The 121,896-nt window shown below is 40.0% G+C and overlaps 3 protein-coding genes across 11 annotated transcripts; 2 read left to right on the top strand and 1 right to left on the bottom strand.

Moving 5' to 3' along the window:
- Window positions 1-9,321: 9,321 nt before the first annotated feature.
- Window positions 9,322-19,990, top strand: LOC102794085 (uncharacterized). Of its 3 annotated transcripts, none has more exons than XM_006804093.3 (5): window positions 9,322-9,734; window positions 12,852-13,024; window positions 13,666-13,922; window positions 14,040-14,336; window positions 16,241-19,990. In XM_006804093.3, the coding sequence occupies exons 2-5, from the start codon at window positions 12,877-12,879 to the stop codon at window positions 17,327-17,329; spliced, it is 1,791 nt and encodes a 596-aa protein (XP_006804156.2). In that variant the 5' UTR covers window positions 9,322-9,734; window positions 12,852-12,876; the 3' UTR covers window positions 17,330-19,990. The 3 variants fall into 3 exon arrangements, with proteins under 3 accessions (XP_006804156.2, XP_006804155.2, XP_087692797.1); XM_006804092.3 differs by having other exon boundaries at window positions 14,040-14,351; XM_087836671.1 differs by lacking the exon at window positions 9,322-9,734 and having other exon boundaries at window positions 12,817-13,024; window positions 14,040-14,351.
- A 2,457-nt stretch (window positions 19,991-22,447) lies between these two features.
- Window positions 22,448-70,970, bottom strand: LOC102794563 (sodium channel protein type 2 subunit alpha). Of its 3 annotated transcripts, none has more exons than XM_087836044.1 (27): window positions 70,722-70,970; window positions 63,030-63,349; window positions 62,200-62,317; window positions 61,795-61,885; window positions 61,253-61,381; window positions 60,652-60,743; window positions 57,309-57,599; window positions 56,491-56,554; window positions 55,581-55,722; window positions 55,022-55,228; window positions 53,563-53,841; window positions 52,641-52,982; window positions 51,750-51,882; window positions 51,418-51,656; window positions 51,132-51,305; window positions 43,842-44,198; window positions 42,903-43,427; window positions 39,500-39,635; window positions 34,762-34,916; window positions 34,325-34,498; window positions 33,808-33,930; window positions 31,543-31,815; window positions 30,345-30,398; window positions 30,036-30,177; window positions 27,862-27,962; window positions 27,501-27,771; window positions 22,448-27,397 (listed from the first exon to the last, which is right to left on the bottom strand). In XM_087836044.1, exons 2-27 carry the CDS (start codon window positions 63,294-63,296, stop codon window positions 26,205-26,207), a joined length of 6,072 nt encoding a protein of 2,023 aa, XP_087692170.1. In that variant the 5' UTR covers window positions 63,297-63,349; window positions 70,722-70,970; the 3' UTR covers window positions 22,448-26,204. The 3 variants fall into 3 exon arrangements, with proteins under 3 accessions (XP_087692170.1, XP_087692169.1, XP_087692171.1); XM_087836043.1 differs by lacking the exon at window positions 60,652-60,743 and adding an exon at window positions 60,320-60,411; XM_087836045.1 differs by lacking the exon at window positions 60,652-60,743 and adding an exon at window positions 60,320-60,411 and having other exon boundaries at window positions 52,662-52,982.
- Window positions 70,971-77,096: 6,126 nt separating this feature from the next.
- cobll1a (cordon-bleu WH2 repeat protein-like 1a) lies at window positions 77,097-87,108 on the top strand. Of its 5 annotated transcripts, none has more exons than XM_087836136.1 (10): window positions 77,097-77,189; window positions 78,765-78,927; window positions 79,033-79,234; window positions 79,327-79,597; window positions 80,788-80,811; window positions 81,309-81,391; window positions 81,483-81,674; window positions 81,836-81,929; window positions 84,784-86,076; window positions 86,243-87,108. In XM_087836136.1, the coding sequence occupies exons 2-10, from the start codon at window positions 78,836-78,838 to the stop codon at window positions 86,248-86,250; spliced, it is 2,259 nt and encodes a 752-aa protein (XP_087692262.1). In that variant the 5' UTR covers window positions 77,097-77,189; window positions 78,765-78,835; the 3' UTR covers window positions 86,251-87,108. The 5 variants fall into 5 exon arrangements, with proteins under 5 accessions (XP_087692262.1, XP_087692264.1, XP_087692260.1 ...); XM_087836138.1 differs by having other exon boundaries at window positions 80,785-80,811; window positions 81,486-81,674; XM_087836134.1 differs by having other exon boundaries at window positions 80,785-80,811.
- The last annotated feature ends 34,788 nt before the right edge of the window (window positions 87,109-121,896 follow it).

Raw genomic sequence — 121,896 nt, 5'->3', positions numbered from 1 at the left:
GCTACCAAATATGAGCACTTAGCATAGTTTAACACGGCACCACTTAAAGGGTCAAAAGGTCCTTCTGGTTCTCAAGAAAAGTCTGGAAATGTAGCAGCATCCCACAGCCCTGATGCCTTGCTAAAAATGTCACCTCAATGCACATTATTTATTATTGTTAGTTTCTTTATGTTGCAGAGAATGCCTAAAACACCCAGCATTTATTGATTCATTGTGATGTTCCTTTTCAGCTAAAGATAAACGGCCTTTGGAAGGCCTGGCTTATCCTGCATTATTATACTCATAAATAAACTATATAAACTGTGATTCAAGTGACTAAACCTGAAGAGTTAACATCTGTACCTCTCTAGCTGCTGGCTTCTTTTAGCCATTTGTTTTAATTTCATGGATTTATACTAGTTTGGTTCTGTCTTGCATGAAAACATTTCCCCCGACACAACAGAGCTCTGGTTTATGCAATGAACTCACTTTACCTTAACACCAGATAACTACATTTAGGAAAGGGAACTTTGCTGTTTGGGCACCCATGGGCAGCTTTTAGGGCCACTGTAGCTAGGATATGTTCAAAACAAGGCAAAACTTCATCAGATGATAATCTATGCCTTTGACCAACTCCTATTTAATGCCAGTTAAATTAGTACAGTTTTAACAAATTTATAGTGGAATAAAATATATGTCTAACTTCTAATCTAAAACTAAATATTTCAATTTGAATTCTAAGTTTAATGTAAAATAAGCTGGATCAACCCATGGGTAATTAGGACCTGGGTTAGCATCTACTGAGTGTTGCATGTTTCAGCCTTTCAGATACAGAATTTCAGAATAAACAGGAACTATTGGGCACCGTGATAAAGATGTGACAAACCTACTCTACACTGTCTTCTCAGGACCAAACAAACTTAATCAGAAACATATGCTTTTCTAACCTTATACTCATAATTTCATCACAGAAATCAAAACATTGAAGCTATTTTTCTACAATGTCTCAAATGATTAATATTATTGTGCTAATGCTTCCTGTTTTTCTTGGTGTTCTCTGGTCTCTGGTAACTCAGCTTATGCCTCTGACTTCCTTGACCTGACTTCACGCACCCTGCAACGTGTCCATGGAAGGGAGCTGTGTGCCCCTTATGCTTGTTACAGTTTAATACGTCTGAGCAAGGTCTAGCTTTTTCTTTGCGTGGTGCTTCCTCGCAGTCTTGTGAAGTACCTCTTCTCTGTAAGGCCGGACTGGCAACTTACGGCTTGCTTCTTTTACTGACCTAATGAAATAGCGTCACTGAAATATTTTCCGACCACCTCAGATTGTTGGCGGTTGACAGACTCTGAAACTTGAAATTGTAAACATGTTCCAGTTCAGCACCTTTAATACACACAGGCTCCAGAGGGGGAGCTTTCTTCTTGAAATCCAGGATAAGCTCCTTGGTCTAGTCAGTGTTGTGGAAAAGACTGTATTCTTCCCCATCGCTTCTGTAGAATTTATGAAATGATAATATTTCTCAGTGTTATATAACAAAAAAAAAGCTGTTAAAAGAAACAAGGGCCTGTATGAAGCGCCTTGAGGTAACTTTTGTTGTGATTTGGCGCTATATAAATAAAATTGAAATTGAAACATGCAGCCAATTTTATATTATGAGCTCTACTTTGTTATTCAGAATGCGCTTTCTGATCACTTTCTAGGGACACAGGTAGACACAGCATTCAGTATCAGATGACAGCAACACTTCTCCTATTACTGAGGTTTTTACTTCCTGCTGTGCCTCCATTGAGATACAGCAGGCTAGAGGAGAGCGATGTAGAACGTTAACAACCGTGTCTATCAAAAAGGAAAGCAGCACAATGCACGGTCTTTGAAGGTGAAGCAACAGAACGTGCAAAGAAGGAAAACTCAACTTTTTGTAAATAGCTAAATTTCCTCTGGTTGGATTTATGCATCTTTGCAATATTGTCTCTAGCCAATCAGTTCATTTAGAGTCTTTAAAGTTGGGTTGCACTGCAAAGTGCAGTGATTTTGGAGTTCTGTGAAAGGATCAAATCTTGATAGCTTTAGGGTGCAATGCAAGAGTGAAAGCTCTGAGATCATCACAGACCGTGTAGCTGGCTTGTTTGGCTTGGGGCCTCGCCTGCAGTGCTCTTTAAACAGACCAGACAGATGGAGATGCCATCTGCTCTCCTGACTGGCTCTCAGCCACCTCCTCCTCTTCTGACTTGGAAAAAAATGACTGTTTCATCTTTTTCACATTCACACACCACAGCTGGCTGCAACTTGTACTGTGTTTTAATGGGAGCATAAACAGTGAAATACTTTGTATCTGCTTGTAACAGGTTTTTTAATGGGCCACTAGGTTAACTAAGTAAGATCCGGGCACCTTATGGGCTCTTACAGGGATATATTTCCAGCAAAACATCACATTTAGTGCCCTTTTTTGACATGTATACTGGGCAGTAAAAATATTTATTTTGTCACATTTAGCCAAAATATGCTGTTACTGGTGACGTTAACCTTGATAGTAGAGTTGTTGGATGTGTATTTGAATGGCTACATAATAAGTCTGTTTTAAAGGTGAAGTCTGCCATCTGGTGCTTACTCCCTGGAAACACACAGAGGAATCATTGGAGGTCATTTACTTCAGTAAAAACTCATTCGCAAAAAAAACAGAGGCTTATATTGGATAGAAAATGCAGTGCAACTACAAATCATAGGGTGGGTACTTTGTACAAGTTTCAAGACAACGCGCTTTTCTTTCTTTTCTTTTTTTTTAAAGAAAAATGAGAAATGGGATAGCAGTGATTTATTATAACATGCAAACTGCATAGAATTACAGCATCTACAGCAAAAATCAAGTGTACAAATCTAATGAGCTTGAAGGTCAATATTTTGCTTATTGTTTATCACAGTCTGTACTCAGGCTTTCTTGTCATTTCTTTTAGTCTTCAGTATTAGACTCCAAGGCTCACTGAAGGACGTTCCAAAGCTTCTTCTCGATCTTGGGTGCTTCATGTTCTACACGTCCACTGCTTCGGTAATATCTGAGGTCCAGCCAGTCCATGAAAAATTCTGCCAGGACAAACTGGAAAAAGTTTGATTTTAATTTCAGATTCACAATAGGCGAATATTTGCAGTTGTTCAGAAATGTACTGATATTTTACAGATGGCTGTGGACACAGTGCGTGTCTTTTTACCTCTTCTATACAGAGTGATGAGGAGTTTAACCTAAATCTTTAGATTCATCACTACATAAGACTGGTTGTCACCAATTAACATTCCTCCTTGAATGACTTCTTCACAGTCGCTCTTCCACTGAATCATTTCTGATAAGGTGTCAGTGAAAGTAAGTGGTTTCACTGAACGGCCAGATACATCTCCCCGGTCCTGTTTCAGGTCTTTGCTGGATTTTTTCCAATTTCTTTAGGGAATGACATTCAGATACCGATCATCTGGTATAGATGGGATCTGGTTTTTCGGTGACACTTGGTCTTTTGTTCTTGACAAACTTTCATTAAATTACCCCAGCATGGACTGCACACTATAGTTTTTGGCTAATAGCTCTTTGGAAATCACCATATTTGTGAATTAACAGAGACTCCTGTGACTGGACTTAAAATTAGTGAAAAACCTGCAAAACACTGACATTAAAAAGTCACTTAAAATCTGTATTTTTCTCCAGAGTTTATAGTAGGAATTATATCATATATGTTATGGTGGACCAAAATAAACTAGGAACAAAGGAGCTATTAGCTATTTAAAAAAACATTTTAAAAAAATGCACTTTTTTTGTAATCAGTGTTTCTTTAAAAACCCTACTGGTACTGCTGGGCTGCCTAAAACAGTTGCAAAGCTAGTTACCGCTAGTAGATTAATGATACTTATATTTCTTTACTTTGCAATACAATTATGATAAAACAAGACTGTGGGAAACAGAAAATAGATTGAAATGAAAACGAAAATAGCAGTGGTTGTAGGTAACCTTAATCATCTCTTTTCTTTCCCCCAAGAAATCATTTAAATATGTTCTGATAAATTCTAAAAAATATTCTTCTTCTTTTAACCACTTGTGAGATAAAAAGTTCATTCCAGGGACCTTAGCCATACTGGAGCTGCCCACTGTTCAAAATACTAAAAATAGATTTGATGCAGACTGATAACAGATAAGAAAAAGCTATGTGTTCCTCTTTGTATTTTCTTATTCTCATAAACAGACAATTCTTGAGCCAGAAAATCAAATAAACCAAACTAACAAATGTTAGCTGTAGAAACGTGTACACAGATTTCCCTCAGCACATTTTTCTACAGCTAACATCCTGTTTTTCTGTCAGAATCTTGCCCACACGAAGTCCAGCAGGAAATGCTGTATGTCAACGATAACTTGTGTGAGCTGAATATTATGGGTGGAAATGACCATACCACAATGTCTCAGTGAGGGATCCAGGCAGGAAAATAAAACTGTGAGCCAGGCTTTTAATCTGCTCGGATGCTATTTTCCAATGCATCTGCATATTTTCAGCCCCACACACCACTTTTCATTATGTCCAGCATTCTTATGTCTGATTTAGAAATCTGTTAATACACAGATTTTGACCTTCCTCAGATCTATCGGCCAGAAATGTTTATGTTTGGGGAAAATTAAATTACAGCGCAATTATTATATATTTTTTATTTCTCTTACATTTTTGTGCCCAATGTTAACCAGTTCCCTCAGTCCAACCAGATCTCTCATTTACCGTGCAGCGAGACCGCTGAGTCCTTTGACTGAGTCGCTGGGGAAATAATTACACCCAGCCAGGCAGCAAAACAGGACAAAGAGTTAATGATGAGCCCTTGACTCAAGCTGAAGCAAAGATGGCATCATTGACAAAGAACACCCTCTGCTGGTCACTGATGGCATGACATAATAGGGCTGAGGGCTGCGGCAATCACTTCAGTTAAATGGTTAGTAAGCAGAAGGGCTATGAAATCATTTGTAGGTCACCTGGCCACTGAGAAAAATTGTCATCAGAATAATGAGACAGTACTTGTTTACTTGCTATTACCACCGATTTGGTAATAAATCTTGGTCATTCTCTATTATTAAGGCCATTAAATGGTTCTACACAGCAAAGACCTAGAGGACCAAAATCAGCGAATCATGAATCAGACCTTGCTGGCTGTACTTTAAATTTTAATAGATTATTAACATGACCCCACTCTACATCCCTACAAAGTTATACCAGAATTCATTCAAAACCTTTGTGTTTACAGACAGAATGACACGCAAATGCTACCGAAAGTATCAGCTTGGGGAAGGTAACAAAATAAAATAAATAAACCTGCCAACAGACATGACAAAAGGAGTACAAGGAGATTCAAAGTGATGCAAAACGACCAGTAGTCAAAAAAACACACAGAACACAGTTGGAGACACAAATCACTGTGACAGACTGGCAGCTGATCAATCATTGATGTCATTGCTTCAGGCAAAACAGCAAAAATTCTCAGTTTTTCAAACATTTTTCATGAGAAAAAAATAGCTTTAAATGTTTTGATTTCTTTTTAGTTTAAAAAGTGCTTTGTTAATATGTCTGTATGATTTTTATATATGTATATTTTATATAACAAGCTGTCTATTACAAATTAAATTTATTGTTGGTTGTAACCATATATGCCCACTAAGATCAGAGAATACAGCCATGTCTGTTAACTAAACTCTTTTTGACCAGTACCGACCCTCTCCTGATACCGCACGTTGAAATCTAATGAGCTGTTAGATTCTTAGGAACATGCAGGCACCTTTTTGGTAACTGTGTCTTTTGAAATGGCACATAGTTACCATGAGGTCAAATAGATAGCCTGAACTCATTAATTAGATGCAGACTGAACACTGTTGGCCCCTTAAAGGGAAAAGTACCAGATACATACTGTGTGTGGTATATCTGATAACAGTATTGGGAATGGAAAAATGTTTGGGTTATCATGATTACAGTCCATCTAGTGGCCTTAGGAGGCAAAGTAGCTCAGACATCACTCGTTATATGTGGATTGGATAGCTAGCAATTACAGTGTTTCTGTACATGTCATACTTTCCATACATTACAAGACATTGTAATGTATCCTTACATATATTATATATATCCTTTATTAAACAGAATGAAACATAATGAAGGCTCTGCTGCAGTTATTTTAACTCTCCGCTTTTGTTCAGATTTCAAAGTACACATATACACACACAGTTTTTTTTTCCTCTCTGTGAAAAACCAGACCTCTCACTGCCTTCCCCTCATGCTTCAGCATTAGATTCTACCACCTCCCAGCCCCCACCTCCCCACAACCCTTCTGGCTGCCTCCTCCTCTTCCTCCACCTCCAAAGTCCCTCATCCTCCCTTCCCTCCCCCCCGGTGGCCTGTTGCCATGGAAGCTGATTGGAAGGATCACTCTGTCTCTCCCGCACATTACCACTCTATCCTTGCCAAGAGAAAATAGGGCAATTCAGGACACAAAACCAAAAGAAATATTCGTCTGGAACAACCAGTGCAGGTCATGTATTAGTTTCTCACATAAATATATTTAAAAAATGACACCTTATTATTATTAGTTTTAATTATTAGTATTTAACGTATTATTAGTTTTAACTGCACGCATGCAAAACATGCACATTAATTCATGCAAAGTGTTTGATAGTGTATTGTAATGTGCACTTTTGGTTTAAAACAAGAAACTATACAAAAAACAGCCTGACTGATGTCAAACTCCCACACTTTTTAATCACACTTTAAACTAATTATCAGACTGGCTCGTGGTGAGAGATAATCAGCTATTCGATCACATAATGCAGTGCAATTATCTTCCAACTGACAGATCATTTTATTCATTCATGTTTACGATTTTTACACACCTTCCTTAAATGCACTCATTAAAATTCATCCATAATTATCAACCAGGTCATAATATTGTAAAGCTAATTTAAAGAATAGGTTTCTGTATGAATCCATACTGTTTCCCCTTCGACTGATGAAACAGAATCATTTTAACTCGCTCCCTGGCTGTGTGCTCAAACTCAAGGCTGAGGCTCTAGCTTTATTCCTGATATTTTTCCATTCAAAGTCTGGCATTGCTATAGCAACTATGTTTAGGGACTTGTGGGGAAGGGGTTGGGTAGTTAATCATATTTTTCAAAAGCAACTGGCATGTATTATAATGTGTATTTTCCAAAGCACTATGTAAGGTACAATATAAACTGGTTTAAAAAGGCAATGGTGTGACATTTCTACTTACTAATTGAGTGAATTTACTCATGGGTTGAATATATCTATACTGAGAGACTGTGTAAAGGGATGTTTGCTAAACAGCTGCAATTTGCTGGATAATTGCTAACATGGTAGGCAGTCACAGTAGCACTAGTCAACAAAAAAACCCTTTCAGTTTTCTCCTCTGTACTCTGCCCAGGCATTTTGTGCTTGTGCATGATTTCACCGAATAAAGTGAGAATACACTATATAGTTAGAAGTTACAGTTAACAGGTTCACTAACAATGGAAGTTTATCTATTAGACATTTCGACTTAATAATTGTTTGTAAATCATTTGCCAACACCTAATCTATCCATCTTTCATGCAATGTGAACACACCCTATGGCCTTTCCTAAAAAGGGGAACCCCATTTACTCAAGCCTGCTAATCCAGAGTCCCCGACCCAAACCCCTATGCAGAGATGTGTCAACCAAGACAGTCCTAAAACATTTAGAGTTTTAAGGAAATCTGTGCACATCTCTGCTAACAAGGAGCTATTTTTCCTTTAACAGTGACTGTATTCCAGTGATGTCCTAGTCTTTCCCCTAATTAAGAGAGTCTGCTTCTTTTACAGAAGTTGTGACAGTGAGATACTGACACACCTTCCACCGTCTGATTAATGACTCAGCTGAAGCCAGCAGTACCCATCCCCATTTTATATAGTTTGAGCAGAGCACTGCTTTTCCCCTCTGATTCACCTGACAAGTTGCCAAAATTGCTCTGAGGCCCAAAGTCTGTAATTATAATGTAAGAAGGGGAGGTTATGATACTCCAATACAGCCCACACCTCTGGTAATCAGTTGTGTTCCCTTTCCCCTAAAATACCCTAAAGATACCTGCATGTAAATTACATAAACATGCTCCAAGTAGAATTTTGTGTCTCCTTTCTGAAAAAAGGGTACAGTATCAAATACAGTATAATAGGTTTCTACTTTGCTCTAAAACTAGCTATTGTCAATTTTTGTAGTACCTACTAGTACTTGATTAATAAAAATTACAACCTAAATTTTAGAGCAACAGCATGACTCCAAGATTCCTCACAGTCTTACTGGAAGCCAAGGAAATGCTATCCAGTGTATCCTATTAGACACCCTTTTGTTGAAAGATTTTTCGAGTATAATAGTCTTTGTTTTATCCAAATTTAGAAGCAGCAAATTAGAAGTCATCCAAGCCTTAACATGTTTAAGACACTTCTGTAGTTTAACCAGTTGGTCTGTGGCATCTGGCTTCATGAATAGATAAAGCTGTGTATCTTCTGCAAATGCTATGGCTTTTAATAATACTGAATAATGTAAATAGAACTGGTCTTAGCACAAAACCCTGTGGAACTCCATAATTAGCCTTAGTGTGTGACTAAGACTCCCCACTTACATGTGCAAACTGGATATTTATATGATTCAAACCACTGCAGTGCAATGACTTTGAGAGATACACTGAGGTCTAACAGAACACGAACAGAGATCAGTCCACTGTTGTCCATAAGATCATCCCTAACCTTTATGAGTGTGTTCTCTGTACACTGTTGTTCCAATGCTCACAATACTTTTAGCATAGGAAAAACATATGGCTCTGTTAGCAAGGTAAAAATGTTATTTCCATCAACAATTTAGTTTCTTAGTGACAGAAAGATACATTATATGCTATATATATTACCATGTCAACTAAAATTACATTATTTTAAAAGTCAAAGTCTCATTGAAATCAACATCTCTTTCAAAAATCTTGTTTTTCCTCTTAAATCCTCAGATCTCGTTATCATATTGTAAGTCAAATGGGCTTTAGAAACAAAAACAAGAAATGACACAAAGCAAAACGCACATCGCATTTTCATTCTAACTACTCCAGCAAATGTATACATTTCAGATAGTAGGTAGCCAACCTGATATCACTTTGTGCAGTAGCAGCAAAATTTAATGTATGTACTTTTACATCAAAAATTCTGCTGAAGAATAATAGGAGGTATTTCACATAGCACAACCTCCATGTTCAACCCCCACTCCATCACACCCACCACCACATCTACTACTCCTCCTTTCTCTCTGTGATCTCATAGGGCTTGCTTCACCTCAGTCAAGCTCCAGTGCTTCCAGCCGGCAGCAGCACCAAGCTAACAAGTATTTGTGAGGAGAGAGAGAGAAAGAGAGAGAGGGTGAAAGCGAGGGAGAGAGAGGAAAGGGGTGAGCAGAAGCAGAAGAGAATCAGGCAGTGAGGGACCTCAGAGTATGAGCATATAGAATGAATGCGGAAAGAAAGAAGGCATAAGATAGCGATAGAAACAGAGGTGCTCAGTGCTGCACAATAGTGCCAGAAGCTGCTTTAAAAAAAGAAAGAGAGAGAGCTGGCATCATGGCAACGCTCCCTGCATCATCACGACACATGGGGATGTTTGGCTGCTGCTGGTGAATACTGTGTGATGCAGAGGAGAGAGTCAAAGAGGACTTCCTGGAAACCAAAGGCAAGCTAAGGAAACAGGTCAGTGACAGTCATACAGACTCACAAAAAGCCTTTATAGTATCAAACATCACAGGCTCTGTGAGCTTTCACATTACAGGATAATGCTGATTTACATTTGTCAATAAGAATTCCCATGTCAGGGACTGGGATGTGGACATGTATGGAGAGTGGGAGGATGCGCTTACATGCAGATGTTTGAGCAGGCTTTTAGATGTGTGTGCATGTGTGTGTGTGTACTGTCAGATCTCAACCACAGATGTTAAGGTGAAAGAAAAACCTTCTGTGGCATCAAATATACAGAAACATGTCACGCTGTCTTCTATTACAAATCTTTGATTTCATTGGTGTTCTTTCTGAAAGTAAGAGGACAGAAGCATACGTGGGAGCCTGGAGATGGAAATTGGACCATTTTATGATACCATGAGGGAAGAGAATAGTGAGGAATGAGGGAATACAGGAGAAGTCACAGAAAACAAAAACTGAATAGCAGCAGGTTGTAAGGGAAGGGAGACAATGTCTGTCAGCAAGGGAAAGCTTGGCCTAGCATTAAGCTATGTCGTATATGATGGAATCCAGCATCAGTCCAAGCAGTCAGCTCAACAATCTTCATGAATTTCAAATGTAACCATCAACTGTCAAAAGTCCACAAGGCTGCCTAAAGACACCCCTCTCCTGATTAGCTGCGCTTCCAGTATGTGGGGGAGAACTCATAGTGTGTAAAATAACCTCTTATCTCCCTCGAGAGTTGGTGTACTTTCAATTTCCTATAGAATCAACCAGTATGAAAAGGAATATCAGTTCATTAAAATTTTAATGAGCTCAACACATCATCTGTGAAAAATTCTCCCCATTTTTGAGGTATCACAGAATTTGGCAAGGTTACTGGAAAACACCCAGTGGTGGGGAGACAGTTTCTGCATAAGGCAGCCAAATAACTAGACTGGATTTCTTGAAAAAAAATATTTAATGAGCCCAGCTTAGCAGGTTTAAAATGTAGGTTTTACATTGGTGAAATCTAAAATCGTTGTTCCTTGCTTTGTTTATTTACATTGTTCAGTACAACATTTTGTATTATGTTCTTTATAATTAAGCAGTACTGTGTCCATTTCATAGTATCAAAGATATCACAGACCCAAGATATCTGTCACTGTCAATGAATGGAAAAGACGGGGATTTATGTCACCCTTTTCTGGTGTTATACTTCAATGTGCATTTACCTTTTTAACTCATATTCATGCAGTACTTTTAATGTATATAATGTAATGCATGCCCACACCTACAGCCACATAGAGCAAAGCACTATTTATGCAAAACATAACTAATGCACTACCATGCTGCCTAATATCTCATTGGACAAGAAGTTCTCGTCTTCTTGGTTTGTTGAGGAAAGTATTCTTTTGTCCAAAACAAGTCAAACATGAATGAATGGTGCTACCTGACCTGGTTTGAACATGGCCATTGGAAAGAAAGGATTCAATTTGTTAAAACAAAACAAAAAAAACCAAACAAAAAAACAGCATTTCCAGCATTATTATGAACATGGTGATGGACCTGTTCTGTATGATGACCTCCGCTTGTCAAGAAAACCTAGCATACTTGTAAACAAAACTCATCAAAGCTTTGTTGAGTTTTTTTGGTGCAACGATAATCCACTTGTACTGAAATACTGAAGTATCATTATGCTCGCTCACTGCTGCCTTTAGTCCCATTAGCCTTCATCACTAAATGTGTGACAGTTGTGTCTGTAAATTCTAATTAGTTGACATTACTAAAAAGAAACATCCAAGCCGACTGCCTTAAAAACAAGCTGAATAAATGTAAGTTTTTCTATGAGAGGATTTTATTTTTGTAGTTTCAAGTTTAAGTAACAAAATTTAAACTCCACAGAATACTTAGTATTTCATACATATTGCGCAGGGGGTCCCGATGGCAGAAAACCAATTTTGTCTGTTTACAAAGAAGCAATTATAAATAAATAAAGTAAACATAAGAAAGAGATGACCAGTTACTAGCCAACTGTATTTGAAAAAACTGTAAAAAGAAATACAAGATCATTAAAGAGCGAAGTAAATTTGATCAGTCTAGATGTCATAATCGTTCAATGATGAAGATACATGAAGTCGACTAATTTTGTGCCCTGGCTTTACAAGAAGAAAAGAAATAAATTATATTAAAAAGCAAATATGAGCAGAAATTGTTTTTTCATCACAATAAATTAGTCACATTTGACATGTAGAACTGCACTATGAACAAACAGATTATGAAATTATGAAATGTTCAAAGTTATAGCACAAATGAGCTCTCAAAGAAATAAAAAAACCCTCCATACTTGACAATATATTTATTAGTTACTTACTGGAGAAGAAAAATTCACAGGTGTTTTGTAACAGTCCACCAGTCCTGTCGAAATACTAATAGCAACTTAAGTTTTACAGGAGTTATAGTTTGCAGTTTAGGCTTTGGCAAATTAGAAATGCATGAAATGGGCATTTTTTCTGTGAAAGAGCAGAGGACACAGTGTGTAGGGTGCTTTTAATTTCTACAGGAATGACCATTGCCATGTTATTTCAATGTAATAATTTTGCATGAGATGCTGGAAAAAACTTGTATGTTTGTAAAATGTTGCTATATTAAGGACAGTGGAAACACAATATATCATCATATTGCCATCTTATATATCAGTTTCAGTCTTCCAGGGCAAAGGTGAAAAATACTAAAACACTGAAAAGCCCTTAGGGGAGATGCAAAGCTAGAGCAAATTCTCAGTTTTTTTGCCACTATAAGCAACTTAGTTCACATATAATACCTATATGAACCATCGTTAATGTAAATATTTTATTTTATTACACGTTAATGTAGTATATTGGGTTATGTTGTCTATATTTCATCTTGCCGAAGATATAAAATTAGATTAAAAATATTCCAGGGGAAAATGGAATGAATGAGCTTTGTGAAAACTGCAGAAAAAAATCTGTTGAATTGTAAATGACTGACAAGTTAGCTTAATAGGTCAATTTTTAATGAAAGGACTCCATGAAAACAAGTTTGCTTGTGTGTTTGAAAATACAAATAATTTCCATGTCCAGTACAAATTAAATTGATGTCTTCTATAAATTTAAATGTGCTTTGCTCAAGTCTAACCAGTTGGAGGAACCACAAGATGAGTGGGATCCTGAAGAGGAAGCTTGATGATGACCCCGCCCCTTATTTGTCAGTGCAAGGGTCTGATGATGATGAGGTATCCTGCAGTGACAGTGGTAACAGCAGTGACAGCCTCAACCATTCTGTCCCCTCCAGCTTGCTGGATGGTAAGACATCACTACCTCATGACTTCTGTTTTGTGTTCATTTAACAAAGTGAAATTGCTGTTGTGATCTGCAATTTGCTGACTCCTTTAATCCTCTACTTTAAACCTGATATATGTGGTGACAATTTTATTTATGAGTAAAGAAAACAACGTTTTATCTCAATTGGTTTACGTCCTCTTTACCATTTTATGTTTAAACTAAGAAGGGAGTCATATACTTTCATCTGGTGTGGAGTCCCGCAAGGATCAAGTTTGGGACCACTTTTTCTTATGTTCACTCCAGCATATAACCACAAAAGTATAAGTAGTTTTGTTGCTACATCAAGGTTGCCTTGCTTAATATTACAAAAATAGAAAAAGAAACAAAGGGGAATAAAGGCAATTAGTGTGTATAGCCTGGTCAGTATGGCTTTTTCTGTATTTGTTATACTGTTACATTACACTTTAATATGCCCTTGTTTAAAGCCTACAGTCACATGATAAGATATTTAAACTCTGTTTAAAGCGTTAGTCATGGAAACCTGTTGGCAAAAGTTATGCTTTAACTAGCATTTAGTAGCGCCTCTATCAACAAATCTTTTGGAGTTTTTTTGGTTTGTTTTTTGATTTAGTAACTGTCAACCCTCTCGGTTTTAATCTTAGCCTCCATCCAGCAGCAGTCAAAGCGACTACGAGGTCATAATGTGCACTTTGAAAGCGTCACAGTCTACTATTTCAACCGGCGGCAGGGTTTTACCAGTGTACCCACACAGGGAGGCAGCACCCTGGGGATGTCACCACGTCACAGTGGGGTGAGACAATTCACTCTCAGGGAGTTTGCCATGGAACAGAAACGGAGCCACCGGAAGATGTTGAGGGACCATCTGAAAGAGGAGAAACTTAATGCAATCAAACTCAAAGTCAGTACAAGGACTCGGTGAATCCTTATTTATCCCAGGGGTTATAATTTCTGTGTGGGCTAACATCCATGGTTCAGTCTTAATTTGTTTGTTTCTATTTGTTTTCCTATCCTCCAGCTGACCAAGAATGGTACTGTGTCATCTTTGGAAGCAGATACACTCACAATCGATGACATTTCCGAAGATGACCTGGATGTGGACAACACAGAGGTGGACGATTACTTTTTCCTCCAGCCTCTGACTACTAGAAGGCGCCGTACTCTTCTCCGTGCCTCTGGTGTCCGTCGCATTGATGTGGAAGAAAAGCATGAATTGCGTGCCCTGCGCATGTCCCGGGAGGAGTGTGGGTGTCGCTGCCAGGGAATATGTGATCCCGAGACCTGTGCTTGCAGCCTGGCCGGCATTAAGTGCCAGGTAAATGGAACTGTGGTGAGGCCCAGCTATAATACTAAAATGTTGTCAATGTCTGTCTGTGCAGTAAAATGTTAAATTTGGCTATTTTCATTGCATAAATTGGCATACAAGTTTCCACCCATCCATCAGTTTTCCAGTTTAGAGTCCTGGTGTCTATCCCAAAAACCGTGAGAGGCAGGGTACAGACTCTAGAACAAGTCTGTAACCATTTTCAAATTTCACAAGTTACTTATTTAAGCAGTTATTTTTAAGAATTATTTGAAAAGTCTCTGGTGCCATTTCATTGCCGTTTATACCTGCATTTGTAATGGTGGATTAACAGGTGTTATTCTAAGGAAGGAAACCCTCCAAAAAACGGACGGAGCAGTGGAGCCGCCAAGGGAATAGAACTATATAAAAACTGTATCACTAAAATATAATTTATTATACAAAAACAGTTATAATTTTAAAATGAATTAAAACAACTGTGGCCAGGGAGAACACAATAAAAACTAATAAAACATAAACATTGAAAGTCCGGTGTCGTCAGCCACAACGTTAAAATCCAGGAAATCGGAGCGGGGCAAGGAAAAGCCCGGCGGCGTCACCAGCCGTCCCGTCTGTCTCTCCACTCCAGAAGAGGGGCAGTGACAGTCACTGTTCTTTCTAGTGAGTCGGGTTACTGCAGCACGATATGTCGTGGGACTTACACCGGAAATGGGCATAGCTCCTAACTCTGCCCGCCGCTTTTCTGTGTCACGCCAGCACTGTGGTCTGCCCGTGGGAGGTAGGGCGCTGTCTCGCTGCCAACTAATTCCCCACCGTAGCGTCCTCTGGCATCCAGCTATTCCAACAGCAGCACAGCTCCCTCTGCCTCTCTACGCACGTACTGCACACCAACCCACACCAACCTGCACCAACGCCGCCGCCTGCCACCATCTACTCCACCATCTCTCCGGCTCTGTCTCTCATGCCTCCTCTCTGTGGTCTGCCAGGCCCTCTTATTCATCTCGGTGCCCTCCCAGGTGCATCCAATTAGTGATTAGAAGTGGGCGGAGTCTCACCGGGACAAGTTAATATATACAATAAAAACATGCAATAAAATCATAAGAATAAAACACTCCACATAGAAACACAGCAAAACACAGCAAACATGCAAAGCAAAACAACTTCAAAACAAAGTCCTTCCCTGGATGACACATTCTTTCAGATCACTTTCAGCTAGTCGTATAGAAGTCAAAGTGTAAGAAGTCCCTTGTTCGCTTGGTTCATGTTTTCAGTGAACACTCTTCTGATGAGTTTGTGGTTGCAAGTTGCTGATTTCAAGTCTTACTGAATAGAACTAGATATTTATTTTCTACAGGATGTTTTTATTTGTGTCCTGAAGAAAAATAAAGTTATGCTTTACCAACAGCCAACTCTATGACTGATGCATCGCTAAAGTATGAATGTGCATTGTCCACCGTTTCACTGTCACATCTACCCCACATTTGTGACATCACATGATAAAAAACTGAGATGATGCTGATCAAAATGCTTTAGGCTACAAAACTGGGACCAGTGGCAGAGAGCTGTCACGGTGTCCATCTTTTATGTACAGTCTGTGCATGCTCAGATGGACGTTTTAAAGCCCCGTCCTTCAGAATCTTAGAACAGCAGCAATGTTATTTTGTGTTATGCATTACTGAATTCATACAAAAAGATCTGGAGCTTTAGGCATGGTAGTCTTTTTTTCAGACACATAGAAGTAAATCTTGAGTGATTAAGGTGTTCTGGCTTCACAAAGTTTGGCTGCACGCTCTTGTTTAATGATATTAATAACACTCTGAGTAGAATCTGCTGTTTCTCTTCATGCATGATCAGCTTTGATTGGCAGCTCACTTTAATTTGCTTGTGTTCTGCACTGTGTATCACTCTGTCTGTAGGTGGATCGCATGTCCTTCCCTTGTGGCTGCACCAAGGAAGGCTGCAGCAATACCACGGGACGCCTGGAGTTCAACCCGGTCCGGGTGCGCACCCACTTCCTGCACACTATCATGAAGCTGGAGCTGGAGAAGAGCCGCGAGGAGCACTATCAGCAGCCAGAGCAGCTTGTAACCAATGGCAACAGTTACCACGGAGACTCCACCTTGGTCCAGCAGCAGCAGCAGCAGCCAAACCTGCAGTTTCCACTGATGAGCAGCACGCAACACATTCACATCATGCAGCTTCAGAACACAGGTGACACTGAGTCACATCTGGATGAGGAAGAAGGGGAAGAAGAGGTGGAGGAGGGAGAAGAGGAAGAAGATGACGATGAGGAAGAAGAAGATGAAGCTTATGATGAAGATGGCAGCAGTGTTTGCAGTGGGCTGTCGGACTGCAGCACACACAGCTTGGAAACAATTGACCCTGAGGAGGGAGAAGAAGATGAGGAGGATGAGGAAGATGATGAGGAAGAAGAGGAGGAGGAGGAGGAAGAAGGAGAAGAAGACGATGAGGAGGAAGACTGGGATTGTTCACTACATGGAACAAATCCTGCACCCTACTCTGTTCCACTTCCTTCTGTGATGAGTTACTCTAACAGCACACTCATGAACCTCAGTAACCTCTTCCACACCACTCCACCCATGCAGCACTATCAAAGAAACAGCTCTGTGAGCGACACGCCTGCTTTCCACAGTGAAAATGTCAGCAGCACACCCACGCTCCCCACAGTAGAGTCTGCATTAGAACTAAACACAGAACTCCACTGCCAAACAGAGCAGCACAGCACTCCTCGCCATTTCTCAGAGTCCCTGCCACTCCAAACTTGCTCACATGTAGAGACGCGTGATGCTAACACTGCCCCTGCTGGTGTAGTTGATGAACAACCTCATTCAACAGACCTCTGGAACAATCCAGACTGTCATGACACTCAGGCTGAGCATCCTGCTGAGTCTGAGGAGCAGACAGGGGAGGAGAGAGCAGAGCCTGCACAGGAGGAAACAGGACCGCAGACACATGGTCAAATGACATCATCAAAGAGTGTCTGAAAAGAGAGATCAGTTAACATGTGGAAATATGCGGTCAAGAATTGAAGTTTGCTTTATTTATGATAAACGCACTTTCAAAGACAGAATGAGTCACGTATTTGACACAGAACAAGACAGATAGATGGTACAGTGCTGTGAACATTTGTCTTCTTCACATTTTTCAGACATCAGTAAATAAACAATGAAGTTTAAAAATTATCGTTTCAGTTATTAAGGGGAAAAAGGTATCCAGGTCTCTATTGTCAACAATAAGAAAGACAGTAATGCAAAGATGGCATCTGTGAGATAGTTCCAACGAGAAAATCATCGCTAACCAAAAAGACATTGGAATTTGCCAATAAACATCTTGGTGAACCACGTGATTGGTGATTTGTGGGCTGACAAGACCAAAGTTGAAATTGTTGGAGGTTTGAGTCCTATTACATAAAAATAACACAGCATGTTATAGAAAGAACATCATACTATCTGACAAACATGGTACTGGTAGAGTGATGGTTTGGGCCTTCTTGCTGCTTCCGGACCTTGACGACTTCTCCAAAAATCCTAAATATCTGGCCATCCGTTTGTGGCCTGAGGCTCACTCGGGTTATACTGCAGGACAAAGATCCAAAACACATCAGTAAAAACTCTGAATGGCTAAATAAAAATCCCCAAATAATGTTTTTGGAGTCGCTGAGGTGCTGAGGAGTGATTGAGGTGCTTTGGCATGAGCTTAAATGCTCAAAAAACCATTCACTGTTGCTGAATTCAAACAATTCTGCAAAGAAAAGCAAGTCTGAATTTCTCCACAGCAACGTGAAAGACTCATTGCCAGTTAGTGCAAATGTGTGAGTGCAGTTCTTGCTGCAGAGGGCGGCACAACCAGTTTTTAGGTTTAGGACGCAATTATTTTTTCACATGGTACCAAGTAAGCTTGAATAGCTTTTTTTAATCCTAATAAATGAAATCATCATTTAAATAATTGACATTTAATTTACTCTGATCTCTACTAGCTTATCTCTGTCTAATATTAAAATTTGTTTGATGAACTGAAACATGCAAGTGTGACAAATATGCAAAAAACAAAAACCCCAGTGGCAACTAAAGAAATAAGGAAGAGGGCAAATACTCTTTTTTTCACAGCACTGTAAAATTTGAGTTCACGTTGTCTCTAAACTGTTCTAGGAACGTCAACTTGGACTAAAGAGTATAAAAATTTAGGAAAAAGTTCATCTTTATCACCCAGTCAATCAATCAATCAGTGTTTCTGTACCTGTAACTATATAGCATACAGTTTATGGCTTGTTGTACAGTCTTTGGTCATTACCGCATGTTGGTCATTCTGGTTGTGACTGGCATCTATGACAAGTCAAAATTAGATTTGGAGGTGCTTGTTTTGTTTTGGAGGTTTTTGTGTTGTGCCACCATCTTATTGTTGATGGTAATGATTGTTCAATTCCGTCTGTATCGCATGTGGTCGGCTTACCGAAGAAGTTTATCATCTGTCAAGTGAGAAACATGAGAGTTGATCTTCCCATGTTAGCATACCTAGAACAACTTGTAGGAGTGTTTGCAGCTTGCCAAAGGGCTGGGTATGGTCACAGGCACAAGCACATGTGACTTTAGACCAGGAAACTGTTTTACATCTTGTGACCGTTCACTTTCAGCTACTGTTTGGTCAGGCTTTTGCAGCTTTAAACATCTATTAGAAAGCTTTGTTCTCTAAATTACCAAGACTAAAGGTGCATATGCACACAACCGCTAGTAGTGCATAATAACACAAGGCTATTCCTACCCTGATTGCCAGTATGATCGCTCTGTGCTGTGCCTGGGCATATTTAAGGGGGTACAGCTGTCCTTGAGTGTGGTACTGTACAAGGCAATGGAGCCTATGGCAAGTCCGCCCATAATTTTAAGTGCAAAGATCCTAAAAAGCAAACTATGTAGGCGTGTGTTACATTGCAGGAAGGTCCCCTGCCACAGTTAGGACGATTTTTTTTTATATTGAATCTTGAATTATTTATTCATTCTGTAGTTCAGCTTAACTTTACAAAGCTTTTTTGTGGTTTTCATTAGAGATCTTAAGATTACTATAACAGTCAACCCTCACAACTCAAACAGCTACAGCAGGCATTTGTTTTGACTGTACAAAATAGTCAAAGACATGCCAACAGAGAGAAAATGAGCAAACAGCTTATGAGAAGACATGTAATATGGTCCGATATCTTCATTACCACCAACTCTGATTTGTATTTTGTGCTATTTTGCAAATGTTAGCATGCTAAGAAACCAAATGAAGATAACAAACATTACATAGCCTAACTGCTAAACATCAGCATGTTAGCAGTGCTGACATGTTACCATGCTGATCTTAGTATTTTGTTCAAAGCACTGCTATACACTGCTAATATACTGTACATGTCTCACCCCTAAAACTATCACAAAATGTTCACCATTAAGTTAAGCTCTTAAAAGAGCATATATTTAGATTAGAGAATGGTCTGTCTGTGCATTACTTATTAGTTTACAGTGATAATTGTGAACATCAGTGATGAAACTACTTCTGCTTTTTTCCAGTGAGAATAATCAATACTGTCAAAAACTGGGGGCCACGTGTTCTGTATCTTCCTTTTTACACAATGCACATTTTCATGAAAGTGTGAATAAATCAATTTTAACACCCACTGTAGTTTAAGAGTACTTTATTAATTGTGCTCTGTCTTTTGTACACTCAAAAAGTTCATAAAATCTAATTTAAATTATGTAATTATGTAATGCTGCCAGCAGGTGGCATCTATTTATTTCACTTGGCATGCTGCTGATATATCTGGACATGAAAGCCAAGAACCTTTGTTCCTTGTCAACGTGAAAAACACGAGGTGAACTAATTTTTTCTGCAGTGATAGCTGAAAAAAAGATCTGTAAAGTTAATCTGGACATTTAGATGTCAGCACACATCTGTGCTTTTCCATTTAGACAACAGTCTGACTAAGTGCTGTGTCATCATGCATGCAATTCGTTTTCTTTAATACACCCCACCAGTTCTTCCAGTGGACCTCTAGAGAGCAGTGGTGAGCCAGCAACTCACTGACACCTTCTATGGGTGAGGCTGAGCTCAGACAGGAGAAAGAGGAAGTTCTGTATTATTGGCCAGTCTATTCATGTATAGAAATATTTTCATGGCTTGCTGCACACACAACACCTGCAGCAGGTGCTGTGTAAAGTTGAGGCTAAACAAACATTTGGCAGTCCTTCGTGATCCTCCGACAATGATGAGAACAATACACTGGATCTGAGCTGGAACAAGGCCACCATGTGACTTCTCCCATTTCTAATATAATTTAACGTGTGCTGAGGGTTGAAGGAGGGGGTGACTGCTTGTCTATTTGCCAGCAAGGTATTATGGGTAAGCAAGCCCAGAGACTGCTGATCAATCACAGGCAAGGGAGCTGTGATGTTAGGTTGCTAGGCAACAGGCAGGGAGAAGCAGAGAGCAGCAAAGCACTGGAGGGGGTTGCTGGGTGGGGGTTGTCTCAGCTCTTCACCTCTTCTTCCTGTGGGTTCCAGCACAAGATTTTCCTTCTTAAACACGTCTGTGTGGATCTGGTTTCAGTAGTACTTGATTCTGCATAATGTGGGGAAGACACTGTTGTGTGGTTGGGAATCACTATGCAAGCAATTCACAACAAAAGAGAGGCTATTCATACACCAGCAATTTTAAGTGTTGGATCTGGATTAAGTCTGAATCAAAGCTACAGCTTTGGGGATTTAGACTGCATAAAAACTAGAAAATAAAAGCTTTACCCTAATTAATTTATTTGTTACTTTTAGCTAAAGGTTTAAAGTAACTACCAGAAAAATGTATGTAAGGGATGAATAGAACACATCAATAAAGGAAGTCTATTGATATGAAAGAAGTGAATGATATGATCAACTTCATAGTTTTTATAAACTAGCAGTAACCCAGGCTTTCTGAACATCTCTCAAAGTTTTTCTTTGGGTATTTGCTGCTTTTTCACTCATTTTCAGTGCAGTCCTTGTATCTGCCCCTCTTCAGAGGAAGCCCTTTTCGTTGCTATGCCACTTAACACTGACCTATGAATAATAGGTTCAAAGTGTGAACCAGTATTGTGTCTACGTATAACTGACAAACCAATTTTAGGCACTTTCTTAAAGTTAATAGCAGCCTGTCATGAAAAACATGTAATTTGTTCCACTTTCTTTAGTTGACTCTACAAAAGAAATGCCAGAGATATCACAGTTTTGCACACATAAAATAGATTTTTTTGCACCAACAAGGTGATTCTCAAAGAGCTATTTGGCAAAACATTTGGCATAAATCAGAAGGTGTGTGATCCTGATAAAAACTGGGGAAAATGGACAAGTGGAGGACAAAAGAAAAAGTGGCAGGCCTAAAAAAAACAAACAAACTATCGACTACACATGAGTATCTAATAGTATCTGAAAGATGTGTCTTAAGTGAACTGGAGCCCAGAGAAGCCTAAGAGAATTCAACCTGTGCTGTCAAACTAAATAACCCTTCAAGCTCATTATAACTTGCTTACTTATTTCCAAAAAAATGCTATTTTACTAACCAAATATAAAGAAATGAGTGGTGGCAAACTACCATTGCACAATACTGTATTTAATAAGTACTTTCTAAGACTTTAAAATGTGAACTGCTAAGAGAATATTTTCAAGAGTCCCAGTTGTCTACATTCAACACAGATTACTTAAGCTGAAGACAAATTGTCACCTCAGGAGCAACGTCTCTATTTAAGCCTGTTAAATATGCTGAGCCACTTAACTCTTTCCATCTTCATTCTAGCCTCCAAATGAATGTGTCGTGCATGCAAAATATGCTTCCCAAAACAGGTTTTATTTTGAAAATCTAGGTGTTTACTTTGTAGTTGCCACATCTTTGGTTATAACAAAAAAAAGTCACTTGTCACATTTTGCAAATCGATACAGTCAGGTGTAACATGTACTTGAATCACATGAAAGATCCTGTTAAACCTGTAATGCAATCATACTTCAGGTTCAGATCACAGATCAAAGAGCTGATGGCACACACAAATGAGCAAACTTTTAGACCCTGAAAGAAAAGACAAGGAAGGAAGTGGAGAAAATAAACAAGCATTTACAAAAAATATGTCCTTTATTCTTTTGGCTTTGAAATTATATTACCATATGAGCGGACAGTAGTCACTTCTTGCATGCAGTTCACTAAAACACTACAAGCGCAATGAAAGATGGCTACTGATTGCTTCATGGTTTGTATCTACAGATATGGGGACCATACATGTGTTTCATCATGTGTTACAGTCATAGACAATAAAAAAGATGGACATAGCTTCCTGGTCAGAAAAAATGAAGCCAATGTGGAAGTGCCTAAAAACCTGTATTCTATCTGAAGGCCACCAGATGACGATAGCTGCGGTTGCAAAAAACACTTCCTGTCCCGTGAAGGGCTCTTTCTTGAGCTCTGTAAACACTTTGTCGCTGAGTTCATTATCTTAGTCGCTCGATTTGGGTAAATAAAAATGAATTAATTTTTTAAAACTTTCTCATACCATGTTTCAAAACATCTCATCAGTTAAATTGTCAATTACCAGTCAGTAGCCAATGAGCAAGCAGTGTCATAGTCAGACCCACCCGTTTGTCATCACATCCAATTTCTTGCAACCAAGGCTGCAACAGTGGAAACGTTCATCTCAAAGCTTCAAATCACAACTTTGGAAACTGTTGAGTTGATGTCACAGTAGTTACGTCCATCTTTTATATTGTCAAAGGTTACAGTGCAGAATGAAAAAAAAACCTCTTCTAGAAAAATGTAAATCAACGTCAAAGACTGGAAAAATGCACTCATATCTACAGTGAAAATGTTATTTATAATCGATAGCATATAAGCAACCTGCAGACCCTAATGCACACAGACACACTCGCTCACATAAAGAGATAGATGCCTACATTCACGCAGTCCCTTTCTTACATAGATAAACATATACAAATATACAGACACACTCGCCCTTTGTCTCGCACACACAAATGTGACCGTCACACGTGGTATTACATAGCAGTGGGGATAAAATGTGCTTCATCTTATACATCAAATGTGTGATGCATAATGTGAGCCCAAATATCTATAATATTTACAAACCAAACCACTACATTAAATCACACGCTCAATTTAAACATGAATGGCATACAAACATCTGTGATATTATAACCAACCTTTAATGTGATATATTGTAATGTTCTAGCTTGACAGCAGTTAGAAAGATCTTTTTAGAATATTTCATTACATAAGGAGTTCTGGGAGGAAGTGGGGTGGAGGATAAAGGGAGGACGACAAACGTATGTGAAAGACACTGCGCTGTGAGACGAGCAGGTTTGAGTGTTATTCTCAAAGATGCGTTTTGCAAAAATGTGCTTATTTGCTTCACTGCCAGAGCCAGTGAGAAGATTATTACCACTCTTATATCTGTACATTAGCCAAATGTGACGCTTGAAGCTAATTAGCTTATTTAAACCATGGAAGTTTGTTAGGGGGATTTGTAGTTTTTATTATGGAAGGACAGTGCAGACGATAAGAGAGCAGAGGAAGAGGCAGAGCAAATGACCCAGGGCAGATTCAAACCCAAGTTTTTACATTAGCATTTTGGAGATAAATTATCTGAATTTCAGGAGCGGGACCACCCCTCCAAACACGCCCCTTTCGGGTCTTATCTATTTATGACTCTCCAGTTCTACAAGCTGTTCCTTCTCGTTTTTGTGCTCCACCCTTTTTTCCAAGTCTTTCACTTCTTCACATGGGGATCTGCCAGGCCTGGGAGTTGCCGCCAGTCCCCATCGAGGCCTTCCCCAAACCGTAGCTCAATTCTTAATTAAGCCATTCGCCTTAATCTACTAAAAACGCTGCCAAACCTAAAATGAGGACGTGGGCCCAGCTAGTGAAACGACATATGGGGTTGAACCAGCGTCTCAACATGTAAGTAGGGATAGGAACTAACAGGTGTAGAGAATGTGTAGAGGAAAAGGGATAAAACCAGGACTTAACTTTATCATTTACTAATAAAGTAATATTATGGAGAGGTAAAAACAAAAACTAATGAACTGTGCTTAACTTAGCATGAAGACTGTAATCAGGGAGGTCAACAATGTTCAGTAACACTTTATATGAAGAGGTTTGCATAAAACTAAGATGACACCCATCGTGAACATGAGGGTTCCAGCTGTTGTCATTTAGAATATTTTAATCCTAACCTGACACTGACATTATTCCAGAAGCCTTTAACATTATCCAAGATGATCCATTATAAAAACTATATTATAGTATTCGTCGTAAAAAAACAGGGGGTAAAAAAAAGCTAATTAGCCTTATGTGCTAACATAAACTGTCATATTTGATTAGGCTTGGGATTGGCAGCTGTGAAACCATTCATAATTGTGTCAATATGTTTCCTTGACCTCCAGTGGTAAACAAGGAACTGGACTGCCCATTAAACCCTAGTCTTGGACCAAAGACACCTAAAACAATGTTAACTTTGCCTTAAAATAACATATGACCAAATAAAACAAATCGTTTTCTGTGTTCCCAACCAGTGTCAATTATTATTTCAGTGCCAATCCAAGACTAATGCACACCACCTCGAATACAGTTGTATCCAAAATGCCGATAAGCACAAACTAGACAGGCACACTTGTTTAAACCACAGCAGTTAGCAGTTATAGCTTCATGAGTGAGAATAACTAATGGTTTATACATCATCATCTGGAACCTTTTTGCAGTGACTGTGCTCTGGCTTGATGGGACTATAGTTAAATTTACCAATGAAGACTTTATCAATTCCATACGTGAATTTGTGTAAGGCTTCTGCTGCTATTTTATTAGTATGCTAAAATTACCTCAATTTTATATATACATACATTCTCAAAGAAAAATCTAGATGTTTGACACTTTTAGCCCGAGTCTGGCCTTCATGCTCAGTTCAGCTAACAATCCCTTGGCTCTAGCTTTATACTACACAGATGGAAATGGGAGTGGTAGCAATTTTGTCATCAAACTCTCTACAAAAGAGCAATCAAGAGTATTTCCCAAAGAACAAGTTTCCTTTAATGCGTCTCATTCCTTTGCTTGCATACATTCAGCTTCTCTGTATTTGGAGACTTGTAATTTCTACTGAAATAGGAACAATACGGATGTCAACAATCAGTGATGGTACATCAGTAAATGCAATGTGTTTGTTCATTGCACTTTAGTGGCGTGTTCGTTATTTCAGCTTTGTATACAGTATGAACCAAGAGTATTCTGGCATTGACCCTGCATTGTACAAGTTTCAGGTGGTTGTTGTATTTTCCAGCGTTGACTTAGTCTGCCCTTGGTGATTTTACAACAGTGAAAGCAGTGGACACATTCTCACGATAATGAAACAAAACAAAGTAGAAAACATTCTTTCGCATTAAAAAACGAAACTGGAAACTGGAAAGGAAAATTCACTGAAGAATGTGGAGCAATTGTTAAGTGATACAGCGATTGTTAAATTCAAGACACTGGATTTATAGTAGTAGCAGCAGCACTAGCTACAGAAAACTTAACAGTACACTCAAGTGTGTCAGTAACAACAACCAATAGGAGAATCACAAGCGTTTTGCAGAGAGGCTGTTCTGTTTCCCACTCAAACTCTGGCAGTGTCTGCTGGATAGTTTGTTTTCATATTCCCCATATATCGACATAACCACATTCCCATTCCATGCCTACATGGCACAGACTCCTCATGTTGGAACAATCAACACAAATGTGAATCTAAATATCCCCTATATATATAAGCTTTAAACAAAGTTCCCTCATGTCTCTGATGCATTCTTTTTTTGTTGTTGTTCCTTTTTAAGAAGTCTATTTCTTTCGGTCTTTCAAGTCTTTTGCTTTATTTTCTCTTTCCCTATTTTCTTTTTCATATTTGTCCTTATCTGACTTTGTCACACTGTTATATGATGGCGGGGAGGCTGTGGAGGGGGTCATGTCCATTTTCTCTGACGTGGAGTTCTCATTGAACTTGCTGATGACCATCACATCTTTGTCAGGGTCATGCATGCCCTCTTTCAACTGCTCCTTGTAGAGGGCTGAGGCCTTCTTCATGGCCAGGCGGATCATGTAGCGCCGGAAGGCTCTCTGGATGATTATAGCAGACGTTTCCTCCTGTTTGCGGCGCAAGGTGGTGGTGATGGGCTCGTAAGACACCTTAGAGGGGTTGGAGGCCATAAAGCGGTCCTCCATCTGTCCGCGCAACATGTCCATTTCACCGCCTTCACCCAAAACTCTTTTAGTGAAAGCAAACAGAATATCGAGGCAGTGGATGCGCTCACCGCTCACCATGGGCAGGTCCATGGAGATGAGCTGAATCATGTTAGGCTTGGGTATGCGTAGAGGTGGATCCAGAGCATCTGCAAAGTCAGAGAGTTTGCTGTACGCCACAAACTGCGTAGCATCAGGATCAAAGCGTTCCCACACTTCATAGAACATCTCAAAGTCATCCTCGCTCAGTGGCTCGGCGCTCTCCTCAGTGGCCACGCTAAAGTTTTCCAGGATGACAGCAATGTACATGTTGACCACAATGAGAAAACAGATGATGATGTAGCTGACAAAGAAGAAGATGCCTACTGATGGATTGCCGCAATTGCCTTTGTAGTAGTTGCCTGGGTGCTCCAGCTGGCTCTCACAGTCAGGGTCCCTCTTGTTAAGTATGGGTGCCAGCAGGCCATCCCACCCAGCTGAGGTGGTAATCTGAAACAAACAGATCATACTGTTCCCAAAGGTCTCGAAATTGAACATGTCATCGATTCCTGCCTCCCGCTTGACATAAGCAAAGTTGGACATGCCAAAAATGGCATAGATAAACATAACAAGAAAGAGGAGGAGGCCAATGTTGAACAGGGCAGGGAGTGACATCATCAAGGCAAAGAGAAGCGTCCGGATGCCCTTGGCACCTTTGATAAGGCGGAGGATTCGGCCTATCCTGGCCAATCGTATCACTCGGAACAGTGTTGGGGACACAAAGTACTTCTCGATAACTTCAGATAAAAACATGCCTGCAAAGGAAAAAGAAGCCCCATTGGATTTTTTTGTGTTGATATACTTTTTATATTTTTTTAAACACCATCAAATGAAAAGAACTTTAGGACATCTCCTTACCTACAATCGAAAGGATCACCACCACAAAGTCAAAAATATTCCAGCCAATGGTGAAGTAATAGTGACGCAGTGAAATCATCTTGAGCACACACTCCCCAGTGAAGAGCACAATGAAGACCAGATTAATCCAGTACAGGATATGGTCCATCTCTTTCGTCTGGTCATCCGTCTCTACCATCATGGTCACCATGTTAAGGCAGATGAGGATCATGATCACGATGTCAAAGGCCTGCTTTGTGATGAAGTCGAAGACACAGCCTTGAAAAGCATTCTGAAAAAAAGAGAGACAAGGAATGAAAACAAATGAGTCATTTCACTCTGCTTGCAGTTGATTAGAAAGACCTAGGAGTCCGAGTCTCACTGTTGGTCGAGGTATAGGTTTCTGCGGCTTCTTGGACCCCAGCTTCTTCATGGCGTTGTAGTATTTCTTCTGTTCTTCAGTCATGAAGATGTCCTGACCTCCTAAGTAAAGAGAGCAAAAACTTGGTTATAACCACATACTTTGAAAAAACAAAACAAAACAAAAACCCAAAATGGATCTGGTTTTAATTTTCAGGTTTTTTTTTTTAAATCAGCATTCTAGTTGTTATTATTTTGGAAATTTAGCTCATTTGTGTTTTGTTTGATGATTATATTATATTTATATATTTCCTTGTTTATTGTTGCGATTCCATTTGCTGTTACATTTTGTACATCATTTTACTCTTTCCTAAAGGCTTTAAATTTCAGCCAAAAAAAGGACTACACTCTATTAATCAAAGATATAAATTTCCCTCTCGGCATCATACACACTATACACATCCCACTCTCATTGCTGCTCACTGATTGCATACATATCTCAGGGGGCGGCTGGTGTCAGCACAGAACAACCATCTGTGTGATGCTTTGGGGCCACTGTACCACACCAGCCGATAACATGTCTCAGTCAGTCAAATCAGACCGGCCATCATGCAGAAACAGTCAATGTAGACCCATCCCCTCCCCGTCCTCTCCATCATAAATCTCTCGGGTGTTGTCAGTTCTACTTGTTAGTCTGCATGGCTCAATGGAGGGTACATTTCCACACTGCACGTGCTACGACACTGCTCGTGCATACAGAAGCAGCTTTAGATGACCATTATTTTGTAGCTCACTGCTTTCTTTAACACAGCCCTGGGTCTACCTTAGCTATATTTGCCCTGCTTTGTACCCAGGCTGCGTGTGCTCTCTGCACAGTGTGGCACAGGACTGCTTCCTACTGGTGTTCCAATTTCAAGAGAAGCGACACTGTAATGCACTACCAAAGCTATTTGTGTCAACATTAATAAAAATAGGTGGCATTGTGGCTCAAGAGAGGCACGCTCTTCTATTATATTTTATCCACAATTTCGTGTTTTCTAAGAAATATCACTGCAGGGATGTATAAGTGAGTTATCTAAGAAATCTCTATATCTGCCTTAATTGAAAATGTAGCCCATATAATTTGGTCCACAAATAAACCCCACATTAGCATTTATAACATTTACTCAACAAAAATGAGACACAGAACAAAGGTGGCACCTTGCAGTTAACTCAACAACAACATATTTAACAAGTCTGAATTTCATTGCTGCTGTAACACGAGACATTTAATAAACCCAGAAACCAAATAAATAATCCATCATTTTATTTTTGCACAGCCATGTCTAGATGTATAATATCTAGACCAGCGGTCTCCAACCTTTTTTGCGCCACGGACCGGTTTATGCCCGACAATATTTTCATGGACCGGCCTTTAAGGTGTCGCAGATAAATACAACAAAATAAAACTAGTACCGGTACCAAAAAAAGAAAATTTATTCATAACACGTGAAAAGACCCAGGAAAACCGAGTAAACGATAAAAACGATAACAAAATAACGCTTAAAACCGATAAAAACCCTGAAAACCATACATTTCACACCTGAGCCTCAACTCTCGCGGCCCGGTACCAAACGACTCACGGACCGGTACTGGTCCGAGGCCCGGGGGTTGGGGACCGCTGATCTAGACAACATAACACAGCTGTATGCATCTATCAAATTTGATAAATCTGCAAAAACATGCACATTTAAAAAAAAAATGATTTAAAGTGATTTAAAAAGTGATTTCATACTAAACACATTTTTGGTGTTTTGAGCAAACTATAGTTTTACATTTATGCAAAAACAGAAGAGCTACATGTCCAAAATCTGCTTGTAATTAATAAACTGGAGAGGAAAACTAGAAGGAATTGTCTCTGGTGACTAAACAGTGTGAAGATTTCACTGCAGATTGACAACACAAATTAGCTAGCTAGCTGCAATTAGGAATCCTAACAAGTCATTAGAATAAAAATGGTAACTCTCTTAAGTTGAACTCTATAATGAGAATCCTTTGCTGTGTTAAGACTTAGCCAAAAAAATACAATAAATAAAGGTAATACCTTACAAATAATATAACTTAAAAGGCCCAAACTGAAAGACGCCTATAAAATACATCTGTTTACATTAGCTGACAGAAACTATTAGTCAATATAACTTTTAAATAAAGATAAACTTATCTTTTTCTTCTGCTGATTGAAGTTGTCGATAATGACACCAATGAAAAGGTTGAGTGTGAAGAAGGAGCCAAAGATGATGAAGATGACAAAGTAGAGGTACATGTACAAGTTTACTTCATATTTAGGCTGTTCTTCCAACTAGAAAAGCAAGAAAGAGCAAATTAGTTAAGTTATACCAGCTACCATAAAAATGCAATATACAAAGATATGATGAAAATATTAAAAATAGATTATATTAAAATATAAAAGCAAGGACTTTTCACCATGTGGAAGCAAACCTACAACTCTGTTAAACATCTACTTACATTCCGAGAGTCCACAGCTGCATACATGATGTCCATCCAACCCTTAAATGTTGCCTAAAAGCAGGTAACAGAAGAAACAGTATTTTAGCAGGAGATGGGCAGTTTCTCTATGAGAGCTAGACAAGACTGTAGAAGTCCTTAACCCATCGTCAGGACTTGTAGGTGCTCTTTTGAGCACTCCCAAAACCCTACAAAATGACCACAAAGCGACCTCCAGTAGAAACAATCAAAAATAGACTTCATGAGGATGGCCTTAGGGTTCGGCATCTTCTAGTGGCCCCTGTGCTCACTCTGCTTGGTACCGGAGCTCAAGTGGCACCTAAGTGCAGTGGCAAAGATGAAAACCAGCACAAAGAGATTTTATAGTGATGCCACAGTGATTCTAGTTTAGACACATGAACATGTTTGCATGACAGCAAACTGCTTCTGCCTCTAAACATTTTCAGCAGCCTGACTGCTTGTACATTTGTTACCTGTTGAAGTTTGCACACTTGTCCTTTTATGTAATAAAAAATAAAAGTAACGTTTATAACAATGCTGTAGACTGCGCCACTGTTTTCCTCTTCTGGCACACAGACTGAAATCAGCTGACTGTAGTGCAAGTGGAACTGATAAGTGGAATCGATAGGCAAGCAGACTAATAGGTCCAAGGAATGGAACTACAAGGTTAGCACAATTATTTTTCATTATACTCTCATAATGGCAATATAGGGCTACAGATTCTTCAGTCCTTCTCTCTTTATACATGGAAGGACCGGCTGTGTGCTCTCTTTGCGTTACGATTTTGAACATATCTGTGTGTGTAGGTCATCAAATTGAGACATACCACCATATACAAATGACCTAATCCAATTTTGACTAAGTGGTCCTGTCAAACCTCTCACCTAACCCCAAATGGTTCTGTGTTGAAGCGTGCTGGTCAGATGGTGGCTTTGTGTTTGAGTTTACATGTTTTTCTTTTCCTGCTTGTTTTTTTCCCTCAATTTGTCCAGAGTAAAATCTCCCAATCTATACGAATAAGTGGATATAGCTTACGGATGGATGGCGCCAACTGCAAGATTAAAGCTAAAGACAGACTCAAATCACAAAACAGAATTGTAGAAGTCAGACAGTTTCGGCATAAATGATTCCAAATACATATGTATACTTTGAAATTTCTGCTCTTTTCTTCTTAATGCCAATTGCAAGCTAAACTCACCACTTGCAACAGAGCCAGATAGCCGGCTCCCACATTGTCAAAGTTGATTTTAACATTCTTCCAGCGGGCACTGTCATTCAAGCTCAGGCAGTCAGACTTGTTGTTGACGACTTCGATAGGGAAGGGCTCATCCGTGGTGGCATTGACGCAGTAGTAGTACTTGCCCGCAAACAGGTTGACACCCATGATGCTGAAGATGAGCCAAAATATGAGGCAGACCAGCAGCACGTTCATGATGGAGGGGATGGCTCCCAGCAATGCATTCACCACAACCTGGGGATGTCAAAACACACAGTCTGACTCAGAGCTCACCATTTTCTCAAATCAAAGTCTGTGCTAAAGAAGGATAACTGGCCATTACAATTATCTTATCACTTAGCTGTCAGAAGCACATGTGGTCAACTGACTGGATTGAGCCAAAAAGTTTATGCTTTCAGAACAAATACCAAGACTGAATCAAAAGTTAACAGTGAAGCTGTGTTACTCAGAGCTGTATTTAATATACAGTATCTGCACACATAAAGCTCTTAACACCATACATATCTACTTAACAACATGACAGTTGGAAAGAGGAAGGTGGATAGGTGAAAAGGCTACCATTTGAAAGGTAAAAAAGCAAAACAGAAAAAAACCTTAGAGAGGCGGGATGAAGTCACAACATTTTGTTTGACTGTAAATGAAAAAAAGACACACAACAAAGAAAAAATTACAGGTCAAAGGCACCACGCAAGCAATGCCAGAAAAACAATGCCTGAGAACAGCTATATACAGCAATCCATTAACACAATGTGAAGAAAGTCATGCAGAGAGAACAATTACAGTGTCCAACTGTAAGGAAATGATACATTTACAGAAGTTTTAAAAGCATGCAGTCTTACAGGCAGGCCCCCTAAAAAGCTAAAACCTTCTTACAATATCTCTGTAAAAAGATGTATCAAGTAACATTAAAATATTAAAACGCGAAAGTAAAAAAAATACGGGGGCATTTTCCCTTCAGCATATCTAAAAGCATATCTAACAAAAACACTGAGAATGTCTATACAGCTTCAGAGATACAGAGAACAAAAAGAATGTGATAAAAATTCACCTTTTTAAGGAAAATAAAGACGTAGGCTGAAAGTTCAAATGAGCATTTTTACATACCGTTTGCACAATAAACCTATTTACGTTACATTGCCCAGAGTTAGATGATAGCAATGATATCGCTACCAAAAGTCTTTATAAGTCTTGGTCATACTGTTTTTCTTAATGGAGGATTATCTGTGGAATGAAACTGCGTGCTCATTGACTAATGATCTGACAAGTCATTAATCAGCGAGCACATGCTCAGAACCTGGTGGCTGTAGTTCAGGAGGTAGAGCTTCCTGTTAAAAGGGAGTTTTTCCATCCCACTGTCCCCAAAGTGCTTGCTCATAGGGGGTCATATGATTGTTGGGTTTTTGTCTGTATGTATTATTGTAAGGGTCTACCCGACAATATAATGTATCATGAGGCAACTGCTGCTGTGATTTGGCGCCGTATGAATAAATTAGAATTGAAAATTGAATTGAATAGAGCAGGTCATCTACTAATCAGAAAGTTGGTGGTTCGATCTCAGGCTGCTTTTTTAAATTTAGAGCAGGTCATCATCTTTGCATGACACAGCCAGCAGTCAGGTTGCAGTTAGGTATTTATATATTTTTTAGGTTCTCAGACAAATCAGGCCAGAATACACTAAATTTTCTTTATAAAAGTAGAGACTTCTTAGTCTTGTTAGTAGAAACAACATGAAGCAGCCATAGAGGAAAGCTCAGCTTGGCATCGTGACATACCCCTGTACTAAGTGATAGAAAGTTTGAAAGTAGCCAATCCAAGAGCATTATTCATCTCGGGCAGTCCAGTATTCCAGAATCATAACATTTTACTGCCCGTAGCTCTCTCACGTATTTCGGGCATATTTACGGTTTAAACTATAAAAATAGGGATTTATATGCATGTCAGAAATGTGTGTTTTTAACAATTTGCAGGTGCTCAAGGAGGATAACCCTCCAAATTTTGGGCGTCGACTGTACTAACTAACAAGAGAGTGGTATTTTTTCCCTTAACTATTGGTACATAAACAGATAAAAGTAAAACTGAATTCCATCATATTTTACAATTTAACTGAATATCTGAAACCTAGACATTTTGAAGCATATGGAAGATGTAATTGGTTGGTGTGAGAATTGATCTTAATTCTTTTTTTTTTTTCAACTTGCCCACAAACAGTATTCCTGCTGTTCTTACCCTCATGCCCTCAAACCGAGACAAGGCCCTCAGGGGCCGTAGAGCTCGCAGTGTCCTCAGAGATTTGATGGCGGTAAGCTCAGAGTAGCCCAGAGCATTTGCTACCAGGCTGACCAAGGACACCTGAGAGGAGATAATATCAGATAAGCAGGGTGAAGGGTGAAAAATAAAAAGATTTCACTTGCTCTGTGCCATAATGAGTGTTAGAAAAACAAACAACTTCAAGTAAAGAAATGACAGAACAATAAGTTAACTACAATTATGTCAGAATGGCTGTTGTTAAAGTTAATTTTCTTTCTTGTCGAATGTTTAATGAGCTTGCTTATGTTATCATAAAGAATGGAGGGAAGAAGATTCAGCTCACTTTGCTAACTTGAGTCTTGGTGTGGGCCATGGTAGCGGTCTGTTCCAGTTACCAGTCCATATGCTAAGTTAAGGTGCTTTCTGGTTCTATCGTCTCATTGTACACCAGATTGGAGGCTTAATTTTAATAAGAGCGAACACTGAATATACTTACGTCTACAATTAAGAAGTCCAGCCAGCACCAGGCATTGGTGAAGTACTTGACAAAGCCATATGCCACCCACTTTAACAGCATTTCAAGGATGAAGACGTAAGTGAACACTTTGTCTGCGTACTCTAGCACGGTTTTGATGGTCCGCCGCTGCTCGATGTAAATGTCCTCAAACGCCTGTGCAGCATGGAATATTTTATAGAAACTTGAGATAGAAATTGTGAAGTGTGAAATAAGTGATTCATCAAAGATCTATTCAGAATGTTAACAGGTACAGTAACTACTTAGAGAACTGAAGCTGTCCTAAATGTGGTGCTTTCAGACTGTGAAATAAAAACAGAAAGTATATAAAAGCAAGCCAAACGAGTGCAGTGAAGAACAAACTCTGTTCATGAGACAGACCCCAGCAGTGTTTATCAAGACGTCTAACACCCACTCACCAGTGCTCCACTGCTCAGCAGAATCATGAATATGATGAAGGATTCAAACCAGTTATGCTCTACTATGATAAAGCAGGTTTTCCTGAGTGTCCACCAGCTCTTAAACTTGTCTCCCTCCTCACTGATCTGGCAGCACTGGAACCTGCGCACACAGCCTGCAGGCACAGAGAAAACAGAATGAGAAATGAAACCCAGGTATCAAAACTCCATGGTGAATCAACACATAAACATGGCCCCACTGGATGACATATTGCGGGACTGCTTTCTGTTATCCGGATAAGTTATATGAATACGAACTGCATGTCTTAATATGGTAAAGGTTGTTGCTAACATTTTAGCCAACAAAATCCCAGAATAAACTGAATTTTCACTGCTGTTACAATAATTGAGTCTTTTGTTGTTATTTCACATAACACCGCTTCTGTCCTGTTCATGACTTCTTGAAGTTTCCTTGTGATCAGGGTCGACCCTCCCCCCACACTTTGTTTTTATTGAAGAATTTTCATATTCTGTGATTGACTGCAATAAGTTGTGGTGACCAAATGGTTGCCCAGGGGTTGAGGGTGTTGTATTCTGTTGTATTTGTATTATGTTGTATTTCTGGGTGCTACTTTGATTGCAAAGCTGTTGCTCAGATTAGCTGGTGAGAGGCAACCAGTTTCCAAACATTTAGGTCTGACTCGGACCGACTGGATTCACTTTCACACAGATTGGAGTCAGTTTGTGCCAATAAGTCCATATTATTGGCACAGTAAGTCGTTGGAGTAGTCCATCCAACTCAAATAGTTGTCAACTGGTTGTACAGTCGTAGCCAAAAGTTTTGAGAATGACACAAATATTGGAAATTGGAAAAGTTGCTGCTTAAGTTTGTATAATAGCAATTTGCATATACTCCAGAATGTTATGAAGAGTGATCAGATGAATTGCATAGTCCTTCTTTGCCATGAAATTTAACTTAATCCCAAAAAAACCCTTTCCACTGCATTTCATTGCTGTCATTAAAGGACCTGCTGAGATCATTTCAGTAATCGTCTTGTTAACTCAGGTGAGAATGTTGATGAGCACAAGGCTGGAGATCATTATGTCAGGCTGATTGGGTTAGAATGGCAGACTTGACATGTTAAAAGGAGGGTGATGCTTGAAATCATTGTTCTTCCATTGTTAACCACGGTGACCTGCAAAGAAACACGTGCAGCCATCATTGCGTTGCATAAAAACAGCTTCACAGGCAAGGATATTGTGGCTACTAAGATTGCACCTAAATCAACAATTTATAGGATCATCGAGAACTTCAAGGAAAGAGGTTCAATTCTTGTTAAGAAGGCTTCAGGGCATCCAAGAAAGTCCAGCAAGCGCCAGAATCGTCTCCTAAAGAGGATTCAGCTGCTGGATCAGAGTGCCACCAGTGCAGAGCTTGCTCAGGAATGGCAGCAGGCAGGTGTGAGCGCATCTGCACACACAGTGAGGTGAAGACTGTTGGAAGATGGCCTGGTGTCAGGAAGGGCAGCAAAGAAGCCACTTCTCTCCAAAAAAAAAAATATCTTTCTTATGCAGAAAGTATGGTGAATGGACTGCTGAGGACTGGGGAAAAGTCATATTCTCCGATGAAGCCTCTTTCCGATTGTTTGGGGCATCTGGAAAAAGGCTTGTCCGGAGAAGAATGGGTGAGCGCTACCATCAGTCCTGTGTTATGCCAACAGTAAAGCATCCTGAGACCATTCATGTGTGGGGTTGCTTCTCATCGAAGGGAGTGGGCTCACTCACAATCAGTGTTGGTCAAGTTACTTGAAAAAAGTAATCAGTAACTAATTACTGATTACTCCCCAAAAAAGTAATCCCGTTACTTTACTGATTACTTGTTTTCAAAAGTAATTAATTACTTAGTTACTTAGTTACTTTTTAAAAACACGATTTACAACCTGAATAGGTGATAAAGTGATAGATCTTTCAGCCCAATTCTACTTTTTCTACATAATCCATCATACAAAATGTAATCAAATGGAAAAGTCCCTTTTTAAAAACTTGTTTTTATCAGTTTTAATCTTTTAACTTTATGCATCAAGCAAAAATTAAATTATATGCAACATTCTCTGACTTGAAGAAATTAGTTTAACATTTAAACCTATTTTCTGCACATTCCAGCACATAAAATAAAATATTTTTTGTGTTTACACTCAGTCTTTCAAATAGATACAAGTAAAACACAGCAGAAAATAAATAAAGTCAAAGACTAGCGGTCCTGTTGCTCTATTTTCACCTGTAAAGCAGGAGTGGGGCAGGCGGAGGTTTACCCTGCTGCAGGTGTGCAGCGGTCAGTGGAAGAATCCGCGGGTTTCTCTGTGAATTTCCCATTCTGTCGTTGCGCACTCGGTGCTTGTTTAGGGGTTTTTTTTCACTTTAAAAAGAAGTTTTCTTCCCACGCACAACGGACACTAATGTTTTTGTCACTTTTTATGGAATCAAACTCAAAGTAAGGTCAGTACTTCCACGCTTTAAACGCTGCATGCTCATACTCTCTCCTGCACTCGATATATGATCCATTGTTGATCTGCACACAGCTGTTGTCACGAACGTCGCACTCGCTTACGTCACTGTCATGAGACATTCTCGCAAAAAAATCACGGTTTTAGTAACGCAGTAATGCAGCGTTCCTACAGGAAAGTAACGGTAATCTAATTACCGTTTTTGCAATAGTAATCCCTTACTTTACTCGTTACTTGAAAAAAGTAATCAGATTACAGTAACGCGTTCTCCCCATCTCTGCTCACAATTTTGCCCAAAAACACAGCCATGAATAAAGAATGGTACCAAAACACCCTCCAACAACAACTTCTTCCAACAATCCAACAACAGTTTGGTGAAGAACAATGCATTTTCCAGCACGATGGAGCACCGTACCATAAGGCAAAAGTGATAACTAAGTGGCTCGGGGAACAAAACGTTGAAATTTTGGGTCCATGGCCTGGAAACTCCCCAGATCTTAATCCCATTGAGAACTTGTGGTCAATCCTCAAGAGGCGGGTGGACAAACAAAAACCCACTATTTCTGACAAACTCCAAGAAGTGATTATGAAAGAATGGGTTGCTATCAGTCAGGATTTGGCCCAGAAGTTGATTGAGAGCATGCCCAGTCGAATTGCAGAGGTCCTGAAAAAGAAGGGCCAACACTGCAAGTACTGACTCTTTGCATAAATGTCATGTAATTGTCGATAAAAGCCTTTGAAACGTATGAAGTTCTTGTAATTATATTTCAGTACATCACAGAAACAACTGAGACAAAGATCTAAAAGCAGTTTAGCAGAAAACTTTGTGAAAACTAATATTTGTGTCATTCTCAAGGTTGCACTTATGTCACCTCACAGTTTAACAGCAATTGCTATCCTGTAGCAACTACATCACTATTTGTGGAGGAATTTAAGTAGTGAATGGGAATTTTATGTATGCAGATGGCAACAGCGAACTTAGAAGATGCTGTTTAGTAGTTGGGACCAGCTGAATGTGTTAACAAAATTACCCACAAGAAATCAGTCAGCTTTTTTTGTTTGAGGGGTTTTATTTTGTAAATAACCTTAAAGTGACTGGAATAAATATCCAAACATCCAGAAATGTCCTAATGTCGTTAATTATTGATTTCAATCATTTTTTTAATGCAAAAACTGATAAACCAACCAAGCTTACTGCTCTAGATCTGTGAGCCATGCTTCACTGCAAACTATTAAAGTGGAGTGATTAAAATCAAAGTCAAATGTTAAGCATGCCTGTTTAGCTCACAACCTGAGTAGGCAACCAGATGCCACAAGGCTGAATGCAGTGGCCCAGGGTTGGATCTGACCCAAGGCCCTTTGCTGTACGTCTTCTCCCACACACTCTCTGCTTTCCTGTCTCTCTTCTATGCTTTCTAATGAAAATGCAAAAGCTTAAAAAAATTGAAAAACCAAAATCAAAGGAGCCCACAAAACTTTCAGGCAGCATACAGAATTCAGTTCAGTTCATTTTTATTTCAAACATATACATTCACCAACATTTCATAAAATCTTTCCATGCAGTTGTTTGAAAATCCACTAAAAGTTAAAATATGATTGCTCACTGAAAGGGTCTTAATATTCTATTTGACATATTAGTAAAATAGAATAGCGTTAAAATATGTTGTTCTTTGTTGTTAATTAATTCGGGGTCTTATGCTTTCATCTGCTGCTATGATTTACGCACACTCATAATGCAAATCATAATATATTGCTTACATCTGTTATATGCATATTCACGATTGTACTGGAGGTGGCTCCAGTAGTGGTTTACACACCTAACAAGCAAAATATCTCTGCCTCGATCCCAGGAGGAGACACAAATCCCCTGGGGCTGCGTCAGGAAGGCCATGCGACATAAAAATCTCCCAAATTAAATATGCAGAGCTACCCGCTGTAGTGACCCCTTTATGAACAGCAGAGCTGTTGAAAGTAGCATTAATGGTACTAAAGGTATGTCAGATAAAATGTCAGGTTACATTACAAAACAACAGAACCCCACAGACCACATTTTTATCTGTTCCGCTGAGCATTTGAATTCACTGTCACTCAGTTGTTAGTCAGACAGACCTGTGCTAAGCACAAGCAGTTAATGCGATTTACTCCAAGTCTTGAAATGTGCTCTGGAAGTGTTTTGTCTCCCCATCTTCCTCGCTCTGGTCCACCTTCCCACTTTCCATCATCATCCCTGCCTATCACCCTTGCATCCCACTTACCCTCTGTAAAGCAGGCTTCTGGGTCCAGTGACTCCTCAGGTTCCAGCTCCACTGAATCAACCCCATCTCCAGGGGGGCGGATATCGACTGTGCTCCCCTCCGATGAGCTCAGTGGATGGGGCTCTGCGTCGAGCTTCTGCATGGACGAGGAAGGACACGAGAGGACAAAGTCACACTACAATGCATCACACTGAAGTCCCTTGGTTATAGGAGCCAACCTTCTGAGCTGGTTATCATTGTGATTCTCACATGTACCCCAGTGCCACGATTGTATACCATAGTGTGAAGACTAGGCACTGTAATAGCTCACAGAGTTGGGCTCTTTAAAGTCATTGTATCATCATCATCATCACATGCAGCATCGATCAAATGTACCTACAGGCTTAGGAATTAGATTTATCTGATGGCTCAAATCAGATTATGTGGCATGGGGAAGTTGGCGTTATGGAAATGCACTGTGGGTACGTTTGATGTGACCTCAGTTTGAGGAATAGTTCATGCAGTATTCCAGTGCATTATCAATCCAAGCCTGAAATAGTACCAAGCAGAACGTGTGCTCCAGTGTTTTCATGTCCACTGAAACTGACTCAAAATCAATTTGTTAAAGATATTTATCCCATTTCTTTTCTAAAAATTATGATCTGAAATTCTTTTCCCACCCTCAATCCTAGAATCCACCCCCAGAACTGCTGTTGAAAATTTTCCTCAGTGACATGAAAACACCATTTATTCCCATTCCTTGAAAGCAGTGTACAAGCTCCTTCTGTTTGTGTTGAAGTAGACGGAGAACCACATTAGCTTACCAGCAAAAACCAGTACTGTGCACTGTTTATACGACAGCATGTGGTCTGGCAGGTATTTTTTGGGTTCCCATTTGTAAAACATCCGGAATTAGCATCCACACATACCCAGAAACATCCAGGACTAAGATTTTTGTCCTCCACCTCAACCTTCTCTCTGCCCTCCTTACCGTGAATTATGCACACTGCTAACGCTTTTCTAAAACCCTCACATGCAGTGATGTCCATTACAAAATCATCTGCATATAGTGAGACTTTTTGGGTGACGCAAGGCTTCCTGTCTGTTTTCTTTGGGCAGAGATGGTGTTGTTTCCTCATGTCGGTCTGACAGTGCAGCAGCCCTGATTGCCGTGGGACCCAGCTAATACGGCATGGGAATGATGGAAGCATGCTGCTTGCAAGTGTTTTCTGGAAGGGTGGTTTCCCCCCGCTCTATTTCTCACCTTTAATAAGAAACCCATGTTACCTCTTCTGGATGTCAACTACATACAAGGCTTTTAGTCTTAACCTAACATATTTTTATCGGGATAATAACTGGTAGACTTAATCATCAGGTGATGAAATATTTGCAGTGTAACAAAAGTTGATAACACAGGGACAGAAGGGCCAACAACAGAGGTGGCTTCTTAAGCATGTATGGGCCAATTTCATATATAAAGCATTTGCCCTCATTTACATAACTCTGATTCAGTATAACCAGCCATGTGTTACCTGTTTTACCACCCTGCAAAAGTCATCATTTACACATCAGCATTTCTTTATTTTCTTCTCGGAAAGAATTCTGTTAAGAATCTTTCATCATTCCACTATTACTCAAGTAAGACACAAAAAACAAGTTTTTCATGTATGTATGCATGGGCTATGAACCAGACAAATGAATTTTGTCCAGCTAAAGCAAAATTCATTCCCCCATTCCATCTTTTTCCCCCTTACTCCTCTTCATTCTCCTCTTCCTCTCTTCCTTCATTCTCAAGCTCGGAGTGTTTGATGCCAATCAAGTCCCAAAACCAAGTCAAAAATCAAGCAATGAAATCAAAAGCAAACGTCATGTTAGATGAGTTTATCTATCAATGGAAAAAGAGGTGGTGTTGCTCATTCTTAATGGTTTGGAACTGCAATACAGCCTGATGCTCAGAGATAAATTATGAAAGGGGCGGGTGGGGTAGGGGGGGTTACAGAAGGACTCAGAGGTTACAGCAGTGAGTGCCCTGCTGTTTGGGAAAGGGAGGGGATAAAGCAAAGAAGGAGGGGTAGGGTGGGGTAGGGGAACGGAGGGCAGACCAGGCAAAGAACGAAAATGGGCAATCCATTGAAGGTATGACAAAAAAGTAAGTGTGTTGTTTGTCTGTAAATGGCATAGGCAGTCCTCATGGTTAGTGCTATGGTACAATAAAGAGGTCTTACAATTCTCCTCTCACTGAAAACCTTGAGAGCGCCTGTGACACCGCTGCAATAACAAACGGGGGGTTAAACAAAGTAAGTCATACACACCAAAAGCTAACATACAACCTCAAATGTGTTTTCACTGGTCAGCCCACAACACACAACAGGGGGACCACTTATCCTCAGAGAATATGACTTTAGCTGTCCCCAAATACACATTTCCTAACAGCAATGCAAAAACAGTGGGTTGACACGTCTCACACAACACATACACAATAAGAACATCCACCAACCCCTCACCTGTGTAGCTCCTAATGTTTAAATTGATGTTTGCTATAATTTGAGTTTATGACATTAAATATTATGACAACACAGCATCTTTTGCTGCATGAATATAATGGCTCACCAACTACTCGATACAGGGTTTAAAGATCACCATTGCCTGATTCATATATGGATGACGAGGTGCCGTCGACATAATATAGTGGACATAGACATAAATAGTCTTCTGGGTTGTTTTGAATCAAAGATAATTGGCACCACACCCACAGTAACAGGTTGACATCACCAGGGAGCACAGTCTCAGTGCTCTGTCAGCCTGGCAAAGCTCAAGAGCAAATGTAGCTGCTGCTCTACTAGAATAGGCAATGAATTAGAGAAGAAAAACATGTCTTAAGGGTGAGGTAACTCGTTTTGTTTAATCATTTTATTAATGTCCGGACGCACGCTGATAGAGCAACATCTCTACATTTCTAATAATACGGCTGCTTCATTAAGTCTTTCTCCACACAGGCACACATGTCCCCTAAAGAAAACAAGAAATTAAGCAAGTCTACATAAAATACTACAGAGACACATAGCCTTATGTATATGGTCAACGTTAAACTGTTTCATTGGTCAAAATGCAAATTTGAGTCATTATTTGTAACGTTGTATCTTATTCTACTGCCAAGAGCTGCAGGTCTGACTAAAATCTCGAGCAGATTTCATCAGCAACACGGATGCATGTACAAATGAGTCAGCAGGTGTGTTATTTTAAAACTGCTTGACTGTCTCTGGAAAATTTCTCAAAAGGCAATCTCTTGACTTATTCATATAGTGATTGACTTCTATTGGGTGTTAAGTTTACACATAAAGGAGCTAATCAAATACAAAAGCTGTGCCATTCAAGAGATTTCTGTTAATCTGACATACTGCAGTCACTTCATTTTTCATCTTACCTCTTTGCTGCCCTCCACGTCAGATGAGTCGCTACTGAAATCTTCTGTGTTTAGGTTCTCAAAGTCTGACTCGCCCACAGCAATAGGCACCGTGACTGTCAGGCTGGGGTTATGAATAAATGACATGTAGTCACAGTCCTCAACTGGGTATTTTCCCGTACTGTCCCCTCCTACACTGACCCCAACCACCAGCCCTCCTGGTCGTCCGTTGCCCTCCCTCATGTACACCCCACTGGGGTCTTTGGTGATTTCCACTGTTGTGTGATTGGAAATGCAGTTGCCCTTGCCATTGCTGTGCAGTTCATCCAGGGGTTTGCTTTCCTCAGCTAGACCAGAGCCCTTTCCGCCCCTGCCAAAGCACAAGCTCTGGAGGAACTGCCGCACTGAGTTTTTGACAAATGCGATGCCCCGCTGGATCCTGCCCACAGCAATTTGCAGGTTGTTCATCTCGCTGTCCTCATCGGTTGCCGCCAGGTTGTCGGCACTGAATGAACTCAGTAGGAGAGCCAGGAAGAGATTTAGAACCTAGGAAAGAGTCATGGCAGGAAATGGCAGATTTAACTCTTTGCCCTATGAAGTCGAAATTTGATAAAAACTCTAAAGCTACGTACACCCCGGAAATGATTTGCAGCAACCTGGCCTCTAGATACCATAAAAAGCGAATGATGTTTAGAGATAAACTTCCTAAAAAGAAACTTGCTCAAGTTACAAGCGACCACCTGGAGCAACGACCAATTAGAGTGAAGAATACAGCTAACTGATATATGACCTGGTAGTAAATATGTTAGCTCACCTACGCAACTGGAGCATAGAATGTCCACAAGCAACCAGTTTCATTAGATTCAACAACATGTGCCACGAGCAGATCGCTTCCAGTGTGTACGTAGCTTAATGGCTGTCCAAAGGTGAAAAACTTAAAAGAAAATATTGAGCCCATACCACCAGGTTTCCAATGACCATGACCATCATGAAGACAATAAGACACATAGTCTGTCCTGCCACCTCCATGCAGTCCCACATGGTCTCAATCCACTCTCCGCACAGCACCCGGAACACGATAAGGAAGGAGTGGAAGAAATCGTGCATGTGCCAGCGGGGCAACATGCAGTCCTCTGAAATCTTACACACGCACTCCTTGTAGTTTTTGCCAAACAGCTGCATGCCCACCACAGCGAAGATGAACACGATGATGGCCAGCACCAGAGTCAAATTTCCCAGAGCACCCACAGAGTTACCGATGATCTTGATGAGCATGTTCAAAGTAGGCCAAGACTTGGCTAGTTTGAAGACTCTCAGCTGTTTGAGGAAAAGAAATTAGTGTGTCAAATCTTCTGAATTCAGATGCCTGTCTAGGAATACGGAATATATATATATATATAGTAATTTAAAATAGTTTTGTGAGACATATATATACACACACATACATACACACACACACACACACACACACACATATATATATATATATATATATACACACATTTTTAAGATAAGATTTTAATCTTATCAGTTACTGACAAATGTTTTATTTATAGACCACCAACAGGCCTAGTTTCTTAGTCCAAAAAAGAAAGTCACGTGTTTAAATGTGTGTGCCTTCTGATGGCCATCAGGGGTTGACTACTCTGAAAGTCAGATTGTATAGAAGTGAATACCAGCAGCCCACAGACTCTTTTCTGCTTTTTCTGCTTGTATGAATGGGTGAATGAGGCAAGTTGTATAAAGTGCTTTGAGTGCTCAGGTAGAGTAGAAAAGCACTATATAAGAACCAGTCCATTTGCCACTACCATCTACTTTTCACGTGATTCATTGTACACATTTTCCTGATTGAGTTTAGTCACACAGCCCTAAAGACCGATCAGTGATCATCTGGCAAACACCGGTCACAAGAGAAATGTATTCCCTGACCAGTCACAAATGTTTACGCAGGAGCGTGCTAGAAGTCTCTCTGAAACTGGTTGCTAGAGCCACATTAATGCAGGTCAGTGACTGGTCAGCGACCCCTGATTACCCCCTAGGTAAAAATATGTATTCTGTGAATGGCTGTCAAGTAGTTTCTACAGGCTGCTGGCAGTTGCTAGCGTGACACTGGTCGAAAGTGGTATTGGTTATTGCACTATATAAAATGCCAATCTCTATGCAACTTTTGCAAACTACCCATCAAGCAATAGTGATACTGTGAGAAGTGGGACGCCAACCTGAAGTTGAGCACATTTGCCTTCAAAGAAAAAGTTGTATCTCTTGAAATGTGTTGGTAGTGTTGAGAATAGACTCCTTGATATAGATCAGAGTTAAAGAGAATATAGTTTGTGATTGCTTGCAACATTATAATATTGCGATTAATGAGTGTAAGAATACAAAATAGAAAATAGGCCTGGGATGGGAACAAAGAACTGAGGTGCAAGGACAATCAACCCCCACCCCCAGGGCATGAAACAAAGAACTGAGGGTGAGGGGCAGACAAAGGGCAAATGGGCACTACCATAAAAGGAGATGGGGGTCAGGGTGTCAGCACCCTTGGCCACTGTACTAGTGTATTTCCATTGTGGGGGTGTTTACTGTAGGGGGGAGGAGACCAGAGGTTATAACTGTAACTGTTGTGTGGAGTTCTTTAGATCAGCCTTTAGCATAGGACTGCATAGGAATGCAGTGTGCTGATCTCCAGATGCATCTGTAAGAATAATGGGTAATAAAAGGATTGTGTAAAACATGGAAACATCTCAGCGTGATCTCTACCAGGACCAAAAGAATCGCAGAGACCGGCGTTGTCTCGACAATTTGGTGCCAGTGACCCGGATCTTTGTAATTGATCTCCATTTGGACCTTGGCTGAAGTGGAATGGACACTGAGGGTATTGCCGGCAAAAAACAAGGTAAGCAGAACCTGTTTAATCGAATCTGCATATTGGAATTAAGCTAAATTTCACCCAAAAGTGTCCTGAACGCAGAAGTCCGTAAATTTTGATAAGAGATGTGTAGAACAGAGCTGGTTTCTCTAAAAGTGAGGGTTTGAGGCCCAGAAAGCAGGACTTTCTAAATTCTATTGTCCTTGGATGTGGCTGCCCCTCCTATGAGTTGACGAATTCATAGGCCCAGACGGCGTTTCTGGAGCTAGGTTTGAGGCCTGGGAAGTTCAGGACCCCCGAATTCTACTAAAACGGTTTGAGGCCGAGGGAGTAGATTGGTTAAAAATTCCTCCCTAAATTCTACTTTGTTGTGAGCTGGTGTTTTAAGAAAACTTAGGTTTGAAGTGTGATTGTGCAGAGAGTAGCATGTGGCTGAATCTGAAGAACAAAAGGTGTGTGTGTGGGGGTGCTCCTTTGAGGACAAAGGAAAGTTGTGTAGGTGTGTGTTTAAACTACCTGATGACCAAAATGGAGGAGGTGTGTGTAAGTGCCCTGAGGGGCAAAATGGAGGTCTGTGTGTGCGTGTGTGTTCCTTTGAGGGACAAAAGGGAGACAGAGCGGATTACAGGGGATTATTGACAAGACAAAATAGTAATAATATAGAGAATTTGATCAACAACTAGATGAGAGCAGTTGGGGAGAAAGGAAAAGAGAGGTTGGAGAAGTGGATTAAGAGGTTGATGTGCGGGTGTAAAACAATGGGGTAAAAAAAAAAAAAAGGGTAAAAATTTAAAAAAAAACCAACAAAACCAAAAAAGTGTGGAATTGTGAGAGGGGAACTGTCTCCAACTGGGGGGAGCGGGTGATACTGCAGGTCACCAGCTGCCCTTAGTGGACACAAAAGAAAAACAGAACAGGAGTGTGGTTGATGAAAAAAAGTAATAATAATATGAAGAGGGTTTTGTTTTTCTCAGTCAAGAACAACTAAAATCTTACTTTCAGGGTTTTTAAGACAGGAGAGAGACACGGCTGGAATTAATTGGACATTACAACGAAAGGGGAGGTGAAACTAGAAACACTGAAAAGACCTTCAAAATAAAACAGGAAACACACCAACTGAACTCTAACACAGATGCAAATTTAACACAGACTGGGGAGACAGAACATAGGAATGTGGAACCGGAGGGCACAGAGGACACAAAACACTAGGGATAATTAGAAACAACCCAAAATAAACAAAACCACAGAATGTTAATAAACTTAAACATAAACATGGACTCCACAGACTCCGGACCAGTACAGTGAATGATCAAGTTGTCTCAGTGTGTCACTTGCAGGTGGGGAAATGGACCTGGATCAATTCTCCACGAGCAGCAGTTGGAAGAAAATTGTAGGTAAAGATCATTAGAAACACCCAGCCCGAGTTTTGGCTGAATTGTTTTGCAGCTTTCCTTCCTCATCCTGAAAAAGCAAGCTCCAAGGAAGCTAATCTCTTCTTGAAGACACGGAGTGCAGTTCCAGAAGCACAGACATGAACATCAACAGTGGACAGCAGGCCAAGAGACAACAGTCCTGAGCATAGAGGTCCAGCAGCGCTATGGGCAAACGACATCAGAGAAAGAAAGAGAAGATCCATCATCACGACTGGATGGATGGAGAGATGCGGTTCCAGCAAGCTGCAACTTCACTGTTGGTGAAGGACTTATGAGGAGACTTTCTGAGTTTGACATTTGCCATGTTTGGAGCAAAATGGCAGTGAAAGAGACAGTGGAAGAATACACAGGACAAAGCTGAAGCGAACTGACTGCTATTGGACTGCAAAGTGGGAGAGGAGCAAGTGAGGACAGAGGAATGCTGTTGTTTTATTTTGGGGAATCAAATTGGGTTAAGGAATCCAGGGAGACAAACAACTGCCTTGAAGTGAAGAATTGAAAAAGTGTCCAGACCACCACAAAAGGGGGAGGAAGACAAGTACTGAGGTATACAAGTGCACTGCTGGACAAAACGGAAAGGCAACACCTCACGTGCACACAACATGTACTGGGGGTAGCACAAAATCATACAGGAAGTGCACACATCACAAGAGGGTACCTGTAGAAGGGGTTAACAACACACAGCGTGGTTGCCTATGGTAACTCGCAAGCATTAGGATGTAGCTGTGCCTGACTATGATTGAATTTTTAAATTTTTATTTAGGTGTTTCTGAAACAAAAAGGTGGAGCAAAAGAAGTTTTGTTTCAGAAAAAAGGGGGAAGGTAAATAAAATGACATACATAAGTACAAAATGCATGACTAGGAAAAGTTTGGGGGATTTAATTGGCTGATACATTTTTTGTTCGTTACCAAGTTGAACCTGCTAATTAGATTTGGTGTGTTTTAATTTTTAGAGAAGGAATATTCTGGGACAAGTCCTAAGGCTACGATTTTATATATGTGGTTATTCTGGTATTTTATTTTTTAACAGTGCACTGACAGTTTTGTTTGACAATTTTCTCTCTTACAAGCAGGCCTGCACGATTGGATATGAAAGCGCTATACTAAATTTTTGCTTGAAAATTATCGCAAACTGAGCTTCTCCACTTTACAATGGGCTCTGGAGAAAGTCACTTATTTGGGACGCAATCAGATAATGAGTCCCTGCCATAAAGGATTTCGCGAGGCAATCCATTCTAAAATTCTTTTTTTGTTCTTTTTGAAATGTCGTCATATTGCTGGCAGTAGAAACTTGATGCGACATGAGAGGTTCTGCTATCAGCAATAAACACGGGGACTGACTGGACTGACAAAAACTTGACTGACTTGACACCAATATGCAAGATTGCACCTCCACCCACAGAGCAAAAAGGGTGGATGTTTCTTTTTTTTACAGGAACAGGAGGATGAAAGCAACATCATAGTTTTGCATGTCTTGTAGGCCATGCAGATCTTTTGGTTGCCAGTTTTTCTGTGTCTATTTACAAGCAGTGTGTTAATATGACCTTGTATTGTTTACAATGCAAAGGTCACTGTGAGAAAGTGTCCATACAAGATGCACTGGGCTAACATCTACACCACTTTTCTACAGCAGAGGGTTAATCATATGATTTAATCACATGATTTGCAACAGGAAACACCACTGGCCAATTTTTTAAACACAGGTTTACAGGCCTGGAGCAGAGCTACTCCATGGGAGAAGCCCTGGAATTTTTAAGAGAGAATGCGCGACTTTATTGTGCATCTCTAATTGTTTTGAATTGACACATGGCAAGGACTATGTGGCAAAGGGGGTTTGCTGGGGTAGTTTTAACTTTTAATTACAGGTTCAGTGACCAAACTGACGGAAGGAGATCACCCATAAGATGCAGACTGAGACCTGGAGAGAAGGCTTCAAGAGCGAGCAAGAGAGAGAGCACAGCTTGCTGCAGGAAGCACACTGTCGGACGCCTGGTGGGTACGTCTGAAAGTGATCAAAAGAAAGTGGTTGGAGCCGAGGTGGACAGGACCAATCGAGTTGGTGGACAGGACATCGCACGCTGTTCAACTGAAGGGCAAAGGAGGTGAGGAGCCAGGAAGGTCGGTGAAGGAGCAAGGAGCAACTTGAGCACCAAAGGGGGAATTGAGCCCTGACTCAGACGAGTCAGAGAACACCCAGACCTCAACCACAGGGGCAGAATAATCCCCTGGTCTGTGGCAAGGTCTCAGGGTAGTCTACCCCTGAGACTGAAGAAAGAAGAGACGGAAGAACGCAGAGACTCACCCCACGCTGGAAAAAGAAGACTGAGGGAATAGATGTTGAAGGCTATCTACTTCACACCACCCTTCTCAAGCAGTTAAACAGAGCTTATCTCAGGAAGTGACGAAAGTATTCACACCAGGTCTGGTCAGGTTTAGGAAACCAGTTATGCCCTAGGATGAAGGAGAGGTGTGATGTGATCTCTCATTGGAGAGATCAAAAGGGGGATTGTTGAGAATAGACTCCTTGATATAGATCAGAGTTAAAGAGAATGTAGTTTGTGATTGCTTGCAACATTATAATATTGCGGTTAATGAGTGTAAGAATACAAAATAGAAAATAGGCCTGGGATGGGAACAAAGAACTGAGGTGCAAGGACAATCAACCCCCACCCCCAGGGCATGAAACAAAGAACTGAGGGTGAGGGGCAGACAAAGGGCAAATGGGCACTACCATAAAAGGAGATGGGGGTCAGGGTGTCAGCACCCTTGGCCACTGTACTAGTGTATTTCCATTGTGGGGGTGTTTACTGTAGGGGGGAGGAGACCAGAGGTTATAACTGTAACTGTTGTGTGGAGTTCTTTAGATCAGCCTTTAGCATAGGACTGCATAGGAATGCAGTGTGCTAATCTCCAGATGCATCTGTAAGAATAATGGGTAATAAAAGGATTGTGTAAAACATGGAAACATCTCAGCGTGATCTCTACCAGGACCAAAAGAATCGCAGAGACCGGCGTTGTCTCGACAGTAGCAATGGTAAGGAACAACTGTTCTCCACTTCCAGATTGCACGATGGTACTTACAGTTTCACTACAGCTCGGAGAATAAAATGACATGTATTTTTATTTTATTTTAAGACAGTGTCTTGGGCAACCACAGCAATCTGCTCGCAGCCAAAGCATTCACAAGAAGGTTTTTAGAGCAACACCCTATTTGCAGCAGATTTCACCTGGTGACAGCCAGCAATGACTTGCCACCTGGCTAGGAATGCACATTTGTAGTGACCGTGGGTTATGAGAAGTCACCAACCAGTATCTTAGCCTGTGTGTCTGAGGCCTTGAGACATGCAGTGCCCTCAGTTTCTCAGAGAGATCCACTGCTTTCTTAGTGAAAATCCTCAGCTCAATATAAAGTCTGCAAACCAATGGGTGGCCATGTCCATGTTTCATATGCAATCCTCATTTTGAGTGAGACAAGTTGTTTTTGTGCTTCTAATTACTTATTGTCTTTTGCCACATATTACATGAACAGATCTGTTTTTCCAATAACTTTAATAATCTACTGAAACTACAATCCAAAAACAAGCATGTTTGGCTAAGTGGTCATTTGAAATTTCAGTGGGAATGGATGTGAGGCAGACATAGCACTTAAAGTGCATTAAATTAAGTGATGTGTTAATGTGTGAATGTGATTTGTAATGTAAACCACTGAGTGGTCAGTCAAGTCCATTACCTACTTGTTGTCTCTCTTTACAACAAGCAAAAGTCAAAAAGCTAATCGGATGAAACAGGGAGATCTCACTTTACACCAAAGACAAAAGTAACTTTCAGTGATGCCTTTCATGTGCTGTTATTACATCATTCCCTCATTATTAAAGAGAATTTTTTGAAACATCTTGGTGTTATTGGAGACTGAGGCGTTCTGAACCCAGCGTATCTGTGAGTGATCTTACCAATCTGAAGGACCTGAGTACAGACAGCCCTTCAACGTTAGCCAAGCCAAGCTCCATCAGGCTGAGACTAACAATAATGCCATCAAAGATGTTCCAGCCCTCCTGGAAGTAATAGTAAGGATCCAGAGCGATAATCTTAAAGCACATCTCTGCTGTGAAGATGCCCGTAAACACCTAACAATGGGGAATAAAAGCAGTTTTAAATCAATCTGGATTATAAAAGACGACTCACAATGACAATGGTTCTAGTTTTGTCAAGTTTAAGTGAAACACAATGAATACTTGCCAAGTTTCCCACAGAGAGGACATTATCAAATTCTTTTGTCATGGGGTAATGCTCCATGGCCATGAAAAGGGTGTTGAGGACTATGCAAATTGTGATTGCTAGATCCACAAATGGATCCATGACCACCATGCTGACAATCTCTTTGATTTTCAGCCATGCAGGACAACAATCCCAGATCAGGCCGGTGTTGGCAAATCTATACCAGCAAGGAGGGCATTTTTGTCTCGACTCTTCAAGTTCTGGAGTGCAATAAAAACATCTTCATGAGTTTTAATGGGTTCAGAATGCAGTTTGTTTTATTTCTCTGGATTTACAAATGTGTATGGCCTGACCTTCCATGGTGTTGGTGAGGATACTGGCCACACTCATGGCTCTCTGTCGGCCACCTGGTTCATTTAAATAATCCATAGATGGCTGGTGAAAACCCGACCGCCGTTTCTTAAGCTCAGTATCTGTAGTTGTCCCCTATAAAAAACATACAAGAAAAAGAAACAAACACTGTGAGGCTGTCTTATTAGTATCGCTGCAATACACGTTGTCATTTAATGCACCAGAACTGTTTTGCTAAACTATTTTTCTTTTTTTGAACTTATTACAACTTAGATTTCTACTTTGTAGCTTAATAGCACAAAATCTGTATAATCAAACTATTTAAAGAACACTGATTAAGTGTCATAATCATACACAGCACTATATACGTATTATTGATCACAACTATCTGCTGATGTGCATCTTCCTCTTTAAAGTTTTTATTACTTTTTTTAATTACTTATTACTTAAATTTCTTATGTTAGATAATAATAAAGCAAATTATCTGCAAACTAGTAAGTATCTTTAGCTAACTAAAGTATAAAATAAGCATTGAGAAAGCAGAAAGCAGCAGAACATAGAAATTTTTACACTACAAGTAAAAGTATTTTAAATCTCCACTCCAGTGAAGTACTCAAGCAAATGTACCCAGTTACCTTCCTTCTGGTTCTATCTGATCTCTCATGCAGTAGTGTTGGGTTTTGTAAGATTAATAGTACTGTTGTACAATCCTGCATAATTTACAGCTACAGACCTTGTCAAGAAATGTGTACCAATGTAATGAGAATTTAATATGATAATATGATATCTCATATCTATTTTTCAACAACAGAAGAATGAGGAAATCAAATAAAGGGAAAGGTATGAACTGGAGGAAGTCAATGGGAAAATAAACCATGAAACCGTTAAGTCACCTCAGGCAGCAGGAGACCTACAGGAGAGGTTGTTACAGAAGTTCCACCGACCAGTGACACCACACCGTTGCAGTCTACTGCACAGTGCATCTTGCCATTGGCGGGCAGCATTATCCGAGGTGCTCCGAGGCTGGTCTGGCTAACGGCACTGCACCGGCGCTCGAGGCGGCGCGGCAAGAACAAGGAGCCCCGGCGACTGTCGCTCTCCTCAAAGGTGCTGTGCTCGTCATCCGCAAAGTCGTTCTCGGAGCCCATGTCTCGCGCACGGCCACGGAAGCTGAAAAGACTTGCACGGCTGTTCCTCCGAGGTGAGAAGATTGAGCCACGGATACTGAGAAGAGACTGGGGAGGCGGAGATGGGGTTAGATGAGTAAGGAAAGTAATTATAGAGGACATGAAGGAAAATGCAGCATCTAACTGAACCTGACTGAAGCGTATGCATTTTCTACCCGTGTACTTCTGGAAAATGGTAACCTCCAGAGCTACAGCCAACATGAGTTTACACTAATGAGGTTAGCTTAACTTAGCATAAAGATGAAATAGTTAGTCTGTCTCAATATATTCTCTCTACTAGCATCTCTAGGCCTCAATAATAAACAAGTAATGTTTAGTCTTTTTACCCCATTAGAGATGGATCTGTTCACAGTCTGCAGCTCATTTAGTTGCTGGTATGGTTAGTCATACAATTCTACATAATTTCATTAAAAATCTTACCCAGTGTGGGGTTTGGCCAAGCTTACAAGGGATGACCTTTGAAAGCTGACACAGATCTGTATCTATTTCAGGAATTTTTCAAGGATTCTTTGACATTGCAAAGAAAAGGCAAGATTGTTCATTTTACATCACATCTTCACAAATGCATACTGATTCGAATAAATATTAGACAACACTGTCTTGATTTTATTGAACTCTTTTTATTTACCTGGTTGGGTGAAGAGCATCTCTTCTCATAAGAAAGCCTGTTGGCATCAATAGAGAAACGGAAGCTGGACCTCTTGATGCTGTCCTCAGACTCAGATTTGTGGAACTTGTCACGGCACCCCCTCTCCTCCTCTTCCTCCCTCTGCTTCCTCTTCTTCCGCCTGTTGCGTCGCTCTTTGGCACTTTTCGAGCTGAGCTTAGATGTCCCTGAGGAGGACTCGGAGGTAGGGCCTCCTCTCCCGCTGTATTCGCCGCTCTCTGTGGCTGCTGCCGCGGCAACCTGCCAGCCAATCCGAACACAAACACAGTTGTCATAGCAACCCAGCGACTGTCTCAGAGGCTCTGGCAGACTGAAGCGGAGGAGAGTAGCCTGGCAGCTGAGCGCAGCAGCAAAAACAGTAACAGCCAAACACGTCTGATACCTTCTAAAAATTGACTTTTGTTTATTTCCAGTCAAACCATTCTTGCATTTATAACATTTTTCAAGAAAAACAACAAACTGTGTGGATGCTTAGATACTTTAGTTTACAGTCTTTTTGAAATGAAACACATTGTCTGTTTCATTGGATATACCGTTATTGGGATAGGAATGTCTTGGAAATGTGTATGTGCTACACTTCAGTGTAAAACATATAATTATATTTTAGCATAAGAATTTAACAGTCTCTCATGGCAACCCCTCAACCTCCTAGTAGATTTATCTTTGGTATCAAGTCCCTTTGAAAGCTCTTGAGTTTGGGTGTCTGTGTTGCCCTCCTGCCCGTCCGGCAGGGATACAGAAATACCCCATCAGTCTTTTACTGCTGAGGGGTAATAAAAACATCTGAATGCTTGAGCAGAACCACTGAAGGAGAGATCAGAGGTGGAGAAGGAGCGCTGAAAAGGCAGCTATGAAATGACTCATGTACATTAATATAATAAGGAAGCAAGAAACAAGCACATTAGAATGTTAAACAAATACTTTTTAAAAATGAAAATTAATGTATTGGTCAATGTTTGATGGTGGAGTTATACTATGAAAAAATGACAGTGCTATTATGTGTAGTTTGCAAACTAATCAGCAACATCCTGTGAAGATACCACTCAACTCAGCACCACTGGCTGCTTAGCTATGATGCATCTGCTGCAGACAGTGCTGAGACCAATCAATGCAATAGAAACGAAGCCATTTGACCCGTTTTATTTCAAGTGTGTTCATTTATAAGTCGAACAACTACATTATTTAATTTGGCATCTAATATTTTCCAGTCAACCACAACAGCAAATCTCCAGAGTTGCCTGGGCCTCATTAACAAAAAGGCAAATAAAAACAAAGCTCCCAAACTTCACTTACACTAACAATAAATGCCCACATGAAAGAAATGTCAAATAAAATGTCTCAGATAATCATTATAATTAAATAGCTAAAGAGAGGAGGTTACTTGTATATCAGTTCTAAAGAATAAAGATGAATGTCCTGCCTGTGCCTCCTCCTGCTGTCTCTTCAGCTGCTCCAGCATAGCCTGGAACTCCTCCTCTTTCTGCTGGGCCTCCTCGATGGTGGCCTGGTTTTGCTCGTCATAAGCCATGGCCACCACAGCCAAGATCAGGTTGACCAGGTAAAAAGATCCCAGGAAGATCACCAGCACAAAGAAGATCATGTAGGGCTTCCCTGCTGCACGCAAAGTCTGCAAAATCCAAAACAGCTGGATTATTTTTAAGACAAGAAAACAAGAAACGGGCACAATATGCACCCTTTAGTCCTCAGAAATAAGGCACAGTGATGCTGTAGAGCAGGGGACCCCAATACCAGTCCGCGAGGGCCGGTGTCCCTGCAGGTTTTAGATCTCACCCTGGGTCAACACACCTGAATCACATGATTAGTTCATTACCAGGCCTCTGGAGAACTTCAAGACATGTTGAGAAGGTAATTTATCCATTTAAATCAGCTGTGATGGATCAAGGACACATCTAAAACCTGCAGGGACACCGGCTCTCGTGGACTGGGATTGGGGACCCCTGGTGTAGAGGCCTACCCACCTGCTGGTAGAGGTTTTCCCAGTAGTCTTGGGTCATGAGGCGGAACAAGGACAGGAAGGCCCAGCTGAAGGTGTCAAAGCTGGTGTAGCCATAGTCTGGATTGCGACCTGCTTTCATACATGAAAAGCCCTCTGGGCAGACCCTTTGAGAAAACAACACTTTGGATTAGATGTACTTTGTATATTATTTTAAAAGAGAAGTAATACGAGTACGTTTGAGGGATCAGAACCCTGAAATTTAGTTATTATTGTCACAATGCATACTGTCAATGCAAAGTATAGCAGAACAAAACCTCCGTCCATACCTCTGTCCATTCACATTTCCATTCTGACAGATAGAGACAATTTACTTTAATGACACTGCTGCATATTACAGAGTATCACTGTCCATTTAAAAGCTCCCCCCATGCTACGCTATACACGAGCCTTTACAGTCATAAAAACAGCTTCAATAATCAATTACAAAGTACAAAACTACCTGCTCAATCTGACTTGAGACCTGGAACAAAGTGTGCGACAGACATTAAAAATAACTGAGGAATTTTCCATAAACAAATATAAACATTTGCCTTTAAACCCCTGAGATACTGCAGTAGTTAACATGATATGAGAGATAGCATTCAAAGGACTTTAATAGGGAGTCTGGCCTTACTTAGAGCTACTTAGAGTTACTCAGCAGATCACAAAGAAGAAGAAGAAAAAAAAGGATAAGTAATCTACTAACACAAGTACAGCACATTGACACGCATGGTATAACCTTAGATTTTACACGTTTACCCGAGGATAGAGAAGCAGTTTAGATTCCTGGAATGTTTCTGCACAGTGGCGAGTGTCAAAACTGATTGTGTACGTATACTGAGCTTTGTGGTGTAGTCTAATTGGCCATATAAATAAAACATTTTGAGTCTTACCCAGCACCACTGCCATTTCCACAGAGCAGAGCATCCCTACGGCCAGGGAGGTAATAGTAATTTCCTAGAGGGTAGAGGAGATAGAGGGCTGGTCAGTCACAACAACATCAAAGCATTAAAGGGGTGGATATGAGTAATGGTGGCAAAAGAAGGACAATATGCACCCTGTTGGTTTTTCTTCAGTTTTAGCATATGGCTTAAAAGTCTGAAGGAAAGGATTTGTTTTTACACTACTCATCTGTTTGGTGGTTTTTCATGATGTAAGCACATGTCATCATTTAACTGTGTAATAAGTACATCATCTTTAGAAACAAAAATGTTTTTTAATCCCTTTTTCATTTTAGGTCTTAAAAGAAATGCAAATTTAATCTCTCTGTATCCATCTTCTTTTTCTCTGGCTTGTTATGTGATTGTTGTGTAGCCGGTGCATGTCTTGTTGATAACCAGTGAGTCACCCTTTTCTAACACTTTAAACTGCTCATGCCACACAGATGGGCTATGGGAGAATGATGAGAGGTAGAGAGGGGGTGAAAGTGGAGGGTTTTATTGTTGTGGCGATTATCTGGCACATTTGCCACATTCTCCCACCAGCTCTTGTTGGAGAGCGCAACGCCTGCTCCCAGCCATCGCTGTCACTCTCTATCAAGGCAACAAGTCAGCATGCCTGACCTCCCCCGACCACTCGACCATTACCGCCACCACCCTGACCTATCTCTGACTATAACGTAGCCAGCATCTAGGGTGGGAGAGTTGACTGTATTTAACCCCAATGAGCGCCTGGCAGACACGAAACACTTTCACCAATTCATTTGGCTTACTCTCATCATTGATGTACTCTATCCAGTCGAAGGAGTTTTTTGTGATGTTCTCCATAAATGTGACGTTCTCCACCAATGTGATGTTCTCCACCAATGTGTTGTTGCTTTCATGTGTGTTGTTCAAAGTTGTGTTGCTGCCCAAAGGAATGCGCACGCACTTCTGCCTCAGGTTGCCCATGAAGAGCTGGAGGCCGATGAGGGCAAAGACACTGAGACAGAACACGGTGAGGATCATCACATCTGACAGCTTTTTCACTGACTGGATCAGTGCACCAACAATAGTCTTCAAACCTAAATGGGAGAGAAGGCAAGGGGGTATGGGAGTAGGAGTGGGACATCGCAGAATGATTAACGCCTGCTAATTGCAGCCACTAGCTTTTAAAGAAGCTAATAACAGCTTACAGGAGAAAGCAGCCAAAATGATCTGCAGTGGAGGTTCCTGTATGAACTACTTGCAGTCATACTGGAACCAAGCTGACACAGACCACTGCTGATCATGAATAAACCCCTAGAGAAATTTATGTATTTCATGCCCATCACAGTGCTATGGTTTTGGGGTCTCTGGGAAAATGATCATTAATAAGTCATTGCTTTTATTTTAAACCGACTGTCACTGAAACGATTCAAGTGAGCTCTTTTTTGACAGTGCATAGTACTGTGGATGGGATCATTGAAAACCTGCTGCTACATGCACTCAGTAGCGTGCAGTATAAACTGGAGGGTGACTTATCCTCTGAGACACAGAACTGGTCTCATGAATTTCTTAGACATCTGGTTTGTAAGGCATAAAGAAAATGGGCCACCACATACAGGGAAGACTGCACCCCAGCCTTTTTATGTTGAAGAGCTACAGTTTTGTTTATGTGCTTCAGAGATGAATTATTTCTGCATGTAACCTTTGAACATTTTGTTTGTGCATGGTGGAATCAGGTAGTATTATTTCGTTTCTTGATGAAAATGATATTATATAGACTGGAAGATGTTAGCAATGTTTAGCAAACCCACACTAGATTGATAAACTTGCTAGAACATCAAGTTTGATGAATAAAGACCGTATGATGATAACACAAACCCCTTGGTTCAGTTCCAAAATTCTTCTGCTACAACAAACCTAGGCTTTCGTTGGAACACCAAACACTTTATCTGGCACAATTAACCTCCAACTTTTCTATTTATGTTTTTGACCCTGATGGCTGATATGTTTTTTGATATTTATATATCGCCAGGTCAGCTGGCATGACTGTTAAAGCCTGGTATTTATCCTTAACCGACAACTGAGAATGATATCTGCTCATCTAACTCTCACCAAGAAAATGAGAGCGTTAAACCTCTTAACAAAGTAAATTCCCATAACAGAGTGGCATTACATAGAAGACTGATGAGATATTTACATCTCCGTTCTTTAAACAACCATTTTTTTTTCACAGAACCGCCTTTTTTATTACCCTTTATCACAAAATGTGTTCCAGTTCCTGAAAAATACCACCATGCACCAGCACTGCTTGCACTGTCACAAAAGAATGAGCTCACCGTGTTTAACTTGAGTCTGAATGTAGCTATGAGAGCTACAAAAAGTAATAGAAAGGGGAAATAGATGATGGTCTTTATCCAAAGAGTCAGTGCCAGTTTTTGGCACATAAACCGTTCAACAACAACAACAACATTAAAACCATTTATCTAAGACTGTGCAGGGCACGACATAGGACCTCCAGGAGAGCCAGTCTGGCTCTGTGGATGTGTGGCTTGCTCCAGCACATTTAACAGATGTTTGATGGATTAGAATCTGGAAGCCAAGTCAACTCCTTGGGCTCCACATTGTCTTTTTAAGGAATGGCAGGACACATTGGGCCTCATTTTCTAATATTTGCCCTGACCCCCTAAAAAGAAAATTTATGACATGTGTGCTTGTCCTGCCTGCATGGAGTCAAAGTGGAAATGAAAAAAGAATAACATACTATAAGATAAAGAAGAAAACAGGCAGAGGGTATGGAGCATGTGATCTGTCAGGCCAAGACAAGTAACTCACTGCAATGAAAAAAAAAACCCTTCCTATTCTTCAGCATTTCTGGGATAGTGCCAAGAAGTGACAACACCCAAAATACTTTATGATATGATAAAATGAGATGCAGAATATGAATATGCTTGGATTTAAAGGCTAAAGCCTACAGCTTTCTATTTAGTATTTTGATTTTTGTATATGCAATTTACTTTATTGCTGATTATGATGTTTTGGTAAAGTGGAAATAACAGCCAAAAGACATCATAATTATTTTAATTATTATTAGTAGCAGTATTTATTTTAAATACTTCCTAAAGGGATAGTTCATAATTATTTAATTTTTCCATAAAGAAATGACAAATGTAGGGACAAACTATTGAGAAATCCCTGACTTACACAAATGAGGGCCATTGTCCTGCTTGGGGAGACTGCTGTTGCCATGACAATGATCAGCTAATGTTATTGTCTGTACCTGTCCTGGGTTCTATTGTTGTTGTTGATTAGGGTATGAACGTTTTGTTCGTTTGCGCTGTGAATTGCGTTAGTGTTAAGAATGCCGTTACCCAACCACCACTCACCATATCACAATTTCTCCATAAAACAGACAACACTGAACAAGACATGCGCAGGAAAAACAAGGTAAGAAGGAACCCTACACACGTAAGTGCTTGCCACCAGAAAATCGGCTTTTGCAATGTCTCATGCAAAAAGGAAAATGAAATAGTGCACAGAAATCTACTCTTACGGCTCCCAAGGCAAGAATAGATTCCAACCAAAAAGAATTCTGCCTTAAAGGATGTATCTAAAAGCTAAGAATCGTGTCAATCTGTGCAGATTGGAGCCAGATTCCAGCTTTTACTGGCCTTGGGACGAAGGCAGCACGAGGGACGGCGACAGGCGTCGTCAGGCTTAGCTACAGTGAGATGAGCTTGGGGGGTGGGGGGGGTTGGATGTTAGCGCCAGTTAGCCATTAGCATTTCCCTAACGCCATGGGCCTTGATGGCTCTCTCACCTGGGATGACTGATATAGTTTTCAGGGCTCGCAGAACCCTGAAGGTTCGCAGTGCTGAGACATTGCCCAGGTCCACAAACTCTGTGACATATCTGTAAGGGAAAGGAGGGGGCAGACAGGAAGGAGGGGGTGGGCGGGGATGTGGGGCATTTCAGGAAAGGTGTGGTACAAACACACACGCGCACACGCACGCACGCACACGCACGCACACACACATGAGGTGTGACAAGACAAAAAGAGGGTCGTAGGATGGGAAGAGAGGAGAGGAGGGAACGACAAACAGTCACACACAGGACAAAAGGGAGGAGTGCTGGCAGCAGGCGCGGCCTTACCTGGTATTACTGAGATAGTTTTCAAAGCTCGCAAAACTCTGAATGTGCGCAGAGCTGAAACATTGCCTAGGTTTACAAACTCTGTTATATACCTGCAGGATTAAATGCACAGTTACTACACAGCAAAGAACAGGCAAACCCAGTGAGAAACAAAACTGCCCTCAGATAACCATTACCAACTACAGACCTCTCTCAGACACAATAAGATTATAGTACTATTACATTACGTGCTCAGCGTGTAACAAATACTACGTCACACACACACACAAAAAAAAATAGCACTGTAATGCCGAAGGCTGCCTTTTATAGTTTTAAGGGAGATAGCAGAAGTCATTGAGGCATGAGACTAATATGGGCCGAGATACACAGTGCTTTGGGGCCTCACATCCATTATAACAGAGCAGAGTTAAGATTCTTGGCCACGATTTTAAAGCGTACATGAATAAGCTGCAGATTACTGCAGTGCTCTCCATTTGATCTGTTCTTTTTCTCACATTCAGTGTGCCTTATTAGGCTGCTGGGCTAATTAAAAGCATTTGGCCTCGTAATCTACGCCATATCATGTTAAGCTGATCCTAACTGTGTTTGTCATAATACTTACGCCATGAGGATAACACTGAAGTCCAGCCAGTTCCACGGGTCTCGCAAGAAAGTGAACTTCCCCACACAGAAGCCCCTGGCCAGGATCTTTATAAGGGACTCAAAGGTGTAAATCCCCGTAAATGTGTACCTGGAAAAGAAGGTGAAATGAGTTTTTCTGAGCATAAGAGGTCCTTATAACAGCTCTACTTGCCCTCTGACTATGGATTTAACAAAATCTGCTTACTTTTCGAAACAAAAATCCATTATTAATCTAATCAGGCACTAAATAGTGTCTGTTTTGCATTATTTATATGTAGATTCTTAGATGGACTTTCTATACATAGCAGACTGGAGTAGGGCTGGGTCTGGCACATACTCATATTTAAGAGGGAATTTTAAAACCTCGATAACAATAGAATCTTATGAATCACAAATTAAGTAATTATCAGGACCCAGCGCCAGGCAAAAATAGTCCTGATTTGAAGATTGTTGTCTCCGTGTGTCCAAAATGAACTGAATAAGGACAGCGAGAAATTCAAAAATAAACAACTGGTAACTTACTCTACATTCTTGGCCCAATCTGGGGGATTACTGAGGGTCATGAAAGCACAGTTGGTCAGGATCGTGAACATGATCAATATGCTGAACATCGTGGAAACAAAGTCAAGGACAATGCAGTATTTGGGCACTTGAAGCATATATCATTCTGTTTGGTACATACAACAAGCTCTGACAGTTAAACAGCTGAAACTGATATTTCCTCATCCATCGCTGTCACAGTACACAGTACTATATCTTTTCTTCAACTGCTCAGCTGCTGTAAGGACTAAAAAAAAGTCTACTTAAAAAGTCTGAGCCAATCATGATATTTAGCGTTCATCAGCAGCCCATTTAAATCCCTCTTTTGTCTGATAAACCCTTTAATCCAAATCAAGCTGCATCTGTAGCAAACTCTAAAAGGATATGAGTGCACTAAAACTTTAATAGCTATCCTCCTCAGAGGATTGAAGGGACTTAGGATGTACAAAGCAGGAGTGGCATTGAAACGGAAGATTGCCTTCCCACGATTCAATACTATGAAGGTCTGAAAGAGAGACAAAAGAAATCTGGTTAATATCTGTGTCATACAAAAACCTCATTCTTTTTCAAAAGACCTAAGAGACCGCTGTGCATGTGTGATTGGTTATAACAGTAATTTGGACCGTGTCAGGCTATGTCCAGCTGGATGAGTCCACCGCAGGCAGGACATGTCTGGCACCACAGTCCTACTGGCACAGCAGCTCAGATTAGCATTTAGCACCTCTGTTGGCCCAGGCTTTAAAAGACTCTGGCTTGACTAACCACATTAATGCTGCACTATGGTTTACAGTTCAGTCTGTCCATGTGCTAAATGTGCTACAGTTTGATAATATTGCGTGATTTAAAAACAAACCCTGTTCGTCTGAGCCACAGATTCAATGCAACCTGCCCTCAAAAGAAAACCTGAAAAACTTTGGCGGGATTTTAGACATGTGGGAGGAAACTCTGCCCAATCGTTCACTTACAATAGTTTGTTCAGAGCATCATGCAATTAACCTCAAGCTTTTATGAGCTGCAAAGCTTGAACTAAAAATGTAGACCTGTAATGTATCAAAATTCAGTGCATGAGTCATACCGTTTTTGAAAGCTAAATTGGTGTCCTTAATGATACTTTGAGGCCTGCAAAGCTAAGAAATTGTGTTAGAGTTATCCAGCGATGTCCATTTGGATGTTATTCTTTTACAGCGGAACGTGAAGCGATGACATTAATAACACACCTTCTGACTGCTATAGTAGGGGTCGATGTCCTCCAGAGGGGTGGACACCAGGCCGGGAGGGATGTCCCCATAAATGAAGGGGAGAGATTTCCCCGCCTCCACATCGCTGTTGGGCTTGGGCCCATTTTCATCGTCGCTGTCGCTGCGGCGCTCCACCCGTGGTCTCCGGGCCTCCTCCTCGGCGATGCGCCTTTCGATGGCGGCCAGCGACTCGGGGACGAAGGGGCGGAAGCTGTCAGGTCCGGGCGGTATAAGCAGCTGTGCCATCTTGTCATCCTGCTCCTTCAGAGGGAAGCGAAGTGCTCAGCTGGGATAGGTAGCTGCAGGGGGAAGGCAAGGAGAAATGAACCAAGACCTAAAAAAAGCACCAGTGGGAGGAGTGAAGTCATCTACCTGGGACATGTTATAATATAGTACGAACAGGTGGAACTGCTACCTGTGTAAATGATTTTAATGAAGTGTGAAGCTGGACCATGTGACATTTCTGGATTTATCACTGACAGTTTGTAACTAGAATGTGAGAAGGGCAAAGCATTATGAGCACAAAATGCTTTGCCCCCCAAATACTGTTGTGATTATGAGCAGAAGAGAAAACACTAATGACACACAGCATCTCAAAAAAAAATATTAGTTCCTCTATTTTTAATATTTACTAAACATGACCAGCTATACTTTGCTAAAAGAAGAAGGATCTAGAGTAGGTCATTTCTTTCTGTAGGGAGTAATTTAATTAGCAACAGACAACATCCTGATCCCTTCGATGAGTTCAGACCAAATACAAGTCAAATTACAGCATTTCCTCATGTACGTCACCTGGGCAGACTGCCAACTTATATTATTTAATACACATAGATGCAGAACTGGTGGCTGCTGGTTACTGGAACGCCATATCAAAGCAGCTTCTGTGGAGGCAGATGTTTATACCTTCATACTAGTAAATATAAAAACATAACTCGTTGTACGTGTGATATGGAAGACTTGGGTTAATCTGGGTTTTCATGCAGAAATATTTGTCTTATTTTGATTATTTGGTATAACTTAAGAGGGAAATGGAATTTAAAAATACAAAGTGCTAGAACAACTTTAAGAACGATGTCTATCTCAAGTGCAGGAGTTAAATTATGGAACAGTCTAACAGAAGAAATAAAAGAAAGTAAAAACATAAAACAGTTTAAAGTAAAATATAAAAACCTGATTTTAAATAAGTATAACAATGAAGAAAACGGGGTTAACCCAGGACGGTAATGTTGCTGGTAATGGTGTTGTGGTTCTTTTTTGGGGTTTGTTTTGTTTTGTTTTGTTTTGGTTGTTTGTTTTTCCATAATTTGTGCATCTGCAAATATAAACCTTCTGTTTTTTTTTCATGTGAAAGAAACTATACCCTGGTGGGGATTGCTAATTTCTTGTTTTTGATTTATGTATGTTTTGTTTTGTTTTGCTTTACTTTTGTTTCATATGTTGTTTGTTTTAATTTAAGAAAATTTATGAATGAGAGGTAAAACTTGAGGGGGTAGGGACAAATAAGTAAATACTTCTACCTACTCCTTTTCAAACAAATAATGGAATAATATATTGTAATGATTGTGAAGGCTCATGTTTGAAATGTTTGAAATAAAAATTAACTGAACTGAACTGAACTGAATTATAACAATAATAGCTATATAATATCATCTTTAAAGGGAGAAAAACATTTTTTTGATCTCTGCTGAATGTGTAAGTCTGGAATGAACAGTCACTATTTGTATGGCCGCTAGAATTCTGGCTCTTACAGTTTGCAATCTGTGTACCACAGCCAATGTCTCAGTTAACCAATCGCAGATACTCCTGATCTCAACTCACTGTTCCACAGAACCAGTTTCTTCCATTCCAACTGCTCCACCACCACGGATAAGACCAAAAAACAGGGACAAGATTGCAAACCTGCAAATGGCTGGAATTGGGACCATCAGCAAGAAGTTTGGTGACAAGGGGCGAGCTGTTGGAGTGATTATTTTTCAGAAATGGAAGACATATAAAATAACTACCAGTTACCCTTGATCTGGAGCTCCATGCATAAATCTCGCCTCGTGAGGTGATGATGATTATGAGAAAGGTGAAGGATCAGGCCAAAATAGGATGAGTTCATTAATAATCTAAAGGTCTTCTTGGTTAGACCGCAGCCACCTAGGAGACCGTTGGTCACACTAAGCCATAATGGACTGAAATCTTCCAGTGCCCACAAGGTCCCTCTGCTGAGGTACATGTGCAGGACTGTCTTGTTCACTGTTTGCCAGCAAACTTGTAAATGATTCAAAGAAGCTCGGGAGAAAGTGCAGAAAAGAGATGAAACCAGAGCTGAGCTTATTGCAATCAACTTAACCCACTGTCTTGGAGGAAAAGAAATGCTGAGTCTGACCCAACGACAGCAAACACACAGGTCAAAACATTATCTTTTGGGGCTGTTTGACATCACCTCACGTGTTCGGTGGCTTCAACAACGCAAAAGGAAAAGGGTGAGAAGGCTTCTGAGGACATATGTCACTAGTGAATAACTGTCAGCGACCCTGTTTTTTCATGTCTCTTTTGTGCATCTAGTCTTGGTTAATAAAGTAGGTCTAAGGTAAAAGCTGTGCCATGTGCTGAACAGTTCTTATGCTACCAAGCTAACTGATAAACTGCCATCACAGGGTTTACAGCCCTGATATCAGAGGGCAGTGAGCCCATTTTCACATATGACTACATTACAGTTGTAGCAAAACCAGTTTTGGCCAGAGATTTTAACAATTCAACTATGTTTGCTAGGTTATTAGAAGACATTTCTGTAAATGTTTGCACTAGTGAAAAGATAGCTGTAGAGGGGCCGGTGGCATATAAAGTAAATGGAAAGCTGGTGCAAATTCAGGCATCAGTTGAAAAGTCTGCAGAGAAATAAAAGGCAGACCTTTTCCCTAAAACATCCACTTGTATTATATATTTCACATCTCTATCATTTTATCATGCTGTTAGAATGATAGCCAATTTAGACATTCCCTATAGTTTTTCAGAGATTTCTTCTTCTTTTTATTATTATTATTGATGTTGTTTTATTAATTCCATAGAAGATCCTGCAGAAAGGAATCATGTTGATGTGATTCATTCAGTTCAGACTTAGCTGTGTTTAAAGCGTTAGGAAAATGTGGCAGGTCTGACCCAAAAGATAGTCTGCCCTTGTTCCACCAAAAACCCCCACTCTTATTCAGACATGTTCAATTACCATCACAATTAGGCACATATGACCATCATATTTTGACCATGCAATCACTATTATGCTTCTTATATGGTGACATGAAACCAGTTTGCAAAGATTTGGAAGCATTTGAAAGGCTGGGAGAGAAAACGTACGAAAAGAGCACATTTCACATGCAAATGGTCCTGAGTGACTAATACCAAATTGAGTGCCTCATTGTATAACACAATAGTGTGGCATATAACCAGTGAATGACAAACAGGAATCATCTCACAATCATCACATGGAAAATAATAAGTATGATCTGGTTATAAACCATCAATACACTTTGAGACAGAGGCAAAAAAACAACAACTGTCTCTGACTACAAGGTAAACTATTTGAGCAAAGCAGGTCCCAGTCTTCACTGAGGCAGTCAAAAGTGGCACTGAAGTCAGTGACATGCCTTCAGCTGATTCACTGGGACACAAAAGTAGCCAGCAGCAACAGAGGTGGACAGCAAAAGGAACAAAAAAAAAAGGAAAAAAAGAGTGTCAGTGAAGAGAATATTGGTCTACTTTTTTTAATGCTGCATTCTGCCATGTGGAGAAAGCAGCATCTGCAGATCGAGAGGAGCCACTGTCCTTTTACTGCTAATTAATTGGCGGACAGCCTCAAATTAGAAAAAAAAAGCCTGTTTTTCCAGTGACTTTCAGCAGAAACAAATGAAGCAGGCATTAATTACAGGCTTTTTATTACTTCCTCCCTCAATCAGCCACACTACCCGATTCCTCCTGCCAACCATCTAGTGTACCACCCTTCACACCCAGAGGCCCACCCTGTGGCTTCCCCCATGGAAGGGAAGAAACACAAACAAGATTTTCTCCCCTGCCAAAAAAAAACCTTGATGAGCCATTATCAGCTGGTTCACGGTGCCGCCCAGTCGCTGCAGTCTCACAGGTGGGTCCTGTTCCCTGTGGGATCTTATACTGCCATGGAAAACAGGAACCTCCCCTCTGGCAACCTCAAAAGTGAGGTCTCCTTGAATCATCAGCTTTTCTTCCTTTTCGAAATGGAAATGGAAGACCTGAAACTGCCACACTTGGCTGCCATCTAATTTTCCTTCCATTTTAAAAGGAGGTAAAAGTATAAAAATGTTTTATTTTTATTTTTTTATTTTTATACTTAGGTCTTAAAAGCAGGGGACAGTCTGGAATGCAGAGTCATCCACAAAGAGTACAGGGACTAAGCCAATGATGTCGGCAAATATGAGTTTACCAGATTTAGACTTTATACTCATGCCTATCAAACCAGATCTAACCTAAATCACAACCAATATGTAAATACAAACTATGCCCGATAACAGACCAATACAGGGTTATTTGCTTTCTGATGCTGGTCTATAAAGCTCTGAATGGTTTAGGACCAAAATACATCAGTGACCTCCTGACCCAGTATGAACCTTCCAGATCCCTCAGGTCATCTGGATCCAGTTTTCTATCAGTTCCCAGAGTCAGAACCAGACACGGAGAAGCCGCATTCAGCTTTTATGCTCCTTATATCTGGAACAAACTCCCAGAAAGCCTCAGATCAGCTGAAACACTCAGTTTATTTAAATCCAGGTTGAAGACTCACCTGTTCTCAGCTGCATTTAAATAAAGCACCAAATCCACACTTAAGCTTAAATTTCAAAACTTACATTTTAACTTCTGATTTTATCTGTTTTGATTTTATATACTGTTTTGTTTGTTTGTTTGTTTGCTTGTTTTAATCAATTTTAAATCATGCTTTTTATTTGTTTTTGTTTCTAATGTCTCTGTAAAGCACTTTGAATCACCTTGTTGTTGAATTGTGCTATACAAATAAACTTGCCTTGCCTTTATTAGAGTTAGAAAGGTTAGATAAGAAGACTGAGGCCACTGTGGTGTCTAAATCTGAAGCATTTGCTTTATTTATTTATTCTTCCCCGAAAGCTAAAGGAATTTATACTATATAACCACTGTCAACTTTCATGCCATACTCAGATCTGGTACGGGCTGATTGTTCCCATTTTGAAAGCTACCTTCTATTACTATGGAATTTAAAGCTTATTTTAAACCAGTGACTGCTTTAAATTACGATCACAAGCCTTTTCAACTAATCATATAGACATTATATTTTGTTGTGGTAAGACATTAATAAAAACAAAAGAGACAATGGTTCAAACTCCACAGTTTACTGGAAAGGAGAATTAGAGAACCCCAGAGAACACACACGCACACACTTCCCATAAAACACATCTGCTTGTGTCCCAAAAACTGCCTCGGGATCCAGTGTTGTGACATGTGGCCTGACAGCTTGTCTAGCATGAGATGCTGGGTGGTGGGTTGTTAGCTGTTCTGCCTTACCAACCCCACAGCCAAAACATCCACACCCACTTTTGAACTCTGTTATCAGTGTGGTCATCGCTGGACTCACTGACAGAAACCGAAAACATATCATGTATACATTTCTGACAGTGATCTGATTCACATGCAGAAAACTCTCATTTGTGCAGTATTACAGAGTCTCATCTAGGTGTGTCATGCAATTCAAAAAAAGAGCATGTAAAGGAGATTTTTAAAGGGTTCGTATTGGACACTCATTGCTGTGGGCAAAAATGCTCTTTACATTTGAGGATTTAGTTCCTCCAGTATCAGCCAGAATGTCTATCAAAGCCTAAATGACATAGGTGTGCCAGCACTGCTTTAGGACAGCTCGGAAAAATGACTGAACCTGTCCTTTAAGGTGCCTTTCAATGGCTCCCCTGAATGCCCTTGAGCAAATATGTTAAGTCTCCCCCCATCAAGAACAGACGGTTCACTGTCCATGGTGCTAAACGCTAGAGCAGCTGCCTTAGAAAACAAATAAGTGGAAACCTGCCTGAATGTATCAGATATTTTGAAAGCAGCATACAGCTTCTGTACAGACAAATAAACCCACCTGGACTGCTCAAATAGAATGATTTTAGCTGATTTGGCGTCAAAAGGTCCTGTTGTCCATGGTGTTTAAAGAAGAACAAAAAACTACTACACCAGAAAACACTGAGATTTTTTTTTTACATGATAACTATATGAACACACAACGGCTCCCCTACTGCGTGTTTATCTGGACTTCATATCCCTTTGAAAAGGCTCTTAACCGTTTGTGATTGGCCAGATAGGTGAGATACGTGTATGCTATTTTGCGTATTCATTTTTAACCCACTAATGGCGACTGGTAGACAGACTGGCATTGGTTGGAAGTGGCTTGCAAAGCTTATTAGAAACCAGAAAAAAAAAAAGAGACGGCGGGTGTCAGGCAGTACCTTAAATGTTTCAAAACGAGAAGAGGGGGCCGCGGCAGTCGTCGCCATATTGATGATAACCTCCAGCTCTCCGGAAAAAAACGACACTTTGAGTTTTATATTTCGAGTGAGCCGCGGCCATTATGTTCTCACTCCCTCCAGATACGCCACCAGCAGCACAATTCCCAGGAGCCGGGAAAATAAATGAATAAATAAATAGATAAACAAATAAAAATAAATCTTAACACACACAGATACGGTAAGCGACCGACCGAGGTTGACGTGTATAATTGTTCCTGCCACCCGACCAACACCCCTACAGGTAAAGTCCGGGGCCCACCTGAGGGTCGAAGCCAAACAGGTATCACTTAAAGTCGTTAATCAGATATTTTTATCTCTTGCTCGCTCCTTTTCACGTCCACAATTATCCACTGAATGAGTCTGGGCGTGTCCTTGGCAGATGTGTGTCTACTCCCTGTAATCAATCCCTGACACTGACAGTTTCTGGTGTACCAAAAATAAATACGTCGGCGTTATTGTCGGTTGACACCTCAGTTGCTGGCTTACCTCAATGAAACCTCTTTAAATGCAGTCACCCCTTTGCGTCACCCCTGTCAGGAGTAAGCAACATTTTCACACTGAAGGGGCCTGTAAATCAGAGGGCTAGTCCCTCCCAGCACGTTGGTGAGGATGCTAATATTTGAAGCCCGTGTTTGTCACGACGTGAAGGTTATCGGTCATGTGTTATTCATTTTTCTTTCAACATTTGTTTGGAAATGGAAGTAAAATACGCAACTTAAGCTCAAGACAAATATAAATAGTATATTTGGTGAAGACTGCATGTCTGCGTATTTAAAACAATCTTGAAGAAAGGGAATATATGTACACACATACATGCATACACACACACACACACACACACACACAAAATATATATATATATATATATATATATATATATATATATATATATATATATATATATATATATATATATATACACACACACATATATATCAGCAACACGGGCTTTTAATATCTATCTATCACCCGGGCAATTAGTGGAGGAATATTAAAAATGGAATATAAAACATTAATGTTGATGCCACAGACTGCTCAACACAAGAGTTCAGAAAAGCCTTATTTCCTCGGACAAGAAACATCTAAAATGATGGGACCCTTCTCAAAAGATGGGAACACTCACCACCATTACGGTGCCCAGCAGGTAAGGACCCTGAAGGTAGATCCCATATTCCTCAGAATAATCCCTTCTTCCAGCGGAGAATCACTCAGTTTAAGATTTGAACGCTTTCCTCTTCCTATTGACAAATTCCGGTCGATGCTTAATTGCTTATTATTTAATAAGGACTCGTCTGATTTCTCCCTTTTTTCTATCCGCCCTTGTTGACCATGGAGGAATCAATCCGCGCTTCCGGTTGGTTAGGCATCACAGACTGGGAATGGATGTACTCAAAGCTGTGACTGCCGCAAGATGGCCTGAGCGTGCACTTCTAGAAAATACAAGTGAAAGAGAGAGCCAGCAACCTGTTGTCATCCACAAACATTAAGAATTTGAAATAGAGATTCAGAATGTAAAAGCAACGCTTTATATTTAAGTTCGTACTATTTTAATTTGCCTGCTTTTTTAAAGTATGGATTTTTTGGACTGTTATTTTTCATAAAGCTATATCGACATATTACAGTTATTTGGTTGCAAAAAAATAAAACATAACAAATGCTCTATGACTTTGTTTCTATCTTTTTCGGCAGTGGTTACACGTTTTTAATTTGGCTTCAATTCTATTGGCCACATAAGTTAAAATGTGCTTTTGCTGCTTGTAATGTGCAGATTTGTTCACGTTCAGATTGTTGTCTCGCTATATAAAAGGTAAATATTTATAGATTGCTGATAATTTGGTGAAGACGGAGCGGAGATTAGGTTTTTCAGACATGTGCGTGCTCACGTGCAGACCTGTACGCCCCTGTGTGTTTTTCTTGTAGATTTATGACACCTGGTGGACAGACTGTGTAATTACATTGAGGTTCGATTATGTAACGCCTACATTATGGAAAGTTTGCTCTCCTCTGTTGTTGGAATAAAATGGAGCCCTTGTGAAACGAGCGTAGTCACAGTATGGAGTGTAAGCTGTCACCTTCACAACAGGAAATACAGCCACCATTATAATTAAGTTTTATGTGGCATGAAAGTTGCATAATCATAGCTGAGTGAACAGACAGGTGGACTCCATTTGGGAAATGAAAAAGAGTCACTCCTCACAGTCACTATGAGCAGAAGTGGACACACCTTTGAGCTCAGTGTAGCATGCAGGGAGTTTCACTTCACAATGAGAACACAGCTGATGGCTGCTCTAAACACATTTTAACAATCAGGTTAAGTTACTTTTTAGTATGTGGAAATTTATTGTATTTGTAATGTCACGTTTGTCTTCTGTTAATAAAATTAAGAGTCGACTATCCATCCATCCTCTTCCACTTATCCTTATCAGGGTCACCGGGACAGGGGCTGGAGCCTTAACCAGCTACCACAGGGAGAGGGGCAGGGTACACCCTGGACAGGTTGCCAATCTGATACAGAGAGACTTACAACAATTCACACTCACTTTAAAAGTAGAGTAGCTGGTCAAAATGTGCAGTGACTTTTACATAAATGGAAGCAGAGACCATGCATTCATTCCTGGCTGAAGAATTGTGAAATGTTATTACTGGGATAGTTAAATAACTGTCTACTATATTGCAACTAATTATTTCATATAAGCTGGCTATTAGCTTGTGGAGGAAGCGAGAACCAATCATTTAGCAAAAGAAACAATGAAACACTATGAGAACACTTCAACACACATAAAACTTTATTACTGTAAATCAATGATCAAAACTAAAAATAATTATTTTTGCAGAAAAATGTTCCCAATCGGTGATGTATTGATTAACATTACTGTTGTTTAAGGGGGAGCTCATTTCAAACATACTCTATTTAACATACAGTACTTGATCATATTCTTGTGAGGACCACATACTTCTGATAAAAAAAAATAAGCTTATGGCTTGATTTAAAAAGAAGCGTATTGAAATGTATTGAGAAAAAACCATCTGAGTTACAAGGCTTCAACACAGTGTAGCATTCTGTCAATGTAGTATGTAGTATGAAAAACATTCATCAAAGATTAAACTGGTGTGTTGCGAAAACAGCTGGTTAAACTTACATTTGGTCAACCAAGTGGTTTCTCAGAGATTCTACTTTGAAAGTCCTAGAGGAAATGCAAAACAATACAAAAATTATGGCTTTTTTGTTTTTGCTGTTAAGTCACAAGGTCGCAGATGTTGTTAAACCGGTTTGCACACTTGATGTAAATATTCTTCTCCCTATATTTTGTCCCTTGAGGAACAAACTCCCAGAAATTTTCAACAGGATCACAAAATTCTCTGAGTTTCGATCTCTTACGTGCAATCTTTCTGCTGTGCTCTATGTGTAAATACTGTCAGTACTTGTTTTACTCCAAAACCCATTTTGCAATGGAGGAACACCTTAGTAAAGCTAGCCCCAAGTACAGTTAATAAATCATCTCAGAGCAAAGAAAACAGAACCAGCAGCAGCAGCTTGCCTCACATGCTGGTATCCTGTCACTTTCCTTGTCAAAGACTGGAGGTTTATCCACAATGTGCAGGCGCAGACAACAAGGACACGTTGCTGGCCTCTCAGCTTGATAAGCTCCGGCCATTGTTAACGGAAAGGGACATAAATGTTGCTGTTATTGTAGCAAATCAATTTGTTTGTGTGTATTTCAGTCCACATGAAATGGAGCTATGCTACAGTTTCTAATAGGATCTGAGGCAAGCAGAGCTTACAGCAACAACAGTCAGTTGTGAGCATAAGACAGCAGCAACATTGGTGAAAACAGGCTTTATGTCACAATGCTGGTTGAGATAAAAGATAGATTTCTCTTTGGTAAGTTTTAATCAATATTAAGTTTTAGATTTGACCAGGCAAGCACTGCTTGCCTTGCTTGTCTTGACAGAATGCCGCTGAGTCAAACCAGCACGACTTGAAATATTTATAGCTCAGCTGCAAAATAGCTAATATGCAATGTAAATGCAAATGTAAATAAACAAGCTCATAACATTTCATAACAGAACTAGAATAATGTTAGATTCAACAGAGTTTATACATATTTATAAGTACAGACAAATAACAATTTGTGAAAAATGAGTACAAAGGACAAAGGAGTACAAAGCACAGTATGGTTTCAGGGCAGGCTAGCCACTACCACATGAGCATACAGGCTACAGTCAGATCCAACCCTCACTGACCAGGTCAGCTTTTACACATCAAAATGAGAGCAGTCAAAAAAACATGTACCATTTTGAAGCCATTCCCATCCAGATGAAAATATATTTGCATGAGAAAACAGATCTGGGAAGTTGTGGTTTTTAATATTGCTGGCAAGCTAGTATATTTATAACTTAATATCCTATTATAATTACATTTAATTTTGGCTAACTTAAAAGAAAAAATTCTTACCTAGAAAAAACTGATCAAATGGCTCCTTAAAGTGTAATTTAGACACAATGCCAAGGAGGAAAACCACCAGCAATAATCTGAAAGACGCAACTGTTGCTGCCTATCGATTCTGGGAAGTGAAATGTATTTCCACAAACAATTAGAATTCCATCGTTCTATGGTTAGAAACATTTTTCACAAGTGCAAAACATTCAAGATCAAACTGTGCAATGCTCAGACTCTACAGCCCACAGACTGCATATTAAATGTTGCAAGGAAAAGGCCTTGGAACATTGTAGCACAGCTTATGATTATAAAGCTGCAGCTGAACAAAGCACAAGACTTTGGGGGTAATGTCCTTTGAACAGATGAAACCAAAGTAGAGATGTGTGGTAACAATGCACAGCACCATGGTTGGTTAAAACTAAACAGAGAGCATATCATTAACACCTCACATCAGCTGTCAAACATGATGGTGGAGGGGTGACGGTTTGGGCTTCTTTTGCAGGCACAGGACCTCAGATCCTTGTTGCCATTGAATTCGCCTTGAAATCCTGTGTATACCAAAGTACCAGAGTGATTGTAGGGTCACTGAATATTGCTGCTACATGGCACAAGCCTTTGAATAAAACTCCACTGACAGTCAGAGATGTAATCAAGACAAGTCATGCAAACAATCTTATTGAGATAATGAGATTAAAGAAGATTGTTTAAAAAAGTTAAGCTTTCAAAGCATTGAATTGAATAAATAATCGAAAATACTGCAGGGACACATAAGAAGTGCCAAACAATGTTTCCAAAGTTGGGTTCAAACATGTCCTCCTTGGCAGCTCTCTGCGACTGTGCCGTGTTTCATTAGTGGCACAGTGAGGAATTTGGGAACCTTGTTCAGACTGTGGGTTGTCATAATTAGGTTGTAGCCTGTCACTTTGTTCAAAGGACAGGATCCCATTTGGCTTTGTCGCTTTGTGTAAAGCTCCAAATTAGCCCTCTCTCTTTGCTTGTCTTCCTGTTAGACATTTGGGAAAAGTCTAACAGGAAAACAAAAACACTTTTTTTTGTGCCCACACAGTGTGTTTTCAAGATGAATAAAGAATACAGACTGAATAGCACACATCATTTACACTGCTTGGTTAAAGGCTTCCCAGGTTTACATAAATTTATGCAAGAATAGCATTTACATAAGCCTACCAACAAATAGAGGATAACATATTGTTGTCTGCATCATCACCTTTTTTCTTACACATAGCTACACCAGGGTTAACAGATCTGCTGACATGAACATGAAGTGAAAGCATTTAGTGCAAGGCAACAATGTGACACCTTCTACCTGTTTATCTCACAGGGGAGCTAAAGCTTTGAGGCAGAGTGCATATGTGCACATGACATGGCCTTCTTCTATTTCACAACATGCTAAATGATGAAACAGAGTGACGTGATTAAACATTCTTTCTATTCATCTGTTAGTCATTAACCTAGACAGTCACATGGTGATCTGTTTACTGCAGTCAGCTCCTGTAGCCCACTGAGTCTCCACTGACAGACTGGTGATGAGATTACAAGATTACAGTCGGTGTGGACATGTGTTCCCTGTTCTTAATTTGATTAAAACTCCCACTTAACAGCCTGTTCCTGCTCACCTACTGTATAAAGATGAATAAAGTGCTCTGTGGGATGATGCAGGAGCCTGGCTTGAGTTTCAGTTATTCATTATTGTCTTATAAACATCCTCTGTAAGGAAGGCTTGACTAATCAAAGATTATTTAGAAAAAGACAATCCAAGAATCCTTCCGTCAGTTAAAGCGATGGTTTAAAGCTAACCCTAACCCCATTTAAAAAGAAAAAAAAATACAAAACTGTGACTGTAACAGAGATCTGATGGTAGGTATGCAAGATTATTTTTGGTAGACTGAGACAACAATTATGTCCAAAAGTATTGCAATCATGCGTAGACCATAAACAGACAAATACATAAGTACTTACTATATATTATAAAAACTTTCTAGGCAGACAGACTTGCTTGAAATAGTTTCCATCTTGGCTCAGTAATAACATGCCAGCATTTTAACAGTTTTTACCTGCTAAAAGTTTGACCATTTGCCTTTTAAATTCAGCTTCAGAATGCTAACACTTGCTTAAAAGCTCTACACACAGACTAAGTTTCCAGGGTCCAGTGTTCACAATCTCTAGGGTTAGGTTTAAGTGTTTATATAACCTTATTCAAACCTTGTTTAGTTAACAAAAAAAACCTATATAATATTTTAATTGAATCTGAGCCAAATCCATTTGCAAGGTAAACAGCACAGGTGTTAAGAAATTATTGAACTGGCATAGGAGCACAAGAATTGGTCAATTTTAATTCTTGAGAGATCCTGCCCTGTCACCCACCCAAGGATGGTAACAACTGCTTAAAGTGTTCCTTGTGTTATTTTTAGCTTACATGCCTTGTTCAACGCTCCTACAGCTACTCAATAAGAGATTTACTACATTACCCAGAAGACATTAGCCCTTAGGGTATTGACCCAGCTTGACTCAATTTATAGCACAGTTATATAATGTAGTGGACTAAGTACCAGCAAGAAAATGCAATTTTCTAATGGTGCAAAACACTGTGAAAGACCAGTACAACACTGATGATAGCTGAATCACCACTGTAGCTTAAGTTTGTTTCATGTATTCTGTGCAATGGGGTAAAAGTTTATTTGCGTATATACAGAACAGCACTGGTTCCTGCATGCTATACAATATGATGGGCTCTTGCTGAGATGTCATAATTTAGCCCGACTCTATAGAGAGGATCAGTAGCTTATATGGATTAGAGGTTTTCTTTTTACAAAATGAGTGGCAAAGTCTTTCAGCACTGATGGGGCAGAGTTTTAAAGTTGCAGAATGGTTCACCAGGTTATCACACACATGCCCATGCAGATATCAATCCTCCTTGTCCTCCTCAACACCAACACCCACAAAGCACACAGTAGCCATGCACATAAACAAACATGCAAAGTGCCATCACATGACTGGGCAGGGCCTGTGGGTGTGGCTGGCTTCTCTCTACAAGGATTACAGAGTGAGAGAATTCCCCTGCCCCTCTCCTTTTATCACTTAACAATACAGAGGAGAAACCTGAAAGAGAATGGGACCAATGTCTGGACACAGGTGAGTGTAATAGGGTTATGAGTGCATATACAATGAATCATTCCTGTGTCTTTGAATGTGACTGCGGGTAGAGATGCAGCCTTTTAAAAGCACTAATCCTTCTTACTCAAGAAACAGAGTAGCCTAAGCTTATTTGGTGCTCAGCATTACTGCCTGAACGACATGGCTGAAACGGATCATGTACTGTGTATTTATTCACACAAATTTGTTGTGCATGTAGGATAAGTTTCTACTAACTACTAATTCTAACTGTTCAGTGAAGACTAATAGTGGAATAAACTGTTCCTTTGATAGTTAGCCTAGTTATCTCGTTAAATGCAAACTGCTAAAAATGCAAATAAAAATAGCGTTCTAATTGTTACTGATAATTCAGGTGTCCGGTGTGTATATCGGTATCCCTTTGTTCGGGTATAGTAAAGGACTACAGGTTTAGTTTGGCTGTTCAGTGTACCAGCGTCTGTGCGCGCGCTTCAGCGGCTTGTGACACGCGCGTGTTGATGAGCGGAGACATGCAGCTGTTTTGTAGCACGCTCCGCTGAGCAGCTCTTTTTCAAACACACATCGGGGCGTTGGCTTTTAATCGAGCTATTTGAGAGACTGCGTCTAAGCAATAGCAGAGAACAACACAAGGTCAAAGGTGAGGACAGAGCGTAATGGAAGCCCATGAAGGAGGTGATGTGTCCTCACATGTACCCAGATAGGCAACCTTCAGTTCACGGCGGAGGTTGAGACGTGGGATCTCAGGGAATCACGGCAGTAATCGCAATTCAGGTTTCAGGCTCTCTCCTTTTTTATTTATTTTTTGTCATATTTCACTTAAGGGGTTTGTATGTGGGCCAATAGATTCTTAGAGCACTTTGTCATTGCTTTCATGTTTCCTGTTTCTTTACCTTGTAATTCTAAGAATGGCTGGGGGAAAAAACCCAAACACACAAACGTTTTTTCCAGTTCTTCACCTTTGAATGAGCAATTTCAGTCTTACAAGTTCATGTGACTGGATGTATAAATACTACAAAGTAAATGTGACAGTAGAGTAATTCCATATGAGGTCAATCTGAGAAAGTGTTCCACCTGACGTCCTCAGAAACAGCTGGGGTTTCAACTTTAGTATACATAATGAAGCCATGTAAATGTGCTACTATGAAAAATGTCCAATCTACAGGCCCTTTAAGTCCATAGTAGTGGGTTAAAATTTGGACCTACAAACCTCATAATTTCTTAAATACAGGAAATAACCACACGACAGTCTAAATACTACAACCAGGAAATTAACACTGTCAGAATAGAGACCGTGTTAATTTTTCATGGACTGACTCATAAACGTAGGTCACCATACAAGATAAACTTATTTCCCAGTATGTCGCTGGCAGTCAGTAAACTGAATAACAAACAGTAAAGACCATTGTCACAGTTTATGATATTTTATTGATAAGTCATAAATTCATAAAATGCAAGAATAATTTAAAGATGATAATTAGCTGTTGCCAAATAGTGAAGTATGGTGGCCATTTGGTTCCTGTTAGTTTGTGGGAGGTCATGTTTTAATCATATTTAGGAATGTATATGGCTTTACAGGTCATTTGTCTGACACTGGGAACAACTTCAGATCTTGTGCGTCCCCGTGACTTCCTCTGAGGTTCACAGAGATGAGCGAGGAGGTGGGTCCACTGCAAAGAGACCATTTGCTGTGCGTGGTTCTGCCAGGTGGGCAGGAGAAGAGTGTCACAGTGCATGGACGGTGGGTCATATCACAGTTTAAAAAAATAAATAACTGCTGCAACAGCAATGATTTTCACAAAGTGCAAAACATGTTAAGATAATCCTTAAATTCTCATCTTCACAGTAAACCACTGATGGACTTTATAGTGACTTTCTGTGCAAGTAACCACCTGAATCCTTCGGACTATACTGTTGATATTCTATCTCCCAACAAGAGCAACATAAGTTTCAAACCAAACTCTACTATTGGCTCGCTAGAAGCTGAGAAGATTGTGCTGAAGCCCAAAGGGATGGAGGAAAAACTCAAGGGGCCATACGTGCCTGAGGTAAAAAGGAGGGGGGAAAGTTGTAAAGTAAAATGTTGCTTCATCGCGCTTCATCACAATGAGCATATGTTAAAGGTTGTTTCTCATTGCAGGCAACAATACGTCTGTTGATCAACTACAATAAATCCCATAAAACTGTGGTGCGAGTCGATCCCAAACTGCCGCTGCAGATGCTGCTGCCGTCAGTGTGTGACAAGTGTGAGTTTAAAGTAGAAACAACCATATTACTGAAAGACTCTCAGTCCAAAGAGCCGCTGGACCTGACTAAGAGCTTGAATGACCACGGACTCAGGGAAGTGTTTGCCAAAGACACGGGGGGCAAAGACCTCACTGACCATCATCAGCCCAAGACAGCAGAAACAGGTAGGAAGGATGTGAAAGCTGCTAGTCAGCGGTCCTGTGATCTTATGTCCCTCTAAATATTTAAAAGACCTATGATGTTCTTTACCACGATTTAATTCAGGTAATGTCACACTGGCTTGTGTATGTTATTTTGTTAGGAAAACCTCATTTCTGTTGTCCCTCTGTTGGATAATAATGTTAAAGCTGTACAGCATGAACACAGCAGGTACACATCAGAAACATTTGTTTATGTTAACATCAATAGTTAAAGGCTGAAAGTGGGGGAAAATTAGATGTCAATTACTTTGAGTATGGTACCACTGTTTGTTCTGCCTTAAGTAGTTCTAACACTGCTGCTTTCTGTGGATTTTTTTCCCATGAGTATATGGGAAATGTTTAGAAGCAAAAAACATGAAGCAGGCGGAAACTGTTTGATGACAGAAGCCAGATTCAGCAAACAGTCTAAACAGGACGAGTCCATTCCAGGTTTCACTCCTGTGAAGCACAAAACTCTAAGTCTGCAGTAAACAAAGTCTAAACAAAATGGAACAATTAAAAACTGGAAAAACATGGCTTTGGCCTTTTCTGTTGAGGCTGCAGATGGTGGCTCATAACTGGGTGTCAGCAGCACAAACTCCTGGAGCTAAGCCGCTTGTGTCAACAGTCCAAGGTTGCTGTTTGGGAACCAGTTTGATGGCACAAAGCAAGAGCCATCAAACTGCTTTTATGAACATGATCACTTGATATGAATTCAGTAGTTAAGCTTCATGACCACGTGCACCTGACTGTCTCAGATATATGACGTGCAGTCATCAGCAACAAGCAAGTTTGTCTAACATCATGTGGCATCCATGATGGCAAGAGCTGAGCCTGTTTGGAACCAAAAGAGTTGGCCTGACCCTGCAGTAATGTGGTGTTCCTAATAAAGTATTTAGTGAGTAATTCAGTACCATCAATTTGCACTGTAAACTTTGGAAGAAGAAGCCAAATATTAAACATGTTGTATATGTTATGGGATCCATAGATAAGTTGTTTATTTCTTAAAAAAAACATCTTCCCATGATGCCATGTCTCACAAAACCTTGCTGTCTTAGTAGTCGTAGTCACATATCTTTTATTCCTGCAATACACCTGCTCCTGTGTAAATATTAACCTAATTCATCTGTTTTGGCAACTTTGTTTTCTGTCTGTAACAACTGTCACACCAGCAGAAGTCATCTCACTTCCACTGCAAGGTAACCAACCCAAACAATTTCAAATAGTGGCTCGCCATTTAGGGTTTATACTGCATATCACTTACCGCACGATCTGATATCCTCGTGTTGGTGTTGTTCCCAGATCATCATACTAAAGGTTGTTCCAGGATCAACATTGCAAGTGACCAATCAGAATGTTGTGATGTCATACTTTTGCGACTTCGGGAAAAACCGGCGTAAAACAAAAAACTGTACTTAAGCTGCGAGAAACCGCCTTTGTCCGCCGATCAACGGACCCTAACCCTGACCCTGACCCTTTAATAAACGCTAAGCAGAATTGATGTTGTCCTTGCAACATTGGAATTTCATAAATACACGAATGGGTTGGTGCGCAAAAGAATAACGTCACAATAATGTGATTGGTCACTTGCAATGTTGAACCTGGAACAACATTTTCATGATGATCTGGGAACAACACCAACACGACGATATCAGATCATCCATCACTTACCAATCGGATCCTTTTCATTCCCTAGACCTGCCAAAAAAGGAGAAGAAATGGAAGGAGAACAAAGGATTCTTCAGCTTATTTAGAAGAAGGAAGAAGAAACATGAAATGGTATATTGTCAGTCTGTGATGAAAACGATGTTTGCTTTATTCTTTATTGATCAACTTTTACTGATGACCAGCATTTACATTTCATGTGTAGCAGGGCGCAGTAAGTGCTCCTGCTTCTCCAGGACCCAGGAAACAAGCGGTACTCCGTATGAATTCGGAGAGCATTTCATCTTCCAACACCTTGCCTATAGAAAAGCCCAAGAAGAGGCAAGCCCCCCCGCCACCAGTTGCTGTTTCTCAGAGTGTCAATAACTTCAGCACCTGCAATTTAGGAGGAGCACAGGTTAGTTGGTGGCAGGGATGAAAATGTAACACGACCAGAACATCCTGAAAAATCTTTTTGTTAAAGTGAGAACACTGGTCAAACTTTGAAAGAATAAAGGAACCACTATATAAATGGAAATACTTGGGACATATGCCAATGATACCATTGTGTCTCTGTAGAGCTCTGAAGGATCTACCTTAAGAAGTACCAAGAGGAGGGCCCCACCACCTCCCTGTGCAAACACACTCCAGGAGCTGCTGACAGATACTAAAGGTAAAATCATGAATGCAAAATGGTGGAGCTGGGGGAAAAAAAAGATTCCAGGCCTTAATTGAGATAATAGAGCCAGTCTTTCACTTTAAACTGACAAATTATTGTCAGTCTCATTGCTTCATCTCTTATAGGGCAAGCTGTTTATGTTGCTACCTAGTGGTGACTGTCTGCAAGTAAACAAGAAAACTATGCTTGTGAAGTAATCCCTGTAAAATTGCCCTTTTACAGTATTTCAGTAAAAGGTCATTTTTACTGAAATGCTGTCAAATTGGAAATCAAATGTGTTTAAACAGAGATGAATCCTCAAAACCTCAGATGGGTTCAAGAAAGAAATGAAATTAAGATGAAATTATCAAAGACAATGCCTTCAAATGGGAGATTTGGCAGTTAAATCTGACAAAAAAAACATAGCATTTATCAGTCCATACAGTTGAACCCTGTGTGAAATGACCCAGGGCCTTGTTCATAAGACATATTGGCTCCAGTCTGTCCTCAGCTTCAAGCTTCCATTCCCCTGTATTACTGTCTGAAATGTGTCCCCTGCCTGGCTACAGGTTCTCTGTGGACATGCTTTCTTTTTAATGATCTGCTACAGATTTGGCTCTTGATTTCATTTTTAGTTAAAACTAAGTGAGAATAAGTAAATTGATCACTTTTTTAAAAAAGCTTTCTTTCGTGATCTAAATAACAGTTTAATTGTGAACAGCAGCCTCATTGTCTTGGTTCACTCCTTCGTTTTCTTTAAACCACAACACATGCCACACTGCTGAGCTAGTGTCAATGTGATGCTGAAAAAACAACTCCCAGCCAAAGGTAGATGGACATTAAACACACTCCTGATCTCCTACGCTTGCGTAAACACGATCCCCTACAATCTGATCTTTAACATAACAGGATTTTTGCATCCCTGGCAGAGCATTTAACGGAGTCTCTTCAGTATGAGGTGGTTCTAAACATCTTGGACATTAGTTAGGAAGCTATTAGACTGAAGCTTTTTCTCCTCCCTGCTTACAGACTCTGTGCCATCCCAAGGAGGTAATTGAGGGCTGCTGCTGCTGCTGCCGCTGCCACCACCCCTTTCACTTTTTGCTCTCCTCCTTCCATCACCCTATTGCTCCTCTCAATCTTCTTCCTACGTTGGTCTCTTCTTCCTCCTTCCCGTCTTAGTGGCTTTTGTAGATCCTTTTTAGTGGCTTTTATGGACACACAGTGCCCTCTATAACATTTGAGACAAAGACACAAATGTTGGCTTTATAAAAAGAATTAGACATTTTCAGAGGTTAATGTTAGCTAATGGGAGAATCTAACATAAATTGAGATATAAAGACCTTCACTGCAGCCACCTTCAGTTACTGCCGCATTGAGTTTGATATTTAATCATGGAAAGGAATGCTGTTTTGGGTTCAGATCAGGTGACTGACTTGGCCATTGAAAGATATGCCTTTACTTTTAGGAACTCTTGGGTTGCTTTTGCAACCTGCTTTGGGTTATTGTTGTTGTGTACTTTAGTTTTCCTTTGAACTGGTCAGTGCATTCATTCTTTTTAACACCAGAATATTGATTTAGCCACTTGTAGAGTTTCTGCTTTTTCTCTGATAGGTTTATTTGGATTTTTTATCCTAATGACAGTCTTCCTCACATCTCATATTTAAAATGAGATTACAATGAAAATCTATAAATTACACATTCAAAACTTAAGCTTCAGCTTCAGATGTTATGTTTGCCTCATTTGTCATATCTACACCTTACAATCCACTGTGATGGTGCACAGCACAAAGGAAAAACAATGAACTGTGTTTTTTGTCCCAAAGATTATGGCGGGCACTGTATTCACGCCTTCTACATTTACAAGCTGTACATTTGTGCTGTTCGGCTGTCTGCTTATACTGCTGATCCATATTTCTCTGATAATTCTGTACTTTGCTTTTTCTAATTTGTGTGCGTTTTCCTATTAATGGGTTAGACTAGAGTTAATTATTGTGCCTTTTAAATGATAAAGAAGCCACCAAGAAGAGCATTTGGTTAAAATGAATTATTAATTCTGTTGATTCCAAATTGACTTTTTAAAATCTTGCATGTTTAGTTCTTTCTTTGCTAAATAATATAGTTATGTGTTTTAAAGTATAATGTTAGTCCTTGAAGCTGATTCTTCTGCTTACTCATTTGGACAATACATCTTAAGATAAATGTAACAGTTTTATTATTAAAATTATTAATAATCATATCAATATTTTAATGTATATTTCTGTATACTATGTAAGCCTACATCTTAATGATATACCGTTGCCTCAGAAATAATTTTAATTCTCTTTACTTTTTGCACACAAATTAATAATGTAGCATTCTTTCCCCATCAATCTACATTGAAAAAGCCTAAATGCAAAACTGAAGGACTCAAGAAATGAAATCTTTGAGATGAGATGAGATGAGATCTATGAGGTTATTTAGATCTTTAATTCGGTCTCCTCTTAGGTAAGTTTCTACAAGACTTTGACGAGGTTATTCAAATCAAGGATGGAAAGCATCCTTGAAGCTCCATCTTTAGCTTCTTCTAAGGATGTTCAGACAAAGCTTGGAGTTTACCAAAGGCCTTCTTGTTTGGTTTGCTCAGTCCTTGCTTTATCTGCTCCCAGATAAAGACCATTATTCTCCTGAACTGATACCAACTGTTGAGTGCCACAATATTAACCATTTATAGTCAATTTCTTCATTTAAAGTTATTCCTATGTGTGTGCCAAAAAGTAAGGGTTTTTAATAATTTTGAAGTATCTGCGCACAGATTTTCGGGTCCAAGACCTTTTAAAAATCAATAATTAAGATGAAAACTGTTGCTAAGTCTTTCCTGTTTCTTTAGAAACTGTCAAGTCCCTGAACACTCTGGAGGAACTAAAAGAAAGTGATGAGTCAGAGTGTGTAAACAGATCACCATCTTCACTGGCACGCCCTTTACAGCCAAAGTCAGGATCATCCTCCTTACAGCAATCACTGGCTCATCTCCACGAAGTGGCTGATCCCTATCTGCCTATGTTACGAGGCAAAGACTTCTCCAGCGCCCGCTGCAACCTTGCCAAAGTCCTGATGTCTTCTGTTTCTAGAGAAACACTGGTCAGACGTTTGAAGAACTCTGCCACTTTCCCCAAATTTCAAAATGGCTCCTCCTTTACCCCCATGACCCCAAGGTGTCCGAATAGTGAAGTTTTCTGCACAGATGTTGAATCCGCTTTCAAATCTAACCTTCCAACTGAGAGTGAATGGGAGTATCCAGCTGAGAAGAGGGGGATGACCACTTTTAAAGTTATCCCTCTGAAGAAAACACAAGATCTTACCGGAGATCTTCCAGACCAGTGCTGTATATCATCGGAAGATACCACAGAGAGCAAAACTTCTCATGAGGTTGGGAATAATCAAGCAGATACTGATGAGAAACGAGATTCACCAGACACATCGGGGAGTGAAGACCCTGCACCCAGTCCGGAACCCTCCTCTCAGCAGATTCAGCTTCCTGACAACCTGGCTTCTCCTCCACTTTTGCATGATTTAACTGATCAGAACTTACCCAGTCCACCTCTGTCGGAGGCTAGGGACACCTCTGAAAACGAGAGGGAAGAGGTGGGCTATGAGGTCTCATCAGAGGTGATTTCAGGGTGCAGTTATGGGGAGGTTAATACTGAAGATCACATCCACTCAGAACCTCAGAAGGAATTTGTCGATAATTCCAGCGCAGACACGGACCAATGCAGTGCGTGCGCCAAAGAGACGAAAGTTGAGGAAGTGGTGCAAGAAGAAGAGGAGAAGGAGGAGGGCAGTTTCCCTCCACCTCCTCCACCTGTATTTTTCAATGAAGACATAGTGATAATGGAGAATGAAAGAGAGGATACTACATCCCCTTCTTTGCTGTCCTCCCAAATATCAAGCCCTACAGTTGCCCTGAATGGGCAAATTAATGTATTCAGGGAGGCCCTTCAAGACGAGCCTACTTCACCTAGGCCTGAACAGAACAGTCTGGACAAGAAGAGTGCAGCCCCTTCCAGATTTGCTCAGGCAGTAGCAATAGCTGTCCAGAGATCTCAATGCAGTAAAGGTCCTCAACTTTCCAGTGGTGCACATGGTTTGCTTCCATCACCACCTCGGTCCACATATCAGTATGGTGAGTTCTGTACTCGACTGGTAGTTTAGTTAAGTCTCTTTACTGTGATGACTTACTTAAGAACTCACTAATAATTATATTCACATGTCTGTTTGACTGTCTTCCACTGCATCTCTGCTTACTAGAGGCCCTGTGACTTAGAAACATTTCTCTTATTCTTCTACAGGTGCCTGACCTGCTTCCTCTCAGATGTTTGGATGAAAGTCCTGGTTCACAGTTGAGCCTGACTGTGGACACCAGACTGAATAATTTCTAAGAACATCATCAGTTTTTATTCTTTTCTTTTTAAGGTTTGTGCTCACTGTCAAATGTCTGATTTTTATGTTACAAAAATGATTTATATACATGTTGAGCATAAACATTTTCTGTTACGAAGAAGGTCAAATTCATAGGACATGAGTGAAAATGTCCTGTGTGGGGTTTTTTTGTTTTTGTTTTTTTGTTTTTACCATTTTCATTCAGCATGTGCCAACACAAACACAACTCTACGTGAGAGCTTCTTTTTTTTTTTGTCTGTAATTGCAATTATAGGCTTATTTTCTGTATGTTTGAAATGTATTTTCTCCTTCAGGATGCCCGTTTGTATGCTTCCAGATATCAATAATACTGTAAAAAAGAACCGTCTCATATTCTGGTCTGGATTTTAGTCACCAGGTGGCAGAAGAGCTTAGCTTTTAAAATGCATGAGCCTGACACCATCTCTTTTTGAGATTTTTTTTTTTTTTTATAAAAGCGCTGCTTCCAAAGACAAAATAGACAAAAAGCATTTTATATATTTAACTTAAATTATATGGAACATTATTCTAATACTCAGTTGGGTTTTTTTGTTTTGTTTTGTTTTTTTTCTTAGTGTCAGAGTTATTTTCCCGTAGGCTATTGCTGTTCAAAAATCCATACCCATTCAGGGACATGCCGTGAGTAAGAAATACATGTAATATTTATCAGAGATGAGATAATTTCTTGCATTTCCAGAAAAAAGAAAGGGAAAAAAAGAATATCTTTAGTGGAAGCATGGGTTTTATGCCAAGCATTTCAGCACCTTCCTGAATAAACTCCGTCCACTTTGCTCACATGCACACACAGTTATGTCTTTAATGGACCTATACCTCGGGGCAATACTGCATAGCTATACTTGGGTGCCAAAAGAATCTGCACTACTATATGTATTGATCCAGCCCTGGCCTTAAAGGAACAGCAAGGAGCTATGCAAGACCTAGCCAGAACCGCCTGTGGCTAAAGCTTCTTGTTTGCCAGGCCTGGACTGAGTGGGCTCACTTGAAGACTTTCTTTCTCTTCGTGTCTGTCTCTCTCTCTCTCTCTCTCTTTATCTCTCTTTCTCTAACATTCCTTGCTCCACCTGAGAAGAGAGAGAGAGGAGCATGGGTTGCTGGTGGATGATGGGAGGTGACCATTGACCCTGTCGTGTTTCTGCGGCGCTCCTCCCAGAGGAGATGCCTGGCCCTCAAGGGCACAGCCATGTCACGCTGCCGTTGTCATGGAGAATGCCATTACCGCCCCTAAGGGAAAGAGCCATGTCTAATGTTTACCAAAAAAAAAAGTCTGCAGGAAAAGAAACACACATGCTGGAGAGAAGCTCTTTCTCCTGCCCAAAGCAATGATATCCAATGTAAGTGACAACTCTGGCATTATCCTTTTCCAAGCAGGGAAAGGTTGAATTTCAACCAGAGCACTAATATTCATCATTATTCAGACACAACGAAGCTGGATTTATAACGTGGTATAACAAAAATACTACATGTCATTTCTGATCAAGCATACAACCGTGATGTTATTAGCGCAGGTGAACGACAGAGAGAAAACAGACGTAAAGAGGTTTTACTGATTATTGTCTCTGGAGACGAGGTGAGTGAAATCCTGGAGGACACTTCAGTCACATGAGCACACACAGGTTCAAACACATTAATGAGGGGCCTTAGGGATGAATGCAAGATCACTCTCTGGATCGGTTTAGTTAAACACACCTGAACAAACAAGGAAAAGTGACTGCATGTACAGAACACTGATGGACAACAAAGGAACCTACACGGCAATACTCCACCCTACAACCTCAAAATCAAAGGAAAATCTCTCTCTTAATCACTTACACAACACACAAAATTCATAATCAAAAAATGAAAAAAGTCTTTGATGTTTGATTTCAGTGTTCATGTTGATGTCAATATGAAGGCCACCAAACTGCTTACAGTTGTACTGCAGCTCTTTCCACCAAGATCTTCCTGAATTATAAAAAAATATATATAAATGATTAAAAAAAAGTTATAAAAAATACTGAAAAAATTATACAACGAAGAAAAATAAATGAGTTTTTTTAATAAAGAGAAAATGGGCAGTTAGAGTGGGTTCATAAAAATCCAAAATGTATCATGTATGATCAGGATTTTGAAAGCTGTTCTGCACCAGCAGCAGCTTCACATCTAGTGGGGAGTAAAACTGGTTTTAATAACAGAAGAGAATTTCAATTATCAGAAAGAAATCTGTTAATTTTCCTGGCATTTCTCACCACTTTTTTTTTTAAGAAAAAATGCCTCTGATGCCAGAAAAAAAAGATCCAATAAACAAAACAGGTTTTAAAAACTAAGAAATAACACAAAAAGCTCCAGGATTCACAAAGACGGGCTCTGACATGGGTTTTAATTAGTGGCATGATGTCCTCTGGTCACCTGGACTGGCTTATGTGGCTGTCGTGTGATTGTTGGGGGTTCTTTCTAATATTTCAGGGTCTTTGCCTTACAATATAAAATGGCTTGAGGCAACTGATGAGGTGAATTGGTGCTTTATAAATCAAGTTGATTTCAGTTATTCAAAAAAAAATGTGTCCAGTTTCGTAAAGCACGCATGTCCCCTGATTGGAGCATCTTTAAATACACTTACACTTGCATTAAATCCTGTAAGTTGATGAATTCTGCTTTAGTTGAAGACGCCCTGAATGCATTTAGCACTCCACTGAGAAAAATTTAAATTCTGCCATTTTTATACAACACAAAATAAGTGTAAACATCTGACTTGGCCCACATACTGCGCTGTGACTACAACTAAAAAACTCCAGCTGGAATCAATAACATAATAGCTGGCCCACACAAATCGAGGTAATGCTATTTATCATTTATTTATTCCTTCATCTCTTCATTCATCTCTATTTAGTTCTCCATCTGATGTATCTGCCTCGTGGTTTAAAGATGCCCACGAGCTGGTAAAAGTCGGAATCTGATTATAAAACAGTGAGCAGGCCCGAGGCTTGCTTTGCTGGATCTGCCGTGTCTGCATGTGTGTAAGGGGTGCACATGTGCATTGTAGACTACTAATATATGTGTGTTTACATGGCACCTCCATGCTTTGGTAGAAATAATCAATAGATGAATCACCCAAAGCAGTGGAGCTCTCCCCAGGCAGTGTGGTGCAGCTTAATGCTATTCTTTCCATTCACCTTGGGAACGGCATCCATCAGGCCTCCCCCCAAAGTGAGGTACACTTGCCTAAAACATCACCAGTGCTTGAGGGGCTGCTTGGAAAATGATGCAGGGAGAGCGCAGTTGACCTCTCACCTCCTCCATGTTTTCGCTCGCTTCCCTCCTCTTTGGCGGAGCGGCAAATCACAGAGTTCCTGCCTCATTGGCATTGTCAGGCGCTTACAGTAGTGTTTCTCTGTATTGTGCTGGTGGTTAACTGGTTCAAATGTTATGGAAATGATATTTACCTCTTCTTTGATCCTGTAAACTCCAAACAGGCAGGCTGCCCCCCCCCCCCCCTTCCCCCTCCGTTTGAGGGAAGAAGGACTTACAGTAAAAGCAACGCTATAAATACAAACGAGAGGGAGAAAAATAGACGTCTGAAACGGAGCTCGGTGGTATTAAAATCAATCAAATATCTGAAATTTTCTACTTGAGCTGATGCCTTTTTAAATCACGATCCACTGTTGCTTGTAGGACACAGCAACAATTTTTGACACAAACCACAAAGTCAAACCAATTTGATTAATGATGCTTGACAGCTCTCTATAAAACAAACTAGAAGCAAAAGCAGAAGCAGCGTTTGACGGCTCAACATACAGTGGTCGGCCCCTATTGCTTTGTGATAGATAGTGGACAAGCTCCATCTCGCCGTCATTTTTCTTCATTCACCTCTTATCGCTGAGACCTGAGAGAGGGAGAAAAAAATGCAGCTTTCTTCTGTGATGAATGGTCCACATGTCTGATTCAGCGCGGTGACAAACTGACACAATCACAGCAGATAATATGTCACCGGTGGCTGTTTCTTTGATCAAAACACAAGCCCCTTGGCCCCTGATTCTACTTAGCGAAACAAATGCAAAAACAATGCATTTCCTCCTCCTGATGATCACCAGTGTAGTGCATCCTTCATTCTAATCAGTCTAATAATCACACCTCTTAGCCGTGAGCTCACTGAGAATGTGCTGTGAGGCTTGTAATGCCCATGCAGTGCTTATTCACAACCAAAAGGGGGCACAGTAATCCCTGATTCAGATTAGTACCATTAAGATGGATCCGAGGAACGCGCTGACTTTGATGGTTGTATTGAGACGTAAACCCAGGAGAGTCACAGATAATTGGTGAAGTTGATGGATATTTGATTTTCACTGTGACAGAATAAAACAACTCAAACTGCTGGAAACTATCTCCATTGTGAATCTCATTATTATTATTATTATTTTTACCTAACTTTGTAGAACTCTGCTCATTTTATTTTTAATAAGTAGAAATCATGACCTAAAAAGTGTTTCATTTTAACATGCATCTCAGTGAAATAGCTCATGTATGGAGGGACCCTGCGATATTTTTGAGGAAAGGGATATTACATTTTATTAAGTACTCTGAACCTACCGATACACTTCTGAGAAGTAAAAGCAGATTCTGTATAACATATTTTACAGCAGAGTATTGAGACTATTATGTGAGAAAATTGATTTTTATAGTTGTGCCTTCGGCAGACTTATTACACCCACATGTAGGATTTAGTATTATGTCCTCTACATCACCATGCGATCTGGAAAAAAATGAGGTCTTTACAGTCAAGTTTGAGGCTAACATCGAAACTCAAATTCAAAAGAAACTCAATATGAGTGAAACTTTACCTGTTAACATCCATCAGATCAATGGTGATCCACTGAGGAATCGAAAAAGAGGAAAGGTTTGGTAAACTTCCTGTTTTAACAGAATTTCCCCTGTTTGGAACACCCAGAGCTTTTAATAAATAAAATGGATCTCCCAGTTTCTGATCTTTTGCTGATTTACAGTAGCATGTGGTTAAAAAAAAAACCCAACCCCAATTCAGATGGGTGGCCACTGATCTGGTAGATGTTTAGATTATAAGGAGCAAGTTAATACATAATCACATGTTCCCAGCAATGCTTGTCCATCCATGCATGCATAGAGACTATCTTAGGTAGGTGTACCTAGCCTGTATTAGGTACACCTACAGTAACTTTAAAGGAGTCTGACAGGGCTGCACAGTTAACATTATTCCACTAGTTGACAACTGCAGACTAGAGCCTAAAGCTTCTTAAATGACCGGGTGAGAGGACCGGGGAGAAAGCAACATGCAAATACATTTAATAAGATCTTGAATATTAAAGAATAAAGTTTTAATCCTTTTTAATTGTTGATTACATGGTGAGAACAAAGCAGTGACAACATTTGTTTTCTAGTTCTGCATCCCGCATGTATTTGATATAAACAAAAATTCTTGCAATAATTGATCAGGTTTATCAGCATTTACGGTCTTATTCACAGGCCTCTTGATGGAGCCGCAGCACTCAGCAGCAATCCTAAAAATAATAGATTTTTTCCTCTTTTTTTTCTCTTTTTTGTCTGTCATCATTAATAATTCATCTCTTTTCTTGGATGCTAAAACAACAACAAACAGAACAACAGCTCGGATAATGTATTCAGTCAAAAGCTCATTGTCTGGGGGAGGAGGAGAGGGGACAGCGAAAATGTGCACTGGAGTGAGACAAGAGAGCACCCCAACAGGGAGAGGCTCAATGTCACTCTGCAGCAAGGCGGGAAGGAAGAAAAACAAACGCCAGAAGGGGAAAAAAAATGTAAAAAAGGGAGCGGAAGATAGAGTTTGTAAGTCATAAAAGCCCAATTAGAGGCATTAGGGTCCTCAAATGGAGGATTACAATGAATAATTTGTGACTGCAATTTTTTCAGGCTGATTGTGCCATTAATGTTGGTGACAAAAAAGGATATATTTTTGAGAAGGGCTTGTAGAAAAGCTTTCAATGCATGAGAGAGAGACAAAAAACAATAATTCAAGGTTACATGTACGCTGTGCCAAATCTGCTCCGCGGTCCTCCATTGACTCAGCTGCTTTTCTTTAAATCTCTTCACTCCCCCGTCACCCCTTCATTCGGAGTAGCTCGACCTTGAATGTCTCCGGTGTGAACCAGTGCTCCAGCTTTCACATTACGCCAGAATGGATCCTGACTCATTCAATTTAAGCCCATCAAGAAAGCACAATACAAGCCAAATTAGCTGCCATTATTTAGACACTTTCCTGCCCCCAATTTGAGGTTATATATCACAATTAGTTACATTTGTCTCGGCTGTCTTCGTGGTTGTCCCACTCTCAGGAACATGCATGAGCCATTTCAACAGGCTTTATTCTTATATGGGAATTAACAGATTTACGCTGAAAAGTGGCACTTGTAATTGTCTGTTTTCCAAGTTTTTATATTGAAAATATTACAGTGGACAATTATTTATAATTTTCTTTGTGACATATAAATATGGCAGTTTTTTTTTCTTTTTATTGTAATCAGACAGAGATGATTTCTGAGGATTCATCCACAGTGAAAAGAAGTTGCTGAACATATAACTGGTTGAGCAGTGTATATTTTCTGAGCAACTGAATGTCACAGAGAAATGTTTCAAGGTTGTTATATTGCAATTGCCTACTGACATATTGTACATTATTTGGAAAAAGATACAAAGAAACTTGCCATCCTGAATCGTTTTGCTTTGATGCACTGCACGGCCTACATACATATTTAGACAAAAAGTGAAAACTATTCAAAATTCAAATATGAATTTTATTTGAAAAAGAAATTGCCGGTCAATTTGCCTCTTAAAGACAACTACACTACAGTTGGGATGCTAAAGCCAGAAGGGTTTAGCTACAGCAGATTTTCTTCTTCGTTTTTTAAGATTTCTTTTATTTAGCTTTTTTTGGGTGGGCGGGGGGTAATGTGGGATGTAGGACAGGACAGAGAGCCCCTGATTTGACATATTGTTGCCTTCTTAACCAGTGATGCCCAACAAAATCCCTTTTAATCTTACACCGTAAAAAAAAAAAAAAAAAAATCCTAAAAAAACAGTAATATTCTGGCAGCTGGAGCGCCAAAATAATACCATAAAATAACAGAAAATAACTTTCCCATGAAAATACGGTTATTTTCAGTAATGACAATACAGTTTGTTGCCCTAATTTTACATGGGATTTTGCCTTTTTCAAGTGCTTTTAAACATTAAATTAGGAACAATTTAATGTGATCAAACAATGAAATTACCTATAAACAAGGTCAATGAATGCGGCAATATGAATAATAATACTTAAATGTACAGAAATATACAGTTAACAGTTGGTTTAAATAATAATGGATTGTATTCATATAGCGCTCTTTGAGACCCTCAAAGCACTTTACAATTCCATTTTATAATTCCCCTCTGGCCATCACCAGTAGGTGAAGTGTCTCGCCCAAGGACACAACGACCGACAGTGTCCGACCCGGGGCTCGAACCGGCAACCTTCTGATTACAAGGCGAATTCCCAACTCTTGAGCCACGATCGCCCTAAATAGGAGCAATAATAATAATGATTTGATGTGAAAAAAGTTTATACGAATCCTTTTATATATTTTTCCATAGCATTACATTTGAATTTAACAGTTCAATCTTTCAAATAACGGACAAATATTTGTGAAATGATGATTCATTTGTGAATGTATTTTAACAATCTAAATATGCATATGTACAGACAGATACATTTAGTAAACAAGAAAATTATGTTTTATTACATTTACAGGAATTTTACGTTAATTTACATTTGAAATGTAAAATCACAGTCTATATATGTGAATTTAATGATATTCTAGAAGAACAGTACAAAACTGTAAAATACTTCTATATTACATTTTTTTTTTACAGTGTATCGATGTCTTTTATGCAGCTTCTCAGTCCCTTCACAGTCTGAACAAGTCCTTTTTAGCACCTACATTTTTAAGACACCTTCTTTTAAAGGCCTACTTTCTTCTTACTGGCAAGTTTTGACAAAAAAGAAAGGTTGTTCCAAAAGAATGGGGCACAAAAAGAAAAAGCACGCTCTCCAGTTGTCTTTTTTCTGGCTGTAGGAACCTTTAGAAGGCCAGAGTCCTGAGATCGTAGAGCACGGGATGGAACATAAAGGTGTAAAAGGTCAGAGAAGTATGAAGGTGCCAATCCATTTAAAGCCTTGTAGGTGAGCCACAAGACCATAAAATCTGCTCGAACCTGACAAGATAGCCAATGAATAGATCTCAGTACCGGGGTAATGTGCTCAAATTTCTCAGTTCTTGTTAAAATGCGAGCAGCTGCCTTTTGCACCATCTGTAGACCTCCAAAACCTTTCTTTGGTAGCCCAGAAAGAAGAGCATTACAATAATCAATACGTGAAGACACAAATGCATGGACAAGAACCTCTGCAGTGTCGCTTGACAAAATTTGTCTGATTTTGGCTATGTTCCTTAAATGATAAAAGGCGGTCTTTGTTATCTCGTTTACATGAGACTCGAAGGAGAGCACCATGTCGAACCACACGCCCAAGATTTTTATCTTGTCACTGCAATTTATGACATAGTCATCAATTTTCAAGATGACATTTTGGGACAAGTGCTGAAATTTTTGTGGTCCAATGACCATCAACTCTGTCTTATCAGTATTTAGGAGCAAGAAATTATCTGATAACCAGCCCCTAATTCCAGATAGACAAGATTCTAGTTTAGAGACTTCAGCACAATTTCCAATGGTTAGAGGAACATAAAGCTGCAGGTCATCAGAGTTACAATGAAAGGTTACATTAAAAGAACTTAAAAGAACACCAAGAGGCAGCAGATGCATAGAAAACAGCCAGGGTCCAAGTACAGAGCCCTGAGTGACCCCATGCCTCACTGCACAGGTCTCAGAGAGATCATTTTTAAAACTAACATTCTAAAACTAACTAACAAACAAACTAACTAAAAATGTACCCTGTTTCTGAATAAATATTATTGTGAGTGTTTATGAGTAGTTAAAGTTACAGCATTGAGTTTTTGACTATTACCTAAAATATTACATTAAAATAGCAATGTACCAAAAAAAGGCAACGGCACACTGTGGGTTGAAAACTGCTGCAAAAATCTTTACAATGATGCAGTCTCAAATTTCTTTCCATAACCTTCCCAGCAAACATGCGCTCTTCGGACCCATTGAGGCAATGTGGACAGATCCACATGGCGCAGGATGGGCAGCCTACAACAAGCTCCACTAGGGTAAAATGACTTAAAATATAGGGCACAGATGGGCCCCAGTGGGGTACCAAACTCAAATACTGTCAAATGAGTTTGTCTTAGAAAATCGAATGTGGCCTGATAACTTCTAGGATATTTAAAAGTAGAATGTGAGACAGAGCCTTCGGGTTTCAGGACCTTCTTCTGTGGAAACAGCTCCCAGTTTGGAACTGGGAGACAGACACTCTCTCTACTTTTAATATTAGGCTTAAAACAGTGTTTCTTTTGTCTTGTCTTCCTCCCATCACCCCAGCTGGTTGGAGCACATAGCTGCCCCTCCCTGAGCCAGGTTCTGCCAAACATTTCTTCCTTTTAAAAGGAAGTTTTGATTGATGGGTAATTCCTTCTCACTATTTCCAAGTGCTTGTTCATGAGGGGTCATCTGATTGTTGGGGTTTTCTATCTATTATTATAGTATCTTTACCTCACAATATAAAGCACCCTGAGATGACTGTTGTTGTGATTAGGTGCTATATAAATGATACTGAATAGAAATTGAATTGAATTGAACTTTAACTTCCTGAGTTCTTTTGCAGTATATTAGTGTATATGTAAGATGCAGTTTCACTTCCTTTTACTGATCTTTTGATTCTTTGATTGTAAAAATCTTCTATGGTGTAATCACAGTATTATAAATTATGTGTCAGCGAAGACACCTGTGTGGACCCACAATGGTAATGGGTAGGTTTGCTCACACATGGCCAACAACAGTTTTGCCCTTTGGGGCCCCCGTATGGGTTTTCTATGGCAAACCGACTATAAGTTATCATTCATATTCTATTCAATTCTGCATATGAGAATTCACAGGCAACCAAAGGAAATTACTCCAATGCAGACCAACAAATGGAGACATACATAAAATGCAATGCAATCTAATGTACCTGCATTAATATGGCACTGCAATAAAGACAAAAATATTTTCACTGCCTCTGTTTAAGTGTAAGATGGTTGAGATGAGTAATAATTTGCTGGGTATTATTTGTGTTAATCAGCTTGATATGAATTCAGAATATTGTATGATAAATAATTAGAAACTTATTGGGTAGCTCTGAAATATTAGACGTTACTTACTGTTTATGTTTGATTTTTCTTCTCCATGCAAGTGTGTAATGGAGACATTATTCAGGCATCCCTATGATAGTACGTTAGCATTGCTTTGCATGGGATTTATGTTTTATTTTGCATACCAGCATTTATTAGTGTTATTTAAAGCACAGCAATGAGTGGATCTTTTGTTGTTTTCCTAACTTTTAAAAAGAGGGTGGACAAAGTGATCCTCCCAGCATGTGGAATGGAAACATTCTGCATGCTGTGGAGGCAGAATTCTTGGCCACCCACAACAAATTTGTTTTTGAGTCTCCAAAAACTAGCTGAGGTCCGTTATGTTTTATTTTTCCAAAAATGCCTCCCCACTGAGGACACATGGAATTTCGTTGTCTAAAACTACCTCTTCCCATGCGTACCCTCTGACACAGAGAAAGAGCTGCAAGAGCACATTGGCAATCCATTGATCAGGCACATGATTAAAAACCGATATGTTTTGAGAAAACATTAACAAGGACCAAACAATATAATCAACACAATGTGGAGCAAGCATTTTTCCACTCCAGGTAAAGCAGATGCAGTTGCATTCTGTTTCTAAATTAAAGTGGAAAATATTAAAAACTCACTAATTTTTTGAGAAAAAGATAAACTAGATGTAATCTTTTCCAACCCATGATCATTTTTTGCAGTGTCCCGTAAATAACTATTGACATATCTGCATTTTAATTTAGTTTTGAAAAGAAGACAAAGTGAAGAGAAACGAGATGGAAAAAGCAAAGAGAAATAAAGATCTGGCAGCAATCCATTCATTCAGGAAAGCAGGACCACAGAGTTTACTTCCAGGGGGAACAGATAAAAGACTATCTTTGAATGCAGTTAATGACTTTTCTCACCTGAAGTGTTGACAAGTGTTCTGTGAGTACACTTCTTACCAGATGGGAACATTGACTTGACTGCCCAAATCCACCCCAAGCCTAGTTTTCCTTCCTTCTTTTTCCGCGGAAATGGAACCTCCTTTCTTTTTTCAAAAGCTTCTGCTTCTTTCTTATCTGTACATTGTTATGCTGACGTGCTCAAACTTTACATCCATGTCTGCTGTGAGTTTAAGGTGGAAGGTTCAGAGCCTGAGAGAGGTGGCTTGATATTGATGCTTTCTTCTTTGGCGTGTTGTAATGTAAAATCTCTTAAAGAGTTTGTTGAAGAAAAACTGTCGGCGGCTGTGCTATTAACACCGCCTTCCACCTCTGCCTGTCTATAGAGCCAGAGGGAGCTTTAACCCCAGTGCCATCATATAGGGTAAACAAATGTGGACCCTAAACACAGCAGGAATCTGCTCTTCAGAGTCAAATGGAACACAATGCAAATTCTCCACATTAACTGGGGATACTTTTAGATTTCTGGATTCAAACACAGGATATGTGAAAGCTTCTAACAATACAGATGTTTTATGTAAGGAAATAAAAACAAGAAACATGACAAAAAAGCAGAGATGCCCTACATGTCTGTCAGAAACTGTTTCGTGGGTAATAAATCTGTATTCATGAGTCTGACTCTTGCCAGTTACACTGTTTTATCTAGGAAGGATTTGCTGAGCCTAAATGTTCGCTTTGGAAAATAATTTCCCTTCTCCTGCAGTTGCTTATCACCTCCTAAATTTAAGTGGTTTCAGTTAATTGCTACTTTGTCGGCATCTGTACAGCACTGTGATGTTATTTCAGTATACTGTCACAAATTAAAAAGGAGTATTGTCCATTTGTCCTTCATATAGAGTACTTTGGAAATCAGGTTGTATAGATGAAAATAGTTAACGACACTGCCATTAAGAGATATTTGGGTTTTATGCAGATACAGTGTCAGTAAAAAGAGAGATTTTTCCAGCTAACTGATATATGTTTGAACCACTGATTTCTGCATTCACAAAAATAGCCCCTGACCATGTGCCTGTCTTTCTTTATAAGAGAGATCGTCTTACTAGGCAGCAGCTCTATCTTTACGTTCTATTTTAAAAGCAAGAACCAAAGCTGCACATTGAAGAAAGTGCTTTGAACTTACTTACTTTTAATTGTATGTTTTTAGGATATTGTAAAAGGGGAAAAAATGCTGCATACCTGAGTCCATCCGTCTCAAATGTAATATGAATTCATGGAATGATACCTAGAGTTTATTAATTCAGAGCCACAGAGACAGCTGAATAATGAAATTTAATGAAAATTTTAGATGGACTAAAAGTCAGAGTGCTTCTGTCATTAATTTTAAAAGCACACTAACCATCAGGCTTCACACAGTAATGATGAATTCCTCCACTGGACCTCATGGTATATGGTAACTGTGCCCAATACTGAGAAGAAAGGCTTGTTTCTTATTTGATGGAATTCAAGGTCTTATTATGGGAATTGATTTTCCTGACAATGTGCATATCTGAAAAAAGACTTAACTTTAAATTCAAATGAAGGACTATAGGAAAATGATTTGTCTTGTGAGGGTGACTGATGAAAAAAATGTTGTATTTCTCACTTGCACTTTTTCTAGATTTATGTCTAAAAATTTAAAAAAGAAAAGTGCAAAACCTACGTTAACTCAGGGATTACTGTTGCCTCACTTTATTATGTTACGTGGAAGATTCAAAATCAAGAAGCAATTTGAGAGGCATGCATATGACTATTGCAGAATAGGAACCGTGACTTCTAATGATACCAGATCCTTTTTAAACAAAATTTAAATCGCTCTAATTTTCTGGGAAACTGTGCAGCTGAAGTAAAGCATACATTCAGGTAAAAACCTATCCAACCCCTCCCCCAGAAAGTCCTTTACACTTTCCTCTGCAGTGTCTAACTATGATAATAATAATAATAAAAGAGATCAAGTCCAAAATAACGTGTGTATTATCTGAATATTACTAACTACCAGATGAAGGTAAAATCTGATTAACTGTCTTTTATGGAAGCCAGCAGGAAGCCACCAATATTTATATAAAGTAAAAGCAAACAGCAGCAGAACAGGTGAAGGTGAAGACAGAAGTTAGCTAAAGTCTGACAGTTTCCTACAAACCATTGTCTAAATTGTTGTGGAACTGAGAAATAACAAAGTTTCTCCTGACACTTTGTGTAGGTATTTCAGGATTTGACACCTTAAAGAAACGACTTTTCAAAGCAATTTCTTCAAAGGCAACATTTTACAGTCTTCTCGTGACCCTTCTTTTTTATGCTATCAAATATTCTCTCATGTAAAGATATGTTTGTCCCGCTATAACTAGATGAATTAGCGCCAGCCCAATGTCTCATTTCACTGTCAATGCACTAAAACTTAATTTCACATCATAACAATGAATGGGAGCCGTTTAATTTTTCCAGCTGCATACTCCAGTAAATTTTTTGAGTAGAACGATACTCTCAAAGGAACAGCCTTCAGCATTGTATCTTAAACGAATCTATTCAAAAGAATCCGCATTCTCTACATAGCACATCTTTACAATTAATTGGTTTATCCGCTTCTTTTCACTTATGCTCAACTAACTTCTGAGATAAGTTGTACATGAGGAAATGTGCACAAAAACTATTCACAAAGTGTTCATAATTTTCTGCTTGAAGGCCCTCGATACATTTACTGTTGTGGTTGATTTTTTTTCCCTGCTGTTTTACAAAGAATTGGAAAAAAAAAAAGACGAAATAAAAAAGTCATTGTCAGACTCTATCTATTAGCACCATCCTCTCTCTACCTGTCTTTATTTCCTGTCTCTTTTTGTCACATTGCTGCTTATAACGCATTGAAACTGTACAATAGGTTTACTGTTGACCAAAAAAGATGCTGGCAGGAGAATAAATCCAGTCAGATCCCTGTGGTTTACTCATCCTACCCCACGTCCTGTGGACTTGTGACTATACCTCTGGCCCAGCGTGGGCCGCACTCAACCAAGCATGGTGTTATTGGACCAGCCATGGAAACCCTCTGTACTCTGACCCCAGAGGAGATTGGATCCTTGGTAGCAGAGAACCTTAGCAGCTGCCTCTGTGGCTTCGCAGCGTGACTCCATACAGCGGGATAATGTGTTAGTTGTAGAAATGTAAGACCCCGGGATAAATCAGGAGTCAGTACAGGATAGACGGGATCATCCTCTTTACTTTGTCAACTTTTTCAGTTCAAGTTCTTATGTTGTTCTTATGTTTTAAAGCTCTTTCAATATTATTCCCCAAAGTTTTTCATATTTTTCCTGTGACTGCATGGATTTCCTCCTAGTATTCCTGCTTCCTCTCATAGTCCAAAGACACGTATGCCAGATTTTGTCATTTTAAACTGACCAGGTGTGGATCCAAAGGTAGGTAAATGCATAGAATAAAGTGCTGTATATGTGTAAAGGTAAATACAGCTTTAAGAGTAAAATGCTTTGAGTGGTCAGTAAGATCAGTAAAGCTCTATATAAACAGCAGCCCATTCCATCATATCTATCCTACTTAGCAGTAATATGTGTGGATTCTGGAGCTTTATATTAGTGAAGCTTCATTGTTGTTAAAAATATAGATCGAATGTGGGCACTATAGTCTACTCTTATTTTCTCCCACAACACTGTCTTGCTGCTTTTATGATTCAATAATGGACTACATGTGGCTGAAAACAGTCCATACCAAGCAGGTTTTAGTCATGCCAGAGAAATACTAGAATCAGTTATTGGTTCAATCTGTTGAAGGCCCTGAAAAGAACCCCAAATTTCCCCTGATGCAAAAAAGTGTCTGTGTGTGCGGGTTTAATTGTGATAAATTAATACTTGTTGATGTTTGAGTGTGTTTGTAAATGTGTCTTGTTGTACAAATTGCTTTGACTGCCAGTAAATATTTTAAAAAGCCGCTACAGTGTATACATGTACGGACAAAAGATATTGGGCCCATGTCTTTATAATATTTTATTGTTTGCTATCCTTTTTCTGCATTTCCCTCCACATAATAATTTAAACATCCATTTAAGTGCTTTCCTGAATTTTTTTTGTCCGTTCCTCAGGACTAAATTATGACTAAATAACTAACAGCACCTATTACTTACTAGATTGTGAAGTTTATTAATGGCCTTTTTTAGGTTTATGTTTTATTTACTTGTATCATCCACCGCTTAATGATTTTACAATGTATAATGCTCTTACATATTAAATGCACCAATCTGTATTTAAAATAAAAATAAAATACAAGCCCCAAACCTAAAGTTTAATTACCTGTTTGAAGGGGTAATTTTATTCCAGGTGAATATCTTCTTCAATATTCTTCACTACGTTTTAATGTGGCAGTCAGTGAAGCAACATTACAAGTTTGGGCTTGTAGTCCTGATGATGTTTGAAATGCACACAAAGCCCCATTCTGTTGAAAACAAACACAGACACACACACACACACACACACAGACACACACACACACACACACAACATTATCCCATCAATTTAGTGTACATTTGGCAACAAAAAGGTATCCCTATATTTTTTGAGTGGGTATACTGCTCAGCCATTTGAAGGTGTTTGTCTATGGAGTGTCAAAGCTGTCAAATGATGTTGTCACATAAACATGTCACGGCGAGATCCAATATCTAGCCCCCGTCCGCTCGCTGACAGAACGACGTCTTTCCTGTTAAAGTCTCTTCTTGCCTGCACAGTATGACTCTTCATAAACAAACAAACAGAGACAAAAGACAGCCCAAATCTTGCATGTCGAAATCCGACTCTTTGAAAGCCAAAAAAGAAGGAATGGATGCAACAACCAGCAGCTGTCTTTCACTTAACTACCCACAGCTTTTGAATAGCATTAGAATACATGAGGACTTCTAGACAGCGAGGTGTACTCCCCTGGTTCCTAATGTATGACTATTTCATATGGACTGGAGAGGGAGCGAGGGAGGAACTGTCTGTGGGGGTGATTGACACAGGCCCACATTAGGAGCAGCTTTTGGAAATAGGTCCGTGGAGACTTGGCGTATTGGGTCTGCTGAAGGAACGGTGTCTCCGTGAGGAGCGGTGCCTTCTTAACCCCACTCATTGGTATGCCGATGCGCGGGTAGCGAGCAGCGCTCCACACGGCAGAGCCTTCCAGACTGCTGCCGCAGCCCCCAATTCAACACGCCGATACGCAGACACAACCCCACTGAGGACCCGTGACGATATGCAGCGTGGAATACTGAATCAAAATAGGCTCCAATTAATAATCATATAGTTAGTTCATTTTTAGGCTCCCTGTGCGCTCACCGCGGCCTGCAGGAGATCTCATCCTTCCAGAAGTTTCGGCAGGCAAAAGTTTGGCTTCAATTTCACAACGCTCCGCAGCATCCACACGCAAGCACACGAGGCGTCAAACATGTCAAGCTTCAAGTTGGTGCAAATAAGAAGGCACAGGCCCTCCCATCCCTCCCACATGTGACAAAACACAGGCAAAATAAAATGTTTAAATTTGGTTTTAGATCTCACTTCGGGTCTCTAGAATGAGAGGAATAACATGTCAGCATTGAGACATACTCTGCTGTCAGGTAAGAAGACAGAATATCACTTTACCCTATTGTGACTTTGAACTATATGACAGTAAGCAGACAGATTGTTTTTGTCACAGAACTAAGTGACCTTGAACCCAGCTGTTCTCTTTTCAAACTCTTCCTCCGTACATCTAAAAATATTCCCATCACAAGCAAACTGATGGAATTTACGAGACCTAATGTCATTGCAAAGAAATATTACCACAAACATACAGTACATATTTTTGTCTTTATCATTCGAAGGGAGTTATCATTTAGCAAGCTTCGAGGTCCAAGGTGAGACAGGAATATTTGAGTACGCCTAATGAAAGGCAATATAAAAGGTGCCTCTTGTGTTGTTTGAAATCAGCTTGTTTTGTTTTTTGGCTATGTTACATGTGCTGGCACTAATTATACAAGCTAGGTAGTCCTCGCACATTCAAAAAAGAAAATTCGACCATTTTTGACATGTTCATTTAAAGTTACTAATCATATGTAAATATGCAAAGCAGGTCCCGATGGGATTTCTTTGATATGCAAATTGAAAGTGCAAACAAAGGTGGGGGAGATGAAGAGGGTTTTTTTTAATAATATGAAGAAAAAAAACCCTCTGAGATGGTATTGTCATGATGTTCTGCTGGAAAAGAAAAATGTGAGATACCACCACTCATGGCATTTTGTTAGCGCAAAATGTTTCAGACGTGATAGTGCCATGCGCTGGAATGCCACCGCCAAATTTCTGCCTTTAATATCAAAGGCAGGGTCCGATATGAATCTAGTCTTATTTGCTATTCACTTATATTGGAACGTGTAAGCGGGCATGACAGTGTAGCCTCTATCATAACAGCAACTTACATGCACAGTTATCTGTTTGATGGGATGTAAAGGGAAGGTCAGTGTTTCCATAATTCACTCCAGAACCATAAATCACACTACATGATCTCCTTTGCCCGTGCAGTTGTCGTGTGCTGTTCGCTAAATGCAGAAAATGACCAATTCAGCGCTGTATAATATGGCACTTATGGGCACAGGTGGAGGTTTTAAAAGACTTTGTTTTCCCCTTTCCCTCGCTTACTCTGCCGAGCTGTACAATCAGATTAATCGTTAAATTCTCACTGCTCGTGAATCTAATCATTATTTTATGCATGTTAGCACAGTGTTAACTGTCCAATGCTCTGACAGTAAGCTAACCAACGTTCCTATGTGGTCAGCAATGGGAAGCAATGGAGGGAAACTGACTTTTATTGACACGAGGCTGTCAGAATGGAGACACCACCACTGTTCATTTCCAATTTCAGTCCACAGATTGGAATCCGCTGCTGGGCTCTCCAGTGTCTCAAGCACCATTTTCTGAGCCTATGGTGTGGAAAACATGATTTAATTCCTGTTCAATGCTTTTCATCAGATTCTCCATCTCTCCAAATCGTCTTTGTGTGGCATCATATTGAAGGAGTAATTGTGCATCACTGTGGATGGTGGAGTGCAACGTCCTCTGGTAAAGCCAAGGGGGAAAAAAGTGATGAGGGAAGCTGTCGCTTGATGTTGCAGTACTGTTACTGATCATTTCTTGCCAGTGAGAAAGCTGTATACAATTTTGTGGTAATGTTCTCTTTCAGTGAAAGTGACTCAGTAACGGCAGTCACAGCAGTGAAAACAACTGCAACTAATGAAAAGTGACTGTAAACCAATGAGCAGGTGCGTGATCGATATTTTAATTACATGTTTGTGGAACGCACTGCAGTGCTGCTCCCTCACCAATAACATGTTGATTCACGCAGAAGTGGGATATGTGGCCTTTCATTGTGTTTCACTGAGTTTCTGTTTCTTGCCTTGGAGATGGGCTAGTTTTTGTCACATGACCTATGGTTCAAACCACGAAACAGAAATATGTGGTGTGTCACTGTATCATTAAATAATTTTAAAAACTAATTAAAAATATTTTTACTACTTACTCATTATTAAAACTACCATAGTTTTCGGGTCATAAGCCGCTACTTTTTTCCCACACTGTGAACACTGCGGTTTATACTGACGTGCGGCCAGTGTTGGGGAGTAACGGAATACATGTACCGCCGTTATGTATTTAAAATACAAAATATGAGTAACTGTATTCCGTTACAGTTACCGTTTAAAAAGGTGGTATTTAGAATACAGTTACTTGGTTGAAATAAATGGATTACACGGCGGTACTTCCCTGTTTCATATTGTGGCGGGTCAGGACTGTTTGGGTTTTGTTTGACAGCTACGTTCTGTTGTTCCAGGCGGCAGCGTTACGGTTGCCATGGTTACAGGGTGATGCCCTCTCTCTGCGTGTTTCCTGGGTGAGAGAGCGCCTGTTGTTGTTGTTGTTGTGCTAAGCTAATAGGCAGAATGCTACAGGTATAGCTCTAAAGAATGTAGCTTCATAGGCAGTGTAGTCCGTGCTGCAGGGAGAATGGACTGCCATACCCGTTATGTGTCTGTGAGCGAGGGAGGGAGAAAAAGGCGAGTGGAAAAGTACGAGCTGTCATCGAGCAAAAACGGGAGCTGGAAGCATGTAAATATAATAATAACCACTGCAGCCAAGAAGAGAGCCTGACGAGCCCAGTTGTAAGTAAGCTATTAAGACTCGACTGTACACTGTGTTTTACCACAGCACAAAAAAGCATTTGCAGTATGTATTTTTGTATGTTACCATAAAGTTTATGTTACCTTACGGATTAAATTAAACGTTAAAAATCCTCACGTGTAATATTTCTGTGTAAATATCTCATATTACGAGTGAAACGCATTTGGCTTAAAATCCGGTGCGGCCTGTACAAGTACAAAATTGATTCTCTTTCTAAAATAAGAGCATGCGGCTTTTAATCAGGTGCGCTCTGTAGTCCGGGAATTACGGTAATCTGTTACATTATACATTATATTTGTGTTACCTGACTCATCAGAGCTTCCTATAAGGCGCCAACTCTAAAACTTTTACATCCACTTAGTCCACCCTCTGCCGTTAACTTATAATAATACAAAACAAAAGTGTGTACATTTTTAACAGACATGAACTAATAGCCCAAGTGACTGATTGTTGGTAATCAAAATTCTCAATTTATACAATGAAAGCAGGTAGATTCACACACCATTCCACTCCAAGCAGAGACCACCTGATTCAGGAGTGTAAGCTTAGGCTGTAGGGTCACATAGGCTGAGAGTCCGGTCGACGACCCCCTGGTAACCTCGGGTGTAGAGACAAATGTGGAATCACCAGTGTTGGTGAAGTTACTTGAAAATAGTGAATAGTTACTAATTACTGATTACGTCTCCAAGAAAGTAATCCTGTTACTTAATTGATTTTGTCACGACCTGCGGGATCGGCAAGGCGCTGATCATAATCTCCCCACTCCTGGCTCTCCTTTTCTATCTCTCTCTCCCTCTCTCTCCCTCTCTCTCCTGTTTTGCCGGGGCGGAACTCATGGTGGGTTCATGCCCTCGGCCCATGCCTTCCTGGATTGGGAACACCTCGGCCTCATCAGACCAGCTGGTATTTTAGAGGGAGGAGGTTAGCTGTTCAACGCTGGATTGTTGTGAAGACTCTAGTCAGTACACGCCGAGCCCAAGTTTCCCGTGCCTCCATCTCTTAAAGTTAACGTGTGTCTCTGTGTTCTAGATTCCCCGGACCCGTCCCCGTGTTTCCCCGTGTGGAGTGTGGAAGGAGAGAGAGAGGTTGGAGTGAGCACGTGTGTGATTCCCCTGTTTTCCCTGGAGCCCTGGAACCCTGCCTCTCACATCTTGTATATAGCACTATCCTCGCACTGTCCTCTCTGTTAAAACACAACTCCGGAGTCCTGCAAGTGGATCCTCAGAGCAACCCGTGACAATAACAATCCAGCCATACCATGGATCCAGCGGACTCGGCTCAACCCGCGCCCTCTCCTAAAGCCTTGTTGGAGCAACACAAGCAGATGCTACAACACATTAACCATCAGTTGCTCGCACTCACTCAGGCTCTCGCTCAGCACATACCTCTGCCAGGTCCCGCTATGCCTCCCCCGTCTGCAGGAGACCCCCGGGGTCCACAGTTCACCTTGTGCGTTTGGAAGGAGTTCTGCACGTCCTTAGGGGCCCAGGTCAGTCTCTCGTCAGGTTTTCATCCGCAGACCAACGGTCCGGCAGAACGGGCCAACCAAGAACTCAAAACAGCTCTCCGCTGCTTGACATCCACTAATCAAACCACCTGGAGTGAGCAACTGACGTGGGTGGAGTATGCCCACAAAAGCCTTACCTCATCGGTCACAGGCGTCTCTCTGTTTGAGGCCTCCCTGGGGTATCAACCTCCCCTGTTCCCTGCAATCGAAGGTGAGCACTGCCCTCTGTTCAGCAGCACCTGCGGCGATGTTGGCGTGCATGGCGGGCCACTAGAGTTGCCCTTCGTCGCACTGCGTACAGAAACAAACAGCTGGCAGATCGCCACAGGACCCCGGCCCCGGCATACTCCCCTGGACAGAAGATTTGGCTCTCGACTCAGAATGTGCCTCTCAGAACAGAATTGCAAAAGCTCTCCCCCACCTTTATTGGGCCGTTTGAATTAGACTCCGTTGTTAATCCCGTTTCTGTGCGTCTCAAGCTCCCCAGGACCATGCGTATCCACAATGTGTTTCATGTCTCACAAATCAAACCCCACTGTTCCAGTCCTCTGTGCCCTCCTTCCGGACCCCTTCCACCCGCCCGGGTCATCGCTGGCTATCCAGCCTTCTCCGCATCTCGGATTATGGACGTCAGGCGCCAGGGTCGTGGCCTGCAGTGTCTTGTGGACTGGGAGGGCTATGGCATCAAGGAGCGTTCCTGGATCCCGCTGGCGGCACTACTGGACCAGGTGCGGCGGTTCCATGAGACTCACCCTGAGAAGCCTGGGGGTTGCCGGGGGGCTCCCGTTGAGGGGGGGGGGGGGGGGGTACTCTCACGACTTGCGGGATCGGCAAGGCGCTGATCATAATCTCCCCACTCCTGGCTCTCCTTTTCTTTCTCTCTCTCCCTCTGTCTCCTGTTTTGCCGGGGCGGAACTCAGGGTGGTTCACGCCCTTGGCCCACGCCTTCCTGGATTGGGTCAATCCCTCTAAAATCCTCCCCCGTCTGCTCCTTCACAGCTGCCAACCCCGGAACTTCCGCAGAACCTCCAGAACAAGCTCTACCATCACCGGAGCCGTTTGCTGATGAGTTCCACAAGTGTGCTGGTTTCCTAACACAGATTACGTTGCAGTTTAGGCAACTGCGGCGGACATATGAAAGTGTTGGAGCAAAGATAGCCTTTTCTGTACAGTCTTTTATCCTGTCTTCCTTCTCTCACCCCAACCGGTCGCAGCAGATGGCCGCCCCTCCCTGAGCCTGGTTCTGCTGGAGGTTTCTTCCTGTTAAAAGGGAGTTTTTCCTTCCCACTGTCGCCAAAGTGCTTGCTCATAGGGGGTCATATGATTGTTGGGCTTTTCTCTGTATCTATGAAGCGCCTTGAGGCGACATTTGTTGTGATTTGGCGCTATATAAATAAAATTGAATTGAATTGAATTGAATAGTTACTGTTACTGTTGCGAACCGACCCGGAGATTGCCTATGCTGATTTTCTCTCAAAGTTTAAAAGTGTGTTTGAAAGGGGCACTGAAGCAGACACAGCGGGCCACCGTTTGCTGAACAAGCAAAAATTTAATTATATGCAACAGTCTCTGACTGGAAGAAATATGTTTAACATGTAAACCTATTTTCTGCATATTCCAGCATATACATACGATTGATTAAGTAATCTACTGCATTAATTTTAAGAAAAGTAATGTAATGTAACCAAAACATTTAAAAAAGGACATTTCAAAAGTTTAATTTGCCCAATTAAATCTGTCTGTCAATATGAACTCCCTGAAACAGTTGAAACAGAATTTCAGCCACCAATATATTTTTTTCTTTTGTGTACAATGCTGTCTTTTTAACATTACACCAAATTGCAAGCCTGGCAGAAAAACAAGCTATTGTGAAAGTTTCCAAACCTGCAATTCTTCCGATGGCCACTAGAGACTGCCTCCAAACAGTGAGTCAATCCCCACAGTGAGCTGTCTTAAAATGTTCACTCAATTTGCAGCAAAACCAAACAGCCTAGAGTTAATAAAATAAACCTGAATTCTTCCTTTCAACTACTTCAACTTTCTTGAACCTCTGTCGACTCACTGACATAGATCATATATTGTCCTTGTCTCTTTCTTTGTTTCTCTTCTCTTTTTCCTCATCTATTGCCATGAAGTTGGACTACATGGCAGCCCCCTTTGAGCCTGGCTTTGTCAGATGTGTCTTCCTATTAAAAGGGAGGTTTTTTTTTTCCCCTGTTGCCAATTGCTTGATTACAGGGGATCATACAATTGTTGAGTCTTCATAAAGTGGCTTGAGACAACTGTTGTTTTCAAGTTGCAAATGCAAGTAAATACAGCTGTACTGAATGTAATTTAGCAAGCCAGTCAAGAACCCTTACACAAACACAGAGGCACAACAACATCTAAACAAAGTTTTTCAGTTGAAGATATTAATGGTTTCTTATTCTGGTATTAATTAAATGTTTAGATTTTTCACATCTCTCTCTCTCTCTCATACACACACAGGGTTGTGGTGTCATTTATTTTATTTATTAGAGATGGTTAGTTTACATGTATTAGTCAGCTGGAGTGGGAGTTCACTACATAAATTGAGTCCGACTTGGCACATAAGGAGCAATCAGGCAAAACAACACGAAAACAGTCTGTGACTGTTAAGGACACAGACGAAGAAGATTTGGTGAAGAACATTTAGATTATGTACACACAGAGAGAGAAGAGGCAGAGTTAGTGCTCATTATGTGGCGAGAGCAATAACAGTGACACAAAACACAAAACAAAACAGTAAACCATGGAAATGATCCTGGAGCAAGAACAAAACATATCTTAACAATTTTAATGGTTCCTTCAATGGACACATTACATGTTATTACTGGCTTTACTTGCTTATATAAATATCCCTTGGGTTGTCCAAACTACAAGTATAGGAAATAAAAAGGTGATGGAGCATTGTTGAGGAACGTAATGACACCCCTACATCTTTTTTTTAAAACTGTAATTAATCACCATAATGTAATAAGTTTGTATGATCGCTTACACTTACTGTCAAAAGGAACCAGTTCAGTTATAAAACACTCTGAAATGCTCATGGTCCTGTCGGGGGAAGTTCATCCGTCTTGTCTCAAAAGATGGTTTTTTAAAGACAATCTGTAAACTAAACTAAACATTTTGCTTTTCTGCTCTCAGAGGAACCTCGTGACATTTTATAAAAATTTCAGAAACAAGCTGGCCAATCTCCTGTTTCAAAGATAAGGATGAAAAATATCTTGCTTGTCCCATTTACAATACTTAAATAATGATTGTTAATGTATGATATAGCCTAACAATAGCTATTTTACAGAATAATCTTTAACTGAGCCTCCAGTTTGTAGTCATAAAGACATAAAGGCTTAATTTTATTATTTTACAAAAATGGTCAACACAGCTTAGGGTTAGCTTCGTAGCCAAAAACGTGTCGACTGTGATGAATAAACCCTTGCAGACGAAAAACAGTCATTATTTAGCAGGTAATGCATTAAAAAATTGGCTGCAAATATCTTTAAAAAAAACCAACAAAACAAAAACATTGCTCACTTATTAATATCTCAGTTTTTTGGCGAAGTGGTAGAATTCCACAAAAATGTATCATAATTGCTTTAGGACTAGAATATTTATCACATAGAGAGTATTACACACACACATATATACATCAAATGTGTGTTTTGTTAGTAGGTGACGGACTATTGTGGCAGGGCCAGTGCTGAAGTATGGAAGAAAAAATAGAGAGGGATTTATTATCCTGTATTGAAGTTCACCCCAAAAGAGCTAGCATTTCACAGGAGCTGCATGCTGACCTTTCCAACAGCCAAAAATGTCATTGAAGGTTTAAGGCAAAGAAATCCAGTCGTATTTAACCAAGCCTTCAAAATCTTTGACATTTCTTCTGATGTTGCCACAGGATGGCACCCTGAAGACTGAGAGCTGGCCTTCTCATAGGGAGCTATAGCTTTTTACACATACAGACTTCACATGGAAGCAGCCCTTGTGCAAACACCAGTCTCCGCTATGAAAAGAGGGGATTTAGAGATATGCCATTGCAGCTGATCGAAGATAAGATTTTTTTAAAGCCTCTTTTTGTCTTTGTATTGTCTAACATGAATGGGTTACTAATTAGGAAAGACACACAGGGTCATGTCCCAATAGGTACTGATTATTTTAGGAAGATCAAGATACTTTTCAGCTGCTACTGTGACAAATTACTTCATTCTCAAATGCACACATGCACACAAACACATACATCTCTATATATACATCTATATATATATATATATATAGATGTATATATATATATATATATATATATAGAGAGAGAGAGAGAGAGAGAGAAAGAGATACCATATACTGCATATACCTTTAATTCTGTTTACTTCTTAATTTTTTCTTCTCTGGTTTTGGAGTATGTGTGTGTGGAGACCCAGCCCACACGCACAGACACACACATCAGTGAACACTCCACGGAATCAGTATGGTGTCAGTCTGCATCTTCCCTGCCACTCACTAAATTGGAGAGAAAGCTGCTCTGCGCTCAGGCAGAACTAAACTAGGAAGTGCTAAAGCTGGAGGCAGAGACAAGGGACATGTATGGTGGGGGGAGAAGAGAAGGGGCAGGGTGGTGAAAGAGAGAACACAGGGGTGGAAGTGATGGCAGCAGTGGTGGTGGTTGGGAAGGTTGGGGTGGGGGTGGTGGTGGTGGTGGTGGTGGTGGGGTTACACTCTCAACACTACTGGATACTACCACGGTGGTCCTTCACTGATTCACATTCCCTTAATCCCAGTTGGCAACCTCTTGGACAGGCACACTTGATCCAAACGCACACACACACAAACAAATGCACACCCATACAAACACACTCGCCACCCCCATGCTGCTCGAACTCACTCACTCATAGAAAATGGACACAATGGTGTGGATGGGTTCAGCTTTAGATGAGGCAGAGACGCAGATTGAAGTCTTTACACTTGTGTAGTCATCTCAGAGGATTGACATCACCTCCAGGAAAGAGGCTGAGCTATTGCAAGAATCAGAGGTACTGAAGAGCTTACCCTCTATAAGAGCGCACAGAGGATATACTATTGGTTGAATCACAGTGGGCAGGATTTTGAAAAACAATTATGTGCATTTCTGTGGTCTTTGCATTTTAATCAACATAATATTAATTAACTGATCTTTGGATATCTGTTATACTCTTGTGTCATTAGCAATTTCTGAGCCTAAATCAGAAATTTAGACTCCATTGCACTCCCCATTAATTGCAAAGCAAACCCAGGTAAAGTCTTTATTAACAGTTGGAGAGGTTATGCAACTGAAGTGGCACTAGGATGACTCAGGAGAGCAACAAGACCAAAAAGACAGTAATTGGTCCAGATGAGACAAAAAAGAAGCTGATCCAGAATGCTTACTTGAGTCCACTAGAAGCAGTCAGATAGTGAGCCAGAGAATTGGAAAAATAAGGTTTCGCCTGTGACAGAGGAAATGTGGGACAAATTCTCTGAAAGGCAGACCTGAAAGAGGTTAGAGCATTGCAAGCATATTTTATCCATGATAACTGTATACACCAGCCGGCGCAGATATGGGAAGGAACATGGCAGAGTTTCTAAAAATGTCAGGAAATGAGCTGACTTAAAGAATCTGTCCATGATAGTGATGATTCAGTGATAGATTTAATGTTCTTGGGGTCAGTCCTCTGCTGCCCACCCTCAAACATATGAGTGTTCCAGAGAAGATATTTCAGTGGAAATGGAACGGATCAATGGAAACTGGTTGGTTATGCAGGTAGGTGATCCACTCTTTCAACTAGTAGAAAGGCACTGAAAATTAGGACATTATTTTAGCCTATGTCATTAGCACAGTGAGGATATAACTTCACTAATGAGTTATTTTTTTAAAAAACTGCCTGTTTACTACACTTACGAAGCAGATAATCAGGTGAAGCCAGAGTGCTGGAGCTGATCCTTTTACACTAAGGCTGATGAGGCGGTCCGGTTGAGGAGCAGGAAACTTTGGCTTCTACCCACAAGGGGAAATCAGTGCTGAACTATGACCCAAAGAACCCAAAGATAATGGATATGTGAAAAGATTTGGGATCACTTTCTAACCTTTTTGTGAAGATTTGGAACAGAAAGCTAATCAGAATATTTGTTTGTAATCAGCCAGTGTTTGTTTTGTTACATTATTTGTAATGGCAAAAGACAAATTATGTACTCAGGGATACTTGAAAAAGACTTTGGAAGATAACTAGATGATTTGTAAAAATGACTTTTTATCCTGATGTACACTAAACAACTTCCTAGGAACCCGCTCTTCACAAAGAGGATGGGTCAAATAAATATCTTAAGGCAACACTAACAGATTAAGGTAACGGAGAAGCTGAAAAATGGAGTGATGTAGGAAGGCGCTGATCCTGTGGCTGGCGACTAAGAAGGGTTTGTGTCTCAGTACACAGAGCTGAAGATAATTCCAAACTTTTGCTCTTGAGATATAAGTAATCAGACTTTACTTTGATTTTTTTCCCATTAAAACTGTCTCAGAAGCAGACCTTGCATCTTGTCTGCTGCATGTTTGTAAGTATTCTTGGTCACTTATTTTAGTGCTGTAGAACAGATGGCTGTACTCTTGTACTGGCTTATAATACAAATTTAAGCACAACACAGCAATTTCTTTGGTAAGAGTAAAATTATTTTATTAAATAAAATACTTCCTGATCACCTGGTTTTTAGCCACAGCTAGCTAAATGCTGGTAGTCTACAACAAAGACTTCAACTGATCAAACACACATCCACACATGTGCAATAGAAATAACACTAAGTGCAATATCTGTTATTAACCTCTGTCTCTCTTCCACAGCATGTCTTTATCCTGTCTTCCTTCTCTCACCCCAACCAATCACAGCAGATGGCCCCGCCCCTCCCTGAGCCTGGTTCTGCCGGAGGTTTCTTCCTGTTAAAAGGGAGTTTTTCCTTCCCACTGTCGCCAAAGTGCTGCTCATAGGGGCTCATATGATTGTTGGGTTTTTTCTCTGTATCTATGAAGCGCCTTGAGGCGACTTTTGTTGTGATTTGGCGCTATATAAATAAAATTGAATTGAATTGAATTGAATTGAATTGAATTGTTTCTGGCATTGTTGTATTATACTCATATTGTATATAGCATTTGTATTCTATTTTATTTGATTGTATATAGTATTTTATTTTATTCTATTCTATTGTGTACAGTATCTTATTGATATCTTATTCCACTATTTTTCTCTAATTTTTCTATGCAACTTTGCACTGTCCACTGCTGTAACAAAACAAATTTCCCACGGGTGGGACTAATAAAGGTTATCTTATCTTATCTTATCTTATCTTATCTTAGTCTTAGCTAGCTAGCAAATACGTTCACTGGTTAGCTTGCAAAATAGATAATAAACTTACTTGTTTATTATCTATTGATTATTGAAAATTATGTAGAAACAAATACTAAAACAACTGGCCGTACATAAAAGAGGAATGAACCATTTTATTTTATTTTATTTTATTTATTTGGGTGAAGATACAATGTCCTGGCTCAAACTGATTGTTTCTGCCTGTCCGGCTTAGCTTTTTAAAACAAGATGTTATCAGTATAGGACATGCCATAGTTTATCCATATTTTTGACTTAATTTGGGACCAAGATTTACAAAATGAATATTATTTCTACTTAATATGAGCCCAAAATTCAACCGGGAAAGTGTGTAGTAAAGATACATTGGCTTCAGATTTTGTATTTTGACTTTCTAAAATGCATTCCACCCAGCAGTTGGCTAGTTCACCCATTTTCAGTCCACTGTGGCTAAGGTGTTTTGGCTTTGAGGATCTGTGTGTCAGTGCAGAGTTTATAGGTACTAATGGTTTATTTAACAGCGACAAAGGACCATTAAAAGAGACTACACATAGATGTATATTTTTTCTCAGAAAAATTCTAAGCACAGCAATAGCCATATATTCCAAACCAGCCCAAGCTTTTGGAAATCCAAGACTCTGATCTGATCATAGCAGCTAACAGCTTATTCTGCTGAAACTGTGATAACAGACAGCCTTCTTTAAAAAAAGAAGGCTGTCTGTTAGAGAAAAGGAATAAAAAAAAATTCACTAGTCAGAACTTTTAAGAAAATTTGAACCATTTTTGGCACAAAAAACAACTTTTCATGTTTATCTCTGTAAGAGCTCTAAGTCATGTTGCCTTTCTTTCTTTATTTGCTTCACACTAATTGGCATCTGGACAATGTGGTTCATTTGTTTTTGTTTTACTTTTTTCCTTTCTTTTCCTGTCAGAGAATTTATGAGGCTACAGCTGCAGTCAATAAGATCATGTCTGTGATACTAAAATCCACTGTGACCCATCCAAAAAAAGAACAAGTTGATATCCTCACAATAATGAAATCTTTAACACGACATTATTCTTTGGGAACCAGTTTGTTTCCATAGGCTATATCCATTGATTATATAAGTAAATGTTAACATAACACAAATAAGACAAATCAGTGCATTTTTCCTTCTGTTGTAACCAGAACCAATCTGAGTGTTTCTAAATTATGTTTATACAAATCTTTTCACTTAAGAATATGGGGAAAAACATTGTTTTGTACTGTATTTACTAAACCTCCATGGTTACAAAATGATTATGGTTTGGGGTGCCAATCAAAAGGCAGTGATGGGTCCAAAATATTGAGCCAACACTAGTGCCAAATGACTGGTTTTCCTCCAGCAGTCGCCTCTAAATCCCCATAAACTCCCATCTTAAAACGCCCATTTATAACAACACTACAATGGGTGATTTACTTACTTATTTATTTTTTATAATCCATTCATATTGATTCTTGTAGGTAGGAGCATGCACGCACAGGTAGCTGTAGGCTCAACTATGCTAGGCCTCAACTTTGCTAACTACAGTCATTGAACTACAACCCTCAAACATGTTTGTGTTGTTGGTGCCTTTTTAATATGTTTTTTTTTTTTTACTATAGTCTGGTAACTTAGCACTAACTGGGACTTGCTAACCAATTCTGATCTTAGCACTCTATATTTTGTCCAACTATGGTAATTATTCGATCCAAGAAGCTCAAAATGCTAACACCAAGGCCTAAACAAAAAATCTCCCATTATCCCCTCAAAACCTCATCACCTCAGAGACTGTAGCCCCCTCTAAAACAGACAAAAAAGACACTAAAAATGACTTAAACATAAAAAATAAAAAAAAAACACAAAGAAAGGCTCTAGGGCGATGCCCAGATAAACTTATCACAAGGAAGGGTCAACTGTTGCCTAGGTTTTTCACTCATAGGGGTCTTCTGAATCGCTCTTTGTCTGGTCCTTCAACCTGGATCCATTTGCCACGGGAAACCCTACCAAGGTGACAAAAACCAGATATGCATGTTTATTATCCGGTGATAAACATGCATAATAAAAAAGTAATACATTGGTATACACATTAACAGCTATTTAACCAGTTACATTTTTATGTGAAATCATGTTAGCTGTGGAGGCTTCTCAGAATGTTTTGCGCTGTTTTCAAAACTGTTAGCTATCATCTGTTAAAGTGGATATGATTTCTTGCTTGTGACCATTTCTGGAATACAAGCACTACAGAAATAGTATATGCAAGGCCAGATTGTTGCAGATATCCCCAGGCTTATATCATGTCACAGTACTCAGTACTCAAAGAACTATAGAAACGATGTGGTACACAGGTATATATACACACAAACCAGGCGTAGAGACATGCAGACTAGTTTTGTCCACCTAGCTGCACTTTCACACTAAACTTTTTCATAAGGTTTACATGTGCATCTTTATTCACACTCAGAATCTCAAATCTCTGTGCCTGTATTCAGAGCCTGACTGCATGTGAACTCTCACCTTGAATCTTGAACAGCATGTGTAAACAGAGACATCTATATGTGCTTGAGAAGATATGCGGTAAATTGTTTTGCATAATTTCCTTTTTATTTGCATTATGAGGCTGTCTTGATGTGTAATTTTGACGTGCACCAGTTGGGTTTGTGTCTAGTGTCCTTTCACAGAAACAATAATGAAAAGCCAACAAATAGTTACCTTTTGCTTTTCATGGCCAGTCATTTAGATGAAGCGGGCAAAGATTTTCTATATGAATTAATTACAAATGCTTGGAAATGTCAAGTATAGATAAAGCTTAATACCCTGTCTCCTCCCTTCTGCAAAAGAGAAGCTTTTAAATGGCTCTCTGCCAGCACCTATCTGCCAAACGACACCAAGGTTACTGGGAGAAGCTGAAATATTCATAATATATGCAAAACCACCGCTGTCCATGGACAGTGTTCATTGGAATTCAAGAGCGAGCTTCAAACCTTTGACAACTGCTTAAGTAATTAGTTGCTGGGAGAGTAGATTCCCCCTCCCTACTTCTGCACCCTCCCTCCACATAGCAGCTGAAAGTAAATATTAGAGCATTTTATCTTTTCAGTTTGATGCTATAGTTACATGCATTAAGGAGCGATAGCAAGAATTTCAGTCTACATTTATCTAGCGATTATTTAAAATGAAATAATACATGAAATTGACTGGCTTAAGGGACAGAATAAAAGTATTTTGAAGAACTGAACCAAATTTCACTAGTATGTATATTTTATATGTAAAATAAAAAGCAAAAAAGGAAACAAATAATAAAACAGCATTTAAAAACTACACAAGCTATTTGTTTTTTTAAAAAAAAGGTGGCTCGTGCCTTGTTCTACTGTATCTGACTTACAGATTTTGGCCAATGTATTATTTATAGCAGACACCAAAGAACAACATGTTTTTGTGTTGAAACAATAGCAGAATTCAGTGTTGGACACAGGCCCGAACTCCTTTTCTGCTGTATCTTCACCGCGCCCAGCCATCCTGTCCTCAACTGCTACTCACTGGTCACTTTCGTCAAGGCTGGGAGCTGCTGCACAATGAGAATCATGCCCAAATTGGAGCAGAGCCAAAGCTCATTCAAACTGACTCCCCGTGCCTAACGCATTACCTCGGTTTATTAATCTGAAGAGACCGTGTTTTTGTGTTTACTAAGCATGATTCACCTCTAATTAAGGTGAAATAATTACACTTAAAAGGAGCAGGGAGGCAAGATAAATGTTCAAAGACGAGAGCACCTCTTGACACAGGAAGAATTGCTTGCCACAACAATGCAGGACAGCCAAATTAATCACATGGCTCGCCAGAGCTATTAAAGCCAATTTATAGCATAAGATAATCTCCAAACTCACAGAGCAATCCACATATATGTCACTATATATTAATGAAGATTTCTTAAATGATGTGATTCCATATTTTTTATATAGTTTTTATCATTCCTCAAAATCATTCTCTTTATATACTTTCAAACATTTTATCCTTGAATTTTTGCCATTTATTGATGTATTTATAGACAAAGAGGCCAAATGAAAGGCTTTTGATCATTAAATGCTGGGCAGACTGAGCTATGGCAAATACAAATGTAAAAAAAAATGTCATAGCATTTTATTGAAAAAAAAAAAGTGTGAAATAGAAGCTGACTAACTGGGCATATGGACATGTAAGCCTGACTCCAAGGCTTGGCTCAGCAGTCATGGCTAGTGTGAACAATTGGACCACCCCTTTTTATGAGCACAAGTGTCCTTGTCCTTGGTGAGGCCAAGGTCGATGTGGCCCCTTCCCCCCTCCCTCCTGCTGTGGTGCTTCCACCGGCCATTCATTTGGGCCGGCGATGGCTCTAATAACATCTCCATCACATTAAAGCCGAACCAGGCTGAGGAGATGTTAATACTCCCCTACACTCGCTGCCGGGAAATTGGTCATGTATTACAACAAGTGCTTTTTAAGAGCCTCCCCAGCTAAGTCTGTGGAAACCAGCAGATATTCATGGCTGCCTGCGTGTGAAGCTCTTAACACGGTGGATTTTCAAGTTGTGACAGTTCAAGGGAAGCAGCACTGTTAACATATTCAGAATGGTGCTGTAGCAAGGCCATTCCCCCAATTCCTCTTTGCATCTCCACTGCTTGGCTGACAAGGTTGCCCATGATTTTTTTTTTAAAAGAGAAGATTAGGGATGGATGCTGTAAACACTCAACTAGGGTCTTTTTAAAGGGCGATATGAAATTTTAAATACCATTTTAAACACCAGGTGAACAGAGTTTTAGATTTTTATTCAGTTTTACTGGAAGTTTTCCAATAAAATTTGTTCATTTCAAGTCGTTTGATTCTTTTTTGAATAAATAGTGTAGTAATCTAAATATTACAAATAAGTCACGTGACTTACAAAGACAGCTTGACCAAGTGTAACCTCCCACTCATCAGCACTACCCAGCAACCACACTCACAGCTCTGGTACAGTCTTATTTTCTTTTTATATACATGAAACAAACAGAAAAATCTCAGTGTTTCAATATACTTTTTTGTATTTACTTAAAAAAGTTATGTCAAGTGGTTCCACCAAAAACGCCTAAAAAAACTGGTTGTATTTAACTCTAACATGTTGAACTGACTCAACAGCATGCCGTTGAGTTAACCTGCCAAATGACTAAATAACATGAATGACTACAGTAAATTTAAATAAAACAAATTTATTCAGTAAATTCAACTAAATAAGATTCTTTAAAACCAACAATAGTGAGATTTTATTTGTTTGAGTGTGTTTTGACAGGTCATCTCATGAAGTCAACTCAACATTTTAGATAAAAATTACCAATCAGTTTCAAAGGAGCTACTCCAGCTGTGTAAAATTACTTGGCATAAATCTTTTTCACATAGTGGGGGACTCATTTAAGTCCTCACTGATTTTAGAATCACCACTGCAAAGCACCTGTCACATAGACTGTAGTGTTTTCCACACTTTCAATTTTTTTCCTTTCATTTACAATCTTACACTCCTCATATGTACTTAAAGGTTCACTACTCATAATGTTAAGACATGTCAAAATTGACGTTGTCTTTTATTACAGGATTCAGGTGATTGTAGTCTTCTATTGAGAGAAATATCTATGAAAAAACTCATCAGGTCACTGTGTTCTGTCAAACAGGGGAACATCTGACCGTGAGAGCCAGTGGTGGAGTGGCTGTAGCTCAGGAGATAGAGCAGGTCATCTACTCAGATGGTTGGTAGTTCGATTCTTGGCTGCTTCAGTCTGCATGCCAAATATCCTTGGGCAAGATGCTAACTCTGCATTGCATCTATCAGACTATGAATGTGTGTGAATGCCTTTTTAAACTGAATTTCTCATTGTATTCTCCTGGTTACAGTGAAGGCACAAGAAATGGTCAGAGTTAAGGAAAACACAAACGCTACTGAGAAAAAACATTTCAAACCAATTACCTGTTCACATCCACATTAATGCATTTCATTTTTTTCAGTAGATTAGGGCTCTGGTGGTATAGGCTACGTGTCACTCCTGGTCACCATGGTGAGGGAGGGATTGATGGATCCCATTGGCGACTGAAGATGTATACATCATGTTGGTCCAGGGCTGCTGCATCCAGATGGATCCTGGCCATCTATTGTCTGTCAGGGACACAGCTGTCTGACAAGGGTTGTTCCCTCTTCTCCTCCTTTCTTATGGTGCTAAGGAGTTTATTCGCCAGATAGCCTGAAGTCCCCATAAGGGCAGGCAGCTTTTTCTATCCTTGCACAAGGTTTTCAAGGTGAAGCTGTACTACACATTGCATCTTTGTTTTTCTGGCATCACACCAGAGCAGCTAAGCTTACTGTGTAATTTAATGTTGCTAAAATTACATTATTTTCAGTGGAACATTGCGTGGTAAAAGTGTGGAACTTAGCAAATTGAAGGAAGTATTGTGGAAAGTGATGGAAACAGAAAATAAATTAGCATTCCTGTTTTTAATACAAAAAAAAATCAGATCATGCCTTCGGGTGTTTTTTTTTTTTTTTTAACAAGAAAATAACTCTGGTAATGATCCATCCATTCAATTCAGGGTCACGGTTGGGGTGGAGCCTTTCTCAGCTGTCATGGAGTGAGAAGCAGGGTACACCCTGGACAGGTCACCAGTCTAACACAAAAAGACAGACCACCATTCACATTCACAGCCAATTTAGAACATGGACAACAGGAGGAAGCCGGAGTACCAGGAGAGAGCCCACACAGACACGGGGAGAACATCCAGACTCCACACAGATTCAAACCCAGGAAATGTGGATTATTAAACATTAGGTCTCTCTCCTCCAAGTCTCTGTTAGTACATGACTTAATAATTGATCAACAAATTGATTTACTCTGCCTTACAGAAACCTGGTTGCGGCAGGATGATTATGTTAGTTTAAATGAATCAGCACCCCCGAGTCATTCTAACTACCAGAAACTTTGAAGCACAGGTCGAGGGGGCGGTGTGGCAGCAATTTTTCACACCAGCCTGTTAATCAACCAAAGATCAAAACAGACTTTTAATTCATTTGAAAACCTGATGCACCCCAGCTGTAAAACTCAGAAACCAGTCTTACTTGTTATCATCTATCGTCCACCTGGGCCTTACACAGAGTTTCTGTCTGATTTCTCAGACTTTATATCTGATTTAGTTCTGAGCTCAGATAAAATAATTATTGTGGGTGATTTTAACATCCATGTTGATGCTAAAAA

The sequence above is a fragment of the Neolamprologus brichardi genome, chromosome 23, assembly GCF_056152115.1.
Source record: "Neolamprologus brichardi isolate AB-2024 chromosome 23, ASM5615211v1, whole genome shotgun sequence".
NCBI classification, from domain to species: Eukaryota; Metazoa; Chordata; class Actinopteri; order Cichliformes; family Cichlidae; genus Neolamprologus; species Neolamprologus brichardi.
The sequence above is the reverse complement of the archived record's forward strand: the minus strand, read 5'-3'. Positions and strand labels throughout refer to the sequence as shown.

Coding starts and splice junctions, on each gene's coding strand:
- cobll1a (XM_087836134.1), top strand. CDS start 78,836: ATGAGCGAGGAGGTGGGTCCACTGCAAAGAGACCATTTGCTGTGCGTG. Junction 79,235..79,326: donor AGGGGCCATACGTGCCTGAG/GTAAAAAGGAGG, acceptor TTCTCATTGCAG/GCAACAATACGTCTGTTGAT. Junction 80,812..81,308: donor CATCTCACTTCCACTGCAAG/GTAACCAACCCA, acceptor TTCATTCCCTAG/ACCTGCCAAAAAAGGAGAAG.
- LOC102794563 (XM_087836044.1), bottom strand. CDS start 63,296: ATGGCACAGCTGCTTATACCGCCCGGACCTGACAGCTTCCGCCCCTTC. Junction 60,744..61,252: donor TTCAGTGTTATCCTCATGGC/GTAAGTATTATG, acceptor TTAATCCTGCAG/GTATATAACAGAGTTTGTAA. Junction 27,772..27,861: donor AACCTATACCTCGACCAACA/GTGAGACTCGGA, acceptor TCTTTTTTTCAG/AATGCTTTTCAAGGCTGTGT.
- LOC102794085 (XM_087836671.1), top strand. CDS start 12,817: ATGTCTTCTATAAATTTAAATGTGCTTTGCTCAAGTCTAACCAGTTGG. Junction 13,025..13,665: donor CCCCTCCAGCTTGCTGGATG/GTAAGACATCAC, acceptor TTTTAATCTTAG/CCTCCATCCAGCAGCAGTCA. Junction 13,923..14,039: donor TTAATGCAATCAAACTCAAA/GTCAGTACAAGG, acceptor CCTATCCTCCAG/CTGACCAAGAATGGTACTGT.